This window comes from Acomys russatus, chromosome 1 (genome assembly GCF_903995435.1).
Source record: "Acomys russatus chromosome 1, mAcoRus1.1, whole genome shotgun sequence".
Lineage (NCBI taxonomy): Eukaryota > Metazoa > Chordata > Mammalia > Rodentia > Muridae > Acomys > Acomys russatus.
The window spans coordinates 94813464-94949313 of record NC_067137.1 but is presented as its reverse complement, the minus strand read 5'-3'; the positions used below and the strand labels follow the sequence as shown (position 1 = coordinate 94949313).

Sequence of the window (135850 nt, the reverse complement as noted above, 5' to 3'; positions counted from 1 at the left end):
GGACTCACGGTCCTCGTGCCACTCTGTGGCTGATGTTTTCCACACTGCATTATATTTTGAGATTAATTCATCGTGATGAGTGATAATGCACTGTTTTTATCTCTTTTTTAAGATTTAAAGGCTTATTTAAGGATGGAACCGGGACTTCTGGAAGAACAGCAAATGCTCTTAACTGTGGAGCTGTCTTGACAGCCTGGTGCACTGATTTTCATTGCTGCATTTTACAACATTCATTTCGCTTCCCAGGTTGAAGTGGGGAAATAAAAATGGGAAATTCTTGGTGATGTCTTGGGTATAGGCTCAACTCCATCAGAGATGGGCCTACCAGCCTCTCCTGTTTCAACTTCTACTGCACAGGGAAGGCCTTACAGCCGGTTCTTCCTGAGATCTGAGGTGCGAGATTTTGATGCTAGGGAGAATTCAGACTCCTGAGGCTGCTGGAGGGGTCCGAATAAAGATGATCCCGTTGGAGGTCTCTCACCACAGAAGTTGGGGGCAGAGGCCCGGAGCCAATGTAAGAGCAGTGCGGGAAGCTAAGCAGTCCATGCTTCAAGTCTTCAAAGATTGCTCTGTAAATTCTTAGCAAGAATGGAGCGGATGGCATTTCAAGAAACCCTTAGAGCAGGCTTTCAAAGAACCCAGATTTGCCATGGGGGTGGGAAATGACAGGGGTCAGCCAACCAGCTCGGGGGCTGCAATTTGCATATTCATGAGCCCCCCATGCTGGTTGGCTGTGCTAAGCAGCCCACTGGGCAGGGTTGGGTCTGTCAGATTGTGACTTGCCTTGAAAAGGGGCAGGAGGCTCCCCTCACACAGTCACAGCACCTGCCTGACGTGGGGAGGAAGAAAGGAAACCAAAATTACTTCCTGACCCTGGCTCTGTCTGTCCAAGACTGGTGAAGACTGGGCAGCTACACTAACGGGCAGAGACCTCCTGAGGACTTCTCAGTAAGTAACGCCATCCCTTCCACTTGCCTCGCTAGAATATTATTATTATTATTATTACTACTACTACTATTACTACTACTACTGCAGCTACTACTATGAAATGTTTGTTATGAAAGTCTTAAAATATTAACTATTGTTACTATATTGCCGCATTCGCTTTCCAAGTGAATTCCAGACACGGAAACGGTTTATACCTTCAAACTACTCCATATCCAATATCTGGGACCAACTGAAGCTTCTATTTTGTTAGGGTCTCACACCATTTCTTCACGTAGGTGATTACCATGTTCCTATTTTATGTCTTATGTCTGCAGCTGCCGTTACTTGTGCCTGGTATTTGAGCGTTTAGGGGAGAGGTTTATTAGGCATACAGTGAGTGAAGAAAAAAAAAAAGGCATTCATATAAATGTGGTTGAACGGTCGTTATTAAGAATGACTAGTCAGTAGAGTGTCCTTCGGTCTTCTGTGTTGCTCCCTGTTTCTCGGATTGGAATTGTGATTGACAATTACAAAGACACGAGGCTGGTCCAGTTGGAATATAACAGAGTCAAGGGAAGGACTGAGCAAAAGCCAATCCTAAGTTGTCCTAACAGGAAGCTGGCAGGAACTCCTAAGAAGAAAGAGTAAACTTCCTTATATGAAGTTGGATTGCACTTCAGGGGCGGTGATGGGAACGCGGCCACATCTCTCAGGCTTTCCAAGGTGCCCTTCGCACAAGGGCTCCCCGGAGCCATCTGCTTTTTCAGTTGGTTTCTGTATCCTGGTTGAGAATGCTGTGGGAGAAGGAGCTGCTAACGCCTGAGCTGGCCCCATGGGCAGCCGGCCTTTTCCCTTTGCCCCACTTGGGCAGAACTTTGGGAGCTTGCCAGGGATATCTGAGAGGAGGGCACAGCCTCGCAAGGCGCAGGGCCACTGTGATGGAGTGTATGGGAGCAGCTGGGGAAAGCCCAGACTCCAGACGTTCCTTCTCACAGCTCGTCCATGGGCCCTGGCACAGCAGCTCCAGGGGAAAATGCACACCGTCTCTCTTCCGTCTGTCATTTTCTTGATATTCAATCTCAGCTTCAATTTACACTTTTTAGCCACAAAAATCCTATGTAAACTTCACATTATTTCACCAGTTCTGTTTCATTAGTTCTCTTCTCCCTCCCTGCAGATCCCGGGGATAACCTCAGGTCCCTAGGCTTGGGAGTAGGCACGGTTACCTTCTGAACCATCTCACCAGCCCTTATGTGTGTTTTGGAGACAAGGTCTGCTGCTACTCACTATTAGCCCAGGCTGGCCTCAAATGCAAAGCAACTCCCCTTTTCTCAGCCTTCTGAGTGTTAGAATTAAAGGAGTGTGCCCCCACACCCAGATTTTGTTGTTTTTAATCTCTAATTTTCTTTACCCCAATCTATTATAAAATAGCATTGTATAAACTGTCCTTAAATATACATCTTTAAATGGTTACAACATGATAGTGTCATTTCATGCTTTAAATTAATATGGGATGGCCATCTTTGACATTTATTCATGGAAACAATCATCATTTTCTTTTAATTTTGCATGTATGAAATCATCCACTCATAGTAAAAACATTTAAAAGTTTATTTTTGATTTGCATGTGTGTCTGTCTATATGGTGTGCATGCATGTGTGTTTGCATGTTTTCATGTATATGAGCACACATTTGTGTGTGGGTTCATGGGCATGTGGAAGCCATAGATTGATATTGACTGGTTTCTTCAATTGACACCCACCCTATATAACATAATTGATTTTGGTTGGTCTAGCTAGCCAGCTTGCCCCAGGGCTCTCCTGTCTCTGCCCCTTGAACCCTGTGATGACAGGTGGGCCACCACACCCACATGGCACTTATGAGGGCGCTGGGGAAATGAACTTCGGTCTTTACGCTTGTGTGCCAAGCTCTTTAACCACGTAGCCACTCGCCAGCCCCAAGTTTCTTCATATACACAGCATAAATATTTACCTAAAATATATATGATCAGGCTTAATGAAAAGTTTTTAAAAGCACAATTAATGAGCTAATTTGTGCTGTTGCATGTGCACAGCTCCAGGGACTGCCCTAACTAGGGCAGGAAGGGAATGAAGAAATGCCAAGCACAGAAAACCTGGGATTGGGTGGGTTGAGCTCTTGAATGGAGACCCTGCAGCATCCCAGAAGATAGCATGCTCCTTCCGTACAGTTGAACAGAGAAACGGGGTTATCGCGTACAGCGGTACAATGAGAGGGTTATTGCACACAGACAGGCAAGGAGGCGGGGCTTTCACCACACAGCTGAACAAGGGGCAGGTTTAGCTAATCTCAGAATGAGCAGGCTCTGAGGGAGAGCAATACTCAGGCTGTGAACATGTGAAAGGAGAAAGCTACAGTAGAATTTTCTGCACATACCATCAACATTGTGCGCTGCAGAGCAAGGCTTTGCTATCCCTCGGAGGATTACCAGAGAGGAGTTTGCCACTCCCGCGGGGCTGAGGCCTTTGGCTCCTGCTCATGTATGGCAACAATACATCTTCACTCAGGACTTCACTCCTTCCAAACTTCAGAAATTTAAATGACAGTGGCCAATTGGAAATAAAGGGTGCGGTTCGAGATATATTAGGGTGCAAGATATATTAATAGGAGAGTAAATTGAGAGCTACCTAAAAGTACACCCACATTTATACATACACACAAGTAACAACACATGAACGGGTCATTAAAAAATTCAGCCACAGCCGGGCGTGGTGGCGCACGCCTTTAATCCCAGCACTCGGGAGGCAGAGGCAGGCGGATCGCTGTGAGTTCAAGGCCAGCCTGGTCTACAAAGTGAGTCCAGGATGGCCAAGGCTACACAGAGAAACCCTGTCTCGAAAAACCAAAAAAAAAAAAAAAAAAAAAATTCAGCCACTGTACAGAGCTAACTAGTTTTCCTTCCACTCCTCAGTTCACCCTTGATCAGCTGGTACATTTCTGGAGGGCAGTTGGGTAAGAAGTATAAAAGTTTAATAGATATTTAGTCTTTGATACAGTATTACTACTGCAGGAACTGTATCCAAAGAAGTAAATAGAAGGGCTGGAGAGATGGCCCAGCCAGTAAGAGCACTTACTGCTCTTGTGAAGACCCAGGTTTGGTTTCCAGCATCCCCACATAGCAGCTCATAAAGATCTGTAACTCTAGTCCCACTGGATCTAATGGCATTTTTTGCCCTCCACAGGCACAGAAAGAACACTCAGACACATACAATAAAATAAATAAATTTAAAAATTAAAAATGTTAAAGATGGGCATGGTGGCTCAGCACTTTAATCCCAGCACTTGGGAGGCCAGCCAGGGCTACATAGTGAGCCACTGCCTCAAGCAAATATACAAGTGAAGTTCTCAAAGATATATATGTGAATGCTAATGCCAGCATTAATCGTAATAAAATAGTTAACACTTATGTGCAACCATTATTGGTTGGTTAAAACAAGACAGTGCTAGTTTACAAGATCCTTAAACAATTCTCACACACTTTATTTTTTCCCCATCTTACAACTGAGAGTGTTGAGAATTACAGAGTTATCACAGCTAGTTAAGTGGCTTGGGAGGGCATGGGCATGCTTTTTTTTTATTTTTAACACTTATATTGCATTGATACCAAAATACACATTTTACTATAATACTAGTAAAAGCCAGGCAGGTGTTATCAAGAGAGAACTTCTGTCAGGCGTGGTGGCGCACACCTTTAATCTCAGCACTCAGGAGGCAGAGGCAGGCAGATCGCTGTGAGTTCTGGTCTACAAAGCAAGTCTAAGACAGCCAAAGTTACGCAGAGAAACTGTCTTGAAAAACCAAAAAAAAAAAAAAGAAAAAAAAGAAAAAAAAGAAAAAAAGAAAAAAGAGGGGGGGGGGACTTTTTTGATTTTGTTTTGATTTCAAGACAGCTCTGGCTGTCCTGGAACTCACAGAAATCCACCTGCCTCTGTCTCCCAAGTGCTGGGATTAAAAGCATGGGCCATTATGCCTGACTAAGAGAGAATTTTAAATTATATTAATATATTTTCATATATAATTAATATCTATACTTGCTGTCATCTTTCATGGTGTTGTTGAAATTGGTATTAATTGCCATGAAAGAGGAAAAGGGAGACTACAGAATATCTGTAATATTATTTTGATTTTCAAAATGGCATTATTATAAGAAATTATGTAAAGTCCTATGTGCACAGGGAAAGTAGTTTGGGAGAAAATGATCTACACCAAAATGGTCATGGTGATCCTCTGAGAGACAGCATTATAAGGCTTTTGTTTTCCTCCTAGTACATTGCTGCATTTGGGGAGTAAGATGATCCCCGGGCGCTTTCAGAATCTCAGGAGAGCAATGAAGCTCTGTGTCTGAGGCTGTGACTGTTACACTGCTTCCCGTGTCACCACATATGGGAGTACTACTGCTAGTTAATTTTCAAACAAAGAGCATCAACGCTTCGGGTGTGCTCGGAGGGCAGCATGCCTGCCTCAGCACAGAGGCTCCTGCTCTCTTAGCACACACAGTTGTTGTGTTTCTGTGACAGTCCTGCAGACAGGGCTTTGTAAACATCTCTGGACATGGAACAAATTAGAGTCTAGCTGGATTTCCAGTTTCCAACCTCAAGGTACCTTTGTTCCTTGTTGCTTCATTAAACATATGCTGGCCTTGGGCCAAGGAGATGGCTGAGTAAGGTGCTTGCTAGCAAGCCTGATTATCTGAGTTCAATCCCCCCCCCCCCCGAAGTCCACATGGTAGGAAGAGAGAACGGACTCCTGCAAGCTGTCCTCTGACTTTCATATGAGTGACATGGCGTGCTCCTCCACTCCCAACGCACTAAATGACTGAATGCTACAAACCAACAAACCACTGTGGCCCAGCATGGTGGCACACTCTTTTAATCCCAGTAGGTGGATGTCTGTGACTTCAAGACCAGCCTGGTCTACATAGCAAGCTCCAGGCCAGCTACATAGTGAAACTCTGCCTCAAAATAAACAAAAAGCAAAAACAAAACAGCAACAACAACAACCAACAAACCACTGTATCGCTGTCTCTTACCTTATCACTTCTGCCTTATGGAGCACACAGACTAAGCCTTGGAAGTAATACAATAACTTAAGTAACCCCCAGCGAGGTTTGGCCAAGGCAGCGTGTGGTCCTCTGCTCAATGAGTCCACCGACCTGTCTTCCTGCTAATTTTCCAAGTCATCTATTTTTAATTTTTTTTAATTAAAAATGTCTTTTGAGGCAGGGTCTCACACATAGCCCTGGCTAGCCTGGATTCACTATGTAGATCGACATGGCTGCCTCTGTCTCGCATGTGCTTGGACTCAAGGCTTTTTTGTTTCATGCAGAGTTTTGTGATAGGAGCGTAAAGGAACTAAGATACAGTAATTCTTTGGCATCTGGGGAGACTGGTTCCAATTCACCCACCCCCAGGTACCAGATTACTTACAGTTCCTAAAACATGAACACAATGTGAACAGTGCTTAAACGGCACTGTTTACGGAATAGTGACAAGAAAAAACCTTACATATTCCATACAGATGCCGTTTATTTTGAGACAGGATCTCACATAGCCCAGGCTGCCTTCAGACTCACTAGGTACCTGAGGTTGGACTCTAATCCTTAGTCTGCTGCCTCCATGTCCCAAGTACTAGGATTACCAGTGTGACCCTCCTCTCCTGGCCTTGGATGTTTTTTTTTTTAATTTTTATTATTTCTAGTTGGAGGATTGCCTGCATGTGTGTGTGGGGGGCGAGTGGGGCATGGTAATTGTTATGTAGGTTCCCATGAAGGCCAGAAGCATGAAATCTCTTTGAAGGCGATGTCACAGGTGTTGGTGAGCCAGCTGATGTAGGTGCTGGCAACCACACTCAGGTACTCCACAGGAGCAGCGCAGGCTCTTGACAATGAAGTCATCTCTCTAGCTCCCTCAGATGCCTTTTTAAAAGGAGTAGTTTTCTTTTCTTTTCTGTTTTTTTTTTTTTTTCACCAAAGACATGGTCTCTCTGTGTAGCCTTGGCTGTCCTGGACTCACTTTGTAGACCAGGCTGGCCTTGAACTCACAGTGATTTGCCTGCCTCTGCCTCCTGAGTGCTGGGATTAAAGGCCTGAGCCACCACGCCAGGCTTAAAAGGTGTATTTTCAATCCAGGTGATTGAACATAGATGTGAGGATTTGCAAGACCACAGCTGAGAAGATGAAAAGACTGGTAAAGTCAAGGGCCTAGCCAAGTGTGGTGGCCACAAAGGCCAGCACTGTGTTGCAACCATGTTGCAGGAGCTGAGGCAGCCTGACAGTGGTGAGAAGCCAGGGAAGGCTTTGGTTCCATGAACAGACATAAGCAGACCCACATTTTAGAAAATTAATGTCATGGCTAATGTCACTGAGAGAAGTATCGGCTGAAAGGGACTTTATAACATCTACACACATGGGCTGGAGAGATGACTCAGTGGTTAAGAGCACTGTCTGCTCTTCCAAAGGACCTGGGTTCAATTCCCAGCACCCACATGGCAGCTCACAACTGTCTGTAACTCCAAGATCTGACACCCTCACACCAAATGCACATAAATTTTAAAAGTTAAATAAAAATTTTTTAAAAAAACATCTACACACACATCCACACACACCCCTGAGCACATGACCTCCTCCCATAAGCCACTCCCTCCACATATATGGGAGAGCTCATCCTCTCCTTACTGCCCAAGAAGGTGACTCTTGCTGTATTTATACATTTAAAATACAAATTATTATTTTAGAGGCTAAGGAGGTGGCTCAACAATTTGCTCCTCTTGCAGAGGACCAGAGTTCAGTTCTTAGTACCTATATCAGGCAGCTCACAACTGCCTGTAACGCTACTTCCGGGGGATCTAAAGCCCTCTCCTGGCCTGTGTGTGGACATGTACACAAGTGGATGCACACAGAGGAGCACACGCCTTCACACAAACGCACACACACACACTCACGCACACACATATGCACTCACACACACATGCCACAGGATCACACGCATAAATACAATTTAGATATCTAAAATATTTTTCATATATGCACTACAATATTCATGGTCAAATTGTCCAATTACCACAGGAGTTAAGGAACATTTCTGTCTTCAACAGGGACAAACCATTATTATTGCAAATGTAAAAATAATGAAGTTTTCAGTCTGTGATAATTTTCCAAGTCTTTTTTTTTTTCTTTTTGAGACAGGGTTTCTCTATGTAACATCCCTGGCTGTCCTGGACTCACTTTGTACACTAGGCTGACTTCAAACTTACAGAGATCCACCTGTCTCTGGCTCCCTGAGTGCTGGGATTAAAGGCATGCACCACCATGTTTGACAGAGCATGGGAAACTTGAGCGTCTCTGGCGGTCATCCAGAAGCCGGGGCAGATGTCACAGGCAGGCGTACAAACCAACAAAAGAGTGAGCCTCAGGATATAAAAGGCAGAAATAAGTCAGTTCCCCACTGACTGCCAGTAGCGTTCGCGTGTGTGTGTGTGTGTGTGTGTGTGTGTGTGTGTGTGTGTGTGTGCTCTGCCAAATGCTCCTGTCTCAGCCTCCCCATTGGAGGGATAATGGGTATACACCACCATAACTATTTTGTTTGTTTGGTTGGTTGGTTGGCTTTTTTGTTTGTTTGTTTGTTTGTTTTTGTTTTGTTTTTTGAGACAGGGTTTCTCTTTCTAGCCTTGGCGGTCCTGGACTCTCTTTGTAGACCAGGCTTGCCTTGTTGATCCACCTCACAGTGGATCCACCTGCCTCTGCCTCCCGAGTGCTGGGATTAAAGGCATGCACCACCATGCCCGGCCATAACTGATTTTTATATGGGTGCTGGGGGTCTTCATGCTTGTGTGCCGAGCACTTTGCTGCCGAGCATCTCTTCAGCCCCTTCAGCCAGTATTTGGTTCAAGAGGGGCAAACAAGAGTGGACGTCTGTAGAAGAGAAATTCATTTGCCCCCTGTAGAAAATGGTGAATCTGCTTTGTGGACAGAGAAACCTACCTCTCAATCGAGGCAACTGAAGTGCCACTGTGGTCAGAAGGTTCGGGATTTTAGTAACTAGGAGCTGCTCTTGGTGTCGCAAAGCCCAAGTTTACTGGACTACAAAGATGGAAAAATAATCCAGACTCAAGACTGGTGTGACACAGTGAGGTGCCATGTGGGACGGTTTGTTGATTCTGACAGCTTCTTGCGTTCATCTGATCTGCCTCATGTGTTAGAAGCCTCCTAGGCAGACACTCTGGGCAAATAGAACACTTCGCGGTAGCTGTGCCTGAAACAGCTCCCTTCTTGTCTCTTCTCTTTCTGCTCTTTACATACTTTCCTCATAGCAGGTCTCACACCTAAAAACAGGTCCTGCTTCCCCTCCTGGACCAACAGCTAGCTTTGAGCAGACACCCTTCTGCTCTTAATTCCCTGCGGCCATTCCACTGCACAAGAGGCCCGACCTAGCAGGTGTTCAATAAGTAGTTGCTGAATAGATAGTTAAGCTAATAATGCATCATCTGGGCTCAAGGATGTGGGGCAGCATCTCAGTAAGATAGCAATGACTCTCAAACTTGTTTCAAATAAGATTCTTGGGTTCAGGTGTGGTGTCCCCCAATACTTGGACACCTGAAGCAGCAGGATTGTGGGCTCAAGGCCAGCATGAGCTACTATACAGGGAGACACTGTCTGAAACCCACACAAATCTGGGGATGTAGCTCAGTTGGTAGAGTGCGCACATGTAATCTCAGCACGAAGGAGGTAGAGGCAGGGGGATCGGAAGTTCAGGGCCACTCTCAGCTATATAATCAGTTCAGGGCTAGCCTGGGTGACATAAGACCCAGCCCAGGGTGGGGAGTTCCTGGCCCACTACCAGGGTCCTATCTATTCTAACTGGACCAATGGACTTTGCTATTTTAAATGAGTATCCGGGTGACTCTGTTGCTCTCACTCATTCCGGATCTGACAAGGCTTAGTTTGACTTCAGCCTGCCACTTCACTGCTCAGAGCCCAGGGTTGCTGGGTAAGCTGTTCAGTGGGCCTCCATCATCATCAGTTGGTGTTGTGTTTGCCACAGGGTCTTGCTGTGTGGCTCTGGCTGTCCTGGAACTCATTATGTAGACCAGACTGGCCTCTAACTCCCAGAGACACATCATGAGTGCTGGTATTAAATATGCACACCTCCACATCCTATAGTTATTACTTATTATTCTGCCCCAACAGAAATTTTCTTCTCAGAGGCTCACTTTTTTTGTTTGTTTTGTTTTTTTCCGAGACAGGGTTTCTCTGTGTAGCCTTGGTTGGTCTGGACTCTCTTTGTAGACCAGGCTGGCCTCGAACTCACAGAGATCCGTCTGCCTCTGCCTCCCAAGTGCTGGGATTAAAGGCATGTGCCACCACACCCGACCAGAGGTTCACTTTTTAAAGCTTCTCAAAGTGAGCTCCCAATGATATGGCTTGGGAGCTAGTTGGAAATGCAGAATTTTGCGGGGAGTGATGACACACCTACAATCCTAGCACTCAGGGAGGCAGAGGCAGGTAGATCTCAGTGAATTTGAGGCCAGCCTGGTTTACAAAGTGAGTCAAAAAACCAAAAATCAAAAATGAAAAAGAAAGAAAGAAAAGGGAAATGCAAAATCTCTGTCCTGTTCCAGATTGGCTGAATTGAAATTTGTACTTTTTCAAGCTCCCTCGGTGATTCCTTTGCATATTCAAGTTTGAAAAGCATAGCTCCAATTGTTTTCTATTGTTTTCTTCTTCTCTTTGATTTCAGGAGTCTGCCCCAGAGGTTCCATCACCCTGGCTTCCTGAATCCCCGAGGTGGCCGATTTTCACTCTTTTGAGTGTGAGGAAGACCATCCAGCACATTCGGCCACACCTCCGCCTGCTCACTGGCAGGGAGGGCTCTCAAAGGCCCCGGGGCTCCTTCCTGGAGCTCTGCACAAGTACCCGGAGGGGCTGGTGATGGATCCACGCCCTGGCTTGCTTTCTCCTCAGTCCCAGACCTGCTCCCACCTGGCAGAAACCTGCCTGGAACAGGAGAGAAGCCCACCCACAGCAGAGCTGAGCAGAGACGCCTCCTTTCCCCGTAGTCCGCGGCCGAGCTCCAGCCTCACTGAGGTCGACTGGTTTGGGGATGAGCACATCCAGGCAAAGAGGGCCAGAGTAGAGACCATTGTCCGAGGCATGTGTCTCTCTCCTGGTTCCCTGGTGTTAGGCAGAGCCAGGGAGAGCTCAGGCTGTCCAGAAAAGGCCCGGGAGCGGAAGAGAAAGCAGAGCCTTCCCATGCACCAAGGTCCCCTGAAATCTAGTCCTGCCTGGGATCGAGGGCCCAAAAAGGGGGGTGCCCGGGTGAAAGAACAGCTTCATCTACTGAAGCAACAGCTAAGACATCTTCAGGAGCATGTCCTACAGGCCACTGAGGCCCGAGCACCAGCGCAGGGCCCAGGAGGTGAACAAAGAAATCTCCTGGGAGCAAAGGCAAGGAACAGCTGCCCGTCTAGCCCCAGGACCATGGAGAACAAACCCCACTGGAGTTCTAGCAAGGACCTCTGTGGAGCAGCAGTAAAGACCAGAACCACTGAGGTTCAACAGCAGTCAGAGGAGCCCACGCTCGGTCCTTCGGGACCACGGGTTTTGATGGAGACTCTGAGGAAAGAACTGAACAGGGCCGTGTCCCAGGCTGTGGACTCAGTATTACAACAGGTGCTACTGGATCCACCAGACCACCTCACACAGCAGGGCCAAAGCTGTCAAGGGCTAGCATCAGAGGGCAGAAACCAGGCTTCGCTAACAGGGAGAAGTGCCTATAAGGATCCACTTGCTCTTGCCACCCTTCCCAGAAGGGTCCCGCCACAAGCTGGGGTTCCCTTGGGCAATTCAACACTGGTGAGGCCTCGAGATTCTCCTATGTGTCCTGCCTCTCCTGTCCCTAAACCTTATCACAGTTCCCTATCAAATTGTCCCGTAACAGCTGTGCCTTCCCACATCTGGGAAAATCAGATTCTTAGCCAGCTTCTGGGTCGTGGGCCCAATCACCATTGGGATGGCAGCCCTCTACGGGACTCATCTTCCCAAAGTCATACCTCCCCAGAGTCTGTCCAGCAACCTTGGGGGCTGAGCCAGCAGCAGCTCCCCATACCACTCACCCCAGTCCACCTGGAAAGCCGGCCTCTCCTGCCCTCTGTGAAGATGGAGCACAGCATGCTGCAGGGCATGGCTGACACACTTACTTTCTCTTCCATTCACATATCCTTTACTGGTCATTGATTTGTCATGGTCACCACCCAGAGAAACAGGAAAACCAGTATGTGAGGAAGAAGTGGGGACAAATATCTATGTTATACAGGAAATATCTTTAATTTTAATTTCCCAGTGTCTTTTGGGGGTAGGGATAGGGTCTTACTCTTTAGACTAGATTGGCCTGGAACTCACTTTGTACTCCAGTCTTGACTCTTGACCGTGCTCCTGCTACGGCCTCCAACATGATGGGATTGTAAACATGAACTACCATGCCTGGCTTCTGGCCTTTCTTCCTCATGCCTCAAAGCGTATTAATTTCATAACCAAGAGGAAACACGTTCTAGGATTGAAGTATCATAGGAAGATTCATTTACTTTATGACCCATCAAATTCTGCTATAAATGAGTTGTTTCTTTGGGTCCGAAATGGTTTTGTTTGCTTGCTTTTAAATTCAAATGGGCTTCCAAAAATTAAAGAAATGTCCCCATGGAAGGAAGAACTCAGTATATAATTGGGCTACCAGCTGTCCATTTTCCCAGGCAGAGAGGGTGTAAGGAATGACCTCATCTGAGGTTTGGCCTCCCCAACCTCATAGCCCTAAACACAGAAGGTTAGCATAGTCCAAATAGTCATGATGAATACACAAGGATCAAAAAACTAAGGGGTGAAGGGGTAGATTCCCTCAGAGAATTGATTCCCCAAAAGCAGCTGGAAGGGTGAGAAGCCTTCAGGTTAAGAGAAAGCTTTCATCTAGGTGGTGGTGGTAGCAGCAGTGATGCACACTTTTAACCCCAGCACTTGGGAGGCAGAGACAGGCAGATCTCTGAGTTCCAGGCCAGCCTGGTCCACAGAGTGAGCTCCAGGACAGCTGGGGCTGCATGGAGAAAACCCTGTCTGGAAAAACAAAAAATAAGGGGGGAGAGAGAGAGAGACAGACAGACAGACAGAGACAGAGAGACACAGAGATACAGAGAGGCAAACACCCAGAGACAGAGAGAGACAAAGATGAAACCCTTCCCATCCCATGGGGAAGCCCAAGCCATTCAAGTTGGCCTGTAGCAATCTAGATCTTACTTTATTATATTCTTAATCAGTCATTAGGCAAAGCCCCCTGCCTTTCTGTTTGTTTGTTTTTCAAGACAGTAGCTCTGGCTGTAGACCAGGCTGGCATTGAACTCACAGCGATCTGCCTGCTTCTGCCTCCCAAGTGCTAGAATTACAGGTTCTCTCTCTCTCTCTCTCTCTCTCTCTCTCTCTCTCTCTCTCTCTCTCTCTCTCTCTGTTGTTGTTGTTTTTCCGAGACAGGGTTTTTTTTTTGTACAGCCTTGGCTGTCCTGAACTCACTTTGTAGACTAGGTTGGTCTCAAACTCACAGCGAGCCACTTGCCTATGCCTCCTGAGTGCTGGGATTAAAGGCGTGCACCACCACACCCGGCTCCAACTCTCTCTCTCTTAAATAGTGTTCCTCATAATGATCTCAGCATACTGATTTTTTTTGTTCAGTTTTTGTTTGCTTTTTGAGACAAGGTTTCTCTGTGTAGCCTTGGCTGTCCTGGACTCACTTTGTAGACCAGGCTAGTCTCAAACTCACAGACATTCACCTGCCTCTGCCTCCGAGAGTGCTGGAATCACAGGTGTGAGGCAAGGCTCTGGCTCTGTTGTTCTTTTTTGAGACAGGATTTCTCTTTGTAGCCCTTGCTGTCTTGGAACTCTATAGACCAAGCTGGCCTGGACCTCAGAGATCCACTTGCTTTTGCCTCCTGTCCAGAGTGTTGAGATTAAGGGCATGCACCACCACCACCACCCAGCTGGAAGTTGTTAAATTAGCAGGGAGGGGCAGGAAATGTAGCTTGGTTACTTTCTTACCTGTGGAACGTCCCAGAGCCTTTACAAGTGAGAAGTGAAGTTTCAACAGAAGAATATAGGGAGCCCAAACCCTAAGGGCTAAGAACCTTCCAACCAGCATCTTGTAGTGTATCTGAAAGCAAATGTAGAATGTTGCTTTCCTTAGCAAGTGGGGCGGGGGGCGGGGGGGGGGAGCATTTCAGTGTCCCTGTAGGGGCTGCCTGCAGATTCATGTGGCTGAAGCTCTAAACTCAGGTGTGAATAATCCTGTCTGCCTGGCAGCTGCAAGGCTCTAAACCCAGAGGGTCAGTGCCAGTCCTTGTTTCTTAAGGACTATGAGTGCCCCCTGCTGGTCTATAGTAGTAAAAACACCCCCAAAGCTCAGGCTTCCCTGGAAGGCTGTGAAACCTAAAAAGCAATGCCAAGAAAAAAAATTTTCTCCAACACTCCCTTTGTGGGCAAAAAGAAAATCCTTTCTACACACTAGGCTTGGGGTAATGCTACCTGTCTGGGCCTTTCATAAGATACCACTGACTTAGACTCCCTATTTCAAGACCTTCCTTAAGAAGACTCATTGTGGGGGACTAGGCAAATGGCTCTGTGGGCAAGAGTTCACTCCTCAAGCACGAGGGCCTAAGTTGGAACCTCCAGCATCCATGTAAAAAGCCAGGCACAGGTGCACATGCCTGTAAACCCATGGCAGAGAGAGGTGGAGGCTGTTTGAGACCTTGCTGGCCAGCTAGGCTAGCTGAAATGGTGAGCTTCTGATGTAATGAGAGAGCTTCAACCCCCACAATTTGCTAACACTTGTAGGTACCTGTATATGCTTGTCCCTGCTTTGTGAAGAGGACGAACTTCAGGTCTAGGGGCCTATCCTAAGAGAGCCCTAGGCCGGGCCTGATTCCATGTCCCCTGTCAGAGTACAGTGGATGCACTTTGCAATGATCAGAGGCTCCCAGGGACCATCTTAACCAGCTTTCCCTCCAACTATTCCCTCTCCCGGCTAGCTGTAGTATGCAAGGTTGCTTTCTATGGGCCATGAAAGCCACACAAAGCATCCCTAGAAGGCAGGCAGGGTAATGAAGATGGCAGTGTTTATGGAGGGCTTTCTCTGTGGCAGGTGGATCACATAAACATGTCTGCCATCCCGCTGCACTACACTCTAAAAGCTCCAAGAGCAATTCAGATCTTTTCAGTGGTACAACTAATTGCATGCTATTCGCTTTCTCAACCCCTGCTGCCACATTAGCCCTTTATAAAGTAACTGAAATTCTGAACTCAGAACTCCATTTGGCTCAGTGTCTCAGATAAGGGCTATGGTTGAGGATCAGGAATCTGAGAGACAGGGGCAAACTAACTTGTGACTTGTCCAAGGTCACAAAACAGGCAAATGAGGATGCAGGATTCAAACCCAGGATCTGATGGCCAAGCATAAGGTTTTTTGTTGTTGTTGTTTTCAAGACGGGGTTTCTCTTTGTGTAGCCTTAGCTGTCCTGAACTCATTCTGTAGAGCAGGCTGGCCTTGAACTCACAGAGATCCACCTGTCTCTGCCTCCCTAGTGCTTGCTGGGATTAAAGGGCCCAAGCACAAGTTTTAACCACTATACCACATTTTAGAAAGGAGCCCCAGAGAAGTAGCATGACTTGCCCCAGCTCACACAGCTAATAGGTGGTCAAATCAGTACCCTAACTTAAATTTTTGAGTTCCCAAATCTATATTTTCACAGTTCTTTATGGACCAATGGGGAAAGGGACAGGGTCTTCTACACAGCAGCCTAGTCACCTGGCCCACCTGGCCCACATTCAGGGGGATTTTTCTTACTGGGATCACTGTCCTACAGCTACAATGAATGGATGTGGTACCCAAGGTTACTCTGTGGAATGCTCCTTAGCAGACACCCCTGCTGACTCTAGACATTCATGTGCACTAGGGGGCAGCACCACGGAACCCCTGCAAATCTCTCTTCAGGAAGAGGGGTGCTTGAAGGATAACTTTTTTTTTTTTTTTTTTTTTTTTGAGACAAGGTTACTCTATATAGCCTTGGTTGTCTTGGACTCACTTTGTAGACCAGGCTGGCCTCAAACTCATAGCAATCCACCTGCCGCTGCCTCCCAGAGTGCTGGGGTTACAGATGTGCACCACCACGCCCAGCTTTCTTCTTTTTCTTTTTTCTTTCTTCCTTTTCTTTCTCTTCCTCCTCCTCCTTCTTCTTCTTCTTCTTTTTCATTTTTTTGAGACAGGATAACTTCCTATATCTATTTGACTTAATGTTGGCTATCCACTCACTCCTTTAGTGTGCAATTATTGAATGCCTGCTGTGTTCCTGGCACTGGGAAGGGTATGGGGAGCACGGAGATGCAATCAAGCCCTTGCCCTCAGGGAGATCACAGTCTACAGGCTAAGTGGGGGAGATGACACCTGTAGTAAAAGCTGCAGTGAGACTAATGTCATAATAGATGTTTGTATAAGGAGCCTGACTGAGCAAGGCCTAACTCTGGAAGGAAAGATAGGTACCACAGCAGACCCAGCTTTGGAGCTGGTCTCCAAGTGGATTGTCTGTGGCCAAGCTTTCTTCTCCTAGCCCATTCTGGAAAAGCACTCAGGCCCCAGGAAGCTGCATCAGTGCCAGACAAGCCTAGGGATTTTCATACACTAAGATGCTTGAAAATTGTGCAACATAATATGTGAATGGCTTCCAATTTACCCGATCAGTTTCCAGAGAAAGAAAAATACAGGGGCCTGGAGAAATAACTCTGTGGTTAAGAGCATTGATTGCTCTTCCAGAGGTCCTGAGTTTAATTCCCAGCACCCACATCACAACCATTTACAATGGGATCCGATGTCCTCTTCTGGTGTGCAGATTTATGTGAAAACAGAGCACTCATATACATAAAAATATGTAAACAAATCTTTAAAAAAAGAAAAAGAAAACCACAGCAAATTCCCCATTCAGTCAAGGAAAAAAACACAAGGAACACGCAATCATTACTTGGGTAATCTGGTAAAATTATTTGATAAACTGGTTCATTATCTTTTTTTTTTTTTTTTTTTTTTTTTGAGATAGGGTCTCATGAATTCCAAGGCTGGATGACCTTGAACTTCGATCCTCCTGCCTCTGCCTCCCAATTACTGGGATTACAGGTGTGCCTCACCACAATTTAAAACTTAAAATATAACCTCATGATCTTATTGTCTTTATAACAAAATTGGCTTAGACTGGATCACTTGCCCCTTTATTACCTCGCCATTCAAGATCCTCTCATGTCTTGATATCCAGAATTGGCTTAGCTCTGCAGCTAGCTTGAGCACTCAGGCCTCCTCAGCACAATCTTCTTAGTAGTTGCAGTGGAAAGGCCCCACCCCAAGCCCTCTGCTTCCTGTCATAAAGGCTGCTTTCCTGGGCAGATGGGGAGTCTTATACAGTGTCACTTTGTAGGGCTGGTGCTTGCTATGTCTTGCAGAAAGTCTGGTGAGCTTTAGAAATGTTCCCCATGTTTGGGAAAGTGCTGACAGCACAGAAAGCAAGCTGATGTTTTGTTGGTCTTTTGCAAGCTGGTGGTTTTTGTTGTTGTTGGTGGTGGTTTGTTTGTTTTTGTTTTGTTTTGTTTTGTTTTCGGAGACAGGGTTTCTGTGTATCCCTGGCTGTCCTGGACTGGCTTTGTAGATCAGGCTGTCCTCGAACTCACAGCAATCCACCTGCCTCTGCCTCCCAAGTGCTGGGATTAAAGGCATGCGCCACCACGCCTGGCTACAAACTTGTGTTTTAAAAATGATCTTTTCGAGCCGGGCGTGGTGGCGCACACCTTTAATCCCAGCACTCGGGAGGCAGAGGCAGGCGGATCGCTGTGAGTTCGAGGCTAGCCTGGTCTACAAAGTGAGTCCAGGATGGTCAAGGCTACACAGAGAAACCCTGTCTCGAAAAAAAACCAAAAAAAAAAAAAAAATCTTTTCCTTGACACCAAAATACATCCAGGAAGGCCTGAGCCCCGGCCACTTGAAGAAGGCCAAACTAATGTTTTTCTTCACGAGGTACCCCAGCTCTAGCCTCCTGAAAGCTTATTTCTCAGATGTTCAGGTAAAGTCACACGTTGCGTTTCAGCCTCTATATAACTCCTCCATTGCTGTGTGTTTCATCCAGTGTGAGGCAAATCCTGGGTCTTCATGTGTCCTTCGGATTATTGATGGAACGGGTACAATCTCCTGTTCTGAGACAGCCTGAAAGAAAAAAAACCTCCTTCCACTAGGAAAGGGTAGGTTTCAGACTGTTTAGGCCTTTGGGCAGTGGATAATCCCAGAAGTACATGGGAAGCTAGGTAGGCCAGAAAAGAGATAGTAGTAAGTGAACTATTTGGTCCAGTAACTACTTTTTGGTGGGGATCTTATGAAAATGAATGGATGCAGCTAGAGGAGAGGGATGGTTCAGTGGTTAGGAGCACTTGCTGCTCCTGGTATGGACCTAGATTTGGTTTCCAGAACCCACAGGGTGGCTCACAACTGTCTCTAACTCCAGTCCAGGGGATCCAATGCCCTATTCTGGCCTCTACAGGCACTGCATGCATGTGGTGTAAACACATACAGGGAGGTTTACTTAGACACATACGTAAAACATCATGGCTATAGGCCCAGCCCAAATCTTTTATTTATTTAATTTATTAAAAAAAACAAACAAACAAAAAGAATGTGAGCTAGCTGGTGGTGGTGGGCTAAGGCCTCTATCCTAGCACTTGGAAGGCAGAGGCAGACCTGAGTTTGAGGCCAGCCTGGTCCACAGAGTAAGTTCCAGGACAACCAGGGTTATACAAAGAAACCCTGTCTTGAAAATCCAAAAGTGTAAAAAAATAAAAATAAATGTGTAAACAGTAAAGAAATACATACAATGTAAGAGGCTAGGGATGTAGCTTAGTGGTACAGCGCATGTCTAGTGTGTATAAAGACACAGGTTTGATCCCCACTCAAAATATTTATAAGACACCATCAAATTTACATCTAGACTACTGTGTCTCAAAACTGAGTGGAACTACACACAAATCAAGTATGACCACACCTGAATGTTGGAACCAAACCCCAAGTGTCCCAAAGGCAGGTTCTGAGGGCCACCACTCTGAGTTGTGAGGTAGGGGCTCCGGATGATTTGGACATACCTCAGCTGAGTCTTTGAGGTCTTTAAGTCATGCAGATCCCCATAGTAAACACTGATTTGGCTTTCCACTCATTCCGCAACTCTAGTTGTCATGAAACTGTTCCCTGCCCCACACACTTACCATCCCCCTTGGCCCTCCGGCTTCACCGGCCAACCCAAAGCCATGCTTAGATACAGGAACAAAAGCCTAGACGTCTAGTGCATAAAATCTATTTTCTAGTGAGCATTGGAGTTTTTATTCTAACTGATCAGGACTGGCCAGTTCCTGTGGCTTCTTTTTCTGGAGGAAAAATGGTTAGTGGTTGAGTTCAATTCGCACTAATCTCATGTTGAGGTGGAGATGGACAGTTGTGACTCTGAGCACCCTGTGGCAAATGTCTGACTCGATGAACCCTTTGTTCACACAGTTCAACCGCTGCGTCACCTCCCAGATGATCAAGTGGTTCAGCAACTTCCGTGAATTTTACTACATCCAAATTGAAAAGTATGCCCGGCAAGCACTTTCAGACGGTGTCACAAACCCCCAAATGCTGGTGGTTCTCCGCGACTCAGAGCTTTTTAGAGTTCTCAACACACACTATAACAAAGGAAATGACTTTGAGGTAAGCTGATGCACTGGGTCCCATGAGATCAGAGATAGATTTTCTCAGAATGGTTGGCACTCTAAAAACATCCCCTCTGGCCAATCTCTGTGTCACCAATAAAGATTACAGCCTCCAAATCTTTCTGCAGGCAACAGGTGGGTAGAGCAAATACAGCTAGCCTGATCACATCCTGGCATCCTGGCTTGCTAGTATTTTTACCATCCTAGACTTACTATTCTGTAATTATCAAGTTATAGCGACTGTTGGCTGTTTTACCTCAGTGCCAGGTGGCTCAGTACCAAATGCTGGCCTCTGTCGTAGCATCTACTAGACTTTTCGTTAGGTTTCCTGGCAACTTCTGTTCTTCCTAACATTTGGCTCTTGCATTTTCACCTGTTCAGTTCTTTTTTTTTTTTTTTTTTTTTTTTTTTTGGAGACAGGGTTTCTCTGTGTAGTATTGGCTGTCCTGGACTTGCTTTTGTAGACCAGGCTGACCTCGACCTCACAGAGACCCACCTGCCTCTGCCTTGAGTGCTGGGATTAAAGGCGTGCACCACCACACCCAGCGGCTCAGTTCTGTTTGTGTGATAAATTCAAATTCTTTCTGGATACAACAAAGCAGAAGAATTTCAAGCTCCTGGGGCCTCCTTGAAGGTGTATGGTGGTGCCTTAGAGCCTAAGTGTCACGTGGCACAGATAGGTTCTTAGGTGGCGTAACCAATTGGCTGCCATCTTCCTCTTCAGGTGTCCAGTGTGTCTGCTAACGGGGTACATTTCTTTCTTCCTGCTAGTCTCACTGTGGTTACATGTTGGCTCTGTTTCTTAACAATTAAACTTTATTATACAACCCAACTAGCTTACACAAGAAGGAAAAAAGGTTAAAGGGACAAAAGAGTGAACCTTTCCGTATCCATTCCACGGGACAGGTCCTTAGGTGTCTCTCTGGCCCTGGTGCTGGTCCAGCCTGTTCACTGCTCCACACGTGCTCAAACCCAGTCTGAACCTGTTGTTCTCTCCTCCCCACCTGTCTGAGTCACGTGGGAAGGGCGGTCCCCTTCTCCGTTGAGGGTCAATTAGAAAAACAATAGTCCAGGTGGGGTTCCCAGGTCTGCTTCCTGAATTTCAGGCCCAGGATGGCTCCACTCAGTCTGTCACAAGGTATTTATGGGGTGCCCCAAGGGTAAAAAAGCCCGCCAAGACTGCTTCCACCTGTGACAAAGCTTAATCTTTCCCACAGTCACAGGAGTTTATTGATTTCTCTAAGCGTGTAAAGGCTGCTGGCCTCCACAGGCAGAGCATGCTTGGAAATGGAAGCCTATCTCTGGGGAGGAAGGGGTTTAGAGCCAGTGTGAGGTGGCAGCACCGTTCTACCTTCCACATGGGGATGGTCATTTGGTAGGCAGTGGCAGCCATTCCCTCCCCACCCCAAGCTGCACCTGAAAGGCCTGAGGGACATGCCATCACCTATGGTACTGGTTTGAGTGAGGGTCCTGGGCCAGCCAGCCCCTTCAAGATGGCTTTGGAAGCAGAGATTTAAGTCCTTAGGATTCGAGCCCTAGAGGACAATGGGATGAGACACGGCAGTCATAAACTGCAATTCATGTCCAACTTAGTCACCAACTTAGTCCAAGTGGTGGAATCAGCAACTCAGGTTGCTGATTGGTCACTTAAGGTCTGTGCTTCACCAGAGCACAGGGTAGTCCTGGGCTGCAGAAGCTGGGGCAGCACAGGAGACATACTCTGAGGCAGCAGTGGCCAGTGAGTGGGCTCTCCATGGTGCCAGCACTTCCAGCCTCATTTCTTCCTATTCTTTGGTGTTGCAGGTCCCTGACTGCTTCTTGGAAATTGCCACCTTGACGTTACAGGAGTTCTTCAGGGCTGTCTCCACAGGGAAAGACTCGGATCCCTCCTGGAAGAAACCCATTTACAAAATTATTTCAAAACTGGACAGTGACATCCCAGAAATACTCAAATCCTCCAACTATCCCCAGGGACCGTTTCCAAGTTAAGATCAAACAAAATGAGATCAAGCACAAAGGCACGGGCTGTAATTCCAATACTTGGGAGGTAGAGGCAGGAGGATCAGGAATTTAAGGACAGTCTTGGCTACAAAGACAAAAGATCAAACAAAATGAGTGACAGGCCCAGGATGGCCCAAGATTTGTCATAAATGGAGGTTTAGCTGTAGTCACATCAAGAGGGGACAAGAGGACCTCCCTCCCATAGGTACAACTACCATTTTGAATACTTGTTTCCTTGTCCAGAATCATCAGAGACTTAACCTTAACCACAGTACATCAACTAAGCCTTGGCAAATGAACCCACGTCTAGAATCAGGAGGTTTAAAAGTCAAGACTATAAGCCGGGCAGAGGTGGTGTTCGCCTTCAATCCCAGAACTTGGGAAGCAGAGGCAGGCAGATCGCTGTGAGTTTGAGGCTAGCTTGGTCTACAAAGCGAGTCTAGGATAGTCAAGGCTACACAGAGAAACCCTGTCTCGAACCCACCCACCTCCTGCAAAATAATAAAAATAAATAAATAAAAGTCAAGGCCATCATCATTAGGTGCTGTGACACTGATCATTTCCTGGTATTCCCACAACTTTAAAAGGAGATTCAGAGCCAAGTGGTGGTGATGCACAGCTTTAATCCTTGGTGGATCTTTGTGAGTTTGAGGCCAGCCTGGTCTACAGAGCTGAGTTCCAGGACAGCCAGGGCTGCACAGAGAAACCATGTCTCAAATAACAAACAAACAAACAAGAAAAGTTGAACTGTGGGTACCTTACTGATCCTTACGCCAGGATACTGGACCAGTCAGGACTCTGGAGGAAGCAATGATGACTATGTGAACTGGACTCATGCTGCGACTCAGGATCTCAAACAGGAAGGAAGAAGCATGCCAACAGGGCATCCGAAAAGTGGCACTGCCATATGACAGCTCTGGCACTCAGGAGCGCCTTGTCATCCAAGACTTTCACTGATGACTTCAGCAAACCCAGCACAAACTTCCTAAAGGACCTTGGCATTGCTGTTGCTTGTATCTGTCTACTGGGACACAAGATCAGCTGCCAGTCCTAACAGTCATACTTGACCTAGGTAACGATGCCCCAGCTGCCTATGCATAAAAAGAAAGTAAAATGGAACTTCATGACAAGAATGCCAGAAAAGGCCCTTGAAGATCATCTGGTCCACCTTGTTAAATTTGTGGAGGAAACTGAGGCTAGCATAGGCTGTACGAGGCCACAAATAGCATGGTTGGGACACATGCAGAAATGGAGGTTTTCCTACTCCAAAATGATTACAGTCTATGACTGAATAGATGAACAAATGTTATCCATATTTTTTCCTATGGGTCTAACACAATTTTGACAGACTCTGAGCACCGAGGCAAGGCACCCATAAAGCTGACCAACTGTGTCTTCTAGTCAGAACCAAGCCTGTAAGCACTGCTGATGGTGGGCAGGGCGGAGTGTACTTCAGATTTCACAGTGATAAGTAAGGGGCAACTGTGCCTACAGTAGCTCCCTTCTCCGCCATCAACACAGAACAAATCTCACATCTAGTTACTCTACTTTTGTGACTTTATGGGTGGTAGCGCTGGCTATTGCTAGGCATGTCAGATACACTGATATAAACAATGACTTTCTTCTGAAATTTTGTTCAAATAGCAGAGAAAAGAAACTAAACATACTTAAGCAAAATTTATCCTTACTGAAGATTTTGGGGTATTTGTTTTACTGATTATTGAACATAGTGCCTTTTCTCCTCTTCCTAAGCATATAGTCTATCACTGAACTCCACTCTCAGCTAAGAATTTTGTGTGTGTGGTCTTTTGAGACAGGGTCTATGGTAGCCCTGGGAAGTCCTGGAAATATGTAGACCAGGTTACCCTCAAACTCCACCTGTCCCTGTCTCCAGAGTGCTGGGATTAAAGGTGTGTACCACTATACCCCAGCAAGCCTTATTAAATGCTCCCCAATGTACCTAATTGTGTACAATCATTATTTATTACTGTGATTACAAGTCTCCCCTTGATCAAAACCAAGGAGTTTGCCAAGCTCAACTCTGAACATCAGCGAGCACAGAGTAGCCTGTGCAAGGCATCGGGTGTTCAGAAACAGAATGACCCTCCAGAGTGAAGCACACAGCTATTATGGTGTTCACAGCAGACAACTACAAGTCTTCTGTCCCAAACCTGAACTCCACTGTCTCAACTTCAGTCATCTATCATCTAAACCTGAACTCCACTGTCTCAACTTCAGTCATCTATCATCTAAACCTGAACTCCACTGTCTCAACTTCAGTCATCTATCATCTAAACCTGAACTCCACTGTCTCAACTTCAGTCATCTATCATCTAAACCTGAACTCCACTGTCTCAACTTCAGTCATCTATCATCTAAACCTGAACTCAACTTCTAGGTATTAAAAACTTGAGGCAAGCCATTCCCCAGGATAGAAAACTTTATCCTGAATACTAATTAGATGAAAATGTGCACATTCAAATTGAAACCATTTGTGTACTGCAGCCTTGCCAGGAAGCATTCGCTAACCACTGAGCTCAACACAGAGGAATGTATGAATATGTACACTCTGCCAGCCAGAGAATTCTATTTTATTCCAGTTTTCTGTTTCTGCCAAGCATGTTTTGTCAATGTTGGGAACTTATTGTGATCGTGAGCTGAGCCAGTCATTGTGTTTCTTCAGCAGCCCCAACACTGCTAAAGGGCTGGGCTTTTCTTTTCTTTTCTAAGACAGGGTTTCTCTGTGTAGCCCTGACTGTCCTGGACTCACTTTGTAGACCAGGCTGGCCTCAAACTCAGATATCTGCCTGTCTTTGCCTCCCTGAGTGCTGGGATTACAGGGGTGTGCCACCTCACCCAGTGCTCTAGTCATTTTTTTCCCATTAAGGTATATGTGGGTGCTGATCTCTCCCCAATCATATATACTCAAGAGTCTAGTTCAGTGCTGCATAATGCTGCAATCCTTCAATGGCATACGACGGCCATGGGCTGTGGGCTATGCTCAATTACCTACCAAAAGCAGGCAGTTCTCTGCTGTTCTACAGGAGAAGAGATACATTAGAAAACTTGTTTTTGTTAGGCAAGTCTGTCTATGTAACCCTGGCCAGCCTAGAATGAGCCATATAAAACAAGCTGACCTTAAACATGCAGATGTCCTCCTGTCTCTCCTGGGCTGAGATCACAGGCATGCACCACCGTGCCTGGCATAAGAGCCTTTATTTAAAAAATTTTCAGACCAAACTCAAACAAGCAGGAAGCCAAAGGCACCTTCTGTGTATATAAGTGCCTGAGTCATATTTATTTTTCACAAAAGAAAGGGCAAAACATAAATGGCAGAGATAAAATAACATTCTTTATATAAAGGTCTACACCCTGGCTCCACTCATGGACATGTTTTTTCCAGAAAAGGTCTGTGTGTAGCCCAGGCTGGCCTTGAACTCACTATTTAGACTAGGATGCCTCCTAAATACTGGGATTAAAGGTATACACCGCCCATTTTCAAAATAGTCCCAGGGATGAGGATGCAGTTCAGTTGAAGAGTGTCTAGCATGCACAAAGTCCCAGTTTCCAGCACTGTATAAAACTAGTGTGGTGGTACACACCCTGAAATCTTGGCACTTGGGAAACAGAATAAATAAAAGGCCACTCTTGGATATATAAGATCTTGTCTCCAGCCAGGTGGTGGTGGTGCACGCCTTTAATCCCAGCACTCGGGAGGCAGAGGCAGGCGGATCGCTGTGAGTTTGAGGCCAGCTTGGTCTACAAAGCGGGTCCAGGACAGTCAAGGCTACACAGAGAAACCCTGTCTCGAAAACCAAGAAAACAAAAACAAACAAACAACAACAACAAAAATCTTGTCTCCAAAATAGATAAGGTTCAACAAACTGCAATTATGGTGGTTTCCTGAATATATTCATATGAATAATGTATATATATATATATATATATAGTCTGAATTTTTATAATTATCCACTCTAGTCCCTATCCCCTTTTGAGGCTTGACCCACTTGTTCTACAAAACAGATGTTTCAAGATAAATCCCAAACAAAATTTTAAAATCTTCTGATGTTTTCATACAGGCTGTAAAGTATTTACATAGATTACACATACTGCCACATTATTTCTTAACACTGAGAAGGTAAGAACTATAGAGTGACAGGTCAGAGATAAAGAACACTTTAATGTATGTAAGGCAGCAACCTACCAGGCTGATTGAATGATGCATAGCCACACTTGAAAAGTGTTCTCTAGCTCTCCTCCCCCCTTTCCCCTCTTTTATTTTTATTTTTTGAAGGGGGCTTCAGTGGCTAAATCCAGGGTATCACATGTGCTAAGCATACATATAGCCCGCCACTGAGCTACACTCCCTGTAGTTCATTACTGCCTTCAGATTTAATGATTAGGGAAAAGCTTACAACAATATTGTTATACTCTCATAAAAGTATAACAATATTCTCAATCAGATATACCCTGAGTCACAGGCTCAAATGCAAGGTTTGTGTGATCTGCATTAGTAACTAGTAATACGCCATGGTCTGTCTTCTTTTTTCTGTTTCTATAATGAAATACCCTCACAAAAGCAATGTAAGAAGGAAAAGATTTATTCTAGCTCACAACTCAAGGGTTTAGTTCATTGTAGTTGAAGTCACAGCAGCAGGAGCTTGAAGCAGCTGGTCACATCCCATCCGCAACTGGAAGCCGAGTGTAATGAATGTATTGAGTTCAGTCTCTCTACTTAACAGTCCTGGGATCCCTGCCCAGGGACTGGTGCAGTCCAAATTAAGATGGATCTTCATAGACATTCACAGAGACTAACCTTAATCTTGATAATCTTTCACATGTCTGCCCAAGGACCTGTCTCCTAGGTGATTCTGGGTCCAGTAGAGTTGACCACCAAGATCAAGGATTATAATCCCTGCAGTAGACCTGCGTACCCACGCTTACATATATTTATAAAATGCTCACCTATAGGTGACTCAAAGAATACTTTCCAGGGCTTATCTAATGGATGACACAAACCTGAATAGAAAGTACAAGTGCCTAGAACAGGGGTTCTCAACCTGTAGGTTGGGATCCCTTTGGGTATGCATGTCAAAAGACCCTTTCACAGGGATCACTTAAGACCACCCTGCATATCAGATATTTATGATTCATAACTAGCAAAATTAGTTATGAGGTAGCAATGAAATGATTTTATGGTCGGGGGTCACCGCAACATGAGGAACTGTACTAAAGGGTTGCAGCATTAGGGCAGTTGAGAACCACTGGCCTTGGTTTGAATGCTCAGTCATAAACAAGTACAGCCTTTACACACAGATGCTGGCCTCTGGTGAAGGTAGAAGGGCCACATCAACTAGGAAAACAGGAGAGGCTTAGTCCCACAAACCTCAGAGGCTTTACAAGGCCATAGTCTGGCTTCTCTTGAACCAAGCCGTTCAGGGACTTTCCCCCACTATCTGGCTTCTTAATGCCCACGACTGTTTTACTATGTCCAAATGCATGTTACTATCAAATACCAGTTTTCTCTTGAAAAGGTGTTTTCTGGCCTCTGTGGTTCATTCTCCTTGCCTTATGCAAGAACGTAAGTCTCTCCCTTTGCCAACTGCTCTGCTCCCCAGGGGTTTGACTTAATGCTGGTCCTCCACTTCTTCCATTCTCGTGCACCCAGCATCTCTTCTAAAAGCCTGTGGCCAGGTACTTACCAGCTACGGACGTGTGTAGATTACCTACTGTCTTGGCCTCAGCTTACTGTGTATAAAAAGCACCTGTGTCCTACAACAGCCCTAGGTTTGGGGAAGACAGCACACAGGGACTGTTTGGCTTTACTGGTGCATGGTACATTCATTATAAATGTTAGCTCTGTTATTTAACTGTCAAACTGTGAGCAAAGTCAGTCATTTCTACTGCTTTCCATTGAGAAAGACTTGAGTGGAATATCTATGTGGCATCATTGATATAAAACACTTGAATTTCAGTTTTACTTAACTATGAAGTAACATGTACTAATGTTACTAAGGTGTACTATGTAGAACGAAACTTGGCTTTGAACAGATATTGTCAGAATGAGGAAACTCCGCTAAAGCCAAGCACTGTAAACTTTGTCTTTGCTTTTGCTTATTATAACCCTATGTTGGTGAGCTTGTCATGTTGTTTGCTAGTTTATTCCTAAAGCTTGCTTGTCTTTTGCAAGACAATATAATCCACTGCATTTCTGACATTCTTTAAATTACAGCCTTAGTATATTTCTTTTTGTTGTTTTTTCGAGACAGGGTTTCTCTGTGTAGCAGTGGCTGTCCTGGACTCACTTTGTAGACTAGGCTGGCCTCTGCCTCCCGAGTGCTGGGATTAAAGGCATGCGCCACCACTGCCTAGTGACTTAGTATATTTCTTTTTTTTTTTTTTTTTGACTTAGTATATTTCTAATATATAATTTCCCATCTTTAATAGGTCCACCGAATAGACTTTTTTTTTTTTTTTTTTTTTGTTTTTTCGAGACAGGGTTTCTCTTGTGTAGCCTTGACCATCCTGGACTCACTTTGTAGACCAGGCTGGCCTCGAACTCACAGCAATCCACCTGCCTCTGCCTCCCAAGCCGAATAGACTTTTTAACTTGAGTTTTCCTGATTAACCTCTGTAGTTATTCACAAGTGTACAGTTGTTCCACTTTTTTTTTTTTTTTAAAGCAGTTGAATCTTTGTTTCTTCTCTTTTCTTTTGAAACAGGGTCTCGCCACAAAGGTCTGGATGACTGGAAACTTTTTGTTTTTGAGATAAGGTCTCTCAATGTAGTTCTGACTGCCCTGGCACTTGCTATGTAGAACAGGCTGGCTTCAAACTCAGGGTCTGCCTGCCTCTATTTCCTGAGTACTGAGACTAAAGGTTTGTACCACCACACTTGGCTAATAGAAGGCAATTTTAATCTTGGTTTTATGTTTTTCCCCCTAAGCCTGATTTTCCCTGGGTGTAAGATCTCTAGAAACTAACTCTTTGAGGGCCGGTGAATTTTAAAAATTTATATATCTATATCTTTTTTTGAAGATTTTATTTATTCATTATTTATACAGTGTTCTGTCTGCCTGTAAGCCTGCATCCAAAAGAGGGCACCAGATCTCATAGATGGTCGTGAGCCACCATGTGGTTACTGGGAATTGAACTCAGGACCTCTGGAAGAACAGACAGTGCTCTTATCCTCTGAGCCATCTCTCTAGTCCCCCCGCCCCCCCACTTTTTATTTTTGGATATAGGATTTCTCTGTGTAGCCTTGGCTGTCCTGGACTCACTTTGTAGACCAGGCAGACCTGCTTCTGTCTCTTGAGTTCTGGGATTAAAGGCATGTGCCACCATACCGGGCTCTAAATTTTTATTTTTTTGCTTGAAACAGGAACTCATGTAGCTCAGACTGGCCTCAAATTTACTAAGTAGTTAGGGTTGGCCTTGAACTCCTTATCCTCCTACCGTGGCCTCTCAAGTACTGAGATTGTAGGTGTGCACCAAACCACAAATTTGGCTTATATTTGGGATTTGTCAGTGGTATCCCTCCAACAAATCTGGGCCTTCAGCAATTGTTTTCTGTTTTTTTCCAAAACAGGGTTTCTCTGTGTAGCCCGGGCTGTCCTGGGACTTACTTTGTAGACCAGGCTGGCCTTGAACTCACAGAGATTCCCCCTGACTCTGCCTCCCAAGAGCTGGGATTAAAGGTGTGTGCCACCATAGCTTGGCTTTGGCATATTTTTTTTAAAGATTTATTTATTATTATGTATACATTGCCCTGCCCACATGCCAGAAGAGGGTATCATATCACATTATAAATGGTTGTGAGCCACCATGCGGTTGCTGGGAATTGAACTCAGGACCTCTGGAAGAACAATCAGTGCTCTTAACCTCTGAGCCATCTCTCCAGCCCCAGCTTTGGCATATTTTAACCCAAAAAGTTTTTTTTGTTTTTAATTAAAACCTTTACAAGCCTCAAGGTCAGCCACAGTTTAGAACTACCTTGGGGTCTTTAAAAAATTGTTCCTGTGCCAGGCATGATAACATAACCCTATAACCCTAGTCCTTACCAGGGGACTGAAGTAGAATGGTTGTGAATCTGAGGCCAGGCTGGACTGCACGTAAAATTCTCAACAAAACCAAAACAAACCAACCCGCAAACAAACAACAACAAAAACCCACCACCCAAAAACTGAGGCTGGTAAGTGGGTGGGCTAAGGTCAAAGGTGTTTGCCACGTAGCCTGATATGAGTTTGATCCTCAGAACCAACACGATGGAGAGCAATGACACCTACAAATTGTCCTCTGACCTCACACACTCACTGTGGCATACATGTACCTGAATATACAAACACTCAAACACACAATAAATATAAAATTATTAGTTTTTAGTTACGAAAGCAGAGGCCACATGTGCAATGCAAGGTTGTAATCCAAGCCCGCAGCGAGTTGAAGCAGGACAACCCTGAAGTCAGCCTCGTCTACACATGGAGACTCTATCTCAAAAAACAAACAAGTAGCCAGGTGTTGTGGCGCACGCCTTTAATCCCAGCACTCGGGAGGCAGAGGCAGGCAGATCTCTGAGAGTTCAAGGCCAGTCTGGTCCACAAACCGAGTCCAGGACAGCCAAGATTACACAGAGAAAAACAAAAAACCAAAAACCAAAACAAAGCAAAACCACACAACAAACAAAACCCCACCAAGTAAATAAAAATTACAAACATCTGGGTTGCCCCCCAAGTTCTGATAAACAATTAAGAGGTATACCCAATCTTAAATGTTTTAAATGTTCCCTGAGAGTTGGGAGGAAACCAAAACCAGTTTCTTTCACATGACTTCACACAGCCACACTCTTCACAATTCACCGTCCTTCCACATATGCACACACAAAGGGGTAGTTAAGTATTTAGGTTTACTGACTCTGACAAACATGCCACCATGACCTAATGGATTCATAACACTGAGTCTTCATTTGTCAGTGACTTTCCAGCCAACACACCAAGACCGTCTCAGAGTGTATTCTCTCTCCCTCCCTCCCGGCCCCCTCTCTCTTTCAAGACAGGGTTTCTCTGTGTAGTATGCCTGGCTGTCCTGGAACTCTCTTTGTAGACCAGGCTGGCCTTGAACGCACAGAGACCCACCTGCCTCTGCCTCCCAAGTGCTGGGATTAAAGGCATGCACCACTATGCCTGGCTGTGTGTTCTCTTAATAAAAAGTTTAATGACAGTCTGGGAGGCAGAGGCAGGCAGATAGGTCTCTGTGAGTTCAAGGCCAGCCTCGTCTACAAAATGAGTCCAGGACAGGCAAGGCTACCCAGAGAAGCCCTGTCTCAAAAAAATCCAAAAAGTTTAATGAGCCAGGCAGTGGTGGTATACAATTTTAATCCCAGCACTTGGGAGGCAGAAGCAGGCAGATCACTTCGAGTTCAAGATCAGCTAGGATTAAAAAAGACCTTGTCTTGAAAAAAACCAAAGGGGGGGAAAAGTTTAATGAACAGTCCCCACTTAAAAGTGTTCCAGAACATCGGGGGATTAGCTCAAATGGTAGAGCGATCGCTTAGCATGCAAGACATAGCAGGATCTATATCCACATCCTCCAATTATTAGCCAGGTATGGCAGAGTACACCTGTGATCCCAGCACTCTGCTTGCTTCTTGCCTCTCTATCTCTGTGAGTTTGAGGCCAGCTTGGTTTACAAAGTGAGTGCATGACAGCCAAAGCCACAGAGAAAGCCTGTCTCTAAAAACCACACACATACTCGTGCACACACGCACGCACGCACGCACGCACACACACACACACACAGCGTTCCAGAATTGACTGCATGAGGTGGAAAGGTCCTAGGGGAATACGCTCTCCCACTCGGCTACATCTTCAGTCCCTGCAAGTATTTAAAACTATATGAAAATGATGGTATCCAGGGTGAAACTAATATTGAAGAGGTACTAATGTAAAAACACTTTCATAGCACTTGCAGATTCACTTGTGATTGCAAAGGGGAGGGAGAACGATTGAGAAAAGAAGCTCATGACTATGAGAGAGTATTTCTCAGCTGGCATTTTGTTTTCCCCATAACTGTAGCATGACACCTACAACACCCAGCACCCAGCTGTATTTTAATTTTTAAATCACGTGTATTTGTGTGTGGGCCTGTGCATGAGTACAGTGCCTGAAGAGTCCAGAAGATGCTGAATCCCCTGCAGCTGTAGGTACAGGCAGCTAAGAATTGCCTGATGTGGGTGTTAGAACTCAACCCAGGTCCTCTGCAAGAGCACTATACACTTTTACATGGCTCCAGCCCCAATCTTGAATTTCAAAATATCAAGAGAACCAGTACAGTGACCTCTACACACATACACACACATACACACACACACCACCACCACCACCAACAATATAAATTGTAGTATATTATTTTTAAAAAGGATGAAAAGGAGTGCTCTAAGCTAATGAATGGGACCAGAAAGTAAACAAGTGCCACTGTGGGGGAAGAAAATCAATTAAAATCAGGTATCTCAAACATTGTTAAGACCGTTTCTAAAACACCGTAATTACTAGGAAGAATAATGAGAAACCATTTCTGTGTGGCCCAGGATTTAGACTCTTCTCTATTCACTGGGGAAATTAGAACATACACACCGAAGGAACATTTGTAAGGATGTGCAGTGCAACATCAGAGCAGTGACTCACTAAAAAGGACAAACTGAGTGTAAGTGAGTGAATGTGTGTGTCTGCATGTGTGTGTAGGCACACATCTTTACCTTTAACCCTGAGAGAAAAGCAGAGGCAGGCAGCTCTCTGAGTCTGAGGCCAGCCTGATTCACACTTTAAGTTCTAGGTTAGCCAGGACTACAGTGAGACCCTGTCTCAAAAAACAGGCAAACAAACAAACAAACAAAAATGAATGCATACAGAGATATATATGCATCCAAGATAGTGGATATACAGAAAGTGTAAGAACTATCATACATGTAAAAAAAACACCCTATATATTTAATGTACCTATACATTTGTATAAACAAAAACATTTGGAAAGGGGGATGGTGGTAGAGTTGAGTATTTGTAAGTTTTGGCTATAATATGTAACTTAATAATGAAAATTGTCATATATTCTGCCTGGAATAAACATAGGGAAAAAAAGGATAATGCCCAACACACTAAGGAATGAAACATCAAATTATACCGACCTTGATGGTGGCAGGCACTAACAAAGCAGTGTTAATGAAACCCATCCTTCCACAGTGGAAACAGAAAGCAGTATTTACAGCAGATATTCTGGTCAAATTCACCAGTTCAGTGCAGCCACTGAGCAGCTCCACTGAGTCCAAGGGCATTCTCACTGGCTCCTCTTTCTGTGGCATACTACCACAGGACATGAAAAGCGCTTACATCCATTTTGAGAAACTGGGCCTTGGGTAAAGGTAAGCCTATTGCAAATCCACTATTAGTGTACTTACTATATTGCCTTCTCAGGGGAAATGATCTTTTCCAAAATAGCAGATAAAAGTGATTATTCATTTACATATGCAGCATATGACACAACTTTTCCTAATAATGCCTTTCAGAATTGTCACCATCTCTTAGGATAGATATCACAAACCCTGAGATTATGACAGGCAGTATGTGACTGCCAAATATAATCTCTTTTGCCTCTACTAGTCTCCATATTATTTTTGAAAATACAAAAACAAAAAACACTTCACATGAAAATCTAGATTTCCAATCATGTTTATCTGGTAATGCTGGTACTTTTCTTGAAGGCAACTACTGTCCCATAGGACACACTTTGTATCCACCCAGCCCTTCCTCTTCCCTCCTAACTGCCATGGATCACTCTACTTCAGGTGATGCTTTTCCTCACAGTAGAGACAGACAATACCTGTATTTATATCTTTCTTCAAGTAAGAAAACTAAGGCAGTCTATACTGTTTCGAGGGCAGGGGGAAGAGAGGGCATTTCCCATGAGAATATTCCTATATAGCTAATTTGAAAACTATCCTGTTGTACTGGCCACATCTCTCATTTGTATTATCTTCTTATTCTCTGAAGACATTTGAATTTACAATTCCTGATTTATATATGAATGGGTATGCCATCAACAGCAAGACACAGAGGCAGTGAAAAGACAAACACAAACTTGGTTTTGTAAATTGTACATATATTGACCTAATGAATTAATTTCATGTTTAAATTCTCTGGGTACTAACGCTGAGCACCAACAGTAAAGAGCAGTTACCAGGTATGAGGCTGATATCAGAACAGAGGAGGAGTAAACATTCTTACCTTCTAAGAGCTTGCTCTTAGGACCTGGAGAGAATGTAAAAGACAAGTGCCTAGTTACTCAACTATTAAGGCAGTAGGACAAATCCATGTGAGCTGGGAGGAGAGCCAAGCCAAGGATCAGCTTCAGGGAGGAGGGAACATATGAATTGGGCCTTCAGATAATCATACTTCATAAAGAAAGAAGAAACACAGGAAAACCAGAAGGGAATATTCAGGGAGCTGAGTCAGTGTCCCTGCACAGAGTGTCTGGAGGAACCTGGAGTTGGTGCCGGGTACCAGGTTACTAACAGGCTTCCATGCAGAATGGATGAGCTTGTCCTTAATAAGGTGCTTAATGGGAAATTACCAAGTGAAGAAGATAAGATGCTAATTACTAGAGGTAAAAAAAAAAAAAAAAGGAAAAAAAAAAAAAAAAAAAAAAAAAAAAAAAGGCTACTACCAGGCAGTGGTGGCACAGGCCTTTAGCCTCAGTAGTCAGGAGGCAGAGGCAGGCAGGTCTCTGTAAATTTGAGGCCAGCCTAGTCTACAGAGTGAGTTCCAGGACAGCCAACGCTACACAGAAAAACTCTGTCTCAAATACATCCAACAAAACCAAAACCTAAAACAAAACAGCTACATTGTATACACATAGGGAATCATCAGAGAATAAAGGATGTCTACATAGCTAAGGCTGGCTTTGGGTTCCTGATCCTACTAACTCCACCTCCTAAGTGCTGAAGTTATGGCAGGTGACACCATGCCCAGAAAGTATTCTAGAAAACCTGGCAAACCCAAGATTCAAATCCCACCACAGCCACAATTTTCAGTGCTTGGAAAGGGCTGCCCACTTGTGTCCAGATCTACCATGATATCCAGTGCGCTATAATCAGCAACTCTGTCTCAGGTGTCCCCTGCCAATTCTACATGAACTTGTGCTTCCTGTATGTACACAAGAAGCATCCCATAGAGCTAAATGCTTTAAAAGAAATAAGCAACAGAGAACGCAGCCTACTTTATGGAATGAGATGTTGCCCAACTCTGGCACAGCAACTAAAAAATAAATTAATTAATTAATTAATAAATAATATCTTTAATTTGAGGCAATCTTGCAACAATCTGGCAACCACAGAAATGGACCCAAAATACTTTGCTGATTCTTGAGGAAGGCGAGAGGCACTACTGATCTTTTTGGGGCTCCTTGTCTTCCCCACGGAGTTATGAAGGTTCTAAGAAAAGAGAATGAGGAAAGGAGGGAGAGCGGGGCAGGAAGAGGGAGAATTCCTCACAAACATCATTCCTAACTAGGAAGTAGACCTGAGTGAGATCTTAAATGACAATGAAAGGGATTGTTTCTGTTCCTCGAATATAGTAAGATTAAAAAAAAAATTACCACCTATGATTTACTATCAAAAACAGGAGTATGGGTATCTGGCAGGAAACTAAAATTTCTTAAGTGGAATGCTCAAAGTTAAACTTTACCTACATTGTGAAGTGTTAAGTTGCCAGGTTCCTTATGGACTCCCAAATGCTGCTGACATGCAGAGAGAGGGCCATGCATCACTGCAGGGCACCCGGATGCTCCTGACTTTTAGACTTGAATGCAATGGACCACAGAACTGAGATGAGGCTCACTCCTTGAGGTACAGGTGCACATAAACATCCAGATCCCAAGGACAGTAGCCTGGGGTCTGAATTCTCAAGTCATGTATAGATCAGGGAGCCGTGAGCCTCGGGCCATTCTGTTCCTCCATGGTACGTCCCAATTCATTGCTTTGTCACAATTCAACATGAAGGATTTTCTGGGAAAGTCTGCCATTGTCACCTTGTTACAGTTATTATCTCTTGATAGTAGTCCACCACTGTGCTGTGCTTGTGAGGAGTGTCACCTTTTGAGGACATCTGAGCAAAGGATACTGTTGGTATTATTCCTTCATTGCTAGAAATTAAGTAGGTGCAGGAAGGCAGAGGTCTTGAGTATACAAGAAATTCTCAAATTGTAACAGCAATAGACAACAGGAGTACCCAATAATAGAGACCTGGTAAGTAAATTTTCATAATGATGTCTATCATAGGATACAGCCACAAGAAAGAATGGGATATGCTAGTCAGTAAAAAAAAAAAAAAAGGAACAATTAACTGATATACATGACAGTTTGAATGAGCCTCCAAGGAACTATGCCAAATGACCAAAGGTAAACACCAATCTCAAAGTATTATATAGTGTATTTCACATGTATAACATTCTCTAAGTGACAAGATTATACACACGGAAAACAGAACTGTGGTTACCTAGAATCAGAAATGTGGAAGGGGCTCTAGGGGTGACTATTTAAACCTGAGGCGATGAAACAGTGTACCATCTGTGCCATATGCTCAATGCCACAAAAATAACAGTGACATAGTTGGAACCATTTCTAAAGTATCCAGAAAACACCCTTTAGAGGAAGATGCTACCTTTGGAAAACTAAAGGGGGACAGCCGGGCGTGGTGGCGCACGCCTTTAATCCCAGCACTAGGGAGGCAGAGGCAGGCGGATCGCTGTGAGTTCGAAGTCAGCCTGGTCTACAAAGTGAGTCCAGGATGGCCAAGGCTATACAGAGAAACCCTGTCTCGAAAAAAACCAAAAAATAAAAAAATAAAGGGGGACAACAGAAGTATTTTATGTATGATTTGAATGGCCACTAATGGGGCTTACAGGTGTGCAGTGGTAATCTGAGGGGACAGGTGGTAGTGACTCTATAGACACTCTCGACTGTTCCCAATTTTATACCATGCCTAACAGATATTCATGACCACCATGACCTTGTTTGAATATGTAATGCTTTGCTCATGCCTACGGTCTGGCAATTCCATGCCACAACTCCTGCCCTTGTGGGGATCCAATTAGGTTTCGCTCTTGAGCCTCTCAAGCCTCCATGCTGGTCTTAAAGGCTGGAGCCACCAGCTTCCTGAAAATGTTTTGAAATGATCACTCTTCTTCCTCCCAAACCCTGCACTATTTCATATGGCTCAGTTTAATCCATAGCAGCTGACTACATAAGGTGGCAGAACTATCTTTAGGACAGTCAGAAACTAAGAGTTTTCAAAAGCATGTGAGAATAAGTTAGGCAATTTACTACTGATTTGTTTTTCAGGGTTTCTCTGTGTAGCCCTGGCTGTCCTGGAACTCACTCTGTAAACCAGGCTGTCCTAGAACTCTGAGACCTGTCTGCCTCTGCCTTCTGAGTGCTGGGATTAAAGGTGTGCATCACCACCATCCAGCACCACTTTTACTATGTGGCTGGTACTATGATAGATAGCAGCAGTTGTATTATCCCGATTTAATCCTCAGTACAACTCTGAGGTGTGTGTGTGTGTGTTTTTTCTATGATCCACATTAGGTAAGCAGGTGTTTTTTATTCAGTTTTCATCTCTATAGAAGGAACTGATGCTCAGACAGGTTCTGAGAGAGGTACCAGAGTTCATATTACAATCTATCAATAAAAAAACCAAGAAATCATTCTTTGGTTGCCAAAACACTTCAATTAAAAATTTAAAATCCAGCCGGGCGTGGTGGCGCACGCCTTTAATCCCAGCACTAGGGAGGCAGAGGCAGGTGGATCGCTGTGAGTCTGAGGACAGCCTGGTCTACAAAGTGAGTCCAGGATGGCCAAGGCTACACAGAGAAACCCTGTCTCGGAAAAAAAAAACCCCACCTAGAACAGCTATGTTTGTGTCTGAGAACCTGTTGCTTTTACAGTCCTGGCAATTAAGCCAGGCTCTTGATGCCCATTAACAAATATCTACAACTTGCAGTTTCCAAGATAAAACACTACACACACACACACACACACACACACACACACACACACACACACACACACACGACACACCACACACACACAGAGGGCCTCCAAACCAAGGAAACTAAGTGGGAAAGTATTAGTCAATCCAAGTTGAAATGCACAGTTAAACTCTGGATGTGGTGGCATATTCTTTGACTTGCTCTTTAGGCCACAAGAGATAAATCCAGTGAGAAAAATTTAAGAACCTTTTCTGGATTATTCACTAATATCTGAACCAAATATGCAAACTTCTAGAAAACTGTATGAGTCAAAAGTAATAAATCTCATGGGCTGAGAATATAGCTCAGTTGACTGAACACTTGTCCACTGTACAGGAGGCTCTGGCACTGATCCCCAGCATCGCAGGTAGGAGAAGCCTAGCTTCTGCATACTGCTGGAATTTTATGATTTCTGCGAGAAGCTACCTGAATATTTGAAACATGCCACCTTAATCTTAAATAAATGATTCTCAGACAGGAAAATTTCTGGACCTCATCTACTAAGTTCCTTACTCAGGAATTTTACAAGTGGATGTGAATCACTGAAATGAAAAATGTTACAGATGGCTTAAAATATCTGGAACACTTTCTAACAGACCATTTTGTATTAAGATAAAAGAAATCACAATGCAGTAAAATAAATTTAAATAAAAATGCAAAAACATAGCCAATTACTTTCTGAAATAAGAAAGACAACATTAATAAAGCTAAAAAATACTAGCAAATACAGGGAGTCTAGGTTTGGTACTGTAACTTACAAGAATTGCCTTATTTCACAATGTTTACCCAACCCAAAAATTTCCCAAGATAGCACTGAACTTTCTATTCTGTTGTTTTTGGTGATAATAAAAACTTTGAAAATCTCTTAACAGTTTCCCTCTGGCCTAGCAGAATCAAGTGTTAACTGGCTCTCTTTTGCGCTGCCTTCTGGCTCCGCGTCTTTTGAAGACTCTCCTTACATGGAGGTCACTTGCTATATGCATTCTCTCACGCAGGCAGCTCTATGTTCACCCCCTACGGCTGCTCTAATGACTTTCTGAAAACTGGCACAGACCATGGCCAATGCTGCTGGGGCTGATGGTTCGTGCGTAACCACCACTCATCTCTCAGCTGTTTCAAATGCTACAGAAAGGTTAAAGGTGTCTGAGGAACAAAGAGGCCTTTCTTTCTTCTCAAGCAGGGAGCAAACTTTACAAGTCTTACTTTGGTGAGAAAAGCATGGGGAAGCTCTACTAAGTAGTGAATAAGTCTTTGTACAAACAATAATTCTATCTGGCTATCTTGGCATGCATTTTTTTTCAATAAAGATAGCTGAGATGAATGAGTATGTAGGAATATATTACAGGTCTTAGTCACCAAAATAGCTTATTAAACACTACGAACGGTGGCAATCACTTAATGAAGCAAATTATACATCCAATATTAATTTGTTAATGAACCTAGTCTTTTAGGCTTAAATAGTCAGAATTTCAGGGAAGATAAAAGTACAAGTTGTTTTTGGGGTTTTCATTAGTGCCTCCAGTCTGGTAAGAACCCAAAGTGACACTTCTGAACTGTTAGGAAATAGTATCTCTGGGCACAGTGTTTTTCCATTGAGGATTGGAGATTTCCATCCATGACACAATGCTGAGGTCTTCGGTGACCATGTTCACAAGATGTTGAGCTGGCTTGCCAACAAGAAATGACATTTAAAGAAGAAAGCTCGCCTACATCGTCATGACAGAAAACAACTTTTTAATTTGAAGACTGATAAAAGGAAAAGAGCCATTCTCTATTTAAAGAAGAATGCTATCTGGGTTTAAGCTCTGCTTCTGGGCTCCGACTGGGATTATCCACCAGAGACGAAATTCTGTGCAGAAGACCAAGCTTTCCAATAATGAGCAATCTGGCAGGAACCTGAAATGCTGGAAGGCTCAGAGGCTCAGAGTGCCAGAGGCTGTGCACTTCCATGCTCCTTCACCCTGGTCCTGACTGAGAAAGCAATGATTCCAGTTCAAAGTAAGGCAGCAGCTTGGGTCTGTGGAGCATAGCAGTTCTGTTTACCTGCATGCAGAACCAGCCCGGGGGTGGGGAGAATCAAACATAAAAGGAAGGAAGAATAACGAGGTAACACCTTATTTCCCCCTCCCTAAAAAAAAATTTACAGAAGAGTCATGCTCCCAGGAAACTGATGGGTATTTAGACTTGCTCTCTGTTAGGCTAAAGAAAAAGAAATCAGCTATAAAGCAAAGTTGAATGTTTTGATTACCATTGAACCTTGAGTTTTATAATGTGCTATCAAATAACTGTACTAATACTCAATAAGAAAGAGGTTTAGGGGTATTCAACAAGCAGAGCATATTGCATTTAAATAGCAATAAAAATAAATAAATTTAAGAAAATAAGAGAAAAGGGCCCACACTGTACAGCCTATGAATGTCATTGGCTTTATCGTGAAAGTTTATTGTTTTTAATCCTAGTACAATGAGCTACTAGTTACATACAGTAAAAAAACAAGAACAGCCACAAAGCAGTGATGACAGTCTGGGACAGTGTACAGTGGAGGAGATACTCTGTTGGAATCCTCCTGTGGATCCCCACCTGACTTTAGCAGTTAAGCTAACCCTCCCTCCCCAAATTAGTTAAAAAGAAAAATTAATGTCTTGCTTGGTTATAGCAAGATTCTAAAATTTCTTGGGGATACTGGAGAACTTTTAAAAATGAAAGTGGTAGAAACAAAACAAAATTGAAACGTGGAAACAGAAGAAGCTTCATAACACAAAGAAGCTTCATGAGGCCTTGGCTTCAGGTCACCTTAAAGCGAACCACCTGGAAAAGAAAGAATACGGGGTCACTCCTGGAAAGGGCACACAGAAGACTCAGCAGACTTCAGTGTCTATGCTAGCATGCCTCCAATCTCCCCAAGAACACAGAATCCAAGCTTTTCTCAAGTCTTTTACAAGTGAACTGGCTTAGAGAAAGCTGCTTTCTTTTCTAGTATTCTGTATTCTAAATGTTAGTACTAGCACGTACTTACTCGTTCAGAACTAGGAAAATCATTTTTAGTAAAGCACGCTGTCTTCAACACTTTCGAAGTGACCATACAATAGGTTATTCATGTGGCTGGGTACCCCTTACCTTAGAGGATCAGTGACTCCATTCAAAAACTAAGTCTCATATATATTTGGTTATTCATGTGGCTGGGTACCCTTACCTTAGAGGGTCAATGACTCCATTCAAAAACTAAGTCTCATATATATTTGGTTATTCATGTGGCTGGGTACCCTTACCTTAGAGGGTCAATGACTCCATTCAAAAACTAAGTCTCATATATATTTGGTTCGATTGAGGGCTTTTTCAGCCAGGTGACCACTTTCATCTGTGATCTTCTCCCAGTCAGTCTGTCCGACCACAAAACCTATGGCCCTTTTCCTATCTGCATCCTTCTTTTCTTCTAGGTCTGCCCATCTCACCTAAAGGGAAAAAAGCGTTAGAATGGGTTTTCTGAAAGGAGGGAGAGAACCCCAAAAGTACCCTCTTTGGCCAATTTGCTATCCAAATTATTTGGATAGATTAACACACTTATAATTACAAGTCAAAAAATCTGTTTCCATTCCCTGCCAGTGTGATCCTCTTAAAATACAGTTGTGAGTCTCACCTGTTTCAAAATTTCCCACAACTATAAGACAAAGTTCCACCACTAAAGGCCTCTTTGACGTGTCCTGTCAGCTCCATGACATCTCTGGTCAGCACCAATGGCATTTTCCACGTGCAATATACTTTCTTCTAATTCTCATTTTACAGCTCTGAGCCCTATCTACCTAGTGTTAGCCCAGACCTCGTTCCCCACTTTATCCTTTGTACGTAATTAGCCATTGCTTCCCTAGGCTTGTCTAAAGCTTGACATACTTTTGAATTTCTATTATATGATTATGTTTCTATAAATAGAAATATATTTGGACTTTGATCAAGGATGAAGCTTTATCTCTGTACAATAACTAGTACTTGAAATTTAATCAGAGAAAAGAACAGGGGGCTAGTAGTGTAGGCCACTGCTTCAAATGTTATTATGATAAGATTTCACCTGCAGATAGATGGATTCAGGGATATTTCCTATTGGTACTTTAAAAAAAAGTAGATTTTTTGAGTTGTTAAAATACACACATATATCTCTTTTTTGGTTTTTCGAGACAGGGTTTCTCTGTGTAGCCCTGGCTGTCCTGAACTCACTTTGTAGACCAGGCTGGCCTCGAACTCACAGAGATCCACCTGCCTCTGCCTCCTGAGTCCTGAAATTAAAAGTGTGCGCCACCATGCCCAGCTATATCTCATATTTTTTAGTAGCAAAAATATTTGAGAGATTATGATACTGTTACTTGTACTGCACACAGAGTACCAAAGCATATTGCTTATGATTTATTATGCCCCAAATATAGAACACTGGAATTCTGGGTCCTTTATACTGGTCATGAAAATGCATTATTACTTTAAGGTGCATTGACTTCGCTTTTTAACATTTGCAAGACTGACAGTTAAATACTTAGGCTTCTAACATCCGGCCAGAGGGAAGATAATAGAGCAACAGTATGGAGAATTGGTTAATATTTGACTCTTTCATTTCTACTTTTGTTGTGCATGTATGCATGGGTGTGGTGTGTGTGCATACATGTGCGTGAGGAGGCTAACAGCTAACCCCAGGTGTCTTGTTCCATCGCTCTCCACATTATATACTGAGGTAGAATTTCAGACTTGTACCCAGAGCTCTAGAATCCATCAGCCCAGCTAGACAGCTTGTTCTGGGGATTTCTTATCTATACGTTGAGATTACAAGCAGGCCACCACACCCACCTGACTTGATCTGGGATCTGAGCTCTGGCCCTCACACTTGCTCGGCAAGCCACTTCATTCACTAGGCCATCTCCCTAGCCCCACATTTGCCTCTTCCTAAATAGTTTATTCTTGAGCCAAATATGAGTGACCATGGCCTGAAATTATAGACTACAGTTGCACCAAATAGCATGCTCCAACGTGGAAGCAGTTTCACCAGGTTTTATAGGTAAGGAACAAAAGTAAATTATAAATTTTTCAGATGTACTAGTGGGACTTAACCGTGTAGAATCTGCAACAAATGTGGCTTTCTTCTCCCTGGGAATTTCAAACTCCCACTAAGACGTTTCTCTTCTTCTTTTTTTTTTTTTTTTTTGTGATATTGAAGATTGAACCAGGGCCTTGTATATGTTAGGTAAGTGTCTTACCATTGAGCTTTATGTCCAAAAAATATGCACTATGAAAATTCATACATACTCTCAGGTCTTGGGATCAAGGGTGCACACTTACTGAGATATTACGAGTGTTAATGGTGATAAATGGGCAGTCATCCAGTGACCATTCAGCTCTCAGTAAATTGAAATGTGTAAAGCACCCTCAACAGTTAAGTACACTGAGTAACTGTAACCAGCTACTTAAAATAATTATTTTAAAGGCTTATTATTTTCTATCCTATGTATGAGTGTTTTGCCTGCATGTATGTATATGTGTGCAGAATCCCTGGCCAGAGGAGGGTAACAGACTCGCCAGAACTGGAATTAAGTTCTAAGTCACCATGTTGGTGTTAGGAACCCACTGTGGGTCCTCTTCAAGAGCAGCACGTACTCTTAACTACTGAGCTATCTATCCCTCTAGTCCCACAACCTGCTACTTTGTTTTTTTTGTTTTTTGTTTTTTTTTAAAGATTTATTTATTTATTACATATACAACGCTCTGCCTGCATGTGCGCCTGCCTGACAGAAGAGGGCAGCAGACCTCAGCACAGATGGCTGTGAGCCACCATGTGGTTGCTGGGAATTGAATTGGAAAAGCAGCTCGTGCTCTTAACCTCTGAGCCATCTCTCCAGCTCCCACCTTGTTACTTTTGAATCTAACGTTTTGACTCTAAAACAGAAAAAATTTATATATATATTTATTTAATTTATTTATTATTTCTCAAGAAAACACTGACGTTAGTGGCCACTAAGATGGCTGTGCTGGCTTGGTTGTTGTTTTGTCAACCTGACACAACTAGAAACATTTGGGAAGAGAGAACCTCAACTGAGAAAATGACCCTCACCAGATTGGCCTACGGCAAGTCTGTGAAGCATTTTCTTGATTAATGATAGATGTGGGTGGGCCTAGACCACGCAGGAATAATGCCAGCTGTGCAGGGTTCTGAGTTGTGTAGAAAGGAAGCCTGAGCATGGGAAGCCAGTAAGCAGCTTCTTATACAATTTCTGCTTTAGTTCCCGTCCAGGTTCCTGCCCTGTGAGGAAGTGAACCTGAGCATTGTAAGAGGAAAATCCTGCTCTATTCTCCCCAAGTTGAACTATAAAGGGTACTTACTACAGCAACAGAAACCTTAACTAAGACAACGGGTTAAAGTGCCTGCTACAAACACGCACGCACGCACATGCACCAAAGTGTACACACACACACACAAGACATAATCAAATTAAAAAAGAGAATACATTAAGCATAAATGACTCATTAAAAAAAATTTTTTTTTTAATTGATGGAAGGTGTTCCCGGGGTTCCAGGGCTACATAGACAAACTGTGTCTAGGAAAACTTAAAAACTCCAAGTCCTTTCTGATTTTCCTAAAAGTACTTCTGAGATTTACAGCACTATGTCACTTTCTGGGTAGGTTTGGGGGGGGGGCGGAACACGGGACACTTAACTGCAAAGAAAAGTTATACAGAAAAACTTGACTAACACTTAATTGTTTGAGTACATGTGTTTTATCCATTGTCGTATATGTAACTCTAAGAAAGTTAAAACTTATTGAAGATTAATCACTTTTTAATCGTTTTAAGTTGTATTAAATGCTGCCTCTTGAGACTGTTCTTTCTAGTTAAGGATAGCAATCATAAATAGTAATTTCAAGAATTGGACTCATTTATTTGTGATACTGGGGCTGGAGCCCAGAGCCTGACATAGAAGGTAAATGCTCAAACTCTGAGTTACATTACCAGTACAAGTTACATTTTAAAGCCTAGTCATTTCTTTTTCTTTTTTAGATTTATTTATTTGTTATGAATACAGTGTTCTGCCTGCTTGTACACCTGCAGGTCAGAAGAGAGCACCAGATCACATTACAGATGGTTGTGAGCCACCATGTGGTTGCTGGGAATTGAACTCAGAACCTCTGGAAGAACAGCCAGTGCTCTCAACCTCTGAGCCATCTCTGCAGCCGCAGCCTAGTCATTTCTAATATGACCAACCCTAGAGAATCACTTTTTGAAGACAGTTGTAGTTCTCATTTCAGATTATTCACTGTCACCAGGACTGTATCTTACAAGCCACTTCCCAAGCAGAGCCACACCTACTGTTCTACGTGTTGTTTTGTGACACTAGGTCTTACTCTGCAGGCCAAGCTGGCCTCAAGTCATGGACGATCTTCCTGCCTTTATTTCTAAGGTGCTAAGATTGCAGGGCTGCACTATCATGCCTAGCTTGAGCCAATTCTATGTTGTCTTGAAGTCCTTGTGTGTGGCCGGGCATAGGTGAAGACCATTAGTGGGATTTCCCTTCCTCAGCCCCTCAAACTACTCATACAAGAGTGGGTTTACCGCATGTCTGCAGTGATTGAACTTTTTTGTTTCCCAATACAGAGGAACCCACTATGCAGAGTAGGCTGACTTGAACTCACAGGAAGTCACCTGCCTCTGCCTCGTTCGTGATAGGATTAAGGGTGTGCCATCATACCTAACTTGAGGATTATTCGCAATACCCAGCACAGCAACAATCTACTAACATTTTCATTCTCTCATACTAAAATATTGTCTTAATATTCAAGCACTAAGAAAATGAATTTAAAAGAATTAAAAAAAGAGGGCCCAGAGATAACTCAGGAGTTAAGGGCACTTGTTGCTCTTGCAGAGGACCCAGATGTGGTCTATTAAGTATATGGCAGCTTATACCCATCTGAAACTCCAGTTCCAGGGAATCTAGTATTCCTTCTAGTCTCTGTCGGCACAAGGCACGCACATGATACATATAACATAAATGCAGGTTAACGATCATACCAATAAAATAAAAGTAAATAAACTTTAAAATCTGACCCATCTGTGCTGAACAGGGTAGGGATGCCTGTAATTGTGGTGACTTTGTTGCTGTAGTTTTTACTGGGAGCTAGAGGCTAAACTTCCATCCTTATACTTGCATAACAAGTACTTTATGGGCATCCATTCCTCAAACTCCAACTTTCTAAAAACCAAATGCTATGTGGACAAGCCCTTTATGTACGGTAGTTAAAGACAAAAGTCTCTTACCCTTTTCTTCCCAGGCTCAGAAGCGCGAGTTTCATAGTCATCAGGGAGCTGAAGGTAATCCTCCATTCTGCTGGCGATTGCCTCCCAGTCACGCTTCCTTTTAGTTCCAGTCCTCAAGCCATCCAACTTGTCTAAGGGATAAACACAGAGCCACAGCATCAAGAGTGGGAATCTGCACACAACACACAAAGGAAAAGGAGGCTGGGCTGTTTCCAGAGGACATATCCACATTTGCCAACGCAGCATCATTTTCAGATCCTTGGCTAAGAAAAGGTCACGTTATGTGATTCCACCATGTGTCTGGTGTCTGCACTGGTAGTCATTATGTTTATATTTTGGTAATTTAGTAATGAATATGGGCAAGGCAATAAAAGACCCTGTCTCCTGGCTTCCCACCCTTGTGTAGGAGGGAATCACACTTTAGCTCTCATGCTCTGAAAGAAAGAAAAACAGGTATCTTTAAAGACAATTGTTGCTTTTTTTCTTTAACCGTGTTAATACCACTCAGTTGATCCACAATGATGTGAGATACTGTGTTATACGAAAGTCAGATAGGAGCAAGATAGTAACAAGATCATGTTTAAGGATGTTTAATTATGATTTTGCCTAAGAGCACTCATGAGTTAATATTTATGAGTAAGACGACCATATGAGACCCCCTACTTTCTTTGAGTATGCTATAAAGCAATGATGACCACTCTTGTACTTTGAGTACACCATAAAGTACTACTGACTCACAATGCTAAAAGCTGGGAAGTCAGCCCAAGTGACCAGATCTGGTATTTCTTTCTGAATCATAAATCTGGAAAGAGTTGGCCTCCCAATAGCTTACTATTATCAAGTAAACAGCACATTCAGAAATTGTGAGGTATGAGATTAGGTGTCTTAAATAACACACAATGAAAATGTGTTGTGCCTTTTTAAGTGGCTGTTAGTATTGACTGTGAACACAGATGTAAAATATTATGCTGTATACGTTATAGCTACAATGAAGCACTTGCATGCCCTGAAGTTATCTGAACACACTATTGTTAACGTAGGCTAAGAAAGGAAATCTTAACTGCTTCAGACAGTAACAAACACTCAGCTCCATAAAGGATGCAGAATGTGTACGTAGAAATCCTTAAGGCACAGAGTCGGAGAGAATTTTATATGGAATGTGCATCGGAAACAGTGGCAAGGAGGGAGAAGTTATGCTTTCAAATATACAACTCCACACACAACTGTATACAAGCTTTTAAAAGCCGTAAAGATTTTGAATAACTGGAAAGGTTTTAGTTCCCATACCCTTCCCTCACAAAAGCAATTATCACTGAAAAATCAGTAATGTTAATGACAACAGTTAACAAAACTCAAGGAAATTGTATCATCTTTGTTTCAAAACAATTTTCCTGTGATGGGCTGCAAAGAACCAATCTTCTACCTCTTCTGTTGATTAAGTGCTGTACCAATATGGCTCCACTGACAGGCCATATTGTACAGGATCCTTGACTACATACATGGTATCGGAAAACCCATGCCATTCCATAAGCAGTAAAGTTGATCTTAGTTCAACAGTGTACAGTGTTACCACAAATAAGAATCTCCAGCATACTCATTAAATACACTTCAAGGATTCCCAAACTTAGTACAATCAATTTTGCATGAACAAACTCTGAAGGAAAGGTTTCGCATTTCAATTCTAACAACAGAGCATGCCGGGTAGCGAGCGATGCAGGAAGGCAGGGTGGAAGCTGCAAGGGTATTTCCTTGTACACTAGGTAATGGCAGGAGGCACAGAGCAGGTGGTCTGTATTTGCAACACAAAGCCCCAAAGCCTGCATTTCCAGTCAGAGCACCCTTATTTGAAACATTTAATTTGAAATTATATTGTGCATTCATGTTTAAAGTCTCATTTGAGTGCTGAGAAAGGCTGAACACCTCATCCATACAAATACCAGAATGCTCAGATGGTATAAAGTAAGGGAAGAGGAATCTGGGTGTTGGTTACAGAAGAAAGACCAGTGTCCAATCCACTCACACTTTTAGAGGCCTGGGTTGCAAAAGATGAAGTTTTAAGAGGATGAAGTTTTTGGTCCAACTTCGTCAGTCACAGAATTTACCACATCTTTAACACGGCATATTACTGTATCACGACAGAAGAACTCCATAGATACGTCTATATAACTCTAAATGTAAATAGTATTTGAAAATTTGTCCAAAATGAACATACAAGAGTTATATGCCTACATTAAGTAACAATTACATCTCAACTGTGAAAGATGATTCCATCTGTCTGATGATTGGAAGACTAGAATACACCTCCTACGTACAGACAAGTGACAGTGTTGACAGCAACAGAGTACTTTATATGGAGAGACTTATTAGGATGGTAATAGTCTCCAATATTCTAGGTCTTACAAGCGTGAGAAACTAAAATCACACCACTGGAATTTAAGTAGCCTCAGTATTAAATCCCAACAGATGTGTGTAAAACCCAACTCGTGCATTACCACATCTATCTCCCAGTTAGGAAAGAGCAGGCAGGTGTAACTAACACTGGCCAGGCAGCCGTCTATCACACCATAATACCATGCCAGATACAGCTCAGGAGAGTTTTAAACCGTTTGAAACTGATGCTGCTTCTGATTTAAGAGGAAAGGGCCGACCTGCAGTATTTTAAGCACAAATCAAGATTCTGCAATGAACTCTGATCAGCTGCTTGAAAGAGTCTAGAAGTATTTTCTTACTGGAAGAACTCCTCTATGATCAGGGCCCTTCAGCTCCAGTCTCAGGTCAATTGGCCACACAGTGTGTTCCCACCTCAGCAGAACCACACTGTTAAGAGAAAACTAAGAATGCTGGTGGAGTACTCTGGAAAGTAAGCTCTACTAAACATTAAATTTGATGAGATATGAAAGGCAACATAAATAGGCCAATCCTCAGATCAACCTCATGAGTTACAAGAGAATTTTCAACTGGCCCAACCTCAAAGAAGTAAATACTTTGATAAAGCTTCCACTCAATTGTTCTTCTTCCAATGTTGGATTTACTCTCAAGATAATCCAGTAGTGCCAGATGCTAGGTCACTGCACAAGCATTATTGTCACTCCTATTAAAACCAAGTAAAAATTCCCCTTTCTAGATTCATCACCAGACCAGCAGTGCCATTACTAGAAGTATGACAAACCCACACCTGCAATTCACTGTGCAATGTCTTTTAAATTGACAGACTGTACAAGACGTATTTCTGAAAAATAAGTAATAGATAAGTCATATTTCCCAGAAGTCAATACAAATATTAGTAACATCTTTCTTGACCAGTTATCATGGCTATGTTCCATTTTCTTTTCTCCTCTGAAACTAGAAAGGAAAATAGAAAATGTGATGGCTCAAAAGCACAATCCCAAATCATGTATTACATGATATCCTGGAAGAGTATTTGTTAAAATATGTACCCCCTGACAAGCCCCTTGTTTTTATGATCATTCTTTGCTACAAAAGTAATAGCCAAAGCACTGGCAGAAACAAATAAGCTTATAGTCTTAGGTTATTTTAAAAGTACAGAATTTCAAACAGGGTTAACCTAATTTTAAAAAGGCAAAACTAAAATTATCATCCTTTTAAAAAGTAAGTTGTAGCTATTACTTCCTTAAATGTTTAACTGTATTTGAGCAAATAAGTGGTTATAGTATATGGAAGGAGACAGTGACTGTTATTAAGATTTCACACAGAGGAAAGATTCATAGACAAATATGCCAATAAACCACAAATAATTTTCACCTGACACATGCTAAAACTTTTTAGACTTTATAGCAATCACCTATTCCCACAATACAATAATACTACCGTTTGTGAACTTATCTTTTAAGATATAACCTACTCAATACCAACTGCTATCTCTAACCCAAGTGCTTGGGCACAATGCGAGAGATGACCCATGCAAGTGTGTATACAATGTATCCCCTCTGATGTAATAAAGCACATGACCTAAGCAGCACGACTGCTGAGTGACCAGACTACTTCTGCAGACTTGGGATGTTCAGACGGTTGCTTGGTGCTGGAGTTACAGTATATGAAGAAGAGAAACCCTGAGAGTTACCTATCACAATCAGGAAGGCCTGGCATGGCGCCTTAAATTTTTATTGACGCATCTTAATTGGCATGTTAAATTAGTCTCTTTAAGTGAAGTAAAAAAAATTGAGGAAAAAGAAAAACTTACAGTATCACACTAAAATACTGAAGGAATCCATTTAGTACATACTTTTTTTTGTTGTTGTTAAACTTGACTAAATCAAGCAACTCTAAGGTTTGATTTAAACAATCATATTAACCTGGCACTAAAGACAGCCTGAAGGAAAGTTTAAATGGACTCTACTTACTTACTTCCCTCACTATAGAAACTCAAATTTATTACCCAAGGTATCTTCTTTTTAGTTACTTTCTAAAACCCTAACACTTATTAGGATTATTATTAAAGTACTCACAAACAAGCTCAACTGTGAGTTACGAGTAAATATTCTTAAAAAAAAAAAAAATTTTAGGAGCACATTTCTGATTTAATACTAAAAAACATGTTAGAAGTGACAGTATGTTACTATGCTTATCAAATATTTCTAATTACTAATTTCTAAAACTTCCAATAATATAAAAAGCATTTTTTGTAAAAATTATTCTTTTTAATCTGTCAGATATAAGTAGTCAAGGCAAAAGCTAGTGAAATGACTAGACGATGTGGGCTGGCCAAAATCTTGCTTTAAGCAGAAGTTTCTGGCCCTTTACTCCTTGTGCAATGGAAAACTTTATGACCATTACCATCAGGTACCACATATAAAAACAGGAAAAAAGAAAATACCCACCTAGCTTTGCCTCAGAAGTGTCCATCTCCCATTTGCTTTTCGGAATGTAACCCTAAATTGTACACAGAGAGAAGCTCGAAGGGTTAGAAAGAGACACATACATGCATAACACGTTTGAATTGGAAAAGCATTAAAACTGGGAATGGAACCAAGTTTCCACGCACTAGTTATAAATATATCCTTATGGAAAACACAATTTTATTATCCTTGAAGAAAGTAAGCAATCAAATTCACCAAACTTCACTGCAAATTTCAGAGCAGTTGTCAGGAGAGGATCATGAAGGTGCTTTGAGGCAGGTACAGTTGAAGGTCACAACTGTAGCCCCAACGGCAGATGTACAAGCACTTACGGTAAGAACGTACAGTTACTGAGCTATGATCAACATCATTCAGAGAGTTTATAAACTAGCTAGGTACTTTCTCAAGGAATTGAAGCCACGATGTCCAAAAGTGTTCAGATAGTTTCTTGATATTCAGTGTCACTTTTTGTACTTGAGAAGAAAGACTGGTATCTGACCCAACTACCAGGTTATAAAGCTCACACTCATTTAAAATGATTCAATTGTGTACCAGACCAGTTAGAGCTTACAAAGGTTAATTTTATTTCAGAGTAGTTCTCTTTCACCAGATGAAATTAAGTTATTTTTGATATCTTCTAATACTATGTTTTCCTATTATGTGATGAACCAGAAATTACCACAGGCAATTTATAGTTTATATAAGATAACCGAGTACTTTATTTTAAACAAATTCCCCATTTTCCAATATCCCAGGGTGCCTACAACTATGTAGTGATCCCTTCTGTTTATTCTTCTAGCCAGTTTATTCCATATCAACTTATCATGAGTCCCCTATTCCTTTATTTGGAGTGTTTTTGATTAGATCCTATTATATGGAAACAATAATACTAGGACCTAGTAAACCAGACAAATCGATTGAAGGTACTTTTCTTTTAGGAGTCCTCTCTCTACTGTTGAGAATGTTCGAGTTCATAAACAGACCAACACATCTGAGTTGGAGAACATGCTGGAGACCGTGTAACAATCTCTACAGCAGAGTTTTTGTGAGCATCCTTATTCTAGGAAACCTTTGGATTTACACATCCCTAGTCTTTACACCAGAACTAGGAAGGAGTAGGTAGTACTTCAGATTATAAATTACATCATCTTTTCAAAAAACACTTTTAGACCAACTCAAGAAAAGCTGTGCTGAAGTGATGGTTTTAAGAGTTGAATACTGAGAATCTTGCCCAAGTGTTACCTAAACACCTGAAAACCTTAAGCATCACTATATATATATATATATAAATACATTATATATATATAATACATTTATAGATTCCGAATCATATATACTAGGTTTGCAGAAGCACATAAGGCAGGAAGCTACCTCACCAATAATAATCCCTGAGGATTCTTTTACTCAAGAAAAGCCTGGATTTCATCCAATACAGAACTGAAAATGCAAAGTTTACTGAGAATTCTGCTAAATTGGTCTGAATGACACGAAACTCGAAGGTTGTTCATATCACCTTGATTAATATTGCCCAGGAATCTTTTACCCTTGGGATAGATTCCCAAGAATAAAAGAGCTAGGTTCTCCTATGTGACTGGGTTAAAGAAGCTTTAGATTAAAGTAAAAAAAAAAAAAAAAAAAAGTATTCATTACCCACTGCTGCAACCATTCTATTCATTCTCAACACTGTCATCCTCCTGCTGCTTAAAGCAGCAAGCCACTTGGAAATAAAGAGCCCAGCAGAGGACAATTTTAAGACTTCCTTACTAGTTTTCTGATGTAAAACTAGAGTGTTACAACAGGTTTCCCTTTACAAAGTGTACATTTAATTAAATGCTCCAGTTGACTACATTTAATCAAGTGAGATAAAGCATATCCTAAAGCAATATTGCCACAAAAGATGGAGCTGTCAAAACACTGTGGATTTCTCACAGTCACTTTCTACTGTATAGGCTACAAGTAGCTAGTGACGTTATTAACTGTTAACAGTGCGGGCTTTAAGTAAATTTCATGTATGTCAAAATGCAACCTGGTTAAGAAAAGTAAGACTATTAAAAAACATACTGAGACTCAAATATCATTAACTTTAAAGCTTATTTTTAATCCACATTAAAAAAAAAAATCTAGGAATGTAGAGGTCGACACCAATGCTATATAAAACACAGTTTATATCAAGACTCTATGTCACACATGGGTTTGGAGACACCACTCCTTGTAGACTATGTTTTAGGGAATAGGAAACAGGGATCTCGGTTTGTACATTTTCATTAAGAGAAGTATGAGAAGCAACTTTAGCAAGAGCTGAAATATCAAATAAGCCAATACTGTGGATTTAAAAGCAATACTATTCAAAGGCAGTGTTAATTTCTGTGCCTCGTTAGCCAACACTGAAATGTCAGTAGATTTATAGGTTTCACTTCTTGAGTGACAGGGTAAGGCAAACAACTCCACAGAGGTGTAATCAGAACACAGGAGGTACACAGAACTTTAAACTCACAGCATTAAGTTTCTCATCAGCCTGGGTAAAAGTCCACTACCTAGACAGTCATTTTTGTCATCACTAACAAGATATAACAAGAGCAAGCCGAGCAGCCAGTGGCCACCCTTTGTTCTTCATTCAGTAAGTCCTTCTGCCTCAGATAACAGAACACAATTTTTTGAGATCTTACAGCAAAGAAGAGACAAGTATGCACACGTTGGTTAGGCATACAACATACCTGCTGGAATGGAAAAATGTCCTTTCTTGAAAAGTAAACTCCCTACAACCACCCACAGCTAGATGAGTGCAAAGGTGAGTTTCTTAGTACTCTTCAAATTTTTTTTTTTTAAACAACATGAGACTTTTTTTTTTTTTGATTAGGGAAAAATAAAAAGAATCCATAGTCTCCATGAAGATGATTACGGAAACTTTTACTGTAAAAGTGTCAATGAACACTAGCAATCTAACTACAGATCTGAATATAAATAATCCTTAAGAATAACAAAGAGACACTTTGCTCAAAGTGGTTGGTCTGTCTCCTACCAGTTCGCTTTCCTCTTCTTCTGCATCTTTCTTTTCTTCCTTCTGGTCTTCAATATTTGCATCAAAATCTTCCATTTCTACCTACAATATGCCAATAGTCATTTTTAAAAAAGAATTGCATTAGCATTTAACAAAATGTCGACTCACTAAGATCTGGCATGAGCACAAGACAGCCAAGCTCTCCTCGGCCACACACGAGGAGGTTCTAACAGCCTGAACCTTGAAATGGGAGGAAAAGACCACAGAAAGGCGTTTCTGCAAGGCTGCCTGGAGTTTTCATCTTTACCCCTGTAATGTAGATACACTCTTTTACTTCAAGCAGATGAATTTTTAATACTCGAGATTACAGTCTTTTAAAGAAAAACTTCCAACAAAATATTTCTCTAATCAAATTTCAAAATGAGAGAAAAGGAGGGAAGGGGACTTCAACAACAAATATAGACAAGACAGAGCAAACAGCGGTCTGGTAGAGGCTGGCCCACAATGACTTCAATGCAAATGGGAGCACAGGGGTGTGACAAATATTGAGACGGTAAAAGGATAACATAACTAACGCAGTGGTGGGAGCAGATTACTGTTTCCAACATGGTGGTTCCTACTAAAGAACAGAGAATGCAGAAGAGCAGCAAGTGCAGATTAATTAATTACATTATGGCTATATATACTAACATGGCATGTTTCAGGGAGACTTCAGAAAATAAGCGTACCAAGAATTTTAAAGCACTCCACTTAAAACTGTTATTTCTTTTTCCCCAACAGGCTCTGGCTGTGTAGACCAGGCTAATCTTCAAACTCACAGAAATCTGCCTGTCTCTCCCTCCTAAGCACTGGGATTAAAGATGGCACCATCAGGCCTCATCAAAATCGTTACTTTTAAGGTAGCGATCTAATATAAGCCAGTCTTTATAACCTACATAAGAGGCACTCTGGGAAACCAGATGGGCATAAAACTGGCAAATCTATGCTATCAGAAATAGCTTGTTTTACACGTACAAAGTAAAAACTGAGCTAAGGATAGCACCCTAAGTGACTTTTTAAGGTCTGGAAAGCACAAGTCAGAAAAGCATACTATACTGAGCAGCTCTGGAGGTAAAGAGAGCAGAATGTGGGTTCAGGAAAGTAAAGGAGAAAAGATGTATTTTCAGGAAGGTGGCATGAATGCTCACGTGTGGCTATAAAATTTGAACAACAGAAGTGTCTGTGTCTGAGCCACAGAATCACATTCAGTAAAGACAGCACCATTCAAAGAACGAAGTCAAACAAAACAGAAGTACACAAAGAACTGAAATAGAAATTCACTTTTCTTTTATGATATTTTCTTCCACCAAAGTAATAACTACCATGCAAGAGTTGCCAAAAAGAGAAACTTTGTGGGGAACAAGAAATTGATGATACTTACAGATCACTTATTACAAATTGAAAAAGTTTCAAAAACAATACATCTGACCCTGGTACCAAGGTTTATTAGATCAATGCCTAAATCACAGTGAGGTAAACTGACATCTCAAATGATGGGAACCAAATGTGATGAACTGAGAACACATAATTCATGTAGCATCCCTGCCATGGTTTTGCTTGTTTTTACACATCTATTTGTTCATTCAGTCATTCACTCGTGTGTGTGTGTGTGTGTGTGTGTGTGTACATGTGCCCATTGTCCTGCTGTAGAGCAGGAGGTCTGAGAGCAATTTGCAGGAGGTAATTCCCCTCTATGATGCTATTACCCACTCAGCCATTGCAGATCCTTCTGCTATTTAATTTAAACCTATACTAGTGGAATTAAAGGTATATGCTGCCTTACTTTCTGAGACAAGGTTTCTCACTGAACCTGGAGCTCACCAATTTGGTTAGACTAGTTAGCCAGTGAGCCCCAGGGATCTCTTATCCTCCCCTCCAAGGTGCTGAGATTATAGGCAATAGCCAGTGTGCCCAGTTTTTATGAGGTTGGGAATCAAAACTTAGGTCACACACTTTTATGGCAAGCCCTTTATGGAATGAGCCATTTTTCCAATTATATAAGTGCTACAAAAGCTAGGCATGGTGGTGCATGCCTTTTCTGTGAATTCAAGGCCAGCCTAATCTACAAATGGAATTCCAGGTCAGCCAGGGCACACAATGCTTCCGCTACCACCACCACCACCACCATGAAAAAGAGGTGTTATAGAGTACATCATGAGGACAAGAGATGAATACAGGCTATTTTGAAGCTAGCCCAAGTGCCGTTCCTGGCTTTGCTCCCCAGGTCATCATGGGGTGTAACCAGCCCTATGACCAGGTGGAGCAAGGTGGGAATGGCAATGGGATAGAGACCTCGGGAGGCAATGAGTGCAACGAGAACAGACTCTCGGGAGACAGGCTTCAGTGAGGCAGCTCATTTAATCGGGGTGAACAAAGGCCTTTTAAACCTCTGGGGAGTAAGTAAGGGCTACTGAGGTGGGTGTACATCATTGGTTGAGGACAGAGTGCTAGGCATGCCTCTTTTACACAAGGAGGAATTCCAGGTGCTTGCTGGACATGACCTTATAAGGAGAGGAAGTTAAACCTGTCTTCTGGCCATATGACCTCCTCTGGTAGAGCAAAGGCGGGGGCCAGGACATGTGCTGGGACATGCAGGCCCGGGGCAGCGGGGGAGAGTGGTCCTACTCCTGCCGATCTCAGGATGAGATTTCCGGGGTTTGGACACGCCTCAACCCCACTCTTGCTCCGGACTGCCTTCTCCTGGTCCCTCAGCTCCCTGGCCCCACATTTCCCACCTTTTGTTTTATATCATCATAGTTGTCAGTCTCCATTTGTAGGAGGGTCTGGTATTGGACCAGGACCTGATTAGTAGCAATCCTGGTTATCTGTTGATGTAGGAATTGAATAAGGCAGGGACTAGGACAAGGCGGGTCCCAATAGCTAGGATGGGGCAAAGGAAGGGAAGGAACCAAGCAATTAAAAGCAACTTTCTTCCCCTGGCACAACACAAGTCCCCCCTTGTTTTTTCCGTTGCCGCCACCACCGGGGGTTGGGGTGGCGTTTCCTCCGTCTCCTCTTTCCCTGACCCGGCAGCGAGATGCAGGCCATCTTCTTGGTTGGTGGGGTGATATCGGACATTTCTGGCAGGGACCCAGATAGGCCTCCGTTGGTTCTTTTGGTCTGAAAACACACAAACTTTTAAAGGTAACATTGTAGGGACATTTTTGTATTAACACATGTATGGAATGTGCAGTGTGCACAAATCAGCTAAAGATGGTTCTCTATGCTATGTTTGAACAGGTTAGAGGCAACTGTCAACCAGTTTGGATTATATAAGCAAACTGTAATATAAATCTCCATCCACATGACATGATGGTTCCATGATATATGAGGATAGCATGTAATAAATAGCCCAAAAGATTCATTGGCTTCTGCGAAGACATTCATGTCTCAGCCAGTCTCCAGAGTTGTAATCAGCAATTATGTCACCTGTTTTGTTGGGTTTTGGGTCTCTTTTTTTCATGTCCGCAGTCAAGATTTTTAGGAGGTCTTTCCTGGTCAAACCTAATCTTAATTAACTTTGAAGGAGTCCACAGCTTTTTGCTTCCTGTTGAAACAAGAGCAAAACCTCTTCCCCAATGCAACACATTTCCTGACCTCCATTCTGAGGTTATCACATCTTTAAAGTATATAGGATTTAATTCAGCAGTCTCTTCTAAAATCCAGTGTTTTTTAGCAGCTGTGCTACCTGTTTCTTTGACATTTAAAAAACAATGTCAATAAAGCATTATTTAATCTATCTGTGAGACCTTATATCCCCTTTTGTTTTATGAGCATTTCCTTTAAAGTGTGTCAGATCTTTTCACAATTGCTTGACTTCTAAGACTGTCCAAAGTCTGCAAAACGAAACACATCGATCTGCCAAATTTCATTTCTTTGGGTACCTTTAGGGTTACTTCCAGTAGGTAATGGAGCTTGATTATAAATAACAAAGTTAATTTTGAATCGTCTGGAATTAATTTAGCAGTTTTTATATGCAAAACAATTCTTTCTGCATATTGACAGTCAGTAATTATAAAAAGAGATTACGGAAAATCTAATAGAACCATGAGACTAGCATATAGCTCTTATTTTCAAACTGAAGCATACAGACTTTGAATTACTTTACTTATATTTCCTGATTTATAATCTGTCATTCCTGATTTATTGGCATCTTTATAAAAGGTAGGAGCTTTAGAAATTGGTGTTCCTCTAACTATAGGAGGAATAATCCAATTAGTCCTTTCTATAAATTTAAGTTGTTTGCTTTTGGGGTATTTATTGCTAATTTCTTCCAAAAATTTATTGCAACCTCTTTGCCACTCTTTATCAGCTGCACATAATGAGGTAATAATCCCAGCATTAGCATAAGGCACTCTAATGGGTACATTTTTGTTAAGTGACAAAGTCCTGTTCTTTCTTTTATAATCAATTTAGAGTTTAGAAACCTTTCTTATATAGGTTTTTTTTTTTTTTACTATTATGTGTTAACAGCATCCATTCTAAGACATCTTTTCTCTGCAAAAGAATTCCTGTGGGAGAAAGAATAGAAGGCAAAATAACTAAAATATAATAAAGCTTTGGATTCAAGTGACTCATATGTGTATCATGTAATTTCTTTTCCATCAGAGTCAATTCTCTTTCAGCCTCAGCTGATAATTTTCTTGAACTATTTAAGTATGAATCACCTTGTAAGGTTTGGAAAAAAATTGCTTAGCTCTTGAGCAGTTAATCCAACTGTGGGTCTTGGCCAGTTACTATCTCCTAGCAATTTCTGAAAGTAACCAAGAGTCTGTAAATGATCTTTTTTGATCTGTACCTTCCATGGTTGGATTCCTCGTAGGACTATTCTATATCACAGATAACTAGCAGATTTCCCTCCCGGGTTTTTTTCTTTCTTTTCTTTTCTTTCTTTCTTCTAAAGATGTATTTATTTATTAAGTATAGTGTTTGCCTGCATGTACACTTGCATGCCAGAAGAGGGCACCAGATCTCATTATAGATGGGTGGGAGCCAACATGTGGGTGCTGGAAATTGAACTCAGGACCTCTGGAAGAGCAGCCATCTTTCCAGGCCCCAATTCCTGTATTTCTTTAGGAGCAACCTGCAATCCCCAACAAGGAAAACTTCCTTTTTATTTCATCAAACATTTTTTTTTAAGGTAAGTACATCTGAATCAGCCAGTAAGGTATCATCCATATAATGAATACCACCTTTGGAAATTGAAACAACATTGGCTTAATGTTTTTGCCATTGTGTTTGGTTTTGTACTGAAGTTTAGCTCGACCAAATTTTTTTTTCCCATTAAGGGACCATGATAATAGTCATTCCCGCTATTGGGGGTGGGGGAAAGGGAAGGGAGGCATGACACATTTCCCACAAAGGAACCTTTAATATTGAGTTATTTCTGCTTTTAGATTAAAATAAAAAACACCCAAACAAAAATAAACTGGTGAGTCCTGCCCAGTCAACTTGGAGGGATTTAACCTGGCGACGCATGTCAAGCTGTGCTGGTGGTCCCAGCAGATTTTTTTTGTTAACCATTTCTCCCGACCCCTCCACATGCTTCACACCCTCCCCTCCAGGAGTGTTGAGGAATCCAGCGGCTGGCACAAATTGGCGGAGGTGATTCTGTCCCGGACTTGAAGCACGCAGAAGCGCACCTGATCCTAACATCCTGTTGGCTTGGCTGCTTGTTGGGCTCCCGTGGAGAAAATTCCCTTTTTAAAGTGGCGATTCAACTTTGGAGGTGATCCAGCCTGTGTGTGGTGGACATTAACCGGGAATGCCTGGACGTCCAGGCCCTTAGTGGAGTCCTGGAGGTTACAGAGCTGCTGGGTAGTATTAGCAGGGGCGTAACGGGCGGGGCCAAAGACTGAGATAGCAACTGTTTTGCGAATCCTAGTTTCCCACAATAGAAAAAGTTTAGAAATGCTGAGGTCATAAAGGAACTTTCCCATAAAGCCTTTCATCTTCGGTGGGAATTCCCCAAAGTCCCAGAGGCGCAAGCGAGCCTTTCTGCAAATTTCAAAGAAACCTGCAACGACCCTAATGGTATTTGTAATTTCTAATGGTCACTGTATAACTGGGCTTTTTTTCTTTTAAAAAGGAGGGGGAAAAGACAGAACATTAAGGTTGACGCCCAAACAGGGCAGAGGTTCAGACAGATGGCTGGAAGCCTTCCACAAACCCAGAGGATATCAATTGCCCCTGATCCCTCATGTTGGCGCAAACTGAAAGTAAGAGAGAAGGGAGAAACAGACTACCAGGCCTCTCAACCGAGATGAAAGATCAGGAGGGGCAGATGGAGGTTTCCTCTGGTGGGGATCGCTGTACACTCAAGGAAATTCAGAGACTGAATTAAGGAAGCAGATAGTGGGTCTCCAAAATAAAAAATGAAATTTATTTTACTTAGAATAGTAGCGTAGCAATGTTGACTTTTTTTCCCCCTTTAGTTTTTTGAGATAGGATCTATGTAGTCCTGGCTATCCTGGAACGTATAGAGATCTACCAGTCTCTTCCTTCTGGGATTAAAGGTATGGGCTATCAGCCTGGCCATGCTAACTTTCTTAAATTTTATAATTAACTGCTTTTATTGGAGAATGTTCCTGTTCTTCATAGATAGCAGCTATAGGAGTGATGGGTTACTAGGTTTTTCAACTCACTTTGAGATGATTCTACAATAGTAGTATAAAATAATGTTACTGAGTATAAAGAAAAATGTGGCAAAATATTAACAATTAGATTGGTTAAGATCATTAAAAGGTATATATGTGTTCTTACAGTGCTCATGTCACTTTTTTGGAAGTTTCAAAAACTTTCCAGGTAAAGAAGATGAAGAACATGCTGCTTAATTTGAACTGTATTTGAGGCAAATATACACACTTACTTCTTCAATTGCAGCATCTTGTAGTAAGGACCGAATGTCTAGACGCATCATGTGACGAGGTGCAGTTTCCCAATGATCAGCCATCTATTGAGATATCCAGAACAGTTATCTCAGACTACTTCAATAAAGACCAAGTAAGCCGTCAAGATAAACACAATCAATGCTTTACCTTTAACAGACTAGCTGGGTAACACTTTCCACTTAAGTTCAGAAAACAATAACTAAAGTGGGTATAAAAGACTCCAGAAAGAAAACGGGGTAGGTCAGAGCTTAAGACAGCAATGCTGATGTTGAAAGAATGATGTTTGGAGTACTTTAGCAACCTATGTTTCTTAAAAATCACCTTATTTATTTCTTTAAGCTTTCTTCCATGAATATTTCTCTTGCCACAAGTCTGGTTATCGACACTCATTTCAGCCAAATACACCTAAATGAAAACAAGTAATGAGTAGCCCAAGAAATAGAAAACTTACACTAAAATGCTTTAAAGTTCTTTAAGACTATACCTCAAAACCCTTGGTTTTTGCTGCACTCCAAAACTGGTCAAAATGTCTAACCCTATCATTGATAGCATCCAGAATGATGAAGGGGAAAAAGCCATCATCCAAAGTCTTTTTGAAAGTTTTGAACATGCTGGTACGGTAAGTCTCCTCCATCTCGGCTTCATATTCATATTCCATTACCTGAAACCCCACAGAGAAAAGGTATAAGCAGAAGTGAGAAATAAAGTCTCAGTTTGGTTAACTGAAACAGGAGGATTCTGCACTCTTTCTTTTACACCTAAACATCAACGTTTGTGTCCAGAAAAAAAGGAAATACATAGTTATCTTTAAAAAACAAAAACAAAGAAAAAACCAAAAATCCAATGCACCTGGGCTCGGTGGCGCCCGCCTTTAATCCCAGCACTCAGGGAGGTAGAGGCAGGTGGATGATGTGAGTCTCAGGGTGTGGTGGAGGTGGTGGGGGCTACAGTTGGACAGGGACAACAGAGATGACAAACACTGCAAGCCAGGGGTGGAGGTGTACACCTTGAATCCCAGCAGGTGAGGCAGGCAGAGCCTGTAAATTCAAGGCCAACTTGTTGTACCTGGCAAGTTCCAGGTCAGTAAGAGCTACATAGTAAGACCTCAAAAACAAAAACAAAAGAAAGCAACAAAATCCCAAACAAACAACCGAACAACAAATCAACCCTGTCTCAAAAAACAGCCTACCACCATCTCTCCCTAAATACATTTTCCTTAAAGTCCCACCCAGTAGGTCTAGGAGGATTACATCATACCTTCTTTTTTATTTTCTTTCCAGAATCTGGATCTTTTTCTTCTTTTTCTACTTCAGTGATGAAATAATCATCGAGACTTAAAACCCGGGGTGCAGGTCCTCCAAATTCTACTTCCTTATCCTAAGAATGTAAGTCAAGAAGGTTTAAAAAATATTACAAACCAAATTGACAAACACTGAAGTTCCCACTTGTAACTAAATAAAATAAGAATTTGTGGAGTTTCAATTCAACCAGAGGCAAAATTATTTGTCTAAATGGAAAAAGGGAAACATCTACTAAGGATCTATGGGCCTCTATAACTGATCAAATGGGAGATACCTGTATGAATAAAATACTGCCCACTAACACAAGCAGCTCATTTTTTCCTTTTCCTTTTTTTTTTTATAACTTTCTCATACTCACCCGAATAAGTTTTGCAACATGTGTTTTTCCACTGCCAGGCAATCCTCTCATTATAACAACAATCTGAAACACAATGGGGGGGGGGGGGAGATTTGTTTTCTGAGGGGTTGCAGACGTAGCTGAATTGGCATACTGCTTGCCTATCCAGCACATGGCACATGCCTGTAATCCCAGTACTCAGGCAGTAGAGGAAGAAGGTCAGAAGAACAAGGTCACTCTCGAATGCACAAGGACTAGAGACTAGCCTGCGATACCTGAGGACTCTGTCTCAACACAGATAAAGCAAAACAAAACATAACAAAGGAAACACAGAAATATGTGGAACAAACTACTAAAAAACCAAGGGCTCAAAGTAATCATACCAAAGATCAGAAAATACTCTGACATGAATGAAAATAAACACACACTATACCACAGCTCATGGGATAAAACTAAACAAGTCTTTGAAGGGAAATTTTAGGTGTAGATGTCTATATTGAGAACTAAAAGATTTAGGGGCTGCAGAGATGGCTCAGCTGGGATTTCACACTTGCTAGCACACTCAGCCAGAATTACACTACCACCACCACCCTTTAAAAGCTTTCTTTAAAACACATGTTTCTGTAGACTTGAGAAATGGCTCAGCAGTTAAGGGCACTGGGTTCAGCTATCAGCAACCACATGGTGGCTCAAAGCTGGCTGGCTGTAACTCTAGTCCCAGGAGACCCAACATCTCCTGACCTCTGTGGGCACCAGAGCACATGTGTTGTACATACATCAGACAAAACATCACACAAAATCAAATAAATCTTTTTAAAGAATTAAGAAAAATGATCTAACATTGAAAGCCTATTTTTCTACCTTAAACATTAGGAAAGAAGAAGCTAAAACTAACAAAACAGAAGGAAAATAACAAAAATTAGAACAGATACTAATCAAGTAGAGAAAAGTCAGTTAACACTTTATGGTTTAGAGATAGTGTTTTCCTCAACAGTACAGATGTTGGAAATGTGGTCTCCAGCCTGGCAGAGTGGAAATAATGGAGCTTTTATTGGGTGGGAAGTTAATTAGGTCATGCGGATACTTTTTGAGGGACCCTGGACCACTGCCCTGATAGTGAGATGTTATAAATGGTAAGCCTGGCCCTTGAATTTCTCTGGCTTCATGTTTCATCAGGTGATTTTTTTTTTTCTTTCTTACACATGTTCCTACCATGATACATCCACCATGCTTTGAGGTACCAGAAAGCCCTCACCACAGCCAAGCAAATCTTGATGGTGCACTCTTGCATCTCCTACACCACAGGCTAAAATAAACATCTTTTCCTTAAAAAGAACCCAGTCTCAGGTATTTAATTAGAGCTAAACTGCAAAAGGAAAAACACACTCCCCACCCCATATCTATAAAACCAAATGCTGGTCCTCCGGGGGAAAAAAACAAATAACAGAGCATCAAGATGGCTCAGATGGTAAAGGCATTTGGCCCCAAGCCTTAGGGACTCACTCTGTAGACCAGGCTGGCCTGGAACTCACAGTGATCCGCCTGCCTCTGCCTCCTGAGTGCTGGGATTAAAGGTGTGCGTCACCATGCCTGGCCTAAGATATCAACTTTAAAGACATCTACTCAAGAAGGTACTACAGTTGTTAGGCAAGAAAAATACAAGGCATTCAACTTAAAACGGAAAAAGTGAAAGTATTTTACAGATGAAATAATCTAAAACACAGGAAATTCTAATAATTTGCCAAAAAGCTTTGGAAATGAAAAGTTCAGCAATGTTATCAAGCACAAGATAAATAACTTGTATTTATATCAAAAGCACATAAAAATATAAAAGCACATAACAATAACGTGTATTTCTATACCTAAAATGAGCAAGCCAAAAATAAAATAGGACTCACTCTTTCAGGCCTGCTCTCACGTCCTGGTGGTTTTAGAATATCATCCACATTCTTAGACTCAGGCTTCTTCTCAACACGTGGAGCTGGCGGTGGTTGGTGGCCCAGGGAAGGCGCCGGCAGAGGCATTCGCTCCTCTGGGTAAGTTCTTCGTTCTCCTAGAGTTCCAGCAGTTGAATAACATTATTATTTATACAGTAATCACTGTGAAAGGGAGTAACTTTCTGTTCTCCTCCTAATTATAGTTTAATCAGGTCTAATGAGTTGAGGGTCACTTTTGAATTTAACTAATAACATAAATTGATCTACTGCAATCAAGAAAATGAAAAGCCTGGCATTTTTGGGGAAATGTTCTATAAAATACTAAATTCATCTTTACTCATATTAAGTATAGGAAACCATTCAGCAACAGGACATAAAGGAAGAGATATTTTACTGAATAAATTGAAGCATGACTGATAATTTTTGCTTTATGGTTTAAGAGCAAGAGTCATCAATTAGGAAAGCTTATTCCTATGAATAGGTGGAAGCTTCTAGAAAAAGTGCAACTCACGATAACGAAGAGATAAAAGTAAATTCAATGTAAGGGTCTTAATACTTTATCAAGTCCACGAAATGCCATTGGGCCAGTAGGTCTGAATGATGGGAAAGCGAATATGATGCAGCTATTAAATGGAAGGAGGACAAGGAAGAGCACTTTACTCAGAGCTGCAATACAGCTCAGCACTGTAGCACTCGTCTAGCATGTGTGAGACTCTGGATGTGATGCCTGGCACAGGAAAACCAAACCAAACAAACAAAACTCAAGACAACTCCTGGCTTTTATTCCTGGTTATAACTTCATAAATAAGGACATGAAGAGAAAATAAGGCTGGAGTGATGATTCAGCAGTTAAAAGCACTGGCTGCACTTTCAGAAGACCAAGGTTCAATTACCAGTACCCATGTGGTGGACTGTAACTGTCTGTAATTCCACTTCAAGGGGTTCCCTGGGCACCAAGCATGCCTGTGCTATAGGGAAAGTACCCATACAAATAAATAAGAATAACTTTTTAAACAGAAAACAAGAGAAATAAGTTTCAAAAACGGTATGTGGTGGGATTATCAGTGACTTTGTTTCTGTTTTTCAAATTTTCTTTAACAGTAAAGGGAATAAAGTTTATTTCATTAATTATATTACGTTTTTAAAAAAAAAAATAATGCTACCATCTCATAAGAACTCAAGTACAGTTTAAATCCATAGCTACAATTAAAAATACCTTCCATTTGTTTACATTTCAACATTGTTTTTGTTATTAAAGTATTACTCAACCTCCAAACATGGCTGGGCCTTCATAGGGTGGTCTATCAGACTTCCGGTCATAGGATGTTCTATCAAATCCTCCTCTTCTGGATGAGGAATGATCTTTTTTGTCTCGATATGACTGATTCCTACAAGGTGTAACAAGAGTTTTGGGGAAATATATAAGTATTTGGAAGGTCTTTACTTTATAATGCAACAATTACTATCTTCCCATTGTCTCACTAGGCAGTAACCCCATACTCTACAGTTAAATTTTAAATTTGCTCTTTCACTTATATCTACTTAAAAGTCTCAAGAATTGTAAAAATAAACTGCTTGCCTACACATTAAGTCCTGGCTAAATTTTTATCAATAATATTCCTTCCTTTCATTTTGGCTCTCTTCATTTCTACTGAAGTCTCCGGAATTCAAGTTAACAGGACACAAGCATGTACTTGCCTAGAAACTACTCTTCCTTTTCCAAATTATACATATAATGAAAAGAGTACATTATTCACTAAATCTCTTTTCAACATACTAACTTTTGGCCGGGCATGGTAGCACATGCTTTTACTCCCAGCCTTCAAGAGATAGAGGCAGGTGGGTCTCTGTGAGTTTGAAGCAAGCCTGATCATCATAGCAAGTTCCAGGAAAGCCAGTGCTATATAATAGAGACCCTATCACAAAACAAACAAATCAAAACACCAACCAACAACAATAACAACAGTTCTGCCCCCCCATCCAAAAACCAAAAAACTGACTTTTGCTGAATGTACACAAAGGTATTTTTCAGAGCATACCTGTCATCTCGGGGTCTGCGCTCTCTGTCAAATCGATCCCGCTCATAGTCAAGAACACGGTCCCGGTCTCTCTCTCTGTGCGTGTCTCGGTCCCTCTTAAAATCTCGATGATCTGTTATATTACTCTGACGGTCAAAATAAGGTTCTCGGTCTCTATCTCTATCATAGCGATCATGCTGGCCTGCATGCTCTATAAAAACAATACAGTAAGAACTAAAAGCATTTTCAGAAATTAAATAAAGAAATATGATTTTAACTTGAGAAGTAGTATAAATCAATGTCTTAAATTTAAGAATTGTCAGTGATATTAAAGAAAAGCCTAGACTAATCATTCTAAAAGGAAAATCTTGTAATAATTTGGCCCTAAAATTAAGCTTAAAATTATTCTTCTCTCTGGGAACCCTACCTGTATCAAAGGTTGACCTTTCAGGTAATGGGTCTGGGCGAAGAGTTATTCTTTCTCCATATGGTATCTGTTCAACTTTATTAGTAGGCATATCTGCCAAAGAAAACCAGGGATGAAATATAAGCATGATTCTTTAAAAAAACTAAACTTCAAATTAGTAATCCCTATACAAGCCTGGCCTGGTACAGTATGTGCCTATCATCCCAGCACTCAGGAAGCTAAGGCAAAGGGACCCAGAGCTTGAGGTGAGTATGGACTATATTATGAGTTCCAGGGCAGCAAGAGTGTGTCTTGAAAAACTTAAAATCCCTTCTCTGGAAAACCAATTCCTGCCAGGTGCTGTGGTATACACCTGTAATCCCAGAACTTGGGAGGTTAGGAATTTAAGGTCACCGTCCTGGCTAGTTTTGTATCAACTTGACACAAAAGCTAGAGTCATCTGAAATAAGGGAACCTCGATTGAGAAAATGTCACCAGAAGATCCAACTTCAGGGAATTTTCTTAACTGATAATTATTGGGGAAGAAGGCCCAGCCCATTGTGGGTGGTGGATTCCTGGGCTGGTTGTCCTCGATTCTATATGAAAGCAAGCCCTGAGGAAGTCAGTAAGCAGCACCTCTCCATGGCCTCTGCCTCAGCTCCTGCCTCCAGGCTCCAGCCCTGCTTGAATTCCTGACTTCCTTCAGTGATGGACTACAATATGGAAGTGTAAGCCAAATAAACTCTTTCCTCTCCAACTTGCTTTTGGTAAACTTTGCTTTTTAGTGTTTGATCGCAGCAATAGTAACTATAACTAGGACATAAATTCTCTGCTATATAGTGAATTTGAAGCCAATCTTGCCTAAGAGATTCTATCTCACAAAACCAAAACACCACCACCGCCATTGCTATTCCTATAGAACCCCAACCATAAATTCACCATCATTACTCACCTCGGCCATGGCCATAGTCAACTGTATGCTGTACTGGTGGTGGTTTGGCCATTGGTGGCATACCCATAGACATTGGGCCAGGAGGAGGAATGGAAGAATGAACAGGCGGGGGTAATACCGGTGGAGCAGATGGAATTGTTGCAGTGTCTCGCTTAAATTCTGAATTCATTCCTTGATTATCATTTGTATCCCAGAGCCCATAGAAAGAATCTTCATCCCAGCGTTCCTGTTTCACAGATGTTTTTGGCTTTATAACCGGAGGAGGTGGTGGAGGTGGTGGTGGTACTGGCACAGGAGGCCTAGTCATAGGAACAGATGATCTTGCTGGTGGAGCAGAGGGTCTTACAATTGACCCGGGCGGCTTACTCATAGGAGGGGGTGGTCTATAGGATCCTGGAGGCTAGAGAAATAGAGGATAATTGGCTTAGTAAGCTAGCTGTCACATTGTCACAGATCAGTAAAAATTAAAATCTGGCTTCAAGGCCATCTTCAGCTACATAAGAGTTTGAAGTCAATCTGGACTATGATAACCTTATCTCAAAGAAAAACAAAACCCCCAGCAAATGCTGCGCCACTGATAATCCCAGCACTCAGGCAGTAAAGCTACATGGAGCTCTACCTAGAAAATCACATAAATATCCACAGAAGCATAAGTCAACAATCCAGATGCCTGGGGACTGGTAAAGGAATAGACTGTACATGGTGTATATCCATATAATGAATATTACCTAGCAATAAAAAGAAATGAAGTACCAACTTATGCCATAACATGAACTCAAAAATGTTATGCTAAGTGAAAGAAGCCAGAAATACAGGATCAGAGGTTACATAGATTCAATTTATATGAAATGCCCAGAAAGGCAAAACTACAGAGACAGAAAATGTACTATCAGCTGCTTGGGGTTAAGAAAGAACTATAAACTAGCACAGATATTTTACTAAAATAAGGTGTTTTAAAATTAGATTATAGTGACAGGTGCTCAGTTAATTTAGTTTAAAAATCAGTGAGGCGCTGGGCATGGTGGCTCATATGCGGGATACACTTACATAAATGCAAGACAACACTCATACTAATAAAACTAAAAATAAATAAATCTTTAAAAAAAAAAAAAAAAAAAAAAACATTTTAGGGCCAGGAGTGGTAGCACTCAAGGAGGCAGAGGCAGGCAGATTGCTGTGGGGGCAGCCTGGTCTACAAAGTGAGTCAGGACTATTATTACACAGAGAAACTCTGTCTTGAAACACCTTAAAAAGAAGGGGGGGGCAGGTATTATATTTATCAAAAATATAAAGCAGCATGGATATGGTATTGCTGTTATACATCTATATAAGAGAGTTGTTTGAATGTATTAAGAGTAAGTTTTAAACCCCTTTATTATTTATTTATTTGTTTGTTAGGTTAATACTTATTTATTCACAAATGTAAGACCAATTATTTCTAGCTATCTGGAGGTAGAGTAAAAAAAGCAACATTATTTGAGTAGACAGAATGTCTTGTTTTTGACTGAAGTTTCCCACTTTAGGAATTAAAGATATCCAAAATAAAACCTGATACAGAGAAATTCATTTAAGTTGCATTAATAAGTGGAAGATTAGAAGAAAATATCCAACGTTAAGTAGAACAGATCAATGAGTCACTGTGCATTAAAATAATGTGTAGCAATCTGGGAAAGCGTGATTTGCCATGTGAACAAACAGATATGTGGATCTATAATCCAGAGAGGTGACTCTCAGCCTTCCTAACGCTGTGACTCTTTCATACAGTTCTTCATGTTGTGGTGACCCCAACCATAAAATTATTTTCGTTGCTACTTCACAGTGTAATTTTGCTACTCTTCTCAATAGTAATGTAAATCTCTGACGTGCAGGAGATCTCATATGCAACCCCCAAAGGAGCTGCGGCCCACAGGTTGAGAACCACTGATCTGGAGAGTCTACTCCTTGCTACAAGACATGAAGATCAAAGACAATTTTTATAAGGGCTCAGTTTAGAAAGGAAATATAATGACAAACATAAACAAATCAAAGAACAGCATGATGAACACTGACGGGGACCACTGTAAAATGAACAGACAGCATGCTAAATGCTGAGAGGGACCAATTAGACGTGGAAGATAAAATGGGAGAGCTGACTCCTAAAAGATAAATGAGAACAAACCAAAACCAAAACCAAAACCAAATGGAGACAGGGTGAGAGAACAACACACACGTACACATAGGTGCCTGCAAGTGGAGGAGCACAGCATTCACAGAGCAGTGAAGTGGGTCCGTGTCCCAAAAGAGTAGTGGACAAGCAGTGGACAGCACAAGTCAGGCCAGTACATGGAAAACATAAAACGTCACTGAGAAGTAGATTGTATTTACTGAGATCTCTCCCCCCGCCTCTCTAAGATCCCCCCCCCCTCTGTTTTTTTGAGACAGAGTTTCTGTGTGTAGCCTTGACTTGCTTGGTAGACCAGGCTGGCCTCAAACTCACAGTGATCTCTGCCTCCCAAGAACTGGGATTACAGGCATGTGCTACCATGCCTAATTCTATGTGATACTGGAGATTGAACCCACAGCTTCATGCATACTAGGCAGATGCTCTACCAAGTGAGCTGCATCCTCAGCAGTTATAAGCTAGAGAGCAACATGGTAAAGTTGATGTTTTAAAAAGTTTGGAAGGCCAGGCATGATATCAAGCAGAGGCAAGCAGATTTCTGTGAGTTTGAGGTCAGCCTAATCCAGGCAGCAAGTTCCAAAGTGAACCCCTGCTTGGCACACGCCTTCGGTCCCAGCACACAGGAAGCAGAGGCAGACAGAACTGTGTGAGGTCGAGGACAGCCAAGGCTACACAGAGTAACCCTGTCTCAAAACATAAAAGCCAAACAAAAAAGAAATCATTTGGAGAACACTTAACTCTACGAATTGTTCTCTAACCTCCACACACATGCTACAGCATGGATTGCCCCGCCCAGACAGGAAGACAGGAAGGAAGGAAGGAAGGAAGGAACGAACAGAGGGAGGGAGGGAGGGAGGGGAGGAGGGAAAATAAGTAGGATCTGGGCCTGGAGAGATGGCTCTGAAGTTAGGCGTTAGCGTCTAGTCTATCACAGCTCACAACCCCCTCTAGCTCTCGCTTTCAAGCATCTGACACCACATTCTGAGCTCTGAAGGCACCCAGAGCATGAACATAAACTTCAACACACAAAGATATACCCTCACATATATAAAATAAATCTTTTAAATAAAATGTCTGTTTGGCTAAATACAAATTAGTACTGCCTAAAGTGGAATAGAGGGTAGGCACTGCCCAAAATACAACAGCATAAGAGAACTTTTTTTGATGTGACCAAAATCTATTATTTCAATACAGTTGTTACACAGTGGGACTGGAGAGCTGGCTCAGTGGTTACAAGCACTTGTTACTCTTACAGAGGCTCATAGCCATCAGGGAATCTAAAGCCCTCTTCTAACCTTCACGGGCACCAGGCAAGCTCATGGTACACATACAAATATGCAGGCAAAACATTCACACACACATTAAACAAATCTAAAAACAGTAATAGTTTAAAAAGTAACTCAGTGGCACATCACTTAGCTACATGAGGACACTCTGGGAGCAATACACTGGACTTGGTCCTCAGCACTGCATTCTTTCCCAGCACATACACGCATTTGTAAAGAACAAGGGCAAGCAAGATGATACCTGCTGCCAAGCTAATAACTGGAGTTTGATCCCCAGGGATGCACATGGTACAAGGAAGGAACCACCTCTTAAACGCTATCTTCTGATTTTCCCCGTGGACAATATGGCATGCACTTCCATCGCAAACACACAAAATAGGTAAATGTGGAATTTTAAAAGAGAGAGGAAGACAACTCAAGTTGACCGCTAGACTTGTACACACACACACACACACACACGTATTCAGAAAATCTTACAATCCCACTCAGGTTATTAACTTGGCAATAGCACCATCTTGCCTGCCCTTGTACTTTAAAACTGTAGGGGTTTTGAGAAGACTGCAGTACCTAGGATTGAATCCAGTGAACACAAAGCTACATAGTTCAGGTGAGTTTGGTTGATCTGTCAAGAAAGTCTAGGGAAAGGAGTAATTCTTGCGTATGTGTACTTTTAAAGATGTTCAAAGCTTTCACTTTTCCAAAATTTATGTTTTTAACAATGAAAATTCATGCTTATTGGAGTTTTAAAAATCCAACATCCTCACCAGATGTTGGTTACCCATGCCTTTAATCCCAGCACTCTGGAGGCAGAGGCAGGCAGATTTCTGAGTTTGAGGCCACTCTGGTCAATAGAGCAAGTTCCAATACAGACAGAGATACAAGAGAAACCTGGTTTCAAAAACCAAAACAAAAAATCCAACATCATCTGAATATACACAGCAAAAGCATCCCATTCTCTGAGCATGAGTTTCCCATACCGGATAGATCCCAGGTCGTGGTGTACTCTGCAGTCGTGAGTCCTGGGGCGGTAGATGGTCAGCCACCTGTGGCTCAGACCCAAAGTCTTTCAATTTTTGAAGCTGTTCTTTCTGTTCTCTGTAAACAAATAAAACTGCCATTGTACTTAAAGCATGTTTATAACATCCCTAAACAACTATGATTAAAACCAAATTTTAAAAATACACAAGAAAAACACCTAAAACCCTTACCCTAAACGCTATAGAGCCCATACAGCATAGCGCCCTGTGTAACACTCTCTTGCTTGTACACAACTAACCCATCAGCCATCTAAGACCTAAAATCATAAATTATCAATTATCTTCAAAGACTGATTCTACAACCTGCCTTGGAATTTCTCTTTTAACCAATCCCAATTTTTTTCTTGCTAATTTTCTCAATACTCTAAGTTACAAAATGGACTCTATGTGAAATACAGTCTTGTTTTAGGCTTTCACAAGAGGCTTGTGTTGTTTGTGGGGAGTGGTGAAATAGCTCCAGGTACTCAGCTGGGCTCGATCTGGCCACATGGCCCTGAGGCCATCATTGTCTTGCCTCCACTTCCCGCATACTTGGATTACAAGGTGTGTACCACCACACCTGCCTCTCACCTCAGAGTTCTTAAAACTTGAATTAGCTGTCATTATTTACAAAGGAAATATTTTACGTAGAAACTGAGTTTTTAAAGAGTTTTAATACATTTTAAGTCTGGATTCTCCCAAGTCAACAGGTAGCCATACGGAGCCATGGCTGACCATGTTAAATGGAGCAGTTCATCACAATCCTCACCACACTCCAAAGTTCCTCCTGGCCCACTTTCATTTATTTTTGTTATTCAACTGACCCTTAAAATTTTTTTTCCTTAAAAAAAACAAAACAAAACAAAAAAACAGTTCTATTCTGGGTGGTGGTGGCAATGCACACCTTTAATCCCAGCACTTGGGAGGTTGGGACAGGTAGATCTCTGTGAGTTCGAGGACAGCTTGGTCTACAAAGTAAGTTCAAGGACAGCCAGGACTCCTCAAAGAAACGCTGTCTCAACAAACAAACAGCTGGGCGTGGCACACCTTTAATCCCGGCACTGGAAAGGCAGAGGCAGGTGGATCACTGTGAGTTCAAGGCCAGCCTGGTCTACAAAGCAAGTCCAGGACAACCAGGGCTACACAGAGAAATCCTGTCTCAAAAAAAAAAAAAAAAAAAACAAACCCAAAAACAAAAAACAAAACAAAACAAAAAAAAAACACCAAACCAAACAAACAAAATCCCACCAAACCCAAAAACTTTCTTTTTACAGTATTTTTTATTTTGTATGTTTTGCCTGCAAGTAAGTCTGTGTACCATGTGCATGCAGTACCCATGGAGACCAGAAGAGGGCTGTGGACCCTCTTGGAACTGGAGCTACAGACAATCGTATGTGTTGGGTACGGAGCCTGGCTCCTCTGGAAGAGGAGCAGTGCTCTCAACCACTGAGCCATCTCTGCAGCCCCACTTGCCTGACTCTTAAGAGCCTTTAGTTTACTACGTGGTTTAGATGATGAGAACACTCACCACTCTCTATGCTTAAAAACAATACTCTGTATTCCTAAAGATTAATTATGCATTCATTCTTTTATTTTAATCCTTAGCTAAAGTCCCTTTATTTTTTCTTACAATTTTCACCTTTAATATTTACAATATCCAGTACAACCTCTCCAGAATTTTTACAAATGTCTCTTTATATACAGTATTGTGACCCAAATGGACACAAAATACATAGGGCTTATTACTGGCTCATATAAATTTTGCTTATGGTATTCCTTGTCTTTATAAAGCATAATATAACCTATGTGTCCTCAACTATGATCACTATTATCCACCATTCCATATGTTTTGATTAGATTTTGTTGCCTAGAAGAGGCTGAAGAAAAAAATGAGAGAATGAATAAGCAAGCAGCACCTTTCATCCAGCAATTCTATGCAAAGCAACAATGCATGAAAAGGTAATTTTAAATAAGGAAAGAAACTGGCAGTTTAGTAACCAATCACCAACCAATTTTATGTTCTCCATAATAACATAATTTTAGAGTCAGAGTTCAAATTCCGAGTTGTACTTAATAGCCAAGTGGACCTCACAAGTCTTAGTGCTGTTTGTGAAATGGGAATGATATTTTTTTTTCAAGCCTTTGGACAGACAAGGTTAGGATGGGAGGATCAGTGCAGTGTCCAGCACAGAGTTGATATGAATTTAAAGTGCCCACAATTTAAAGCAAGTAGCTCAGTGTCCTCAGCAAGCCTCACATCATGCTCCCGAGTCATCTAGGGGACTGCTTCAGACTCTTGTACAGCCCAGAGACCCTGTTCCACCGTCTGGAGCCTTGTGTCTTTCACTTTTACCTACAGGTATGCTCGGCCATCATATTTTGCTAGTACTAATGTTTCAGTTACCACTGCAGTTGGTATAACTCACAAATAGAGACCAGAACTGAAAGATGAAGCAAACACATTAGAATCTATCAAAACTTAACCATTTATTTTCTCAAAAACCTGTTGGAAAAAACAAAAACAAAAATAAAGAAACCTTACTATTGTAGCTATATGAGGAACATTACATCATGCCCACACTGTTGACTTTAGGTTTTTTTTTAAAAAAATTCAACTTCACTAAGAAAATATGGGAAGAAAAACCTGCTTCCAGTTAAAATCAAAGGTGAACATCCCCAAAACACAGTATCAGTCAGAAAAATCTGAAGATGCTCCCAGCTAAACCATTTGTAACTCCAGCAGAGAAAAATAAAGCACCTTCCACCAGTACATCAAAGACTAGAGAGTTGTGAAGCCTACCAGATCCAATGCCAAAGAACAGGAGCTGCCTACTGAAAACAACAAAGGCTCAATATACAAAGCCCCATGAAATCCAGAGTCCTGAAAGGTTGAGGCTTAACACTTGAGACATGCACACTCAGAGCATGCCAGCAACATACCTACAACGGCCAAGAACAGCAATCAATTTGCACATCCTAGGACATATGTGTATAATTAACAGTTTCCAAACCACCCATCCTAGCCACAAAACAGCACTGAATAACCAGAAATATAAATTCAAAGTATAAGAAATAGGGTTTAAAGGATTCCATTAAAACACTTCATTTAGGCAGGCAGTGGTGGCGCACACCTTTAGTTCCAGCACTCGGGAGGCAGAGGCAGATGGATCTCTGAGTTTGAAGCCAGCCTGGTCTACAGAGTGAGTTCCAGGACAGCCAGGACTACACAGAGAAACCCTGTCTTGAAAAAATAAACAAACAAACAAACAACAAAACACCACTTCATTTACAAAAGAGCAGCATGAAAATGTTTCAACTAAAAGAAACGATCTTAAGGAGTGAACTTACCGAAGCATTTTCAATTCTTGTGCAGCTTTCAAAATGATTTCGTGCTGCCTCTGACTGAGAACCATTACCCCTCCAAGGCCTTGGTCAGAGTCTAAGTTTGTATCGGAACCCATCATTTCAGAGGAATGATGTGAGGATGGCATATGCTCCGCCATGGGGGAATGTCTATCCACATCAGAAGGGTACCATCTGTCTGACAACCGTTCTCTTTCCCAGTCCATTTTGTCAGGAACATAATCTCGCTTTTCCCGCCATGTATCTCCTCCTCTTTCCGGATATTCTCGAATCCTCAACTCACCCCTATCACGAAAATCTCGGTCATACCCATGGTCTCGATTTCTTTCTTCTCTCCATCTATCATCCCGATATCTATCCAAAGGTGGAAGAGGTGGGAGGGGTGGTAAAGGTGGAAGAGATGGAATATCCCGTTCACGAAACTCTGATTCTTGTTCATCCAGTGGTCTCCCATAATCTCTGTCCCACTCATTATCCACATTTCTATCATATATATCCATGGGTCTTCTAATCCGATCCACATCTCTGTCTAAGTCCCTGTCCATTTCCCTACCATAACCCTCATCCATATCCTGATCTCTTTCCCAATCATCCCACCAAGGGCCTCGCCTGTCTCCATCATGAGACCGAGATGGTGGCGCTGAGAACCTGTCCTCTCTGCTGTACGGATCTAGTGTGTCATCTTGATAGTCACGTTCACACTCTCTCCAGTATCTCTTCCTATCCCAGTCATCGAGTCTTTCTCGCTCAATTGGAGCGCTTCTACCATCTAACGGGAACTCTTCATGTCCTCTCTCTTCTCCTCTATTCCATGGAGCCCTAGAAGGTTCATCTCGGTGATAAGGATACATTTTCTCCTCACCATCTCCTGATTCTGGCCTAAATGGAACTCTATCATGACCAAAATCTGGCCTCCCTAGACCCCTCTCTCGACTGCCTGACCCCCGAGGTGGTCCCCTCTCCCTGCTCCCAGATCTTTGGGGGGGTACTCTCTCTCTACTTCTAGCCCTTCGAGGAGGTCCTCTCTCCTGACTACCAGCACTGCGAGGTGGGCCCCTTTCTCGGCTGCTGGCTCTATTGTCCTGGCTATCTTGTAGGCCACCTGGTCCTTTATCCCGACTGCTTCCAGACCTCATCAACACCCTGTCCCGGCTGCCTTCTCCTCTGTTCGTTTTCTCACGACTGTCTTCTCTTCTACCCATCATCTTATCATGGAAATCTTCTTGCTTGACCAGCCCTGGACCTCTACTAATTGTCTGTCCACGACCTCTGTTTACCAGTCCTTTATCCCGTGTATCTTCCACTCTGTTTTGCCCAGGGCCTCTGTAGGATGAGCCTTTATTGCCTTCTAATCTAATTTCTCTGCTGTCTGACTGCAAAAGCTCTTTCTCTTGGATGTGTTCTGAGTGGGGCAAACCAGCAGCCAAAGGTTTGAAATCACTGTCTGCAGTCAATCCTGCTGCTCTCCCCTTCATGCTCCCTACTTTTGAGGAAAAGGTAGATTGAGTAGGTACAGGTTTATTTGCAAGGGATACAGGCTGAATAACACCTTGGGCTTTGTCCATTTCAGGCTCCATACTTTGAGAATTCTGGTTCCAAATAGAGGGCTCAATAGGCCCTTCCGAGACTTGGCTTTCAGGTGGCTCTTGTTGAGAGTTGCTTAGATTCTCATTTGACTGAGCCGCCTTGGTATCCTTGACATCTGCAGCAAAGGAAAATGCAGCTGATTGCATTTTAAAATTCTTCTGCTGGTTACTACTTGTGTCTGCTAATTGTTCTTTGTTTCCTGAAAGAGATTCTGCTTGTGGCTTAGGTTGCTGCTGATGCGGCTGTCCAACAGTTGTTTTGGGGCATTTCCACTGTGGTCCACTCTGTCGAGGACTTAGGGATGTACTGGGAGTTATATAAAATTGAGATGCTGGACCCCGGGGAATCCTTCCCCATTTGCTTTTAGTGCCCTCTGCTGGGTGACTTTCATATCTGGGTCTTGGCCCATCGGGGCGAATTCCTTCAAAACGAGGCCCTTTGGGTCTCGGTCCTTCACACCTTGACCCTAAATCCTCAAATCTTCGAGGACCATCAAATCTACAAGTAAAACAAAAGATATTACTCAAGACAGTAAAGCAGGAAAAGAAAATTCTCCATGTAGATTATTTAAGGCACTCTTGCCTTAAGACTTTGTTTACAGCAGTGACTCAGTCAATTAGCAAATCCCACGTCACCTATCAGAAACTGAATGTTAAGGCAGCAGTGCTTGGAAGATGTTAGGTCTAGATTTAGAAATCATGTCATCATTATCTAACCTACTTCAACCAATCTGCAGCAGGTACTGATCTACTGAAATGTTAAAAAGCAATTTTAAGTACTGTGCTTTGATACATGGAATAGTCCACTCCTTTTTAACAGAAAAAAAAAAAAAAATTCCATAACCATGAGTACTTTTAGAATCAAATTATACTAAAAACCATGAATGGAACAAATAACAGGAAAATACAATATAATTATAAATATTTTTGGAGTTGGCACTAAAATCTTGAGTAACAAATGTCATACACACACACATACACACACACACACACACACACACACACACACACACATTTTGAAAGTGTTCTTTGAAGTTTTTAAAAGTCTGGACAGAAATTTGTTTTCTATAGACCACTTTTTAAAGAAATATTACTTACAAAAATAAAATAATTAAAAAAAAAAAAAAAAAAAAAAAAAGAAATATTACTTCCAATAGGAAGTATGTTACACATAAGACATAATAAAATGTCGTTGGGGCCCTCAGAATCAACAATCAAATAAAAAATATAAGCGTAGATAAAATGTCAACAGGTTAAAAGGCAGTAGGCAGAGAATACCCAGGTGAGAGGAGCACTGCCCTACAAAGGGCTTATAGGGCAGAGATGCTTCGCTTCAGACTTGAAAGGCAACTTCTGAGATGTCAGTGTTGATGATGACAGAAATAGTATGGCAAGGATATAAGCAATGTAGGAGGGAAAAAGGCAGAAAAACACCTATCATCTTTGGAAATGCAAATGGTTTAGTGTGGCTGAAGCAGAGGGAGCTGGAAAAGGGTAAGTAGAAAGACAGCATGCAAAAAATTAAGGCAAAGAGGAGGGCAACTGTCAGTCTCCAGAAGAGCTTATTTGTTTGCCTTGTACGGAAGGCACTACCATGTGCCAATCTCCAATACTCATGCCCCCTTCCAACTGTAATCCAACCTCCCCACTTTCAGTCTTACAGTAAACGTTTTCAACCTCTCTTGTAGCTAGAACTTGCACCAAGCTCTAGCAAAGGGACTGAAAATGACATTCCTCTGGGTTGTCCCTTTTCTTCACACTTCTCCTTTTAATAATGCTTTCAAATTAACTACGCCGCACTATGTAACTATGGGCAATGCACAAAAGGATGGTGAAGCAAACAATAAAGAACCCCAGTTCCTAAGCACGTATAACCCTGAGAGAACACATTTCTAATCTGTTAAAGACTTCTGCCTTTGGATCTCTGTAAGGTTGATTAACACAACTGGTAAATACAGAGTTTAGAATTACTTTATAACTGCTTAAGAGTGACTTAATATATATAAAAAAAAGTGACTTAATACAGCCCAACTTTTAAAAGATTAGTTTCGAAAAATAAATAAAGGGAAAACAAGTTTCCCAGAGTAATTGATCTTGTTTGTTTGAGATAGGGCCTCACTATGTAACCACAGGTGGCCTACAGAACTCATCATCAACAATTTGGGAAGAAGAAAGTAACAGCAATATAACGACTAATAAGAAAATGTAAAAAAGATCAGTGAGTGACATAAAGCAAGTTAGAACTGGCAACATTTTGTAGCAAGTGGGAATTAAGTAAGTGTGGAAAAAGAAACAATTAGGAAGAAGGCAAAATTTATGGTTTAGGTGACTAAGGGGCAATCGACACTTTTTATGCCTGTAATGAAGGGTTCTTCTTTCACTGTGTGGGAAACAAATGAGTATTAAAAGTAATTTCAGCAAAATATTTAGCTCTCAATCTCTGTCACTTGGACTTTGCTAATGTAAAAGTCTTGGTTTCAAAGGGAGGAACTACTTCTACAGCAGGAAACGAACACTAATTCTAAGAAGTGGAAGCTGAGACTACAGTTTTACTTTGAGGTTCTGAGTCAGCAAAAATGGAGTGTATTGCATGGGTTGGGAGTAACTGATCCTGTCTGAGACAGGGTCTTACCATGTACTCCAAGCTGGCCTAGAAGCCATGGCCGTGCTAGTCAGTGTAACTTCTGAGATTACAGGTGTGTACCACTACATTCAACTAATTCTAGCTTCTGGGAGGACACTGGGCCACCTGAGTAAAAAGTATGTTTGAAATGTAACAGAATCTTCAAGACAGCTGTTACTACTTCTATGCCCCACGATTAAAGTCAATGGAGGGGCTATAGAGATGGCTAAACATTTGTTGTCCAAGTATAAAGACAAGTTCAGAGCTCCAGCACCCACTTACAAACTGGACTGGGAGCTAGAGACAGCTCAGTGTTTTAGGACTCGCTCTGGCAGAGGATCTGAGTTCAGATCCCAGCATCCACATGGTGGCTCAGAACTACCTGTAACTTCAGCTCTGGGGGATCTGATAGCTTCTTCTGACCTCTGCAGGTAAAAGGCAGGCACAAGGTCCACATACATCTATGTAGGCAAACATTCATACACATAAAACAAACAAACAACAAATAAATGATGAGTGGATATGGCAGTCTACTTGTGCACAGGAGGTATAGTCAGGAATCTCTGGGACAAAATGGCTAGCTAACTTAGCCAGATTAACCAGCTCTGGGCTCAGGGAGAGACGCTGTCTCAGTGAATACAAATATGAAAGAAAGATATCAGCTTCCACACACATACCACACATATACCACACACATACCACACACATACCACACACACACCCATACATGTGCATCCACATGTACATCACACATCATTCAAAGACACCCACAAAATAAAACAAAACAGGCTTGGAAGACGGCTTAGCAGTTAAGAGTGGCAGCTGCTCTTACAGAGAACCAGAGCACCCATATCAGATAACTCACTGCCACCTGCAATTCCAGTTCCAAGAAATCCTCGTCTGGCCTCCACAGGCACACACATACATATAAATAAAAATAAAATACACAACAACAACAATAATAGAATGACAGAAGTCTTGACCCTCTCTGTGGGTCAACAAAGAATCAGGATCAGCTAAGATGCCTTCTGAGAGTAAACATAGTAAAGAAATGGTGGCCAAAAGAAACTAGGTACAAGGACAAGAACTAAGACCATATGACCAATTGTAGAAATAAGAACTCTAGGGGTGCCAGGCCTAGTGGTGCACACCTGTAATCCCAGCACTCACAAAGGCAGAGGCAGGTGGATCTCTGAGTTCGAGGCCAGTCTGGTCTACAAAAAAGGTCCAGGACAGGCAGGGCTACACAGAGAAACCCTGTCTTGTAGAGTAAGAAGAAAAAGCACTCTAGGGGTTGAAGAGATGTACTGTTTTTGCATGTACTGTTTTTGCAGAGAACCTGAGTACAGTTCACAGAATCCATATCCACAACTCACAAATGCCGATAACCCAAACCCCAAGATATCCTTTGGCCTCATATGCATATAACCGTGCACATAATTTTTTAAAAATTTGAAAAGAAATCTAAGAGTTATGAGTATTTCTTAGTTCATAGTTCAACACTATGTACTGGAATATATGTAAAGATATGAACCAAATATATTTGGTTCATATGTTTTCTTTTATGTCACCTACTAGAAGATGTGTTAGCAATAAGCTTTATATGCTAGTATTAAAGCTACAGGGCATTAAAGAGTGTGATCAGCAATAAGTAAACACTATGCCAAAGACCTCTTTTTGGGAAAAGGATTTGAGTGGTTTTGGTTGTCATACTAAGTATAAAAATTTCCCTATGGACCAGCATAATCAGAAACATGAAAAAGAATTCTGAGAAATGAAGTTCATCTTACCTGCCTGATACTTTATAAACCTATCACAAGAAAGTAGAACATACATAAACCCACAATAAAGAGAAGGTAGTCAACCAGAGTCTTAGGTTTGATGCATTTTAAAATTTCTGTATTGCTTTGTCTTTATAGACAGAGTCTCTAGCCTAGGCTGACCTTAAACTCCTTATGTAGTCAAGAATAACTTGATCCTCTTGCCTCCACCTTCCCAGTGCAGGGATTATAAACAGGCAGAGTCCACCATCATTCCAGTTTGTGGAGTTGCTGAGAATCAACAGAGCCTCTACATGCTAGAGAAATATGCTGCCAACTGAGCTATATCCTTGGCCCTTGTTGTTAAACTCTGGAAGAGAAAGAACAACAAAATGTTACAAGCAACAACTTTCAAAAGAACTGTGCTGGCACTGGAAGAGGATAAAGTGACATTGTGACAGCTGCCTGCGGAACCCCAAAGGGTCAAGATTCCTAAGTATCAAAGATGCGAAGGGAAGACAGAAGTGAAAATGTTTATTCAGTTTTCCAAAATAAAAGGTGCAACAAGCCATTCAAGTGTGTAGTGGTCTTGGATGGAAAGTGCTCGTAATCTAGGCCTGGAAGAAAGAACCAAGGCCAAGGTAAACAAAGCTGAAGGAAAATCTGAAACATAGCACCCAAGCCCTGCTCTTCATGAGGGACTGCTCAGAGCAGGAAGAGCCAATCATTCTGTACCAGAAATCACCACCTTATAAAAAGAGGTTTATTCATCAGAGATAGCATACCATCCTAGAGTTGGACTGGAAACAAATTTCAATAGTGTGGTTATCACGTGACATTCAGGGAAACAAGTTTATGGCAATGAAAATAGTTGAAAGGGCTGAGCACTGTACCAAGAAAGCACTGATAAAACCTGTTTGCTCAACTCAGTTTTAAATTTAGACCAATATGGCCCAGTAGGAAAACTCTACTCAACTACTAGATGACTAAGAGATCACCAACGATGGGACATGCATCTTTTAAAAGACCGTATACCTTTAAAAAAAAAATTTTTCACAGGGCGTGGTGGCGCACACCTTTAATCCCAGCACTCAGGAGGCAGAAGCAGGTGGATCACTGTGAGTTCGAGGCCAGCCTGGTCTACAACTCGAGTCCAGGACAGCTAAGGCTACACTGAGAAACCCTGTGTCGGAAAAAAAAGCAAACAACAACAACAACAACAAAAACCCAAACAAAAACAAAAAACAAAAACCCAACATAACCTCCCATTACCTTCTCTTGCCCCCCCTGCTTCCAGTGAACCTCTTCTTTCTAACCATGCATTACCTGTTCCTTCATAGCCATGTGTGCATCCTATTGAGTTTAATTAAGACTTCTTGGACAAGCATACATTGAGGGCTATTATCAGAATGTTGACAATTGAACAGTGGTGTAGTCACCAGAGCTAGAGTAGCGGTTCTTAACTTGTGGGTCATGACCCCTTTGATGCTCTACATATCTGAAATTTACATTACGATTCCTAATAGTAGCAGAGTTACAGTTTTGAAATAGCAATGAGATAATTTTATGATTAAGGGAACCATAACACAAACTGAACTAAAGCACTGAAGCATTAGGGAAGTTGAGAACCACTGGGCTAGAGATTCAGTTAAGAGAACTTGTTGCTCTTGCAAAGGAGACATGAGCAGTTACCAGAACACATACTGGGAGTCTGACACCATCTTCTGAACTTTGAGAGTACCAGGCACAGTGGATCAGGTGGCACATGCCTTTTATCCCAGCCCTTGGGAGTCAGAGTCAGGCTCTGAGTTCCAGGCCAGCCAGAGAGACACTGAATCAATCCCCCTCCCACCTCCAGTAAGTACCAGGCACCATGTAGTATGCCTAAATGCAGGCAAAGCATACATACATACATATAAAATTTAAAATGGACCAAAAGCAAAGGACATCATTAGCCCTTAGGGTTCAATCAGGTATAGAGTTTTAGTTTTAGAAAAAAAAATTAATAGTTCTAGCTATATATATAAAACATATTTTATGAGTTTTTCTTCTGGCCTACCTATGAACAAACAAAAATTTTAAGTGAAAAAAGAATAGGGACAGCAAGTTAGCTCGGTAGGTAAATGTGGTGCTAATAACCCTGCATGTCATCCTTGGACTTGTATGATGGAAGAAAAGACCCAATCTCAGCACATTGCCCTCTAACCCCCAGTCCTACACAATAGACACAATAAGCACAAGAAAAAAAGAGCAATGTTGTATATTATCATGAACTATCATTTAAGTTTACAAAAATTGAAATCTTAATGATTTTCCCCCATATTTGAAACACTTCATAATTTCCTTATACTAGGTCTAATTATTCACATTAAGATTAATTTGCCTTAATTATGCTTTAAAAGACCAAAGTAAGGGCTAGAGACATGATTCAGAGGTTAAGAGCTGCTCTTCCAAAGATTCTGAGTTTAACTCCTAGCAACCACATGGTGACTCACAATCATCTGTAATGTGATCTGGTGCCCTCTTCTGGCGTGCAGGCATACATGCAGGCAGATCACTGTATACTTAATAAATAAATCTTAAAATATAAACATAAACAGACAACTACAACAGCAAAAAGAATCATCAAAGAGAATGGAACTAGGGTAAAATAAACATTACTTAAGAACTGCCCAAAATATCACACTCTGCTTTGAGGCTTCATTAAGCACAATGTGAACTCAAAACGTCCATTTCCTGAGTATAGTAATAAAGGGAAGGAAACGGACAGATAAAGCTGTCTCTGCCTCTGCTGGGATTAAAGGCATGCACCACCATCACCACACACCCCCACATTGGCTCAGAAAAAAACTTTTTAAAAAGAGATTTATTTCTTATGTATACAGTATTCTGCCTGCAGTACACCTACACACCAGAAGAAGGCACCAGATCACATTCTCGATGGTTTGCCCCCATGTGGTTGCTAGGAATTGAGCCTAGAATCTTCAGAAGAGCAGCTCTTAGCCTCTGGACCATCCCTCCAGCCCTCAGGAAAGACTGTTGTTGTTTGTTGTTGTTGTTTCTCTGTGTAGCCCTGGCTGTCCTGGACTCCCTTTGTAGACCAGGCTGGCCTCGAACTCAGAGATCCACCTGCCTCTGCCTCCCAGAGTGCTAGAATTACAGGCATGTATCACAACACCTGGCTTTTTTTTTTTTTTTTCCTGGCCTCCTCCCCCAGAAAGACTTTTAACACATATTTTGTCACAAGAATTTGGACCATGACAATTTTCTTCTATGATTTTATGTGTCAAACTATTTGATAAAGTAAATTTACACTTAAAATGCTTGTTAAAACTTCAAATGTTTTCCACCATCCTTTCAAATTCTTCTGTAAAACTTAAACTAAAAAGGGATCACTAAACCTAGATTGTCAACAATGTCACCTTTTCTGCTATAACTAGGGGTTAAAGTAAATAAATGCTACATACTGAGAAACCTGTAATACATATGATAGATGAAGAGCTGGTTCCTAGAATATATTTTTTTAAACTTCTATAAATCATTAAGTAAAAAAGCAGTCTAGCCGGGCATGGTGGCGCCCGCCTTTAATCCCAGCACTTGGGAGGCAGAGGCACGTAGATCACTGTGAGTTCGAGGCCAGCCTGGTCTACAAAGCAAGTCTACGACAGCCAAGGCTACATAGAGAAACCCTGTCTCAAAAAAACAAAACAAAACAAAAAATGCAGTCTAAAAAAAAAAGTCCCCTGAATTAGCATTTCATAGAGAGAAAGTTTAACCCAGTGATAATCAAATGCAAAGTAGTATGGCTCTCCTAGTATCAAGAACTGCAAAACTCCAACTACTATCACAACTGCAATAACCATCCTCCAAGGTAGTTAGCATTTCAGAAGTGTAACAGTATTAAGAGTTGACATGGAGGTTAAAAAAAATACTAAAACAAAATACTCTGAAATAATACAGTTGAAAGGATAAATTGAAACACCTTTCTGAAAAAAACAATTTAACAATATCTACCAGTGTAGACCATGTACAGACCAGACTCTACAATCAAGCATTCCAATCCTTTAAGTAAACTGGGATATAGCCACACAATGGAAAACTGAACAAGAATGAACACACAACATGGATGAATCTTGACAGTAACAAGTCAAGTGAAAACGAGAAACTTAAAAAGTACAAACAGTATGAAACCGAGCTACACATACAGAATATCTAAACAAAAGCATACACATGCATTCAGGCACATGTCAATCTATATACTGCACCAAATGATATACTGCAGGCCAGTGAGATGGCTCAGTGGGCACTTGCTGCCAAGCCTTATGGCCTGAATGCCATCCCTGAGAGAAAAAGAGAGCCAACTCCCACAAATTGTCATCTGGCCTGCACAGCAGACTGTAGCAAGTGCATATTCATACACATAAGATAAACAGTTATATAATTACACTAATAAATGCAACAAAGACACATTTCAGAGTTTTAAACATAACTGAATCAATATTAGAATACACAGATTATGATAAAATCATATTAATGGACTATTTCCCAGAAATGACTGTTACAAATGACACAATCTCACAATATAATATCAAGCAAAATATACAATATTCAAAGGAGTGTGTAAAGTATTATCCCATTAATAATAAAGCTCAAAAATAGGCAACCTGTGGTGTAAAAGACAGTACAATGGTCATCTTTGGGTTGGGGGAAAGACTAAGAAGGGGGTTAAAAAGGACTTTTAAAAAATTTGTTCTTTTTATGTGTGTTTTACCTACATGTATGTTTGTATACCATGTCCAGGTTTTGTGCCCATGGAAGTCAGACAGGGGGCCCTTGATCACCTGGAACTGGAGTTAAGAATGGTTATGAACCACCATGAGTTTTGGGACTAGAGCCCAGGTCCTCTACAAGAGCAACAAGTGCTCTCAACTCCTGAGCCATCTCTTTAGCCCACTGAGGAGGGCTACTTAAACACGAGTCATTTTTATTTCTTGACTTGTAGTGATGACATGAGCATGTCTTTGTGAAAATTCATAGTGCTGTATATAATAACCTGGTACCTTTCTATATTTACTTCCAATATAAAGTTTCATTATTGAAAAATACAAGTTCTGGACTGGAGAGATGTTTCAGCTGTTAAGAGCACTGACTGCTCTTCCAGAGGTCCTGAGCTTGTTTCCCACAACCACATGGTGGCTCCCAACCATCTATAATGGGATCTAATGCCCTCTTCTGTCATAAAGGCATATATGCAAATAGGGTACTCATATATGTAAACTACATAAATAAATACATATTTGAAAATACAAGATCCGGGAAACTAAATTCCACTTATGTGGCAGCTAACAAGCACAAGGACACTTATCTACAAGAACCAAAGAAGTGAACACACACAGAGTGTCAATACTACCACCCTTGGTGTGCAACAACACAATATACTGTGATACGGTTTTGTCACTTCACATTGAGAAACCTTCAGAGTTTAGAAAGCTGCCTCAATCTGGATTTCTGCAAATCTTCAATGCATTTTACAGAACGTATAAATATTCTACTGTCATGTTTTTTAGTCAACCAGTTTAGTTCCATTCTAAAAGCTTGTCTTTCTATCAATTTTGTCATAGAACATTTTTTTCCAGTGTGGCTTCCCATATCCTTTGTTTTGTTTTTGTTTTGTTTTTCGAGACCGGTTCCCTGTTTAGCCTTGGTTGTCCTAGACTCACTTTGTAGACCAGGCTAGCCTTGAACTCACAGCAATCGATCAACCTGCCTCTGCCTCCCCGAGTGCTGAGATTAAAGGCATGCACCACCACGCGAGGCAGGGCCCCTGCTCCCTCCTTTATGTATTTATAACAAAACGTGGTGGCGCACACCTTTAATCCCAGCGCTTGGGAGGCAGAGGCAGGTGGATCTCTGTGAGTTCGAGGCCAGCCTGGTCTACAAAGCGAGTCCAGGACAGCCAAGGCTATGCAGAGGAGACCCTGTCTTGAAAAACCAAAAAACAAAACAAAACAAAACAAAACAAAACAAACAAACAAAAAAAACCCTTGAAATAATAAAAGAAGTTGAGTCTCCTTAAGAGTATAAATTGCTCTAACACAATCTCCTTGACTAATCAGCTTCTCGTTGATTTTATTTTTAATTCAGTTATAAAGGAGAAAAAAGATGTTTCTGAATAACAGTCACTAAGCAGTCTCTTTAAGAATTGTAGGAGCCAAGTGGTGATGGCGCACACCTTTAATCCCAGCAATTGGGGAGGCAGAGCAGAGGCAGGCAGATCGATTGCTGTGATTTCAAGGCCAGCCTGGTCTACAAAAGCAAGTCCAGGCCAGCCAAGGCTACAGAAAAACCCTGTCTTGAAAAACAACAAAACAGGCCGGGCGTGGTGGCACACGCCTTTAATCCCAGCACTCGGGAGGCAGATGCAGGCAGATCTCTGTGAGTTCGAGGCGAGCCTGGTCTACAAAGTGAGTCCAGGATAGCTAAGGCTAACACAGAGAGACCCTGTCTCGAAAAACTAAAAAAAAAAAAAAAAAAAAAAAAGAAAACCAACAAAACAATAACAACAACTTTATCCCACATCCCAGTACTCAGGATGCAGGAGGAGGAAGAACTTTGATTTTAAGGCTAGCCTGATGTACAAAGTAAGTTCCATGATAGCCAGGGCTACAAAGAGAAACCTTGTCTCACAAAACAGAATGTATGAGTAAAAGAAGTAGATGTGGAAAAATGGAAACGAAACAAACTAGTACGGAGGAAAGAAAATATAAGTGGAATTCAACTTTAGACTTAAAAAAGCCAACTATGTCACAGTTGCAGCATGGTGATACATGCCTACAACCTCAGCACTCAGGAGGCTAAAGCAGGAGGGTTATGAGTTTGCAACTACTGGGCTACATAATGAGTTCCAGGTCAACATGAGCTAAGTAGCAAGACCCTGTCTCTGCCTCAAGAGATGACACCAAATCAAACTAAGCCAATCAAAAAAAAAAAAAAAAAAAAAAGAAACTAAGTTGCAGTTGATAGAAGACCAGAGTTTAATTCTCAGCACCTATAGCAGGTGGCTAACAGCTTCTTCTGGCAACCTCGGACACCTATATGCATGTAAACATGCATAAAAATATAAATAAATAAATATAAATGAAATAAATTTTTAAAAATATGTGTTCATGTAGAATTAGGTTGTAATCAGGCCCATGATCCTTCAGGGCCTGATTAAGTGTTCATTCTGAAGGAGCCCAACCATCAGCAGCCCCTGAAAGAGTAACAGGAAAAGACTAGAACCAATGAGAATATGAAAAGAATTTGTGTTTATATGGCTGGCAGAACAGAACAGGTAAGCTAAGGCAGTGAGATAGAAGAGCAGTTTTAAGTAGCTGTAGAAAAGGAATAAGACACCCCACTCTGTTGCTCTACAGAGGCAGATCTAAAACCAGCAGGTAGATGTTATGGAAACACACTTAGATCTAATGTTTAAAAACCTTTCTAAAACACTCAATGTTTTAAGAGCCAATGTTCCTTTATTAACATGCCAATATTCAAGTGCTGCCCATCAACTTCTTGCCATTAAAAACAATGAACTTAAAAGTGGATCAGAAGGCTGTGGATTCTAATCTCACCTCAATTAGAATTATCTTATTATTTTTAAAAGATTTTTATACATCTTATTGTTTATTTGTATTTGTGTGTATGGGTGCCGGAACATGCAAGTCACAGAACGCATGTGGAAGAACAACCTATGGGAACCAGTTCTTTCTTATCTATGTTGGTTCTGCTGATTAAACTCTGGCCATCATGCTTGCTGGCAAGCACTTTTACCACCTTCTCACTGACTCTGGTAATTCACTTATAATCAGCTCAAATTTTGGCATTCTTTACTATTTACAGTCAAGAAATCACTGAGGTGACTTATATGTAATAAGTAAGATGATGCATACAAGACCTGTCACAGCAAGCTAAAATACAACATGCATGTTGAACTGCCAGAGAGGGAGTACAGTAGATATTTCCTAAAAATTTTCTAGCACTATGATTATTAATTGTACCTTTGAGGCAAGAAAACATTTAAAATAGCTCCTATATTTGGTAGACAAAGAAAGAAAATAGTATGAGAGAAATCATGGGAGCTGGAAACACATTTTATGCCGTGTTAAGAGTACACTTCTCTGATAACAAGTTGCTAAAAGGCAAAGTTCAATCCAAGAGACAGACATGAGTTCAAATCAACAGGATTAGCTTGACTGCAAATAAATGAATGAACACCACAAATGCAGTCAAAACAGCATGGTGGCATTTCACACAGTGCAATGGGTAGTGTCTTAGCTCTAATCTTCTAGCAATGCGATCCTGACTTAGCAAGTTATCTTCTCAGCTCCAGTTTGTAGAGGGTAATGTGAAGTAACTCGCCTACTAGCACAGCCTATTTAGAAGACTACCTGAGATAAAAGTATATATAAAGTCTCTAACATGGCTTCAGAGTACACAGAGTTGCTGCTGCTGCTGCTTTTTTTTTTTTTTTTTTTTTTTTTTTTTTTTTTTGAGACAGGGTCTCTTTGTGTAGGCCTGGCTATCCCAGACTTGCTTTGTAGACCAGGCTGACCACGAACTCACTCACAGAGATCTGGCTGCCTCTGCTTCTCTGAGTGCTGGGATTACAGGAGTGCATCACTGTGCCTGGTTTCTCAGCGTCAATTTTGAATGGAGTTTTGTTCATGTTAATTCAGAACTTTCAATTGGGGAACAAACAAAAAAGGACATATTTTTTGGTCTTCTTTTGAGACAAGGTCTCATGTAGTCCAGGCTGTCTTCAAACTTACCCTTTAACCAAGGACTAGCTTCTGATCCTCCTACCTCCACCTCCCAAGTGCTAGGGAAATAGGCATGTCTTTAGCTAATGTGGTGCCAGGGACCAAACCCGGGCTTTGTAAAGACCGGGCAACCATTCCACTAACTGAGCTACAAACCCAGATCATATATTTTTCTTTTTAAATGTTCAAAGTTTAAATTTAAAATGACCTAATTCATTGACACTGAAACAAAAAACTAAGTAATGTAGAGATAAGTAGCAAAAGGCAAAGTATAAAACATTCAGTATAATCCTGTATTTATGAGTTTAAATCTCCCAATAATAAGTTATATATATCTTTTCTATATGCTATGAATTTGGTATAAGGAGTATGCATTTCTACTATAATTTCTGACTTGGAGGGAAAAAACCCTGATCAAAATATTTTTCCAGCTGGATGTAGCAGTGGACACCTTTAACTCCAGAACTAGGGAAGCAGAGGCCGATAGATCAAAACCAGCCTGGTCTAGTCTACATAGGCCAGGCCAGTCAGAGTTACAAAGCAAGACTTTGTCTTAAAATAAAAGTTTCCACAGAAAACATGCCATATATGTCACCCTGGGAGAAAATTAGATTCTAAGCTTAAAAATATCAATTTAACACATTTGTTTTAAGAGACATGAGATGTAGAGCAAGCTTGCCTCAACATGTAGCCCAGGTTTATGATCCGTTTCTTTCTTTCTTTCTTTTTTTTAATTACATTCTGTATGTATGTGAGTGCAAACACACCTCGGTCCACATGGAGCTCAGAGGACACCTTGCAGCAGACAGTTCTCTTTGCCCATCATGTGGATGTAGGGCTAGCACTCAAGTCATCACACACAATAGCAGGAGCCTTAACCACACTCATGGCTTAGCCTCTTAAATACTAGAGTTACAGGAATACACTACCATGCCCTGTGGTATTTAATGCTTTTAAGGAAAACAAAACAGCAACCACTAATTTTTTTTCCTTTTCTAAGGACATATGTGGTCTAAAAAAAAGACAGACATCTCCCTAATTAAGGAAAATATAAAGGATGCAAGATTCCGGGGGTGGGGCTGGAGGGGCAGCAGGGATTTTGTAACTTTCGTTCTGTTAACTATTTTGAATACAAAGCAGGAACTTGCTGTCTGCAGAACAAATGGTTTTCTAAAAGGTTCTATTTACCCTTAAACTAATCTAGCAAATGATATTTGCTTATTCAATTATTTGTCAAGGAAACAAAAGGAAAACAGGTAAGTTCCCATTCTCTCTGTCTCTGTTGTTTTCCTTTTTGTTTTACGAGACAGTATGTCATACATCATATAGCCCAGGCTGGGCCTGGGCTTGAGTTAACATATAGTTCAGGATAGCCCTGAACTCCTATTCTCCTGCCTCTACTTCTCAAGTGCTAGGATTAGAGTGCGCCACTATACCTGTGTTAAATTATTTCTCAAGCTATAAAGTCAGTAAGAAGTGGTCAGCACTACTCTAAGGTACGTTCATTCTAGGCTTGTCTAGCCACAGGTAGATAGAAAAGATTGTGTAGCCCTTTTCTTTGATGTAACTACTTTTATGTCAGGTTGAACTAGCAAATGTTAGTGTAACATTTTTAACTATAAAAACCATGAATGTATATATAATAAAGTACAAAGGAAACACAAAAATTGTATAATTTTTAGATTCCACTACAACTTATATAAAATTAGCCAAAATAAGAACGCTGGCCTACCTTGGACCTTTTGGACCTTCCAAGAAACTGCTTCTCGGAGGATCTGGAAGCAGCCCATCTGACCTCACTGGCATGTCCTTAGTTGCAGTGACAGATTGAGATGGAGCAGCCAAAGATTCGCCAAGTCCTTGCTCAGATGAGAAGGAACTAAATGGCAGAGCAGCTTTGTTCAGAGGTTTGGAATTCATTTGTTCTGACTGAGGTGGAGGGTGATAAGGTGATGGTGGGGTTGAACCAAAAGACACAGGTGTGGGAAGCAGTGCTTGTCTCGATGTCTCTGGGACTTGTGAGCTCTGAGAACTGGAGGCTGGTGGAAGTGGGGCTCCTGTTAACTGAGGAGGCAGCCCCTGTGGAACTCCAGGGGGAGGTAGTCCTGGAGGAGGTGTGGCTGAAGATAATGATGGAAGGGGCAGAACAGGTGGAGGTGCCCCAGAAGAGAGAGACGGTGGGGGAAGGACTGGTGGTGGCCCTGCTGAAGAGAGAGAAGGTGGGGGAAGAACTGGTGGTGGCCCTGCTGAAGAAAGAGATGGAGGCATTCCTGGTGGGGGAACAGAGGTTGGTAGAGAAGGTGGCATCACAGGTGGGGGCATGCCAGGTGGTGGTACGGTAGTAGGAAGAGCTGGGGGCATCACTGGTGGTGGCAAGGATGGAGGTAATACTGGAGGGGGCATTGTTGGTAGAGGTGGAGGCATTTGAGAATACGGGACAAACGGAGGTGGCATTGACATGTTGCCCATATACTGGTTCTTCACATTCTGAAATGAATTGACTTTTTCCTGGAGATAGGTCTGCGTGGCTTTCATATGTCCTTGCCATGTTTTCCACTGTTTCTCATACTCCTGAAGCTGATCTTTATGAGGATAGGAATGGAGCTGTTCCTCCCACAGCTGAAACTCTCGCTCCCATTCTTGGTAGAGATGTTGAAACTGTTGCTGCTGCATCTCATAATGTCGCAGTTGCACATCCAGAGACATGGTCTATAAATAAAGAACAAAAATTCTTTCAAGACAGCCATGTAAGAATTAGTTCTTACATTAATGAATCAAGAGTACATAATTTGGGGCTGGAGAGATGGCTCAGAGGTTAAGGGCACTGACTGCTCTTCCAGAGGTCCTGAGTTCAATTCCCAGCAACCACATGGTGGCTCACAACCATCTATAGTGTGATCTGATGCCCTCTTCTGAACTGCAAGTGTACGTGCAGGCAGAGCAATATATTCATAATAAATAAATAAATAAAAACTTAAAAAAACAGCGTACACAATTTGTGCTGGGCATGGTGGCACACGCCTTTAATCCCAGCACTTAAGGGAGACAGAGGCAAGGGGATTGCTGTGAGTTCGAGGCCAGCCTGGTCTACAAAAAGAATCCAAGACAGTCAAGAAACCCTGTCTCAAAAAAACAAAAAACAAAACAAAAACAAAGAGTACATAATTTTAAAATTTTCCAAGGGGAAAGAAAATACTAGATCCTTTCAGTGGTGATCATCTTTCTTCCCTTTGGCTATTTAAGTAACATCACACAACTGGAAAAACCAACCAAACCCTAAGGCAAATAGTTATCTCAGCAAGGAATATTTTTCAAGGTTTCAATGTTAGTAAGGATCATTTTAAAAAATTAAAAATCCAGCCAGAGAGAAGCCCAGTCTTAAAAAACAAAACAAAACAAAAAAGAAATCCATTACTATAACACAGACACAAGATTATATCTCTAACATGTAAAACAAATACCTAAGTCACTTAATCACTTATGGTATACTGGGGAGGGTGGGGGTCACGGGAGAGTGTGTGCTGACTGCCTTGGCCATTTCAGTGAGTTACATGCTTATCTGTTACTTAATTTCTAGTTATGAGGAAACAACTGCAGGTCTTAAACTTAGCAACAGTACTCTAAGAGACTCACTGTAACTAACCTCTCTCTTCAAGAGATTCCATTATAATGCCACAATTTCCCATACCCTCAGTAATACTGCACATAACCACTTGAGTATCCTTTGAAGCATCTACTTGTTAATACTTCTTTATTCTACCAAGAAGAGACTTGATACCCCATGAGCATATAAAGGGGGAGGAAGTCCCCCTCAGGCACAGTCATAGGGGAGGGGAGTAAGGAGAAAATGGGAGGGAGGGAGGATGGGAGGATACAAGGGAGGGGAAAACCATTGAGATGTAACAAGAGTAAATTAATAAAAAAAATACTTTAGTTTTTCATACTCAAATCTCTTTTAGGAACAACTCCTTTACACATCCCTGGGAAGCTTGCTACTTACTTATTTTGGAAACACTCACTTGTATATGTGGTGAATGTTGGATAATTTGCTGGTATTGCTGCAGGATCTGCTGTAACTGAGCATGCTTCTGCATTATTCCCTGGTACTGAAAGCCGACTCGATGTTGCTGGTGCTGTTGCCAATGTGCTGCTGCGGCCTGCAACTGTTTTAACCTAGCATCCTCTTCTGGGTCTTCAGACTAAAAGTAAAAGAAAATACACACTTTGTTAAGTCATAAAACAGCAACCAGATCAATTAAGTCTGGAATCCCTCAGGCTGACTGAGAAGAGTTATCTTACATTTAGACTTAACACAAATCCCTATCTACATCTTATCACAGACGGAAGGACAAAGGGGTTTAAATGCCACCATCTTCACTAGAATAATAATCTCATTCTTCTTAAAAAGGACAACCATTTCCCCAGCAGGAAGTGAATCTAAAATTAGAGTACTTTTCAGCCTCCTAGAGGGTAGAAAACCTTCCTTCCTTCCCTCTCCCTTCTTTCTTCTTCCTGTTACTTTTCCTGGCGGACTATACTATAATTGTAGTCCAGTAAGGTGGTGAGAACAGTATCTATACTCTATGTGTCAGAGATGGCCGTTTTTAATGCTTCAATGCTGCAAGGTGAGTAAATCAGTAGAGAATGATGAGCTAGTCTGTGCTGTCACCATCATAGGTGGCAATGTTTGCACACTCAACCCTAAAAGCTAAGATCTAAACTGTGCTGTGATTATGAGCACAGCTGGGCATCTTTCTCCTGTGCCGAGACACTCCATTGAAAAGATCACATAATTATTCACTTTCAGTCAACCTCCCCAATATTCCTGTGCTCACCCTGATCAACTGACATCTGGTTACTTCAAAAGTAGAATTTGACGGGTACCAGAGCACAAGAAAATATACATCCATTTATAACAACAGTGTAACAGTGTACACACACACACACACACACACACACACACACACAAAAGACAAAACTTAGATGACTCAATAAACACTAAACAATTACCTGGGGTTCCTCAGGTGGGAGCGGAGGTGGTGCCTCTTCATTTGGAGGTGGCAATGGGGGTTCCTCAGGTGCACAAGGTTCTGAGATCTGGCTGGTAGCAGGTACTGGGACTTCTTCTTTTAGGGCTTCCGGTGCGTCCTTTGCTGTGACAAGACTCTTCTTGTGCCCTGGCAAATGCACTTTCGTCCTCTGCTGCAAACTGAGCAGATGCTGTCGGTACCAATACTGTTGTTGTTCCTACAGCAAAAGCCATTTTTAAGAATTTTGTTTATTCTGTGTGTGTGTGTGTGTGTGTGTGTGTGTGTGTGTGTGAGAGAGAGAGAGAGAGAGAGAGAGCGCTACACATGGTAGCTCACAACCATCTTTACCTCCAGCTCCAGGGGATCTGATGCTCTATTCTGACCTCCTTTGACACCAGGCATGATGCACTTGGCACACACACACATGCAGACAAATCACTGACACACACCAAGTAAAAGAAGCCTGTGCTTCTGAGGAGGAGTGTGCTGGCACAAGCCTTAGATCCCAGAATTTAGAAGGGTGTGTCAGATTGATCTTTGAGTACGTCAAACAAAACAAAGCAAAACCCAGGAGAGAAGGGGACGGGGGAGATAGTTTAGTGTGGAAAACGCTTGCTACGCAGAATGGCAACCTGGTTTGGATCCCTAGACCCACAAACAAGGCAGGCATTGCAGTGCTGGTCTGCAACCTGACTGCTGCAGGCGGAGACAGGAGGGTCCCTGGAAGCACTCTAGCAAATCAGTGTAACTAAAATTGCCAGCTGCAGGTTCAGTGAGAGGCCCTGTCTCAAAAATGAGGTGAAAAAAGGGAGCTCCAGGACAGCCAAAGCTATTTATTACACAAAGAAACCCTGCCTCAACACACAAACAAAGACAGACTAATATCAACCAACCCTTTGCCGTCAGGTCCCTCTGAATACAAGCACATCCATATAGAAATAGAATAAAATTAATTCTCATGTGTAGATTCTACATGTGAATTTGCTCATCTGCTAAAATTTATTTCCAACTCCAATAACAGTACTTGATGAGTTTTCCCAGTCATTTATAAACAGGTAAAGAACAGAGAAAAATCTGAGTGGCTTGATAGGTGTATTCCCTGCTGAAGTAGAACAAGGTGGTATTCTGCCTTAGGCTATAGTGCCATCTTCACATTGTAGTTAGTGCCACAAACTCCAACTAATTTTTGTTATTTTGCCATTTAAGATGTCATCACCTCCCCACCAATCATTCAGGAATGTTGGCAGGTGACCAGCCCAGCCTGGTCTACAGTGCGACCCCATCTCAAAACCCTGCGACCCCATCTCAAAACCCAAAACAAAGAAGAAGTAGAGCTGGGCGTGGTGACGCAGGCCTGTAATCCCAGCACTTGGGAGGCAGAGGGTAGCAGATCTCTGAGTTCGAGACCAACCAGGTCTATAAAGCAAGTCCAAGACAGCCAGGACTACAAGAAAAACCCTGCGATGAAAAACCAAAAAAGAAGAAAGAAAAAAGAAAAAAGTGCAAAGCTCCCCAGTCATAATATTGAGTGCTGTCCAGTATTCATAAGGAGGCTATGATTGCCCTTACAAAGAAAATATACGTTCCATTACTCTAGTTTACCAAGAGCTGAATACCAATGAATTAACAATAAAATAAAGTGTCTATAAAGGGAAAACAGGACACATACACATGGTTATATGTTGATAAAAATATGATCAGAAACTCAAGATCCATCTGTGCTTTTCTTAGAGCAAAGGTTCGATATTGGTGTTGGCATACACCTTTAATCTCAACGCTGGGAAGGCAGAGGCAGGCAGATCTCTCATTTTTAAGGCAGCTTGGTAAACAGAGTAAGTTCCAGGACAGCCAGGGCCACACAGGAAAACCCTGCCTTGAAAAACCAAGGAGAGAGAGAGAGAGAGAGAGAGAGAGAGAGAGAGAGAGAGAGAGAGAGAGAGAGAATACTAACTGTACATGTAGAAATAAAAATTCATCTGTACAATTGAAAAAAGTTCACTACTTAGCTGAAAATTTCTCACCCCCTACTACTTTATTATATAATCTCCCATTAACCACAAGGCTCAATAAGGAAAACCAAAAGGTGTCATGACAATACGCTGTATGTGCTGGCACACAGCTGTACAGTAGCACTGGAGGTGGAACAGGCCAAACAGGAGCTCAAAGTCATCCTCACCTAAATAGTGAGTTAGAGACTGGTCTAGGCTACACTGGACTCTGTCACTCCCCCCAAAATTGTTTTCACAGTATTGAAAGATACACTAAAGAGCTACTCTGTATACTTTTATGATTAACATTAGTACATATTTGCCCTATAATTATAAGAAAGATTTTTATGAAAGAAAAGTTAAGTTTCAAGCAAGCCAAAGTTGCATGGTAAGACCTTGTCTCAAACAAACAACAACACAAAAAAGACACACCATGTGGCATGGTGGTGCATGCCTGTAATCCTAGCACTCGGGAGGCAGAGGTAGGCGTGTTGCTGTGAGTTCAAGGCCAGCCTGGTCTACAAAGCAAGTCCAGGACAGCCAAAGCTACACAGAAACTCTGTCTCAAATAACCAAAAACAAACAAAACAAAACAAAAAGGATACAATCTACATACCAATGGTTAAGGAAAGCCCCAGGAAAGCTGAAAAATCTTTAAAATATGCCAAAGATTAAAGATAATAGGCTATGCTGATGTAAATATTTGTCATGAAATTGTAGGATCAAAGCCAGGGTAGTGAGCCGGGCGTGGTGGCGTACGCCTTTAATCCCAGCACTCGGGAGGCAGAGGCAGGTGGATCGCTGTGAGTTCGAGGCCAGCCTGGTCTACAAAGTGAGTCCAGGACAGCCAAGGCTACACAGAGAGACCCTGTCTCGAAAAACCAAAAAAAAAAAAAAAAAAAAAAAGCCAGGGTAGTGGCTTATGCCTTTGGTAGGCAGAGGCAGGCAGGGTTTAAGACTAGCCTGGACTACAAAGTGAGTTGCAGGACAATTAGGGCTATTCAGAAAGACCCTGTGTTGAAATCATAAATAAAATAAAACAATTTAGCCAAGTGGTAGTGGTGTACACCGTTAATCCCAGCACTAGGAAGGCAGAGAACATCAGATCTGATTTCAAGGCCAGCATGGTGCACAGAGTAAGTTCCAGGACAACCAGGGCTAGAGAGACCCTTTCTTGAAAAACCAAAAACTAAATAAATACATAAATAAACTGGGCGTGGTGGCGCATGCCTGTAATCCCAGCACTTGGGAGGCAGAGGCTGGAGGATCGCTGTGAGTTCGAGGTCTACAAAGCGAGTCTGGGACAACCAAGGCTACACAGAGAAACCCTGTAGAGACCAAAGCAATTCTGTGTTCAGGGCCAGAGAACTTGACCCCCGCCTGAGTTTCCAGGGAGAGCCACAAACATACAGCTAGTAACTGTTCCTAAGCTGGGGCCAACCAATCAGAGCTATATAGGTCACTGAGACCAGGACAAATGAAAAGTTTCCTCCTGCGGTTTGGCCCTGGTCCCCTAGCCAATCAGCTTAAAGGGCAACTTTCCTGTAGCCCTCTAGCCTATCATGTAACAGCAAGGCTTGGAAACCCACCCCCTCCTATTTCCTCATCCCTTCACCTCCCCACCTGTAGTTTTTTCCTTTGAAAACCCTGTTCCCGGAGAACTAGGGGCCTGCCATCTTCGCTCCTAGCAAGGGGGCTGTCTGTCCAAGCTCTGTGCTTGAGATAAACAAGACCCTGTGTAATTTGCATCCAGCTGATTCCTGGGAGTCTTTCAGGGTTTCACAACTTGGGCATTACATCCCGGTCTATAAATAAATAAATAAACAAACAAATAAATAAATACAGGGCTGGAGAGATGGCTCAGAGGTTAAAAGCACTGCCTGCTCTTCCAGAGGTCCTGAGTTCAATTCCCAGGAACCACATGGTGGCTCACAGCCATCTATAATGTGACAATAAATTAAAAAAAAAAAAAAAGAAAACAAACCTATTAAAAAGCAATCTACTCGTTGTTATAATTTTGAACCTTGTTTATCTAGATTAACCAGATTTAGTTATTTATTTATTTATTATTTTTAAAATTTTTATCTAGTTATTTACTTATTTATCATTTTGGAAACTTTACGGGTTCATCTTTTCTTTAAAGATTTATTTGTTTATTTTTTAAAGATGTATTTATTTATTAAGTATACAGTGCTCTGTCTGCATATATGTACACCTGCAGGCCAGAAGAAGGTACCAGATCTCATTACAGGTGGTTGTGAGCCACCCTGTGGTTGCTGGTAATTGGAACTCAGGACCTCTGGAACAAGAGACAGTGGTCTTAACCTCTGAGCCATCTCTCCAGCCAGGGTTTGGTTTCTTTTGAGGTGGGGTCCCTACACAGTCCTAGGTATCCTGAAACTAGTTCTGTAGAACAGGCTGGCCTCCAACTGAAGTGAGAGATCCACCTGCTTCTACTTCCCAGTGCTGCCGCACCTGGCTACATGGCCATTTTGTAATCCAATTACCTTCTCTTTCGACTTCCTATATTGTTAATATTTTATTTTATAATCTCTTCCAATTTTCTGTGTGTAATGAGATATATAAAATATACATACTATATACTCTTATTTTTTCCCCAAAAAGACTGATTTGTTACCTGTTCACTTACAGAGTGTAATTTTCTTAGGGAATAGACATCTGTTTTTGCTTTGTTTTGTTTTGTTTCCTTTGAGACAGGGTCTCACTCTGTAGCCTTGAACTCAAGGAGACCTGTCTGCCTCTGCTTCCCATGTGCTGGGATTGAAGACGTGCGTCACCATGACCCAGGCTCATCATCTGCTACTTTTATCTAATCTTGTAACCTTGGCAAAGTGCTAAGGACATGATAAGATATCAGTAAATGGTACTGGCTAGCATAAACAACTCATTTTGACCTAAAACTTTTCTATTTTATTGGCAAGAATAAATTTTATCTTACAGATTAGAGTTGATAGCACACACCTTTAATCCTACCCAAAACTTGGGATGCAGAGGCAGGTGGATATCTGTGAGTTTCAGGCCAGCCTGGTCTACAAAGACAGTTCAGGATAGCCAAGGCTACACAGAGAAATCCTGTCTCCAAAAACAAAAAACAAAAAATTTATCTTACTAACTCTATTTTGGCTCTTATTATCACATATATAACCATCTGTCCCCAAAACAAGATTACTTTTACTATCCAACATTAAAAAAAGAGCTGGGCAGTGATGGCCCATGCCTTTAATCCCAGCACTTGGGAGGCAGAGGCAAGCGAATCTCTGTGAGTTCAAGGCCAGCCCGGTCTACAAAGTTAGTGCAAGACAGCCAAGGCTACACAGAGAAACCCTGTTTCAAAAAAACAAAAACAAAAACAACAACAAAAGTTATTAAAAAAAGAAAGAAAGAAAGTATGTGGTGGCACAGCTTTAATCTCAGAGCTTGGGAGACAGAGGCAGGCAGGTCTCTTGTGAGTTCCAGATCACTCTGGTCTACATACCCAATTCCAGGCCAGCCAAAACTACATAGAGAAACCCTGTCTCAAAATACTACTGCTAATAATAATAAAAGAAAAGAAATTACAAGTTAGCAATAGTATAATATTAAAACTTTGGAGGGGGGTCAGGCATGGTACCATGCATGTGGGAGAAGAGGCAAAAGGATCAGGAGTTCAAGGCCATCTTTACCACACAGTCAGTTCACTATCAGCCTTAGCTACATGAATCCCAATCACAGAAAAACAAGAGAAAGACTTTCTCTACTTTAAGAAAACACTAAGAGAATGGCATGGTAGCACACACGTTTAATCCCAGAACTCGGGAGGCCCAGGCAGGTGGATCACTGTGAGTTCGAGGCCAGCATAGTCTACAAAAGAAGTTCAGGATAGCCAAGGCTACACAGAGAAACCCTGTCTCGATAAACAAAACAAACAAACAAACAAAAAAAACCAAAAAACTAAATCAGGGTCTGATAATGTAACTCATCAGTTAATAGAATATTTGCTTGCCAAGCATGCATCAAGTCCTGAATTCTATTGGTGGCACAGGATGAGACCAAGCAGGGTGCAGGCCTATGATCGGCACTTAACAAGTGGAGGTAGAAGAATGTGAAAGTTCAAGGTCATGAGACAGCAAATAGGGTAAAGGTGCTTGCTGAGCAAAAACTAGGGACTTAAGTTTGATCCCAGGAACCTACATGTAAACAGGAAAAAACTGACTGCAGGAAATTGTCTTTCAACATCCACATGCACTACAGAGCATGTGCCCATATCCAGACAGACACACACACAAGACACAGACAATTTTTTAAAAGGTCGTGGGTCATTCTAAGCTTAATAGCCAAGGCTAACCAGGAGAATGTGCCTCCAATGGGGCATGGGGGCTAGAGAGATTGCTCAGTGGTTAAGAATACTAGCTACTGTTCCAGTAGACCTGGATTAAGTTCCCAGTACACACACATGGTGGCTCATAACCATCTGTAACGCCAGTTCCAAGGGATCTGACACTCTCTTCTGGCTGTAAGCATCAGGCATGGCCATAGTTCACAGATACGCATACAGCCAAAACACCCATACACATAAATTAATATTTTTAAAAGAATAAAGATATATGGGCTGGAGAGATGGCTCAGAGGTTAAGATCACTGTCTGCTCTTCCAAAGATCCTGAGTTCAATTCCCAACAACCACATGGTGGCTCACAACCATCTATGCTGGGATCTGGTGCCCTCTTTTGACATGATACATGCAGACAGAGCACTCATACATTAAATACATACATAAACAAATAAATCTTTAACAACAACAACAAAGCTGGGCAGTCGTGGTGCATGCCTTTAATCCCAGCACTTGGGAAGCAGAGGCAGGCGGGTATCTTTGAGTTCAAGCCCAGCCTGGTATACAGAGCAAGTTCCAGATCAACCAGGGCTATAACAAAGAGAAACTGTCCCAGAAAAAGAAAAAGAAAAAAAAAAAGAACAAAAATATGAGAAAGGCTGGGCATGGTGGCACACACCTTTAATCCCAGCACTCGGGAGGCAGAGGCAGGCGGATCTCTGTGAGTTTGAGGCCAGCATGGTCTACAAAATGAGTCCAGGACAGCCAAGGCTACACAGAGAGACCCTGTCTCAGAAAAAGAGGGGGAAGGGGGAGACAGAGAAAAGCAACTGAAACCAAGGACACTCTTCATTTTTATTTGTGAGAAATTGGCCTCAAACTCTTGCCTGTCTCCTAATACTGGCATTGGAAACTGGACTGCCATGTGTGGCTCTTTCAGTTGCTTAAAGAATCACTAAAAGACACAAAGATGCCAACTCTTTCACAAATTAAAAAATAGTGGCTACAAAGAGGAGGATTAAGAGATACAGATGAACATGTCAGAGGTTAATGTTAGATAATGCCTTGTTAGGGTTTTATTGCTGTCAAGAAACACCATGACCAAGGCAACTCTTACAAAAGAAAACATTTAGTTGGGGCTGTCTTACAGTTATTGAGGTTCTGTCTATTATCATCTTGGCGGGAAGCATGGCAGCATGTAGGCAGACATGGTGCTGAAGAAGGAGCTGAGAGTTCTAGATCTTGATCTGAAGGCAACCAGGAAATTGCCTTCTGTATTAGGCAGAGATTAAGCATCAGAGACGTCAAAGCCCACCCCCACAGTGACACCCTTCCTCCAACAAGGCCACATCTCCTAATGGTGCCATTCCCTGTGGGCCAAACATTCAAACACATGAGTTTATGGGGCCATATCTCTCCAAACCACTTTTTTTTTTTTTTTTTTTAAAACAGGGTCCCTCACTGAACCTAGAGCAAGCCAGCCCTGCTAAGCTGTGTCTGGTTGGCTGAGTAGGAAACCTCAATAGGAGGAGGCAGAATCACACCAGTAACTGGGGTCACTGGGGTCCTCCACACTGGCTTTTACATGGACTCTGGAAGAAGGTCCTCATGCTTTTACCTACTAAGCGCCACCGGCCCATGACACAGGTCTAGATTCTCTAATAAAGACCACAGCGGCCTCTTCTTACACCTCCCATCTTTATCTTAAATCTAATCCAGTATATAAGCTTTGTAAGGGTTTGAGTAGACATTGACTCACTGACGGTATGCTTTGTAGGTCATTTCCTATTGATTAAGAACCCTGTAAGCAAGAAACACAACTAACTCAGTCTTACCATTAGGCTTCAGCATGCCTCTGAAGCTCTGCAATGAGTAAGGATGCATCATTCAGAAATGCCCTCAGTGACCTCAAGAGTGAGCATCTCTATATTAGAAAGAAACAGTCTGAACTTGCTAACAACAGACTATGAGCCAGTTCTTCTGAATGTCCTAACATTCATTATGGCTTGGGAGGAAAATCAGAGCATATGCTACCTTTAAGAGACTGAATGGGAGCCAGAGAGATGGTTCAGCAAGTAAAGCACTTGCTGTGGAAACACAAGGACCTGAGCTCGATTGCCAGCACTCATGTAAATGAGGATGGGCATGATGACTTACCTGCCATCCCAGCCCTTGGAAAACAAGGAACAAGCTAGCTAGCTAGACTAGCCAAATCAGAATCCTCAGTTCAGTAAGGGATCCTGCCTCTATCTATATATGTGGTGAACAATTAAGAAGACATCCAACGTCAACCTCTAGCCTGCACCGTACATGCACACAAGTGCACACACACCACCACAACCACCATTCAACACAAAGAGATTAAATGAAGGGATCTGAGACATAAACAACTTCAGAACAATTTGCCACAAATATTGTTTCTAATTAAGACACTCATTTATTCAGGCAGCACTTTACTACCTGCTACTGGCACAGCCATAAAACCAACGACTAAATGATTTTGCAAGAAGGGAAATGTTACAAAGTGTGTCCATGTGTAAATTCTAAAGACTAATAATGCAAAGTTACCGTCCCCGTCTAGTTTATTACCAACACCAGTAATAATAGCTGCATGTTCTCAGTGTAGATCTTAAATGTCAGAAGAATCAGATACCGATTTCTGAAATTGACTTAAAATGACTACATATCATTAAGGTTCACATTCTCCTTTAGAAACTAAGGTTACCAGGTAAATTTGGTCCCATTTTTAAAAAGAATATTTCTTTACTTCATCTTTCTCCAGTTCCTGCTCTCATTCTCTCTTGCTACCCTTCAGTTAAAAACTTCTTAAAAAGTTACCTGTACTCACCATCCCCATCCTCACCTTCCATCACTCCTCAAATCAATGCAATATGGCTTCAGTCACTATGAAACTGCTCCTGCCAAGGTCAACATAACCTACAAGTCAGTAAGAGGGATGATAACTCCCAATCTTTATCTTGCTTGACCACTTAGCAGTACTTGACACAGCTGGCTACTCCTTGCTCCAGAAGTGTCTTCCCTTAACAATCGGTAGCACTGCTCTGTTTTGATTTTCCATCCACCTAATTTTGACCTTTCCTCCACTGGTTATTTGAACTGGGTGATTCTGAGGCTAGCCATAAGGTCTTTTAGCCTCCATTCTTACCTTCCCCAGAAAAGTGCATCTATTAATATGTCTTAGATTAGCATTTTTATACTAGTAATTCACCAGATCTTGCTTCTAGACTCTACACCTGAATCTAACTTCTACATGGATATCTACATTTGGAATTTATGCCCAAAGAAGACCTCAAACTAAATATACATACAGCCTAACTCCTACTTTCCTCATCATCCCTAAGTCTTTTGTTCCTTCTCTTCCCCTAAGCTTTCCTATTTTAGTAAGAGGTACTATTAAGCACTCAGCAGCCTGCTCCCAAGCCCACAAATCCTTGATGCCTCCTTTTGCCATGACTATGTCAGTAATCTCCAACTGGATGAATTCTAGCAGCTAAACATGTCTTCAGTCATTCTACTTTTTTCCATCTCCACTAATACCATCCATGTTCACGCCACCAATATCTCTTGCCTGAATTACTTAACAACTGCTTATCCTAAATCATTCTTTTGCTTTTTAATTTCACTCTCCACACTGAAAGCAGGGCAAGCTTTCAAAAATGCCAATCCAGGGGCTAGAGAAATGGCTCAGGAGTTAAGAGTACCTGTTGCACTTGCAGAGGACCTGGGGCTGGTTTCTGGCACCCACACAATCTGACACCTACTTCTGGCCTCTGCAGGGAGTGCATACATGTTATACACATAAAATAAAAAGAAATCTTTTTTTTTTTTAATGCTAGAGATAGAGTGATAACTCAGTGGTTAAGAGCACTGGCTGCTCTTGCATTAAACCCAGGTTCCATTCCCAGCAGCTCTGTGAGCTCCCTGGCTCACAACAGATCTGACACCCTCTTCTAGCTCCACAGGTGATAAGTATATAGGTAGCAAACAGATACATATGCAGGTAAGACACTCATATATGTGTAAAACAAAAACTAATAAAAAAATTATAAATGCTAACCTAGGATGGGAGGAGTAGCTCGGTGGAAAATGATCAATTTATCACACTTGCCTTTATAAAATCCCTCAATGGCTAAATACTATCTTTACTATAAAGTCTTTAAAGCTCCCACAGATCTATTACATGCCTTTTATTTTCAACCTGTGCTGTCAGAGACCCTTATTGAACTTGTTTTTGGATAATTCCTATCTACTTTTTAGGTTTCATTTTTCCCTCTCCCTCTCCTCCCTCCCCTCCCCCTCTGAAACAGGGTCTCATGTAGCTCAAGCTAGCCTCAAGCTCTCTATATAGCCCTGAACTCTGACCCTTCTGATTGTTGGAATAAGGAGGTATGCCACCAAGACCAGCTAAATATGACCTTATAAAAGTGGTCTCTTTACTTAGGATAGAGCTCTTAGCAACAGTCAATTATTTAAAAGGTACCTATCTATTTTTCACTTCCAATGCATACAAAGCACTGTGAATACAGCGGGGTGTGTATGTATTAGTGCACTCCTGTAATTCCAATTCTCAGGAAGAGAACACAGCAGGACCTAGAGTTCAGGGTCATTCTTGGCTACATAACAAGTTTAAAACCCAAACCAAATTCTTGGGTTACAAGAGACACTATCTCAAAAAACCAACAAGAAAACTTTAAACCAGCCAGGTACGGTGGTGCACGCCTTTAATCACAGCACTCAGGGAGGCAGAGGCAGGTGGATGCCACCTTCTAGCCAGGCAGGACTTAGAGAGATGGGAGGGGAACACCAATCCACCCACAAAACCTTCTACCTAAAATTTACCCTGCCTATAAAATGTGCAGAGATAAAGATAGAGCAGAGAGGGAATGTCCAACCAATGCCTGGCCTAACCTGAGACCCACTTCATGGGACAGAGCCAACCCCTGACACCATTAAGGAGAATCTGCTATGTTTATAGACAGGAGCCTAGCATAACTGCCCTTTGAGAGGCCCCATTCAGCAGCGGATCAAATTAGATGCTGAGACTCATTAGGTGGAACTCGGAGACTCTGTTAAAGAATAGAGGAACGAGATGAGACCACCACAAAAAAGATCAACAGTGTCAACTAACCTAGGCCCATGGGGGCTTACAGAGATGGAAGCACCAACCAAAGAGCATGCGTGGACTAGACCTAGGCCCCTTATACATATGTAACTGATGGGCAGCTTGGTTTTCATGTGGGTCCCCTAGTAAGGCAGGCAGGTGTTGTCTTATGGCATGAACTCTGTTGTGGGCTTTTCAATTACTTCTCCCTAACAGAGCTGCCTTGCTTGGCTTCAGTGGTTGAGGATGAACTCAATCCTGATGTGACTTGATGTGCTGAGGTAGGTGGCTCCCCTTTTTTGAGAAGGGGGTGAGGGAGGTAGGAAGGTGAGACCAAGAGGGAAGAGAAAGATATACTATTGGAATGTAAGGTGAATATATAAATTTTTTAAAAAGAAATTAAAAAAAATTTAAAAGTACCAAGCACCATATCTATGTTGTTCACCGTTTTATCTATGGTACTAAGCACAGTATTTCACATTAAATGATACCTCTAAAAGCTATACTTAATGTCAATATTTTGTGAGTTATTTGGATAATGAAGGAAACAAAACTACAATTCATTGAAAAGACTACTATACACTTTAACTAGTCAACCCTTTAAACACAGAAAAACTAACTCTTCAAGAAGAATATTCCATTAAGTTATCAATGCTTTACTCCGGTATCTAGAGAGTAAATGGGAAAATAGTGATGCATGTGTCCTATCTTCCTGTACTAACTGTATTTCTAATCAAGTAGCTCTCGTTCATAAGTGTAAGTTTTCTTTATGTAATTCCATATACTAAGTTAGAGACTGCAGAGGAGATTTAAAATCACATTGCTGAAAACTCCAATGAAATGATTTACTCATACAAAGACTATCAATGAGTGAGTCACTGGATGAAACACCAGATGCAAGACTGACAGAAGCTTAACAGTGAGGGGACCAGACTGCCCCCACCTAAATCCACTGATCAACAACAGTGGGACAACCAGACACTTGGGAAACGTGCAAATAAAGATAAAAAACACCTGTACACTACACTTGACAAATAACAACTGTGAACTTCAGTCTAGTGTTTTGGAGTTAACTTCTGATTTGTAAAAAGGAAATAGAAGACTCAGAGCAAGTAAGATGACATAATGTCAAGACAGAAGCAGAGCTAGAATGTGGGATGCTCTAGAGAAAGACAGACTCACCAATTCAGAGCTTAAGGTAGAAAGAAGAAAATAGGAAATAGTGACGTAGACCAGGGGTCCTCAAGGAAGGGTGGCTCTTTCCTCCAGGAGTTATGGTGGTGCATCTCGAAATATCTAAAAACATTTCTGGCTCTCAAAACTGGGAGATCACTACTGGGACCTAATAAGCCGTTCTTACAGACATTAATAACCATCCTGCAATGCAAAGGAAAAAACATCCCATAACAAAAAGATCGCCAACGTTTATAGTGCTCAGACTCAGAAACCCTATTCTACACAGTAAGAATCTTCTACTCGGGCTGGAGAGATGGCTCAGTAGTTAAAAGCACTGCCAGCTCTTGCAAAGGACCTGGGTTCAATTCCCAGCAGCCACATGGCAGCTCACAACTGTTTGTAACGCCAAGATCTGACACCCTCACACCAATGCACACAAGTTAAAATTAAATAAAAGAATTTTTTAAAAAAAGAATCTTCTACTCATCCTAATTTATTTATTTTATTATGTATACAATGTTCTGCCTGCATGTATGACTGTCCACAAGATCTCATTATAGATGGTTGTGAGCCACCATGTGCTTGCTGGGAATTGAACTTAGGACCTCTGGAAGAACAGACAGTGCTCTTAACCACTGAGCCATCTCTCCAGCCCCTCTATGTTGGATCTTAATTTGAACAAATCTAATTATTACTGAAAAAATTGGAGAACTTCACAAGGAATTCCTCTGAATTCTGCCAGTATGAGACAAGAGGGAAATTTAAAGGGATTGAGAACTAGATTCTACAAAAAACTAAGTTTATATAATGTACTTAAGATCTTGACCTAGCATGGTGGTGCATGCCTTGGAGGTAAACAGGCAGGTATATCTCTGCAAGCTGGAGACCAGCCTGTTTATATAGCAAGTCTCAGGACTGTAAGAATGGTAAGGTCGCCTCTATCCTCTTCTTTTCTGTCTTTTTAAAACTAGGTAGCTGAGGCCTGAGAGATGGCTCAGCAGGTAAAGGCATTTGTCTGAGAGAGCCAGACACCCACAGGTGGTCCTCTAATCTCCCTATGCACACAGCAGCAAACCTGCACCCTCTGCCCCTGAGAGAGAGAGAGAGAGACACACACACACACACACACACACACACACACTGATAAAATGTAGTAGAAAAATGTTTAAAAAAAGAAAAACAATTAGGTACCTAATTAAGAACGCAGGAACAATGGCGATGAGGATGTGGCTTTGCAGTAGAATACTTAACTAGCAGGCACAAGGCCTGGGGCTTGATCCCAGTATAAAAAAAAAAAAAAAAAGACAAGAAAAACTATGATGAACTAGAAGATGTAAGATTTGCTTTAAAACATTTTAAAGACTACATCAAAATTGTAATAATAGCAACCTGAATGATGGGTATTCATGTTATTTTCTCTACTTAATGCTTAAACTCTTCACCAAAAAAGTTTTAGGGGCAGTGGGTAACAGCACATGACAAACAATCCTAATGACCTGAATGCAATCAATCCACTGAACACCAACTAACTCCCAAAAGTTGTCCTCTGATCTCCTGACCTCTATATGCACATATGCACACTATGGGATGTGCAAGTCCACATTCCCAAAATATACAATCATAATATATTTAATAACATTTTCCAAAACTAAAATATGAATGCTAAATATTCAGAAGCATATGCAATGCTTATCATCTTATCAACTAAATACCTTAGATTTAAAGAATGATTAACTCGAATCTTATGCAACAAATCTTTAAAGTGAGCCTATAAACTGCAAGGCACTGTCCTAGGTGCTGCAGAGGATTAAGACAAACAGCACCAAATCACATGGGTGAATGCATGTATGGCATGGGCCTTCAAAATACCCAATTTAAAGGGAAGAGAGAAGTTAAGGACATTGCGATTAACTCCATTGAGGTAAGCAAGCCAAGGGCATGCAAAGCCCCACCTCTCCCTCTGCATCCCAGGCTGGCCTTGAACTCCTGATCCTCCTGCCTCTACCACCTGCGTGTTAAGATTGCAGGTTTGAATTACTATGCCCAGTTTATGCAGTGCTAGAAATGTAATCCAGGGTTTCGGGGATGCCAAGCAAACACTTAATCAAATGGGTTCAATCCCAAGAACAACAACAAGCCAAATATACTATTCATTTGTTTTTCTACATGGCCAGAAAAAGTCAGACTGAGGTCATAGTTTGGCCTGAATTAACTGAGCAACGGGAGGAAATAATCCTGATGAGCTAGTGCAAATTTGGTGTTAGATAGCAAAATCACTTTTCCTACTGTTCTATCAGTGTCTCCTGTGCAGAACCCACTTCTCTTCAATACCAAACCACCACACAATTAGAATAATATATATGCTTAACTTTTGGAATCTTATTACCTGGGCTTGCATATCATAAGGTTATGGGTTTTTCTCTTAGTGAACTTAAGGTAGTTAAGTAATTATTGTGTATTCTCGCTATAACAGGTAATTGTTTATTTATTTACTTTTGAGACAGGGTCTCACTATGTAGCCCAGGCTGGCTTCAAATTCTCCATCCTCTTGCTTCCGTCACCCAAACCCTGGAATGTAGGCACAGGTTACCACGTCCAGCTTCTATGTCCCTTCATCTTCCCTCCTAGGGGAAAGTCACATGTTCTTGCAACCCTGTCAACCTCCTACTGTTCTATTCAAAGCAGAATCTTCAAAGAGCTATCTAAAGGGATGGCTCTTGCAGGTGCACCTATCACAGCGCTTTCCCTTTTAAACCTCAGCCAAATCGCAAGGCTATTCTTTAGGAGTTAATGGTAATAAAGACGAAATGTAACACATCAACCATGTGTTAAAATTATCTTTAGGAGATGGTGATCTATGAATGGATTCCTAAAATATACCAACAGATTCCAAAGAACCAAGTATCTAGAGACCTATGAACTCAGAACACCAATTAGGATGCTCATGATGAGACTTCCATCCTGCACATGTTGACAACTCAATTCTGGAAACTCACAGCTCTCTTTGACACCTGCGTGTTTTGTTTGTTTTAAAAAATTAATTGGTCATAATTTACATGCATTTAAACATTAGCTCTTTGCTAATTTTCCTTTTTATACTGCCTCGCCTAGGAAAAGCTTACTTTAAAATCAATTTTAAAACAAAGCTCTTTGCAATAAATGTAGAGTGCTGGTAAACACACACACACACACACACACACACACACACACAAGGCATACATCTGAGAAATCAATCTAGTGCCAACCCACTACTCTTCAAGTGTCTAGTCTTACCTTTACTGTTCTTTCAGGAATCCACAGTTAATTAAAAACCTGGCTTTCGGGCCTGACCCTTAAGAGATCTCTTGGAGTTAAGAATGAACTAGTCGCTGAGTGCTGGAATTAGGACAGGCACTAGCTGGTTAAAGCCCCAAGACCCCCTAAGTGAAAGATTTTGACTCCTGCAGGTGATTTCTTACCTGTGGAGTCATTGTAGAGGGATCTGGCTCAGGAGCAGCTTGCTTCTGTTCAGCACTCTTGCTCTTGGACCCACTCTCCAAAGGCTCTTGCTGGACACTTGTCTTATTCCCAGAAGGGACAGACGATGGTGGTAGTAGCTGGGGTTTAGAATGGCCCTGGGAGGAGCGGGAAGGAGATGCCTGAGAAGGGGGTAAGTAGGGCTGGGAATGGCTCAAATAAGGTTGCGAGGAGGAAGAGGAGGAAGAATAAGAAGGGTTGGGCGCCAGATAGGATTGGGAAGGTGGGGACTGTGAAGGGGACGGCTGAGCAGGAGGCAGGTAGGGCTGAGCGGAGGAAGGGGGATAGTACGAGGGTGGTGGCTGAGGTGGAGGCATGTACGACTGAGACGGGGGCATATAGGGTCCTGGAGGTACAGGGGGAGATTCAGGAGGTGACTCCAGCTCCATTGGAACCAAACCAGGAGGCCCATCTCGTTGGTGGTGGAGCATCTGGTGTTTGTACTGCTGCTGCTTCTGATAGCTGGGGGCTGGCCCAGGTGGCGGGGGCATCGGTGGCGGTGGCGGCTGCCAGTCTCCGTAGCCGCCCCCGGGCATCACCGGCGGGGGCGGCAGCGGGGGCGGAGGAAGGTGGTGGGGCTGGAGCACGCACTGCATTTGCTTCTGGTGCATCTGCTGCAGCTGCTGGAGCTGCGCCAAGTGTTGCTCTCGGAAGCTCATGAAGCCCGAAGAGGAAGGGGCCGCGGGAGCCGTCGAACTGGAGTATCCCGGCCCCGGGGAGGCCTCAGGAAGCGGCGGCGGCGGGACTGGCGGCGGCGGATAGTGGCTGTTCCCGCCATACCTGCCCCAATTCGGGTACATATCGGAAACAAAAGATCGGGGCTCGTCCCGGCGCCGTTACTCGTCGCAACCGACCTCCAGGAGCCGCGGCGGTGACGGCGACAGCCGGAACTCGCGGCGCCTACAGGCCCCGGAGCGTGTGAACGGAGCGCGCCACTGCGCCGGCGCTACGGAGCTGGGCCCGCGGTCGGGAAGGCGGGGACCTTACTGAGGCAACTGCGCCTGCGCTGTAGCACCGAGACGCGAACAAAGGCTAGATAGAGAGGACCGGTGCACGGCTACTCGCTGTTGCCACCTTCCGTCAGGCTCGGGAAATGTAGGCGGGAATAGAATGTTGTCATAGAACCAAGAAACCATAGAGTATCACAGCCAAAAGGAGTGGTAGAGAGCCTATCGTCCTACGGGTTCAGTTTTGAATAGGAGCAGAAAGGACCGATTCCATTCACAGTAGCAGCAAGAACATAAAACAACAAATAATAACTCCAGTAAGAAAAATCTAGAAATTATATGAAAAAAAAAAAAAAACTGCAGTCACATCTGAGGATAAAATTAAACTTGAAATAACGGAGAGGCTTACCGAAGTCCTGAGTGAAAAAGAGGTAATTCTGTAAAAGTGACAGTTCTTTCAAGTTAAGTAAGTTGATTTAACAAAGCCAACCCACAGTCCGTCTGGGAACAATGGTATGAAGAATGAAAATGCATTCTGAAGGAAGAATGTGAAAACGACCCTGGTTCTTTCCCTCAGGTAACATCTACAGGTACTATAAAAGGAAGAAAATGGAATTGTTTAGATTGAAGGGGAGGGAATCCCTTAATTTTTGGTTTTTCGAAACAGAGTTTCTCTGTGTAACCTTCCTGGCTATCCTGGAACTCACTTTGTAGACCAGGCTGGCCTCGAACTCACAGATGTCCTCCCCAGAGCTGGGATTAAAGGCATACACCATCACGCCCACCTTAGATTGAATCTTTTAGTTTTTCGAGAAAAGATTTCTCTGTGTAGCCACTGCCAGGCTTAGATTGAATCTTTTTTTTTTTTTTTTTTTTTTTTAATGTATGAGTGCTCTATCTACATGTACACCTGCATGCCAGAAGAGGGTATCAGATCACATTATAGGTAGTTGTGAGGCACCATGTGGTTGCTGGGATTTGAACTCAGGACCTCTGCAAGAGCAGACAGTGCTCTTATCCACTGAGCCATCTCTTCAGCTCTTAGACTGAACCTTTTAACCCGTAAAATTTTTCTTGTTGGAGAATTCTTAAACCTAAGGCAGAGCTGGGGGTGGTGGTGCACGCCTTTAATCCCAGCACTAAGGAGGCAGAGGCAGGTGAATCTCTCTGAGTTCAAGGCCAGCCTGGTCAACAAAGCGAGTCCAGGACAGCTAGGGCTATTACATAGAGAAACCCTGTCTCGAAAAACCAAACAGAAACAAAACAACCTAAGGCAAAGCCAGAGAAAGGCAACTTAAAAGCTAATTGAAGAAGAAGAGGAGGGGAAAGAATGTGTCGGCTCTGTTTCTTAACAATTAAACTTTATTATACAACCCAACTATCTTACACAAGAGGGAAAAAAGGTTAAAGGGAAACAAGAGTGAACCTTCTGGTATCTGTTCCACGGGACGGGTCCCTAGGTGTCTCTGGATTGCGTGCTGGTCTCACCTGTAGGCTGATCCTTTCCCTGAGCCATGTGCTCTTGAGCCCAGTCTGAACCTGCCAGTTCTCTCTGTCTCTCGCGTGCAAGGGCGGGTCTCCTCCTCCCTCTCCTCCCACTGAGGGTCGATTAGAAACACAGTAATCCTGGTGGAGTACCCTGGTCCACTTCCTGAATTCCAGGCCCAGGATGGCTCCACCCAGTCTATCTCAAAGTTAATCTTAGGGAGTATCCGTGGTGTGTGCAAGTGCAAAGCCCGCCAAGACTGCTTTCACCTGTGACAAAACTTACAATCTTTTCCACAGAAAGACCTAATTTTAAGACTATTAAATATAGCAACATGTAGACCTAATTTTAAGACTATCAAATGTATCAACATGAGGCTGGAGAGATGGCTCAGAGGTTAAGAGCACTGACTGCTCTTCCAGAGGTCCTGAGTTCAATTCCCAGCAACCACAGGGTGGCTCACAACCATCTGTAATGGGATCTGCTGCCCTCTTCTGGCCTGCAGGTGTACATGCAGGCAGAGTACTGTATACATTTTTTAAAAAATATATCAACGTGTCAATTTTGAAGACGTGACCTTGCTTTCTTCCTAGCAACCAGATGGTCACCTGTCTTGGGTAGGTATGGGTGGTCGGTATTGGACTACGAATTTTGTACTTTTGACATTTTTATTGAAGCAGGACAGAAGTAATTTGCCCCAGCTCAAGAAACAGCCATGTGTTTTTTGACAAGACTTTTCCTAGGGGGATACAACACACATCTACTCAGCTCAGAGAGGGAGTCCACAATAGAACCAAGTGTGGATAACGCCAAAGTCCAATAAAATGAGTTTTATTGGAGTTACTTAAAGAAATATTGGTGAGGAGGTTCAGGAGCAAAGACAACTGCATCACCGAGGCTCACCCCAGCATGGGTAACAGCTCACAAGAGCTGGAAAACCCAGAGCACAGCCTGCAGGCTACTCAACAGGCCGGAGAGTGTCAACCTCCAACACTTGGTCTATACTTCTTCCAGACAACTTAGCTGGCTTCTCTTCTTTTGGGCTGCTTATCTTGTCTGAGTCTTTTTAGTGGTCAGGCTTGGCTAGGCTTGTCTGAGAGTGACTCTCCAAAGTCTTTAGTGTTTAGTGAATCTGGTCAGTATCAGGGACTTCGGGAAGCTATTTTGTGTGGTTTATTTAGGAAAACTGCTGCATAACACCTTGGGATGTAGTTCAGTTGGTAGAGTGCTTTGTCTACTATGCATGATATCCTGGTTCAGTTCCTCAGCATCACATAGAACTGGGTGTCATGGTACACAAGTGCAATCCCTTCCCAGACGTCTGCAAGTGGAAGCAGAAGGATCAGAAGTTCAAGGTCATCCTCTGCTACATAGTAGTTGCATGAGCTACATGAGACCCTGCTTCAAAACAAACAAACAAAACAGTTAGAGAAATGGACTTGGTGGCATATGTCTATAATCCCAGCATTCAGGAGGCTGAGGCAGAACAATTCCAAGTTGAATGTGGCCTACAGAGTATTGTCTAGGTCAGCCTGTGTTACATAACAGGATACCGCCAAGAAAGCAAAGACTGCAGAAAAATAAAAACAAAACAACCCAGAACATTGATTCTAGGCACGGTAGCTAGATCCTGACCTGAGGATACATGTGCTAGCATTCTGGGTGCTTGGTTTAAATGCCTCCTGGCTCCTGGTTTGGTTTTTAAATAGGTTCTCACTGTGTAGCCCTGGCTAGCCTGAAATCTGCTAGGTAGGACAGGCTAGCCTCAAACTGAGAGATTCATTTGTCTCTGCCTACCATGTACTAGGATTAAAAGTGAGTGACACAGGTCTCAAAAAACAATCAATCAGTCAAACAGGAGGCAGAGGCAGGTGGATCACTGTCTACAAAGCAAGTCCAGAACAGCCAAGGTTATACAGAAAAACCCTGTCTCAGAATTAAGAAAAGAAAAAAAAAAAAAAAAAAAAAAAGCAAGTGTCACCGAGTCACCATGGCTGGCTTTTGTATAATGGTGAAAAACAAAAATAAAAGCTAGATCATAGTTCTAGGCTACCCTGGTCTACAAAGAGAGTTTCAGTATAGCCAAGGCTACACAGAGAAACCATGTCTTAAAAAAAAAAAAAAAAAAAAAAGCCAGACCACTACACAGTTAATTGTACTCTTATGGAAAATATATTATAATTTATGGTAGGTAATAGAAAAATCACATAATTGCCATCTTAGATACAGAAGAAGACTTCAATAAAGTTAAGATTAAGTTTTCATGACTTTTTGTAAAAGCTCAGGTTGTCACTTTGATGTGAGGTATCTCCCAAAGGCCCAGATGCTAAAGACTTGGTCGTCATCTTGTGAGCAGTAGGAAGTGGTGGGACTTCCAGAGGTGAGACCTGGGATGGTGACTCTTGGCTGTCAACTTGCCAGGGTTTAGGATCGCCTAGAAGTCACACCTCTAAGCACTTGTTAGGTGTTTCCAGAAAGGTTTAACTTAAGTAAAAAGGTCAAACCCAGCTGGCATCCTTCACAGGCTGGAGTCCCTGACTAAAGCAAACAGTTGAGTGTAAGCTGCCTTCTCTCTCTGATCCTTGACTACTGCCCCCTGGCGTTCCTGCTGCCGTACTGTCTCTATAGACTATACCCATAAAGCATGTCCCAGAGGAAAGCCATCCTTGCTTCTTTAGGTTACTTTGGTCAGGTGTTTGTCTCAACAATGAGAACAGTAAGTAAAATTAGGTGACTGGGAACTTATTCTTAAAGGGGAGATCGGGACCCTGGCCCTTTCTTTTTGCTTCTTGGCAGCCACAATGAACAGCTGTCTGCCCAAAGCAACAAGGCCCATAGACAGAAACCTCTAAAACTGTGAGTTAAAATAAATCTTTATTCCCTATGAGTTTATTTACTTGTTTGATTATCTGTTTTGGTTTTTGGTTTTTTACACAGGGTTTCTCTGTGTAATAGCCCTGGCTGTCCTGGAACTCTTTGTAGACCAGGCTTACAGAAATCTGCCTGCTTCTGCCTCCCAAGTATGAGTGCTGGGATTAAAGGTGTTGTTTTGTTTTGTTTGTTTTGTTTTGTTTTCGAGAGAGGGTTGTGGGAAGCCATGTAAAATTCTGCCATGTCAGAAATCCTGTGCTTAGGCTTCCAGTTGCTGAGCCATCCTTGGACTATTTATCTTTGAAAGAAGTAGGGAAATCCCACTGAGAGACACCCAGAGGATTAAGGAAGTCCTTTATTGTGTTCTTCTTGCCTTGGGAGCTAGGGAGAGGGATCAGAATAGATCCTGTTGACCTTGCTATAAAAAGTCTTACTCGTCAGCATTAAAGGGAGTCTTGAACAGAAATTTCCAGACCTGTCTCATTATTTTTCGCATCTCTGTACTCCACTTTCAATCCCCACCCCCTCTGGACTTAACTTGTAGGTCAGGCTGGCCTTGAACTCAGCGATCCTCCTGCCTCTGCCTCCAGAGTGCTGGGATTCAAGGTGTGCACCACCGTGCCCAACTGTGTGTTTGTTTGTTTGTTTATTTATTTATTTATACATTCTGCTCACATATGTGCCTGCCCACCAGAAGAGGGCACCAGATCTCATTGTAGGTGGTTATGAGCCACCATGTGGTGCTGGGAATTGAACTCAGGACCTTTGGAAGAACCGACAGTGCTCTTAACCTCTGAGTCATCTCTCCAGCATCTGTTCTTGTTTTTTGGGGTTTTTTGTTTGTTTGTTTGTTTTTGGTGTTTTTGTTTGTTTGTTTGTTTTCTGAGACAGGGTTTCTCTGAGTACTTCTTGCAGTCCTGGAGCTCACTCTGTAGACCAGACTAGATTCGAACTCAGAAATCCACCTGCTTCTGCATTCAAGTGCTGGGATTAAAGATATGTGCCACCCCACCAGCTAAATTTGCTTTATCTTTAGTATTTGTCTCAGTAACAGAATGCTAATACACTAAGCAAACAAGACATAGGAGAATGTCTTTCATCTACTAGAGTATTTGAAAACCAGCTAGATGCTGTTGTGGTGGCAAGTGCTTGTGTTAGACTCTGATCGCCAGAGTCTATTCCTGGAAGCCCAAGAGAGCCTGAGTCCAGAGTCAATGCAAAAGCAAAGGAATTTATTAAGCTGACGCTTCAGGGGCCCCCATACTCCGGGGAGATGGAAAGACCCTGTTCTGTAATGGCAGAGGGTTTAAATACCCTTACAGACTCAGAACTTAGTACAAACATGATTGGTTAATTGACCTTTAAAATGATTGATTACTAGCTGAGGGGGCAAGAGCTCAGCTTGGGATATCACTTGTTGTCAGGTGCTCAGGATAGGTGTAAGGATGTGTTTTTTTTCCTGGATAGAATACAACAGCCCTGAGGCCATCTTGGAAAGTACGAGTGGCCAGGGTTGAAAAACAACTTTTTTTTTTATCTCTTCACTTGAAATCTCAGCCCTTGGGAGTCTAACCTGGGCTACATAGTGAGACCTAGAAAGTTCCAGGTCTTCTGAAATTCAGTAAGTTCTCAGCTCAAAGGAGATTGATTTATTGGTCCCAGAGGGACAAAAGGCAGGGAATAAGAGACAGGGACAGGAGATAGAGGTGGAGGGGAAAGGAACAATGGGGGGGGGCAAGGATATATGTGGGGGGAAATGCTGGGGGGGGGCAAAGGACTTTCTCTGGATGGAGAGAAGCTAGACATGGCCCATAGGCAAATGGCTGCTTATAAAGGTAAAAGGAAAACCCCAAGTTAGCATGAGGTGTTTAATTTTAATTGGGCATGTTAATTAGGGTGAGCCCAGGGGGGCTTTTGATAGGTGGGCCTTGTTAGTCAGTCTTAGGAGGAGGAAGTAGCCAGATAAGGGAATAGACCTTAGGAGCTAGCTTTAGGAATGTAATCTAATGGTTTTTAGCAAGGGATATGGGAAAGGGGGAGAAAGGGCAAGGCCTGCCAGACCCGTGTTTGCCATGCTTGAGCTGGGTCTAGTCCCTTCAAGAACTTGTCTCCAAGATCTCAAAACCAAAACCAAAACAAACACGAAATCCTACAGCAGACCCCAGTCTGAATGGTGAAAGGTTTAGTTTTCTCACTAAGACCAAGAGCAGACAACTATGGCAGTCACATTTGAGATTAGTTGAATTTTGTACTCCCTAAAAAGACATATTGAAGACTGGGCCCCACCACTCGAAAAAAACCAGAACCAACCCAACAAACAAAAAGCTGAAGTCCTAACTCCAATACCCCAGAATGTGACTGTATTTGGAAATAGGATAGTTACAGATAAGGTGAAACGGAAGACAAATGAGCACCTAATCTCCTCCAATAGGAGTTCTCATACTAATATGGCTGTAACACGGAAAACGGTGGAGTGCCACTGTAAAGTCAACCACCTCCTTTTATATTTCACACACACACGCTCACACACACACACACACACACACACACACGCTCACACACACACACACACACACACACACACGCTCACACACAATCTTAGATAATGATGGGGGAGTAACAAAAGGAGCTTTTTTTTTTACACACCCTCACCCACCTCATTCTGTTTGTTGAGACAAGGGTTCATGTATCCCAGGCTGGCCTGGAACTTGCTATGTAGTTGAAGATGACCCCGAACTTATAGTCTTCCTGTGTCTACTTCCCAAGTTCTGGGATTGTAGATGTGTGTTATCATGTTCAGCTGTATATTTGTGTTTTACTCTGGGGAAGTTATTTACATAGCTAGTTTAGTTTAGAAAAATCCATTAAGCGAAAGTACTTACAAGTTATGCACTTTGGTTTGTGTTTGTGACAGTTGATCTTGGTTGAGAACTTGGAATTAGTTCTGCGAAAGTTTCTAGACCAGGTGAATTGAGGTGCGAAGGGCCCACCCTCTAGGAGGATCTCTGCTTCCTGGTGACAGGTGCAGAGTGACCAGCCTACTCACCTTCCTGCCACCATGCCTTCGACACAGTAATGAATGCTCAGTTAAAACAAACTACTCTTCCCTGAAGGTGCGTCTGGTCACAGCAACAAGCAGCCAGGCACGACACTAATTTAGAAATTTGGCAGCAATAAGCCCGAACATGCATTGGAACTGCTTTGTAAGAGGGGTTGTAGAATTTAAAATGTTAGCCTAGAAAAGCTCTTGAAAGCTCTATGCAGAGTGTGATCGACTGCTTTGTTGGGGGTTTAGAAGACCAGAATGCCCAAAAAACCATAGTCCAGGCCACACTCATGAGGTTTTAAAGAGGAACAAGACTGGCCGGGCATGGTGGCGCACACCTTTGATCCCAGCACTCAGGAGGCAGAGGCAGGTAGATCACTGTGAGTTCAAGGCCAGCCTGGTCTACAAAGTAAGTCCAGGACATCCAAGGCTAACACAGAGAGACCCTGTCTGAAAAAACAAAACAGAAAAGCAAAAAACAAAACAAAACAAAAAAAGGGGGGCACAAGACTTGGGGACCAGGCGAGAGGCCCTTCTTGTTACTGTCTGGCTGTATTCTTTTTGTTTTGTTTTTGTTTTCCCAGACAGGGTTTCCTCTCTGTAGCCCTGGCTGTACTGGAACTTACTCTCTAGACCAGGCTGGCCTCAAACTCAGAGATTTACCTGCCTCGGCCTCCCGAGTGCTGAGATTAAAGGTGTGGGCCACCACTGCCCATCAATCTATCTGTAGTATGCTTGTGTTCTGCCAGTTTGAGTGACGATTCATTTACAGGTAACGGACCAATTTGCTTAGTGGAGGAAATTACAAGCCAGGATAGCATTCAGGCTTCATTAGAGCTATTGCTTACCAGAGCCGGAGATATGAAAAGTATGCAGCTTCGAATGGAAAAAAATTAAGTTCAATCTTAAAGACGGGCAAGTTTGAAAGCATGTGTAATTGTTGAATAGATTATCTCCATTAAAGAGAAGCCTGATTTGTTGAACTGGAACAATTCAAAAGCTGTCCTGAGTACAAGGCCCCACTCAACAAAGTCTGCATCTTATACGAGTGAAAGTTCATTTAAAAGGAAAGGGCCTAAACTGAGAATGCCATTGAGAGGGGCCCGCTATAGCTAGGAAAAAAGCTGCCTTGGGAGCTGCCTTGGGAAGTGGTTTCCCAAGGACAGCACACAGACGTTAAAGCCCCGCCCAGTAGGACAGGCTCCATCATGAACTGACAGTAGAAGTTTGCAGTGTTGTCCACTTAGTACTAGATTTTTCAGGCATGAAAGATACAGGATTGAAGAAGTTACAGAGATTTGTGCCACAGTTCTAGAAAGCCAGAAGTCAAGCAATGTGCAGTAGGGTCTGAGTCCCTGCAAGGAGGGCTTCAGAGGCCAATGTGTGAAACTTAAAGGAGACCTGTCCTTTTGTGTGTGTCTGTGTGTGTGTGTGTGTTTGTGTGGGTAGGGTGTTGGGTTTTGAGTTTTCAAGACAGAGTTTCTCTGTGTAGCCTTGGCTGTCCTGGACGCGCCTGTAGACCAGGCTGGCCTCGAACTCACAGATATCCACCTCCTCAGATGCTAGGGCCTGTCTTTATTAGGGGTTCTATTTCTGTGACAAAACACCATGACCAAAAGTACCCTGAGGAGGAAAGGGGATTATTTCAGCTTATACCTCCAGAATAGCCCAGCACTGAGGGACTAAAGCAGGCCAGGAACCTGCAGCCCCACAGTCTTTCTTTCCCACAGATCAATCTGGTGGAGACATTTTTTTTTCAGCTGAGGTTCCCACGGTCCCATTGACTAGCTTGTGTCAAGTTCACAAAGCACAAGTCAGCACAAACCCAGAATAATGATGATGCCAGGACTACAGGAATCCACTGAGGAACGCTGCGAATAAGGAGCTGTGGTGGTTTGGATAGGTATGGCCCCCACAATAGACTCATGTGTTTGAATGCTTGGCCTGTAGGAAGTAGCACTATTAGGAGGCGTGGCCTTGTTGGAGTAGATGTGGTCTTGTTGGAGCAAGTATGTCACTGTGGCACCATGTCTGCCTAGATGCTGCCATGATTCCCACCATGATGAAAATGGACTAAACCTCTGAAACTGTAAGCCACTCCCAATGAAATGATCTTCTTTATAAGCGTTTGCCTTGGTCATGCTGTCCCTTCACAGCAATGGAAATCTAACTAAGAGAGAAGTTTGAACCAGGGACCAGGGTATTGCTGTAATAGGCCTGACCGTGGTTTGGTTTGCAGGAATGTGGATTTGGGGACTTTGGATTAGGAAAGCAGTGGAATGATTTAATCGGGGCTTAAAGGACGATACTAGGAGGAACACGGAAGGCAGCGGTGCTGAGGGCGATTTGAACTGTGGGGTCCTGGCTCAAGAGGTTTCAGAGGAGAAGAATTTTAGTATGTTTTCTAGAGATCATTCTTGTGATATTTTGGTGAAAATTGTGGCTGCTTTTTGTCCTTGTCTGAGAAGTCTGCCTGAGGTTAAGGTGAAGAGATTTAGATTAAATGCATTGGCAAAGGAAATCTCAAAACAGCCTGGTATAGACTCTGTCCTGTGGCAAAGGAAATCTCAAAACAGCCTGGTATAGACTCTGTCCTGTGGTTTCCTCTCATGAAGAGAATGTTTGGCAAATGGAGCTGCACAGAAATAGACAAACAAAGAATATGTGGTTCAGCCAATCCCAGCACTCAAGAAGCAGAGGCAGGCGGATCTCTTGTGAGTTTGAGGCCAACCTGTACTACAAAGTGAGTCCAGGACAGCCAGGGATACAAGAGAAACCCTGTGGGGGGCGGGGGAGGGGGAGCAAGAATGTGTGCTTCAATGATCAAAGCGCACCAGGATGTGTAATGGAACTCAATCTTGTATTCAAGATTACTAAGTGGAATTAAGGGAGTGGTGACTTTCGGGCAAGATCCTACCCAGCTCAGTTTCCATTTTATGAAAAGGAATTAAAGAAAAGCTTGGAGGGCCAGGTATGGTGGTGTACACCTTTAATCCCAGCACTTGGGAGGCAGAGGCAGGTGGATTGCTGTGAGTTTGAGGCCAGCCTGGTCTACAAAGCTAGCCCAGGACAGCCAGGGATATTACACAGAGAAACCCTGTCTCGGAAAAAAAAAAAAAAATCTTGCCTAACATGAATGAAGAAGCTATTTGGTCCCCAGCGCTGCATACAGCTGGTTGTGGTGACACGTGCCTACAGTACCAGTGTGTAGAAGGTAAAATCGAAAAAAGGATCAGGCCTTCCAGTTAGTTCATCCTTGGACATACAGCAGATCTGATGGCAGACATAGTGCATGAGACTTTGTTGCAATAGATAATTAATTAATTTGGTTTTTCGAAACAGAGTTTCTCTGTATAGCCCTGGTTATCCTAGAACTTAAGTTTGTAGACCAGGCTGGTCTTGTAGTCAGAGATCCCCTTCCATCTGCCTCTAGAGTGCTGGAATTAAATGTGTGGACCACCTCGCCCAGCTGAGAAATTATGGTAGAGGGAAATGCAGTGTTTCAAGCTGCCTTTCCAGAGGAGGAAAGAGACTGGTCAGGATTCTGTGATGCTGGCATGTTCTATTTCTTTCTTTCATTTTTGTTTTTTGTTTTTGAGACAGGGTTTCTTTGTATAGCCTTGGCTGTGCTGGACTTGCTTTGTAGAGCAGGCTGGCCTCAAATTCACAGTGATCCCCCTGCCTCTGCCTCCCAAGTTCTGGGATTACAGGCCCACACTACCATGCCCAGTTGACACATTGTATTTCTTGTACCAAGTGGTAATTTCATAGATATTTGCTATGTGGAATTTATGGAGGTACGCATTTCTGGCTTATGCCTTCTTGTTTGCAAAACAAAGTAGGGTAGAAAAAAAGATGATAGTGGAAATAAATGAAGCAGATTAGGAGAGGGAAAGTTATTAAAGTTTTTATAAAATTGTGTTTGTTTCTCAGTTTCTCTCTGAACCCAGCTATCACCCAAATAATTGAGACTCTATTATGTTATTTGTTTGTCAAGCTTTACAGCACAATAGTGAGCAGTTTTAATTTGTTCTTATCCCTTTAAGCTAGTTTGGCTTCCTCCCAGCGTAAATCCCCGAGATATGTAGTGGATGTAAACATGTTTTTGTTTTGATTCTAAGTGTGGGATGTGAAACAGACTTGTGAGAGAACATGTGGTGTTTGTCCACTAGAAGAGGAACTGCCTCTTGCGGCGGCATGGTCCTTGCCAACTGATACACATCCTGGTGTTGACTCTGAGAGGATGGGTATGTATATATGAGCCCCAAAACAAGAGAGTTTGGGCTTTTTGGCTTTGGCATCGTTTTTTATCATTTGGTTGTTCGTCTATCTGCTTCGAGACACTCCTAGAGAGAAATGTCCCAGAGAACCTTTGAGGTTCCAGGTTCTGGCTGCTGCTCTTGAAGCTACCTTTGGTGAATTGCTGGTTTGCTGTTTAACGGATCTGCTGAAATCCTGACTATGAAGAATGGAATCTGAGTCTCAAAAGGTCTACTTCTCCTGTTCCTGTTAACCGCCTTCTCTCCTGTTTAGGGTAGGTAGGTGGGAAGTGCGGTATAGCATTAAAGAACCCCAAAAGGTTGAAAGCCTCCAGAGATAACTTGTACTTTATGGCTTTCCTTGCTGCAGCTCCTTTCCTGCTGTCTCCTGGACCTCTGCTTGTGGCTGAATCCTTTACTTCCACCTCTAACTCCTCCCCACTGGAAGGCAGGAAGTCCTATTCTCTTCCCTGCTTGGCGATTGGCTATAAGCTACTTTATTGGCATATCAGGGGACTATTGGGGAGCAGTGTTTTCATAACATTGAAACAGGAGATTGCAACCAGGTATGCCGGGGCATAGAAATCAGCTTCTTATGCTTCTCCCTTCTCTTTCTTGCTGTCCAGCTCTCTACCAGAACAGCTCTCAACCTAAGATGCCTTTTCCAGCACCTACTAGGGGACAGCACAGCACTATTTAATTTTGTTTAATACATTTTATTTATTTTCTGTGGTAACACATGCCATGGTGTGTGTCTGGAGGTCAGAGGAGAATTTTCAGTAGTTGGTTCCCTCCTTTCGTTATGTGATTGCTGGGCACTGAACAGAGAGAGACTGTCAGGCTTGGTGGCCGTCCTGCTGGTCTTGTTTATATGCTTTAAATATTTATTATTATTATTTGTGGTGTGTGTGTGTGTGTGTGTGTGTGTGTGTGTGTGTGTGAGAGAGAGAGAGAGAGAGAGAGAGAGAGAGAGAGAGAGAGAGAGAGAGAGAGAGGTGTGCACATCACTGTGCGAGGGTCAGGTCAGAGGATGACTTTGCTGAGCCAGTTCTCTGCTTCCACCTTTGCGTAGGTTCTGGGGATGGAATTGGGTTTGTGGCAAGTGCTTTTTAATCCGCTGAGCCATCCTCTCCCAGCACTACTGTTTAAACAAGCCCTTTCACGCTCTCCTCATTCTTGAAGACAAATTAAGATACTGCTATAGGTTCTATGGAATCTTATTCCCTACATTTTAGGTCTCAGGGAGTTAGAATATAATAAGGAAAAGTTTCTAGCTTATACAGTTACTTTTCAAAAATCACAACTATGGCCGGGCATGGTGGTGCACGCTGTTAATCTCAGCACTCAGCAGCACTTGGGAGGCAGAGGCAGGAGGAGGATCTCTGTGAGTTTTAGGCCAGCCGGGTCTACAAAGGGAGTCTAGGACAGCCAAGGCTACACAGAGAAACCCTGTCTCGAAAAAACCAAACCAAACCAAAAAATCTTAATCACAACTATCAGAACACATGGTGTGTGTGTGTGTGTGTTTAGTCATGGTGGTGCATGCTTTAATCTCAGCACTCAAAAGGCAGAGGCAGGCAGATCTCTGTGAGTTTGAGGCCAGCCTAGTATACATAGCAAATTCCAGGATAGTTTGACACTACTTCAAAAAACAAAACAAAACAAACAAACAAACAAAAGCCCTGGTAATCATGTTGAGTACAACATGATGGATCATGCCTATACTTCCAGCACTGGGATAGAAGTAGGAAGATTAGGAGTTCACACTCATATTTGGCTTCACAGTGTGTCCTGGTGGGTCTACAGGAGACCTTGTCTAAAACCAAAGATTGGTGCCTTATAAATAGTCTATAGTTTTACTTTCACTTACATCTAGAATAGTGAAGCTCATCGAGACGAAGCAGAATTAGTTGTCAAGGGCAAGGAAATGAATTATTATTTAATGAGCGTCTTCATACCCATTCTGTTTGGGAAAATGAAGATACAGAAATGGGTAATGGTGGTAATTATAATGTCAATAGACTTCAAGGTACTAAATCTGTACTTTAAAATAATTAAAATGAGGTAGGTGTGGTGGAGTATACCCCAATCCCAGCACTTAGGAGGCAGGTAGGAGAATCAAGAGTTAGGGGCTAGCCTAGGCTACAGAGTAAGGACCTGTCTCAAAAACAAAGCAAAAATCCCCAGAAAGACTCAGGGTGTAGATCAGAGGTAGAACCCTCAACTCTGTGCTCAATGATCTGAGCTCAATTCCTAGAATCCTAATATCAAAAAGTGGTGAGGTAGGGGTACAATTCAGTCCTTGAGCACGTCTTTTTTTTTTTTAGACAAAGTTTCTCTGTATAAAAGTCCTGGATATCCCAGACTTGCTTTGTAGATCACGCTGGTCTTGAACTCACAGCGAGCCACCAGATTAAAATCGTTCACCATCCCCCCACCCCCAGCACGTCTTTAGCACGTGCAAGGTCCTGAGTTTGGTCCTAGTACTGCCTTCTCCTACCAAAGAAGTTACAAAATGGAAATGTTGGGCTATCGAAATGGCTCAGCTTTCCCCCCCTTACACCCTGGGGTGGCTATTCTTGATTTATCAATTTGGCTACATCTGTAATTAACTAAAAACCTCAAAATGGCTAGGCTTATCTGTGAAGGATTTTTGCTTTTTTTTTTTTTTTTTCCCGAGACAGGGTTTCTCTGTGTAGCCTTGGCCATCCTGGACTCACTTTGTAGACCAGGCTGGCCTCGAACTCAACAGCGATCCACCTGCCTCTGCCTCCCGAGTGCTGGGATTAAAGGCGTGCGCCACCACGCCCGGCTTTTTTTTTTTTTTTTTTTAAGTAGGAAGATCCACTTCTTATCCTGATATTTGAGGTGGGAAGACACACCTTTTGTTTTGTTTTGTTTTGTTGTTTTTTGTTTTTTTGAGACAGGGTCTCTCTGTGTAGCCCTGGCTGTCCTGGAGTCTCTTAGACCAGGCTGGCCTCGAACTCACAATGATCCACCTGCCTCTGGCTCCCAAGTGTTGGGATTAAAGGTGTATGCCACCATGCCCATCCAAACATCTGAAAGATAACTTGCTGTCAGGGTCAAACTAAGTTCATGTTCCCAGGCCCAGGAACCTGCTTCTATCCTGATGGATGGAAACTCCCGTACTCGATCCCTTACGTCATGTGACAGCCCCACGCCTTTGTGGTTTCATCCTTTAAATATGCTGTACAACATCCCTTCAGTGTTGCCGTTCAGCTCCCAAGTCTGTTCAGCGGTTCTGATAGGTCAGTAGTGGCTTGACTACAAAAAATTTGTTATCTGCATTGATGGGATTTAAGTGGATCCCACAGCAGGGGGTCACCACAACACGAGAAACTATATTAAAGGTCTCAGCATTAGAAAAGTTGAGAACCATTGCTCTAAAAAAAACTTTAATACACACCCGTATGGTGTGAGGGGGACAAAGAAACCAATGCCCATATTTGTTCTCTGACTTGAGTAAAGAGCCATGGAGATATGTTGACTCAGCCACACCTTTTCTGAGGATTCAGACCAGGATCATGCTTGTGCGGCCAGTGCTTTACTGACCAAGCTACCTCCCCATTTACCTCACATTTTATATTTCTCATTATTTTACTTGTCTGTTTGACTTTCAAGACAGGTTTTCTCTGTGTAGTCTTGGTTGTCCTAGACTTGCTTTGTAGACCAGGCTGATTTATTATTTTTTCTTAATTTTCTTTTCTTTCTTTTTTTTTTTTTTTCTTTGTTCTTTTTTCTCAATACAGGGCCCCTCTGTGTTAGCCTTGGTTGTCTTGGACTAGCTTTGTAGACCAGGCTGGCCTCAAACTCACAGCGATCTGCCTGCCTCTGCCTCCTAAAGTGCTGGGATTGTGCTGGGATTAAAGGCTTGTGCTACCATGCCCAGCCTGATTTATTTTTTTCTTAACCTGTGCATTTCCCAAGTGCTGGAATAACAGATATAGGCCACTAAGCTTGACCACTTTCATCTATTCATATTTTTAAAATCTACTCTGAAAAAAAAAGCCGGGCGTGGTGGCACACGCCTTTAATCCCAGCACTCGGGAGGCAGAGGCAGGCGGATCGCTGTGAGTTCGAGGCCAGCCTGGTCTACAAAGTGAGTCCAGGATGGCCAAGGCTACACAGAGAAACCCTGTCTTGAAAAACCAAAAAAAATAAATAAACAAATAAATAAATAAAATAAAATAAAAATAAAAATCTACACTGATCATGTTATCTATCCTGCCTGAAATTTTAATAATACTTTGCTGACCTCAGACTCAAGCCAAACCCTCTGGCATGCCACACAAACGCTCATCCTCCATGTCACCTCTGGGATCTCAGATAATGGCTACCTGTCTCATCCCCTGTAGTTTTTCTAGGTACTAGTATCCTGTAACAGTTTTCTCTAAGATTGAAACATTCTATCCTTCAGGGAAGTTCTTTAAGAACAATTCAAAATAGCTTCAGGAAGTGGCCAGATTCACAAGGCCCCCTCCCTTGAATAAACAATAAAGACTGATAAAAGCTACTCTCAGACAAACCCAGTCATCAGAAGCAGAGACCAGGCAAGCACCCCGAAAGAAGTACAAACCAGCAGTGCATTGTGGCACATGCCTTCAATTCCCGCTCTCAGAAAGCAGAGGAAAGTAGATCTTTGAATTTGTTGGTTGGTGTACAGAGCAAATTCCACTACAGCCAGGAATTCACAGAGAAACCATGTCATGAAAAACCAAAAGTACAGCCTGGTCTACAGAGTGAGTCCCGGATAGCCATTGCAGGGGCCAGGAAGCAATATTGATATTGAACCAAGGTATCAATATCAAATCACTATGTGTGTTCTGTAGCTGTTTGGCCCCTTGTAGGGTCCAGCTTGACTCAAGGTCAGCTAGTCTACACTGAGGGTCCAGCTGTATCTAAAAATATTCCACTACCCCTACCCCTGGAATGTACTTACCCCTCCTAGCTAGCCTGCTAAATTCTGCTTTTACAAAAAAAAGATATAAAAAGCACTTGCACCTTCTTTCAGGGGTCAGCAGCTTGAAAGAGCTTGTCAGACCTCGATGCACATCGACTCCATAAAATTCCTGTGTGTATTGCATCGACATCGGACTCCGTTTCTCTCTGGGGACTCTGGGTATAGACTAGAGATCTCTCTGGAGGTCTCAGTCTTACACCATGGTTACACAGAGAAACCATGTGTTGAAAAAGCAAGAAAACAAAAACCAAAAAACCAAAACTAGAAACTAACGCAGACACCTGAAAGTACCCTCTCCAGGCTGTTGAGCTGCCTGCAGGCTGTGTGTGTACAGTGTGCTCCACGTTCCCAGCTTTTGGGAGCTGTCAGCCATGTTGGGACAGGCTTTGGTGATGTAGCTGGAACCCCTGTTTCTGTAACCCCTTACCCATATTCTTCTAAGTAACCCCAATAAAACTCGATCCTTGGTGTCATCCATACTTTGGTCTGTTGTGGGCTCCCTATCTGAGGGGAGTAGACATGTGTGTCTCAGCTCCCCAGGGGGAAGTCTTATATGAAAACACCTAGTTGTATAAATTCTCTGGCAGTTATCTGAGCAGGCCAGCCACACTCGTGTCCTCCATTGTACAGCCCATGTCTCCAAGCTTCTGCCCAACCTGCCTACTGTGCCTCACCTGCTTTGCCTCACTGACCTTTAAGATTCACCCAAACAGGAGCTGAAGATGGAGCTCAGTTGGTAGGAGTGCTTGCCAGGAAAGCAAGAAGCACTGGGTTTGGTCTTTAGCACCACATTCACATGGGTGTAGTGGTGTGTGCCCATAACCCCAATGAAGGGGGTAGAGGCAGGAGGATGTGGAGCTTAAGCATAACCCTCAGGTACACAGGAGTTTGAGGCTAGTCTAGCATACACGATACTTGGAAAAACCAAAACTAAACTAGGTAACAACAACAAAACAAAATTACTCAAACATCCTTTCCTTCCTTTTTAACCAAATGGAATAAAAAGAAATTACTACTTAAAAAAAAAAAACAAAAAACAAGCCGGGCGTGGTGGCACACGCCTTTAATCCCAGCATTTGGGAGGCAGAGGCAATCGATGGGCGATCGCTGTGAGTTCGAGGCCAGCCTGGTCTACACAGTGAGTTCAGGACAGCCAAGGCTACACAGAGAAGCCCCCGTCTCGAAAAACCAAAAACAAACAAACAAACAAACAAAAAAACAGTTGGGCGGTGGTGGCACACGCCTTTAATCTCAGCACTTGGGAGGCAGAGGTAGGCAGATCGCTGTGAGGCCAGCCTGGTCTACAAAGTGAGTCCAGGATAGTCAAGGATGCACAGAGAGACCCTGTCTTGGAAAACCAACCAACCAACCAACTAACCAACAAAACCAAAGAAAAACAAACAAAAAAAACCTCAACCAACCAATCAGTCAACAAACAACAACAAAAAGACTACAGAGGCTTCCTATGCAGCCTTAGCTGTTCTGGACACTGTAAGACCAGAACGGGCCTTGAACACACAGAGATCCACCAGCCTCTGCCTTTCAAGTGCTAAGATTAAAGGTATGTACCACCACACTAGGCTTCTTTAAACAAAACAAAAAAGCAGAAAGACCTGTCCTCACCTTGCCCCTGATACTTTACCTTCACAATGTTTTGTTATGTTCACGTTTGCTAAGTAAATTGAATTATGTGAGCACCCAGTGGAGCATGATTTATATAACGATGCGCTGGGCTCAGTGCTTCAGTTCTCAGCATCTGCTTCAGGCATCTTATGGCCCATTGCTTCAGCGCCAAGGGGATCCGAGACCCTTAGCCCTAGCCCTGACAGGTGCCTGCACTAACATGGACATAAGACACAGACATTAAAAAAAAAAAAAATTTTTTTTTTTGGTTTGTTTTTTGAGACAGGATTTCTCTATGTAGCCTTGGCTGTCCTAGATGCTTTGTAGACCAGGCTGGCCTCAAATTCATAGAGATCCACCTGCCTCTGCCTCTTGAGTGCTGGGATTAAAGGCGAAAAATAATAATAAAAAAAAGATGCAGCTATTTTAAAAATTGAGACAAAATATCATAAAACAATAACAACAACAAACCATCAAAAAGTGTGTTTAATTAACCGACAAGAGAGAAAGCTGGTCCAAGGAAGGCAGGCGATTTTGTTGAGCGAGAGTTAGAAGCGAGGGGCTCCATAGTCGTCTGGCATCCGCTCTATGTTGTATCTGATCAGGAAAGAAGTAGACACCGTTAGAGAGAAGGTACGCGCAGAACCCATGAGTCGCCCTGTCCTTTGCTCTCAACCCCTTTTAAAGTCAGTGGGGACAATGACCTACCTATATCAAAATGCTGAATATATTACCTTTGTTCTTCAAAGCCACAGCATTAGCAAGGGCCATCTAGGACTTGAGTGCCTAAGTCAGCCTGTGATTTTATCATTATACTGTGCTCTCTCCAGATGGAAAAGCTGGGCATAAACATTCTCATGGGGGGCTGGAGAGATGGCTCAGTGATTAAGGTCTCTGTCTGCTCTTCCAGAGGCCCTGAGTTCAATTCCCAGCAACCACAAGGTGGTTCACAACCATCTATAATATGATCTGGTGCCGTCTTCTGGTCTGCAGGCGTTACATGTAGCAGAACATTGTATACATAATAAATAAACAAGTCTTAAAAAAAAAAGTTCTTATAGGGCAGACACAGGACCATCCAAGAAGGATAAAGAACAACTTTGTTTATTAAAGGTTTTGTCTCTTCTCTCTATCCCTTTCTCACTTAACTGACCTCACATGCACCAAGCAGCAAGAATGATCTTGAGCTTGGAGCTGTGATGCACACCTTAAATCCCAGCACTCAGGAGGCAAAGGCAAGGGCATCTCTGTGAGTTCGAGGCCAGCCTGGATTACAGAGTGAGTCTAGGACAGCCAAGGCTACACAGAGAAACCCTGTCTCAGAGAAAGAAAGGGGAAAAAAATGATCTTGAATTTCTGGTCACTATTTCTCCAGTGTTGGGAATACAGGTGTTCTACCGTGCCCAGTTTTATTCTAGCAATCAAGTTCTCCGTCCCCCAAATCTTCAAAATGGATATTTCTACACAAAACTAAGAGGCTTAAAAATAATACTTTGCTTTGTATAAAGCAATACGAGGACTTTTAATAGTCTTATTGTAACAATTTGATGTTTGCTTCATTCCTAAATCCTATATATTCTGCCCTTTTGTTTCATTTCTTCAACTTAATTTTACAGAGTGTAATTTCTTTGGAACCCTCTATAACTTTATAACCTGCTCTCACTTTAACTGATGACCAACTGTGAGCCTTTAGTCACTTCCCAATAGCGACTTCTCACCTGTGGTTAGAAATGTACATGATGGGAACTCCAGGGATCTTCCGGATTCTTCGTTTGAGGTCCCGGTCAACTGTGGCCACAATGTAACACTTGTGCTGAAAGAGATGCCCAGGATGTTGACCACAGACTCACAGAGTGTATGTACACACAACCACTGCACAGTCCCTCATTTCCAAGAAACCAGCAGAGACCTAGGAGATACGTATAGAGGAAGGGATATAAGCTACCTGGCCTCAGTGTGGTCTCAGGAATCTTGAGGGGAAGAAGGTAAAAAGTGTTCATAAGCTGCAAACTGTTTTCTGTCTCATCCATTGGAAGGACTGCCACAGTTAGCACGGCCAGTTTCTCAGTTTTAGGACAATGCCCCAGCAGACTCCATGTAACGCCTTAGAACTGGAGGGCACGATCTTCCTTCCTGTGGCTGAGGTGTATTCTCAAGTTCTGTAGCTGTGCAAACCGGCAGCCCCTGACCCAGTAAAGGGTCTCCATGATTCAGAACTGGAGCTACTTTGTATCATTTACTGCAGACACAAACCTCCACTGAATTTTATAGAACATATATCACCATGGTGACAGCTGTGATGTGGCTCCATCTATGGATCAAGTTACTAAAGGGCAGAGTGGTCCTTAAATGAAGATGGTCACCCCTAGCAAGGCCACGCTCTTCCTCTCTTCATTCATTTCTTTGCACAGGTGAGGCTCTGTCTTTCTTTCTGCCCAGTGCTGTGGCTGGCATCAAACCCAGGGCCTGGTGCATACTGGGCGGCACTCCCCACGGAGCTACAACTCCAGCCTGAGAAAGGCTCTTATGTGAGCAGTCAATAGCAGAGGTCCTTGTGCTGTATGGTGAGCAGTTCAGAATGAAAGAATTAAAAAAAAAAAAAATTAATCCAGGGTAAGTATGAGGTAGCACCCTGGGAGATCCTGCATGGGGTGGATCTGGAACCTTATTTAAGATTCATGGGGTGAGCTTTTAATCCCAGCTCTTAGGACGCAGAGGCAGATGGATTGCTGTGAGTTTGAGGCCAGCTGGTCTACAAAGTAAGTAGGACAGCCAAGGCTACACAGAGAAACCCTGTCTAAGAAAACAAAAAAACAAAACAAAACAAAAAAACCAAACGAACAAACAAGATTCACGGGGTGGCAGAACGTGATATATTATTATAGCTAGATGAACGCACTTAAAACCTATTACAGGGGATTTGTGGACTAAAGACCCAGGCACTGTCCCAAATCATACTCTAAGTTAATGCAGACGTTGGGATTTTTTGTTTGTTTGTTTGAGATAGGATCTCACTGTGTAGCCCTGACTGGCCTGGAACTCACTAGGTAAACCAGGCTGGCCCTGAACTCACAGAGATAGGTTTGCATCTGCTTCCAATGGGCAAGATGCTCAGACTTGAAGCCACACTTCCTTCCTTAGCACACGCTCTTCCAGTTATGGTTAAAACACAATTTCTTTTTTTTTCCTTTTTTGGTTTTTTGAGACAGGGCTTCTCTGTGTAGCCTTGACTATCCTGGACTCATTTTGTAGACCAGGTGATCCACCTGCCTCTGCCTCCCAAGTGCTGGGATTAAAGGCGTGTGCCACCACCGCCTGGCTCTAAACACAATTTCTTTAGTCTATTTTATCTAAGTTGCTTATGGACAACCATCCTAGATACCCTACTGAACTTGAGTATTCAGAAGATAATAAATCATGCCCTTTTTTGGGAGGAGGGGCCTCAGTGTGTAGCTGGAACTAGTTATAGAGACCAGGTTGGACTTAAGGTTAGAGGCTCACCTGTCTCTGAGTGATGGGATTAAAGACATATGGTACCTCATCCAGCTTGTGCTTTAAAAAGGAAAATTTACTTATTATGTATACAGTGCTCTGCCTGCATGTATGCCTGCAGGCCAGAAGAGGGCATTAGATCATATTCTAGATGGTTGCTGGGAATTGATCTCAGGACCTCTGGAAAAGCGCTCTGTGCTCTTAACCTCTGAGCCATCTCTCCAGCCCTCCCCCCCCCCCATGTTTTTTGTTTTGTTTTGTTTTGTTTTTAGAGACAGGTTTCTCTGTGTAGCCTTGGCTGTCCTGGATTCTTAGACCAGGCTGGCCTCAAACTCACAGAGATCCACCTGCCTCTGCCTCCAGAGTGCTGGGATTAAAGGAGTGTACCACCACGCCTGGCTGCCTTGAAAAAAAAAAAAAAAGATTTATTGTTTATCTATGTACCTGTTTGCTTATGTGTGTGCACCATGTGTGTGCAAGTGTCTGCAGAGGTCAGAACAGGCCAGCAGAACTGGGCTCACAGGAGGTTGTGATCACTTGATGTGCTAGCATCTGAACCTGGGTCCTCAGCAAGAGCAGCCAGTGCTCTTAACCACTGAAACATCACCTCTGCAGCTCCAGCTTTTTGTTGTTTATTTGTTTACTTTTTTTTTTTTTAGCACAAAGTAAACTTTAAATACCTGAGTTACTCTCTGTACCAAGCAGTCATCAGCATAGGTTCCTTTGTGTGTGCACGGCAACCTGTCAAATCGTGGATCCTTGGCGATCCTACAGATTATAAAAGTGGATTAAAGAAAACTTTCTCTGCCCAACCAATAAAGCAAAGGTAACACAGTCTGTGCGGTCTATGTAGGGATTGGGAGGCACACTCCACTCCCGTCTCTGAAGCTCAGTTTTCAAGTTTATAAGGAAGGGCATCACAGTCATGGGCTGACAGCATTTGGGCTCCTTTATTTAGCACCAAACTCTTGGTTTTTTTATTTCCATTTTACAAAAGGGAAAGGAGGCTCAGATATTCATGTGCTCAAACCCACAGAGTTAAGATAAGCCAGGAATGAGAACGAAACCCACCCGAAACATGTTTAGGAAGTTGTCTTACACAAATACACTACAAGACAAGCACAAGGGTACCATACGCCTTTAATCCCAGTACTCGGGAGGCATAGGCAGGTGGATCGCTGTGAGTTCGAAGCCAGCCTGGTCTACAAAGAGAATCCAGGACAGTCAAGGGTACACACAGAGAAATCCTGTCTTTGAAACCCCCTCATCCGCTCCCAAAAAAGGCTAAATACATTTGTCTGTCTGTATGATCACAAAAAGAGAAATGAAAGTATGCACGTGGGAGGACCAGACTGACCTATAGAATAACGCAGGTCAGGGAACTGCCTGTGTGGGCAAGACCCAATGAAGAAGATAGAGATGGCTTCCCTGAAACCTTCTAGATTTACATTTACATAGGAAGCAGTATTCTTTTTCAGCAGCCATTCCGTTTTTCCCCCCCTCAAGACAGGGTTTCTCTATGTAACAGCTCTGGCT

The 135850-nt window shown here is 42.4% G+C and overlaps 3 protein-coding genes across 5 annotated transcripts in view; 1 reads left to right on the top strand and 2 right to left on the bottom strand.

Moving 5' to 3' along the window:
• The first annotated feature begins 10887 nt into the window (after positions 1-10887).
• On the top strand, positions 10888-21748 carry Prox2 (prospero homeobox 2). The gene is made up of 4 exons (XM_051154199.1): positions 10888-12175; positions 17983-18090; positions 19563-19757; positions 21563-21748. Exons 1-4 carry the CDS (start codon positions 10892-10894, stop codon positions 21746-21748), a joined length of 1773 nt encoding a protein of 590 aa, XP_051010156.1. The 5' UTR covers positions 10888-10891.
• Positions 21749-39914: 18166 nt separating this feature from the next.
• Ylpm1 (YLP motif containing 1) lies at positions 39915-112558 on the bottom strand. The gene is made up of 21 exons (XM_051149322.1): positions 111552-112558; positions 95459-95695; positions 94468-94647; positions 92181-93157; positions 75661-77760; positions 72274-72391; positions 67850-68249; positions 66919-67011; positions 66513-66702; positions 65743-65861; positions 64435-64589; positions 62558-62620; positions 62156-62275; positions 61383-61559; positions 61220-61303; positions 60877-60960; positions 53991-54071; positions 50954-51005; positions 46116-46246; positions 41103-41285; positions 39915-40641 (listed from the first exon to the last, which is right to left on the bottom strand). The coding sequence occupies exons 1-20, from the start codon at positions 112407-112409 to the stop codon at positions 41139-41141; spliced, it is 6366 nt and encodes a 2121-aa protein (XP_051005279.1). The 5' UTR covers positions 112410-112558; the 3' UTR covers positions 39915-40641; positions 41103-41138.
• An 18732-nt stretch (positions 112559-131290) lies between these two features.
• The window catches only part of Fcf1 (FCF1 rRNA-processing protein), an 11748-nt gene continuing 7188 nt past the window's right edge, over positions 131291-135850 (bottom strand). For 2 of the 3 annotated variants that reach the window (XM_051149314.1, XM_051149308.1), the window contains exons 6-8: positions 134995-135082; positions 132541-132635; positions 131291-131419 (exon numbers count right to left, since the gene is read on the bottom strand). In XM_051149314.1, coding sequence (XP_051005271.1) covers positions 131371-131419; positions 132541-132635; positions 134995-135082 — 232 coding nt within the window. In that variant the 3' untranslated portion in view covers positions 131291-131370. Of the gene's footprint in view, positions 131420-132540; positions 132732-134994; positions 135083-135850 lie in introns of those variants that run through there. The other variant, XM_051149319.1, reaches the window with a different exon arrangement.

What these genes read in the sequence shown, in the direction of transcription:
- Ylpm1 (XM_051149322.1), bottom strand. Translation starts at nt 112,409, where the DNA reads ATGTACCCGAATTGGGGCAGGTATGGCGGGAACAGCCACTATCCGCCG. An exon ending in CGCAGACCCCGAGATGACAG is followed by an intron (nt 65,862 to 66,512) that starts GTATGCTCTGAA and finishes TACACCTTGTAG; the next exon opens with GAATCAGTCATATCGAGACA. An exon ending in GAAAGAAAATAAAAAAGAAG is followed by an intron (nt 61,560 to 62,155) that starts GTATGATGTAAT and finishes GTGGGGTTTCAG; the next exon opens with GTAATGGAATATGAATATGA.
- Prox2 (XM_051154199.1), top strand. Translation starts at nt 10,892, where the DNA reads ATGGATCCACGCCCTGGCTTGCTTTCTCCTCAGTCCCAGACCTGCTCC. An exon ending in TTACTTTCTCTTCCATTCAC is followed by an intron (nt 12,176 to 17,982) that starts ATATCCTTTACT and finishes ACACCAAAATAC; the next exon opens with ATCCAGGAAGGCCTGAGCCC. An exon ending in ACAAAGGAAATGACTTTGAG is followed by an intron (nt 19,758 to 21,562) that starts GTAAGCTGATGC and finishes TTGGTGTTGCAG; the next exon opens with GTCCCTGACTGCTTCTTGGA.